At 42.7% G+C, this 142,815-nt stretch overlaps 7 protein-coding genes across 8 annotated transcripts; 4 read left to right on the top strand and 3 right to left on the bottom strand.

Annotated features, from left to right (window-relative positions):
• Positions 1-40,952: 40,952 nt before the first annotated feature.
• Positions 40,953-48,809, bottom strand: SOD2 (superoxide dismutase 2). The gene is made up of 5 exons (XM_084284331.1): positions 48,729-48,809; positions 48,007-48,209; positions 43,555-43,671; positions 42,466-42,645; positions 40,953-41,468 (listed from the first exon to the last, which is right to left on the bottom strand). The coding sequence occupies exons 1-5, from the start codon at positions 48,755-48,757 to the stop codon at positions 41,323-41,325; spliced, it is 675 nt and encodes a 224-aa protein (XP_084140457.1). The 5' UTR covers positions 48,758-48,809; the 3' UTR covers positions 40,953-41,322.
• Positions 48,810-52,643: 3,834 nt separating this feature from the next.
• Positions 52,644-76,539, bottom strand: WTAP (WT1 associated protein). 2 transcript variants are annotated; one of them, XM_084284309.1, is made up of 8 exons: positions 76,237-76,539; positions 72,752-72,789; positions 72,601-72,656; positions 67,827-67,885; positions 65,926-66,053; positions 60,573-60,751; positions 55,697-55,851; positions 52,644-53,872 (listed from the first exon to the last, which is right to left on the bottom strand). In XM_084284309.1, the coding sequence occupies exons 2-8, from the start codon at positions 72,779-72,781 to the stop codon at positions 53,289-53,291; spliced, it is 1,191 nt and encodes a 396-aa protein (XP_084140435.1). In that variant the 5' UTR covers positions 72,782-72,789; positions 76,237-76,539; the 3' UTR covers positions 52,644-53,288. The 2 variants fall into 2 exon arrangements, 1 of the variants encoding a protein (XP_084140435.1); XR_014618302.1 differs by lacking the exon at positions 52,644-53,872 and adding an exon at positions 60,016-60,361 and having other exon boundaries at positions 55,715-55,851.
• Positions 76,540-82,587: 6,048 nt separating this feature from the next.
• ACAT2 (acetyl-CoA acetyltransferase 2) lies at positions 82,588-92,811 on the top strand. Its single transcript, XM_084285055.1, has 9 exons — positions 82,588-82,733; positions 82,843-82,977; positions 83,785-83,966; positions 84,932-85,049; positions 85,879-86,022; positions 89,691-89,813; positions 90,048-90,202; positions 91,914-92,024; positions 92,532-92,811. Exons 1-9 carry the CDS (start codon positions 82,685-82,687, stop codon positions 92,697-92,699), a joined length of 1,185 nt encoding a protein of 394 aa, XP_084141181.1. The 5' UTR covers positions 82,588-82,684; the 3' UTR covers positions 92,700-92,811.
• A 134-nt stretch (positions 92,812-92,945) lies between these two features.
• Positions 92,946-99,787, bottom strand: TCP1 (t-complex 1). The gene is made up of 12 exons (XM_084285053.1): positions 99,625-99,787; positions 98,732-98,817; positions 97,993-98,121; positions 97,526-97,623; positions 97,111-97,221; positions 96,795-96,976; positions 96,469-96,595; positions 96,094-96,269; positions 95,272-95,395; positions 93,940-94,132; positions 93,479-93,642; positions 92,946-93,244 (listed from the first exon to the last, which is right to left on the bottom strand). The coding sequence occupies exons 1-12, from the start codon at positions 99,695-99,697 to the stop codon at positions 93,031-93,033; spliced, it is 1,677 nt and encodes a 558-aa protein (XP_084141179.1). The 5' UTR covers positions 99,698-99,787; the 3' UTR covers positions 92,946-93,030.
• Positions 99,788-100,078: 291 nt separating this feature from the next.
• MRPL18 (mitochondrial ribosomal protein L18) lies at positions 100,079-101,918 on the top strand. Its single transcript, XM_084283927.1, has 4 exons — positions 100,079-100,277; positions 100,502-100,682; positions 101,234-101,468; positions 101,718-101,918. The coding sequence occupies exons 1-4, from the start codon at positions 100,214-100,216 to the stop codon at positions 101,787-101,789; spliced, it is 552 nt and encodes a 183-aa protein (XP_084140053.1). The 5' UTR covers positions 100,079-100,213; the 3' UTR covers positions 101,790-101,918.
• A 571-nt stretch (positions 101,919-102,489) lies between these two features.
• On the top strand, positions 102,490-115,004 carry PNLDC1 (PARN like ribonuclease domain containing exonuclease 1; the record flags this gene model as incomplete). The annotated part of the gene is made up of 19 exons (XM_084284419.1): positions 102,490-102,565; positions 103,061-103,118; positions 103,250-103,323; positions 104,236-104,269; positions 104,417-104,540; positions 105,214-105,302; positions 105,781-105,881; positions 106,918-106,997; positions 108,047-108,184; positions 109,121-109,190; positions 109,426-109,511; positions 109,710-109,765; positions 110,964-111,031; positions 111,790-111,843; positions 112,058-112,100; positions 112,654-112,753; positions 113,911-114,086; positions 114,259-114,357; positions 114,932-115,004. 19 exons carry the CDS (start codon positions 102,490-102,492, stop codon positions 115,002-115,004), a joined length of 1,599 nt encoding a protein of 532 aa, XP_084140545.1.
• A 23,198-nt stretch (positions 115,005-138,202) lies between these two features.
• MAS1 (MAS1 proto-oncogene, G protein-coupled receptor) lies at positions 138,203-139,192 on the top strand (the record flags this gene model as incomplete). The annotated part of the gene is made up of 1 exon (XM_084285249.1): positions 138,203-139,192. The coding sequence occupies one exon, from the start codon at positions 138,203-138,205 to the stop codon at positions 139,190-139,192; it is 990 nt and encodes a 329-aa protein (XP_084141375.1).
• Between the last annotated feature and the right edge of the window lie 3,623 nt (positions 139,193-142,815).

Below are 142,815 nucleotides of genomic sequence, written 5' to 3'. Positions count from 1 at the left end.
TCTTATTCAGTAATGGAAGTACAGCAAATGGAAAGAGGAGAACATGCAGAGGAGGCATGTACTTGTCCTCATCAGAGTTTACCAGCCATCCGGTCCCAGGTGATTCCAGCAGCATGAAGAAATGCCAGTTCAGAACAGGCTTCCTCTGGGAACGCTCACCAATATAAGGATATGAAGTGATGTTTGTACAAATATAGCCATATCAATAAAACTGGCACACCCACGAGTAATACACACCAAAAAAAAAAAAAAAAAAAAAAAAAGCTGCACTCTACAGATCCTCCAAAGCTGGCCAAAGCTGTCACATCAATGCAGCCATTTTAGATTCTCTCAGCACATGGGCAAGTGAAGGCCTGGCCATCGGCTGTCAGGTGTGTCACACCTTCTCCTCAGAAGTAATGAAGGAGATCGGTGACCAGTCACAGAGACCATGACATACCTTGCAAGTGCCCTTAGCAGGGTGACCGCCTCCTCTGTGGCTGCCCTGGGGTGAGAGCAAGCAGCAGTCTGTGTGGAAACTGCCTTTTGCTCAGGTAGCTGGGGCTCATTTGGCTGAGACAACAGAGCCTGAAGAACAGAAAAAAAAAAGAGTCATAAATCACTCAGGTAAAGTATATACATTTTGAAAGGCTAACACTAGGTGGAGGGGAATCCCATCCTTACCAGCTTCATCAGACTTTGGCCCCCAAATACAGACAAGAGGTAGTGGAGCCAATTCTTGGTCTCGAAGACTTCCCCACTGGGGCTGAGCAATCCCAGCAGGTCCTTCCATAGAGACACAGCAAAGGAGCCGTGTTGCTGGGACAGCAGGACCTTGTTCCTAGAATGGAGTACTGCGCTGCCAGGTGGGTGCTCTGCTGGTGCAGTCTGCAATGGGGCTGTGCCTGCCTAAAATTATTGCTACAGGGCATGCTCCTTCGTCAAAATCCCACAATGTGGCTATGTTGGCAAAGGTCCTCAGTGTCAAAGAAGCCTGAGCTTCACATTTAGCCTTGTCACATTCTCCGTACCAGTCAGAACAGGATTTTAGGCAGAGGGAATTGGATCAAAGCCCTGGGGCATTTCTTTCAAAATAAATGTACAGAAGTATCTGCAAGTAATACCTGGTGTGTATGCAGAGAGACAGAGAGAGAAAAAGCAATCAATCAAACAAAACAATCTGTTTACCTATTTCAATTAGCCCTCTGCTCAAGTGATCAGATATTCATTTGCAGCCAGGTCAATAAAGGGCAGTCTCTGTTGGACACCTCTGAATCTACCACCACAATCGTGCTGTGATCACATCTAGCCAAGTGCAATACCTTTCATGCATATCTGCAGTCAGAAAACATTGCTGCTACAGTCACCTGAAAGGGAGGCTCCTGCTGGAGAAAGAAAGGAATTTGGCTGCCAAAGGAGTCACACACAAAGCAGTGTTCCCAGAAAACATATTTCCCAGCCCACATGCTGCATCATTTGAAAACCTGAATTTTATATAATCTTTGGAAATGGATAATTACATGCCCTTTCCTAAAATGTAAGCTAACTTCAGGACCCCTCAGAAAATTAACTTTCTATAGTGCAACTTGCTTCTTCTTTTCCTACCCCCCTGAAGCATACAGCTTTGCATCCAGTATCTATTTAATTTGCTGGTCTTCACAGAGGTCTTTATTGTCTGCTGGAAAGACCTGCAGCTCATTAAAATTATACTGTATCACAGTTGCTTATAAATTCCTTGTGCATTCCCTTGGCATTCAGTCAAATAAGTGAATGTGTGTATAACAACCTTTTCCTTCTTAACAATAAATCTTGTAAACAATAGAAAAACAAATTAAATTTTTACAAGTACCAGATAAATTAGGCTAAAAATTTGTACCTCCTGAAGGAAATGTTGTAAGTTGTTTACCCTGAAATACATTTGATAGCATTGACTCTTCAATTTTTGCCCTGAGCTAACGCTATGGAAAGAAGCTGCAGCAGTGTAACCTGTTTCAAGGCCCTTCTGCAATGTGCATCAGTGTAGTTTAAGCATAACCCACTTTACAGATGGACACATCAATAAACAGCTCTGCCTGTTCTGCTTTGGGTCTGCCTAAAGGAAGGATACCAGATTACACAGCAGCTTCTGTTCTGTGGACAAAATTAATACGTGGGATGAAGCCACTGAACCTTTAGACATCCATCAGCTGCTATTTTCCTTTGCTCTTGCCTATGACCAAACCTCCACATCGAGGTGGGTGACACTGTTTGGACAGGGCCATTCTCCACACATTATGCCCTATTTCTCAGCAAGTCTGAGCTCACTGAGGCCTGGAGCCAGCCCAGGCCAGCCTTTCTCTACAGAGAAGGCTGTAACACAGGTGGGGTGGGAGGTGTTTTGTCCTGGTCTTACCCTCTCACACTGACTTCAACCAACTTCATCTCTAATGAACTCAGACCATTTCCTGGGATGCTGGCTGGATGGGAATGCCCCCATGGGGCTAGGAGCACAGCCACCCCTGTGGGGAGTTCTGTGCAAGTAGCACCACCACAGGGACAGAGACAGGAACCGAGGGAGGATTTGTGTATGACAGTTAATTCTCAGCAAAAAGATGTCAATAATATGACATAACTCATCTCTAGGAGAAAGAGCTGACCAACTGCCATCAGAGCTATGGTACAGCTCACCACCTGACATCCCTATAGGGCACCAGGGACTCTGTGAAGCTGATACAGCAATGCTAATTTGTAGCTCCTGAGAGACCAGCACCCTTGTTTCATCTCCAGAGCAGCTCAGATGCAGAGAGAACAAAAATTTTACAAGACAAAATCTGCATGTGCTTTTCAAGACTGGTGTTGATATTTGAGGCTATTTATCTCACACTGCTACAATGATATCCAACTTAAGCCTTCTTGTATAGTGCTATTGGTATTATAATTGTTCTGCAAGAGGACAAAGTTCATCACTTTTGCCTCAAAAATATAAAAGCAGACATAAATATGTAGCAAAGGAAGGATCCACCCTGAAGTCTGTTTCCCCAATATGTGCTAAAAATATTTGGGTAGCTCTTGATGTAGTCCCATGGAGTAAAGTCATTATGCGCTATTGACTTTGATGCAATAAATTTAGTATTATCTGCTGTCACATTTTATGATAGTCTCATACCCCAATTGACATAAACTGCTATAAAACCTCATATCTGAACTCAGATCAAAAGAGATTATGCACTAGCTCAGACAGATGCTTTTTATTCAGTTCTTTCAGAAATGCCTGGAATTTCTACTGCAAGTCTTCCTGGGACTTTCTGCAGTTAGCTGGTCATCCACTGAGCTGCCTGCAGATTTCCAGAGGTTGCTGCAGACCTTATGAAAGCTGGAAGAAAACTCATTTTCCATAGCTCAGGCTGCATTTTTTCCTAGGGAGTCCTGCATTCCAAGGGTTTAATTGTCTGAATTTGATATATGTGAAATCTCAGCTTCTAAATGTGTTTCCCATGAGAGATTTTATTTTTTTGCTACCATAATTTTTTTAAAGCAAGCATTACAGTAGGAAAAAAACACTAGGAGAGGAGAAGTATCAGAATGGACTATAGAAGGGTGAGGTAAAGGTGTCATAATTTCCCAAAAGCTGAGATACTCAAGAAGTCTACACAAATAAGTCATTCATTTAAAAGAGAGGGTTCGTGGGAGTGAAGTGCCAATTTTTTGTTGGAACCTGAAAACTCTAGAGACCATCAGCTACCCTTGACTTCAAGGCTTCATAAGGCGTAACACTCCTACTTACACCAGAAAAATTCTCTGTGTCAGAGGAACAGACATGGTGTTTCTGATGGTACTGACAATTTTGACAATTTCTTCAACAACCACAGGAGGAGTTTTCCATGACCAAAACCAGTGAGTGCCCCCTGTTGTAAGTCCAGCACTTGGAGTTATTTAGATCAAAAACAACTCTTGGACCTTCCCTGTCTTACATACCAGCGGGCCTGGTACTGAACAGTGGGACTTTGAAGTGACTTTTTGCTTGACTTGTGCTCCTGAATCTCTGGTCATTTTTTAAAACTTAGTACCCAGGTACCTGTGGTTAATGGAAGAGTTAGTGAGGTTTACCAGCAAAAAACTGCTAAATGAACATAACAGTGTAAGTCAGTGTCTTGTTTCCTGCACAATGTGGGCCACTAAGCTGGTGCTCCCCTTGGGGACACTAGGTCTTATCCTGCCTTGCTTGCATTGCGGTGGAGATTCTGCCTATGAAGCTTGGTGGAAGGATTTCTGTGTGGTCCAAGAGAAGCAGAAGGGTCTTCTACTTCCACCTCAGTTACCTCAGGCCCCTCAGCTGGACAAAGGCAAACATGCAATCCCGTTCAGACATGTCCTGCATTCCAGACCAGTGCCACCCAACACATCTATAAGTACTCTTCCTTATCTCACTGATCACACCAGCAAGGCAGGAAGGCAACGCCCAGCTGCAGGAAGGTTCACCTGAACTTGTCAAGTGCTGTGCAACAGCTATCTCAGGTAAGCTTTGACATCCAATCCCTTCCCAAACACAGTGCTACCTTACAGTTGGAGGAGGGGGCATCCCCAGCATCTCCTCTGTGATCTTCCCCTGCCAGCACAGAGGGAAGAGTCACACACGAGGGGAATAGGGTGGCCCAGGGCTTTGGCTTGGTCATGATCCAGCCTCTCCTTGCATGCAGGCAAGGGCACTGAAATGTGCAGAAGCTCAGCCCTGCCTAAAACACACTTCTTTTGCAGGCAGCAACAAGCAAGAGATTAGGCCAGATACATGATGTCATTTTTTTCATCATCTGTAAATCTCCAGCTTTCCATACTCCCAGCCAACTCTATGATAAGCTGGATCAAACTTTGCTAGAGAAAGAATGGGAGCCCTCTGTTATTTTGTATGAAGTAACCTGCAGGTCACCATAAAGGATATTAAACATTGTTTATCTAAACCTATAAAACTCGTAAGACTTAACATGGGGCTTGGAATATACCTTCCCTGCAGCTCCATTACATTTGCTCTAAGAAAAATAACTTTGCCCTGAAGGGACAGCACTTGCAAGTTGTGAGAAACCTGTGCCATGGAACATCTCTTTTCCTTCATATAAATAAGGTCACTAAAGAACTGAGCTTTAGCTCTGCTAAATTCAGCAGACAAGCAAGTATCCACTGTGCCCATTTAAGTATAATAGGAATGAAAGTGCCGGCCTTGAATTTTAGGGCTGGTTTCACGAAAATACAGCATTACAGAGCAAATCAGGACAGAATGATGCAGAAGACATGTAGGAGAAGAAAGATAAGATGTGTCTAAAAGTAAGTAACTTGTATTTAAGTACCTAAATTCAACAGGACAGAAAAATCCAAGTCTGGCCAAAGTCAAAGACCATTTGACCATTGCTTTGAAAAGTACACTCAAAACCACATTCTTCTCTCTTGCAATGCATTCACTCATTTTGACTAGAGAATTATATTAAATCTACTACTTCTAATGTAACTGCAAAAATGGTGAGTTTAGAGGCCTGAAAGTTCCTGTCATGAACCACCCACCCTGTCAAAAGCACTGTCCCAGGGAGAGACAAGCACTTATCCGAGGCACAGCCCGGACCTACAGGCTCTAGCATTCCATAAATACCTTTCTGCAGGAAAAAAAAATCAATGGGTGCTTTCAGACTTGGAATTGATAGCAGAGCCATGCCCAAATCCATCTCTACTGTCTGCGGATCCCTGCCAAGCGCCAAAGAGGAGTCTCTGGAGGGTCTGAAGCAAACCAGCCAAGGAGCCCTGCTTAATCTCCTGCCCAATGTACTCATCACAGAAAACTTCTCCAGGAAATGCCAGGGCTCCCAAGCCTTCCAGTGTGCGCACAGCTCCTTGTAGCTTGCTGAGGTACTTCTTGGCTTGCTCTCAGGTTCTCTGATACAATATATTACAAGATTCCAGCCTCCATATGATTTGGAAATGGCCCAGTATTCATAGATCCTGGCTTATGGTAATATTAAAGGGAAGAACAGGACGGCCCTCTATCGTTCCCTCCTACAGGATATGATATCTCCTGTGGGTCTTTGTCAGCTTAGGAAGAGATAACAGTGCCTGCAAGGCAGAGCTGTTAACACTGCTCACTGTCCTCGCTGTCACAAGTGTTCATTAAGCAGCCTCAAAAGCTGCTTTGTAAGCCCAAACTTCAGCTAAATTGACAAATCCTTCCTGGTACACTCAGGCCATGCTAAAGAAATGCCTGTCCAGAGGCTAATTCATTTCTAGCTGTGGTGTGCAAGGCAGCACACAAGCCGTGTGACAACCTCTCCATGCTGTGGTGCAGCCAGGACCACAGGCACTGGGGCAGGGACACGCAGCATCTTTGTCTCCCCCAGGGAAAATGCAGTGGAAGGGGAGCCCGAGGTGAGGAGTACAGCCAGAAGTACAGCTGTGTTTTAATCAGGAAGGACTGGCCTGGTCCCGCACCCTCTGGAAGGTTCAGGATTTTCAACATGGAAAAGCACAGAGGAGCCAAGTGCCTCATAATCCTACACTGGAAAGCAATGGTGATAGTAGGATTTTGAGAGGGTACCAGTGAGGTGTGAGAAACGAGTCTGTAGTCAGTAACTACAGCTAGAGATCCGTGCTTGTTGGAGCTCATAGAGGTATTAAATGAAGTGAAGCATTAATTTTTTCTCCAGCCTTGTGTGTGCTCAAGGTCAGACCTTCACTTGGAGTCTGCATGCACATGGTGCACACTGTTACTCTCTTCTGTGACTGACAGTGTGGACTTCATGCAACAGCCATTTCTCTGATCTGGCAGAGAACTGTAACAGTCTTGGAGAGGTTAATGTATAAATCAACCTTCCATGTAAACATCTCAAAAGGTCCTGTGATCACCATATATTAAAATATGGACAGTATGCTCAGCCAAGAATGAAATCCCAAGAAGCCTTACAGACTTTGTGTGAGCCTAAGAGATAATGAATTCTCAGGGAAGGAAGCATGGCTTTTTGTTGTGTATGATGTTGAGTGTGCATTTATACTTAGATAAAACCAAAAAATGCAACTGGCATTTAACTTAAGAGGACAGGAACTCCCACTGGGTCACAGTTTTGACCCTGGCGGGACTCAGGCTGTAACATTTATGGGGATGGTTTGAGGAAAACATTTACTTATATCAACATGGGGAGAAGCCATTTTTCAAATACCTTTTGAGACAGGGACGCTTCAAGACCAGCAACAAGAGAGTCTGAAAGAAAAATCACCTAGCACAATGTGGGACTTGTAACTGGAGCCACCCCCCACTTTGGGGACCCACTGCCCGTGCCCTACCTCCCTGCCTTGGTACCTTGTGGTGGTGAATGTTGGACATCTACCACGTGTCTGGAGTTTGCTAGGAGCCACTGGGGAGTCCAGGAGGTAGTGGTGGGCATGAGGCCAATGTAGTGTCAGTGAATGTCAAGTGTGGGGCAGGAGGAACAAATGTCCCGTGGCCCTTTCTGGACATAAGCCCAGTCCCTGCTGTTGGCCCTGTGGGACTGAACTCACCCCGTCACTTCCATGCCTGCACTCTCCAGCAAAATAAATTCCATTTTGCTCTCCTTATTCACAATGCATGCTAACTGAGCCGTGGATAAAGATACCATACTGTGGTGGTTTTACCGTGCTGGGCAGCTAAACCCCACAACCGCTCTCTCACTCCCCCTCCTTTAGATGAGGAGGGGGAGAAGTAAAGCAAAGAACAACTCACGGGTTGAGATAAGGATAATTTAATTAAAGGGAAATAATTATAATAATTAAATAAAGACTACCATGAACTAAACAATTTAACTAAGGGGAAGTAAAAGGGAAAAGGGGAAAAAGGGAGGAAAACAAACAAACAAAATAAATGAAAGCTATATGGAAGTGCAGAGGAAAGAAATTACTTTCTACTTCCCACAAATGAGCGATGATTGACCACGTCCTTGAAGCAAGGCCTCAACGCACGCAGCCGGTGTTCGAGAGGAGGACCGACGTCTTCTCAACGAGAGCCCACCCCTCCCCTCTTCTTCCTGTTTCCACCTTTTATTGCTCAGTGTGACACCACATGGTATGGAATATCCCTTTGATTGGTTTAGGTCAGCTGCCCTAGTGATGTTTCTCTCCTCACTTTTTGCCCACCCCCTAGGAGGGTTAGAGAAAGGCCCAATGCTGTGCCACTGCTGCTCAGCAGTAGACACAACACTGGTGTGATAACACTGCTGTTCCAGCTACAAGTACAGAGTACGGCACTGTATGGGCTGCTGCCGGGAAAGTTAACATTCCAGCCAGACCCAGTACACATACAAAGTACCTGAGCCTGAAGATGTACTTGTGTTTAAGAAGTTGTTGAATAACTCCTCATCCTTACAAAACTATTTCTTCTAAGGTGCTGCCAAAGTTATGGCTTATGTGCTTACCAACAAGATAAATTACACTTGCATGAAAGAAAGGTGACTTTGCAGCAGGACTGGCTGCCAGAGCTAAATCCTCTAAGCATTGTCTACCTCATTCTGTAGCTTCATCCTGGCCTGTTATCCTCACCAGGCTCAGTGGATAACCTGTTTTCCATCTCCTGCAAAACTGGCAAAGTGACAGGAGCACTGGAGACACGAGAAGAAAGAACAGATTTATCATTTTTCTTTTGCTGGCTCGAACACATCTATGCTGAACTGGACTCTTATACACGTGAGAGACTGTGCCTTGAACAAAGAGATCTGTACATTGGTATAGACTAGCAACAAGATGTGAAGTGCATTAGCAAAACTACATTTCCTTCGTCTCCTCAGTTCTGCTTAGGAAAGGGGTCTTCCCTCCCATCCATTATTTTTAAAATAAGCATGAAAATCTACAGTACACATCCAGGTTTTGCAGGAAAGGAATTTGGGGTTTTGGGTTGTTTGTTTGTTTTCTGGAAAGCTGCTGAACATTTTTTTCAGTATAGTGAAGGTAAAGATCATTCTCCAGTTCCCCATGTGATCGTGGCAGTTCTGTCTCCTGAATACTAAAAGTAGGCTTACCTTTGGAAGGCAACATAGCATAGACAACTGAATCTTCAACATCAAATGGGTATCAACCTTCCTTCTCTGGTAGCCAGGACGGAGCAGGAGCTGCCTGTATCACGTGATAAGACACACTCCAGCTCTCTGCTACAGGGAAAACACTGAAGACCAAATCCAAGCATCCTGTGATCAACTGGAGTCTTCCTGCCTTGTGTTTCCTGCCAGCAACCAGTCCTTGGCAAGTTCCTGCTCATCCCCTCAGGGTGCCCTCCAAGCCTCCTCAGAGACACCTGAGACTTTCTGCTTGGGTGGAATTTACCTTATGTGGATCTCAGCTTGCATTATGTAGCTCAACATATTCATTTAGTCATCTGCATCCCAGAGTGCCCAGTTCTAAGAAAAAAAAAAGTGGAACCTGTAGAGGTTTTGGCCGCCAGTATGTGTAAAGTGTTTTTAAAGGAGGCTGTTCTGTGGAGGAAGAGCCACAACACTGTGCCACCGTGAACATACATGTACAGTGAAGCTGTTTAGATCTCAGGGAGTATGATACAAAGGTGTTGTGGATGTGGAATAAGAGAAAGCCTCTCCTTGTGCTGAGGAGCCACCACCAGGTCATGCTGGAGTAAACGCAGCACCTATGTAAGGGCTGCATGTGAGCATGGGTCAGTGCAGAGCAAGATGCTGATGTTGCTTAGCTGTCCACATGTTTTGTTACTGCAGCCTCTTCCCCTGTATCTCACCCCTTATCCAACGTGGTGTAAGTGGATTTCCAAAACGATGTTCTTAGTAAGCAGTTCAAAATCTGGGCCGCAGGATCTGTAACTGCTTTTGCTGTTATTGTTGGTGATTCTTGATTAGTACATCTGATATTCCCGCAGATGTGAGGACTGGAGCTCTGTTGTTTCTTACGTTGTTTATACGAGTGTCAAACTTACTGGCTTGTGGCTTTTCTCAGAAATATAGATTACTAGTATTTATTTATATCAAAGAAGTGCCTAGAAATTCTAGGCACAGACCAATGCTCAGCTTGGTAAGGTGTTATACAAACATAGAATGATTCTCCATCCCCTTTCAAGTCCATGATCAAAGCAAAAGAGAAGAACAGACACATATGGAGCATAACAAAACAACATCTCTGTATCACAAAATTTTGCCATGAGAGTTGCTGGGTTTGATTCACTAGAGGTTGCGAAGACAATTTTGAACAAAGCAACAGCAGAGTTAAACCAAAGAATCATTGCGTTGGGTCAGAACAGGCTGCTAAACTTGTCCTTGGTCCCCACCTCACCATCATGAACAACCTCCTCACTTTTCCAGGTCCAGGGTGAATGCCCACTTGGATGCCTTTGCTGGACATCTGCATGGCAATTTCTGCCGATGCAAGAGTGACAGCACATTCTCATCTTTCTTTCCTGGCTAGAACTCCATGCTCAGAAAAAGGGTGCCATGTCTCAGACACCAACACCAGGGAAAGCTCAGATCCACACACGGATCCCAACCCCAGCACTTGGGAATTGCTCCTGGCCTGCACCAGAGACAGAGTTTGACCTAGCATATTTTATATAAACAGCATGCCACACTGGGATGACTGTGGCATGCAAAACTCTCAGAGGAATGTAGTCGTGTTACTTATTAATGTAGATGCTCTGAAAAATGTAGCCTGCCTTCCTTCCTCCCTTCCTTCCTTCCTTCCTTCCTTCCTTCCTTTCTTCCTTCCTTCCTTCCTTCCTTCCTAAACTGGGATGAATAAGATACCTTGCACCCACTTTTCAGCTCGTTCATTTTAATCAAGACAGCTAAATGTACTAGAAGGAACACAATACCTGTAACATATCTTCACTTGAAAAAAAAAAAAAAGGAAACAACCCAACCCTCATCCCTCATCCATGAGTACAGAGATGTAAATGTGCATTTCTGTCCATGTGTACACATTAGCTGTTCTTTCAGAGTAAAAATCTAACTTCTATTCTGTCTTAGTTTTCCATTATTATTGCTTCCCCTCCCAAAGGGTCTCAAATGTTAATAGAGCTTCTTCAAAATGATGACATTGTTCCCTCTTCCTAAATATCAGGAAAAAATGATACTCACAGTAATGATTTATTTGAAAAATCTTTCCACTCACCTACAGCTATGAGTAATATTTAAACATACTGTAAGATCATCAATCTGGACATCTGAGGCCAAATTCTTCTTTCTGCAGTATTTCTGGAGGCAGCTGGAGCTGATGGGTTTTAACGAAGACATTTATACACAGTGAACACTGCCAGAGAAGAGTGTAGCAGCATTCCAGGTGCAAAATGTCTCTCACCTGGGCACTCTCTTAGAAGATGAACCTGGATGGCTCTGGGGACAGACATGGTCATGAATCTGGATCTCTCACACCCCAAAGACTGGGAAAAAGTGGGTGTTCATTGCCTTCCTCTCCAGTGTTTTGTTTTCTGCTGCTTGTTTCCCTCACTTTTCTTCTAAGTGCCTGAAATGAAAATTTTAATCTAGAGTCATAAAGAATGTTTCCTGAGCAGACTTAGTTTGGTTCTTCTTCACTGAAAGAGAAGTTAAACCTCTTTCTTTTTACCTTTTTAATTCAATACAAAGCCAACCAGCTTTTTCCTCTCACCTAGCTGTTTAAATAAGACTTGACACAGCCATGTAAAGAACCAAGTGAAGCACAGCCAGCCAGCAGCAGCTGAGGCACCACCGCTGGTGCCCACTAGACAAGAGTGGACTCAGTCTGTTCTGGTGCCCATACCTATGTCAAGTGCTGTTCCAAATGCTCCTTGTCTTGAACTAGATGGGATTGTCATCTTTACTTCAAGGACAAAGGTTTGTATTGTGTCAACCATTTTAAGGGCACCTGGGATGAGACAATGAGGAGGAAACAGATCTGAAGGAACAGCTTGCAAGACGGTCTCTTTCCAGATGTGCCACGGATCAAGACAGAACTGATCTGCTGCCTAAAATGAGGAGGATCTTGCTAGTAGTTGTTAAGTTTCCTACATCTCAATAGACATCCTGCATCTAAGGTTTATACACCTCAGAGCTTGGCATTAAACCTCATCAACAGACTGCTTTTCCTCATACAGTTGAAAGATAGCAATGTCTAACTAAGAGGATGTTTGCCTGATGCAGTGGTGAAGGAAGAGTCTACATCTCACAGGAACACATAGCACTGTTATTCAGGTGTATGTGTCCCAAACTCCTCATGATCTCCTGTGCCGTATCCATTTGGGACCAGTTTTCATTAAACAAGATAAATAGCCAAGCTGTGCAAAAATCAACCAACAAAACAAAAGCCCCACAAAGACCCAATAAACAACAGCAACCGACCAACTAACCAATCAAATAAATAAATAACCCTGGATGTTACGAGCTGAACATGACAGTGCTATAGCACCCAAACAAAATGAAAAGAAAAAAGGCAGGCCAATTTCGAATTTAAGCCACTGAAACTGGAATTCCCATTACCTCTTCTGGACTGCTTTCAAGCATATCTGGGCTAGGTGGAGGTATTTCTCAGCTGGTTAGATTACAGGTACTGGGAGGTTTAGAGATGTCAAGATGAATGATCTGTCTCTACTGTTCTGGTCTTCAGGGACTGTTTGGAGGCTGGTGGGCCTTGGCTATTGGCTGCTATAGGTTCCCCAAAACACAATTGAAACTCAGAAAAAAAACATGGTCATAAAACAGAAGTGCAGAATATGGGGGTGAGGCTGCTGAGAGCAGGTTCTCCTGCTGGCCTGGCCTGGCTGCCTGGCAGATTTTGGGTGATGTTCAGGGCATCAGTTGAGATCTACCAAGTTTTGCGCTAAGGTTACTACAAAGACCTCCTGGGCAACTGTGTCATCTTTGCAATCATCAGAAATAGTGAGGAAAAGCTCCTACCTCTTGGTTTGTGTGTCTGGCATTTGGAAGTAGGCTGGGGTAGTGGGTTCATTTCTTGCTTCTTCACTTGTTTCAGACTGCTTGCTCAGGAAAACTGCTTTTCTGATGGCCAGCAACCCTCCAGACTGCCTATCTGATGGTTGTAAATGCTCTTTTCTTCCTTCTGAACCTAGTCTTGTCTCTTTTGCAGGTCCCCCTAAACAAACCTTTGCCACCATGCTCTGAGGATGTGAGTATTGGATACTAGCACAAGGAAATACCATTCCCCAAACTAACTAGCTTCGTTCAGGCAGTGGTGCCTAGAGCTGTTTCACATTTAACATTAATGGCCATTGTTCTGCAGTTCAAGCCATAATGTCTCTTCCAGCTTTACCTCCCACTAACCCAGAAGACTGCTTTCAATTTCTGGAGGGAATTTCTAGGTGGTAATTCAATTAATACACTAGTGGGTCAAATTTTGGTACAAGGTGAAGCCTTATGTTAAATCTTGTAAAGCAATAAGAGCTTGCTGGTGGTGCTATAAGATGTCTGAAAAACATACTGTGTCACAAGGCTGCTAGGAACATCGTTTTTCAAGTGATGCTGTCAAGATGGACTAAATAGTTTCACTTGCAGTAGGAAGCATGTCCTTAGCTGTAACACCACCTGACAGTGTCCTAAAATGACATTTTCAAACATTTTCTCTGTGGTGGTTCTGCTTTTGCTTTGATTCTCTCAAGGGGAGTGGATGAGGTGTGTGTCTGCAGGACCCATCCATGAGTGATGGACCCTGTAGCCTGTGCACAAATGGAGGCAGCTCACAAATGGCAATAGCAATTCCCGTGGCTGTAACCAGACTCCTCTCCCTAGGCCTGAGCACCTGGTTAGACAAGAAATCACCCCTCAGTAAAGCGTGACCCAGGGTTGAAGTGCCTGTGGATGTGGTAGAGGACATGCAATCACTAACAGAGCAAGACAACCAGTGGCTCTGATACATGTGGACAGCGGGGCAAATGCTTTGGCTGAGGCAATCACCACTGATGACACAAACCTCTGTCATTAGGAAGTTAATTCTGTCCCAACAGCCCAGAAAATTAGCTGGTTTCCTTCAAGGGTCAGCAATGTGTCCCCCCGTGCACTCACCACACAAGCACTGTCCTGCCTGGGGACCCAGCCATCAGCCTTGCCATCTGGTGGCTGGTGGAAAGCCACAGCAAATGACCAGCACCTGCCCACAGCCCTCAAGAACATCACAGATGTGTGACTGCCATGGAGGTGAGCCACTGGAAACCTTTGTCATAGACCCAAAACTGTGGCCGTGTGCTTTTAGAGCGTGGTCTTTTGGGGCAGATACCTTTCATTATGCAGGAATTGTATGCATATATAAAAACATAAACAGAACCATATACACGTGTATACAGAAAACATCTCTATATGGCAAACCCATCAGTGAGCAGTCCTTATTCTTAAAGCACTTGCTGCCTCCCGTGGGATGCTGTTTAAGGATGAGCATGCAAAGACCTTGGCTGGGATCACATTATCTGTAAAGATGTTGAACATTATTTTTCCAGCCTGTAGGTTGAGGTGACTGGCTGGGTTTCCCTCCTTCAGTGGAAGAATACTGAACTATCCAGAGGTCCCACATGCAGTATAAATATGCCAATTCCATTAACTTCCTTAGTCATTACCATAGCTTCAGCCTGAAAACACATTTGTCTCGAGGTGAATTTTTCCCTAATGAAATAAACAGAAATATCTGTAAGAGGTGTCGTGCCTCTACCTCCTCCTGTGGAAGGGCTGCTTGGAGAGCCCAGCAAGGGCAGGAGTTTGATGTGTCCTCAAAGGAGCCCAAGTGACAAGCACAAAACCCAGCCAAGAGCTGATAGCTGTTTTGGTTTACTTTCAGCGAGCACAAACCTGCCAGAGGTAAAAATGGAGAAACATTTTGGAAGCCATCACTTTGAGTTCATGTTTTCCCTTCCCCATGGTCTCAGCTCCTCCGTGTCACACTAACAGAGCTTTTGCCTCTTCTTGCAGGCTACCATACGCTCAGTGGGTATTAGATGGCAGCCAACTCTTTGAATTATACAACAGGCAGAGACTTCCAGCCGTGGTCCCGAATGCCCCAATTGCTGTGCACTGACCTCAGTTTTTCTGATTAAGTTATCCATTCCCTGCAGCTAACCAACCAGCAGAATGCTTTCTCTCCTTTTGTGCTTTCTCTGAGAGCCAGGGAAAAGGTTGTTGTTGGTAACAGTGAAACATAACAAACTCACATGCTGTCTTAGGTAATTGGTGAAGGTACAGACCAGTTCATCAGCAATGGTTTTAACCTGTTCCATACTTTATATTCCAAATCTTCAGACATCACTCTGGTAAAAGGTGGGAACAAAATTCCCTCTATAAAACATTTATCAACATGGTATCTGCAGATGCTGGATGGAGACATGAAAACACCCTAGTGGTCACTGCAGCATAAATCTCTAAGCAGCTAAGAAGGTAGAGGAAAAATAAGTTGAAAAAACTTGGGAACCAATGAACTCCCTGTGAGATTTTACCAGAAAGGGCCTTATAAAGCACTAGTAGGCATGGCCATAAATACAGACGAATATAGAGAACATACTTTGGATTCAGCAGATGTACAATAAAGGCACGTGTTGAATACAGTAAAATTGCAGGGTGGGCAGTGGTTGAAAAGCCTACACTTTGAAGAGCCACATGGGCACTTTTTTCTGAGGGGAGGCAGGTGGAACAGGCTCATAACAGGGCCTCAGAGTTTCTGTGTCAGGATTTCTTGGTGTTCATGCTGATGCTTTTGAATTCCCACTTAAGCCACTGAGGTTAGTTGTAAGTCAAAAAATATGTCTCATCCCAGCATTTTGGCACTAAGCTATAAACAAGTTTGTTGTGCAACTGATATACATTTGTTTACAAATGTTTTATTTACAATTCTTTTTACAATTTATTTTTTTTTAACCCTCAAACCAAGGTTGAAGTGTGACCACTTTTAAAGATCTGTTATAATACATTTTCCTAGAAACACATTAAACACATTCATAAGTCCAGTGATTGCCTGAACTTTTAGCCAGGCTTCTGACAACCCTATTAAAAAAAAAAAAAAAAAAAAAAAGAGAAAAAGAAAAAAGAAAAAAGAAAAAAAAAAGTTACTGGCCAAATGTTAATGGCAAATCACATTCTGTTAATAGAGAATGTTTCAGACAAAGCAGGACCTGCTCACTGCATTGCAATAAGAAAGCCCTGAAAGTTGCTTGTTGAAGTGTTCATATCCCCACACCACTACTGTGTCTCTGGAGAGGACATCATCTGTTCAGAAGTGCCACGTTTTCAGCATTAGAGCTAAGAAACTTCTTAGGCTTTTTTAAGGCTCTTATGTTTTTAAGTAACAGACATAATTTTTTTTGGCAAGCATTCTCTCCAAAATGTGCAGATAGTTCCTATACAGTAAAAACGAACCATAAAATTGCACTGTACCAAGAGGAAAACTAATAAAACAGATTTTGCTGAGAAGAGCCAAGCTAAACGTGTCTAACAGTCTATGGGAACCTGCTCCATCTCCTGCTGCCCAAACCACAGGGCGGTGCTGGGCTCAGCAAAACCCAAATGCTTACACGGACAGCCTGGTGATCCCAGGGGCTTCATCCCTTCGGAAACTCTTGGTAGCCAGCACCACTGTCTTTTCTGTGACGAGGCCAGGGGCTGTCCCCACTGCACAGCTTTTTCTGCAGAACATCACATCTACACATCTACAGGCCAATATCCTTTGTTTCTAAAATCGCTAATGTACATTCTCTGGCCAGTTTCTTCCCTTTCCTATTGTCTTTCTGTGCCTTCATGTCCCTTCAAACAAAAAATACATCCTCAAGCTTAGCCTCTTCCCAACCCCTCCAGCGAGTCTGCACCTTCCCTCCTGGCTTCCTCCGCAGAGCCCATGTCTGCTCTCCCAGTGGCTGGATGATCTCAGTCATCTGCCCCGGTCTCAGATGCTCCACTGAAACACTTCATTGTGTATGTCCCAGCCCTTGTCTGGCCTCTGGCAAGCTTACATTTTCCTGCTCTTTCTACAGGGTGGCAAATGTCAAAGCTGCCAAGGTGCATCTGCTGCCACGAGCCAAGTCAACTGCAAGTTCCTCTTCTCTTTCTCCTGCAGCCAGAGCCAGGTCCGCTTGCAGACAGGCTTGAGTTTATCTTAAGGGATCAAAGCAGAGCTTAGTGTAGTATTTAACACGTAAGATGAAGAGTGTGAGGTCTGACCTCCCCTTTCCAGATGTTTCCACGGTTGTAAAGAGGACGGAAGGCCTAGAGCTTGCTGCACAGCTGCAGCTCTGCTGAGGCCTGACCCACCTGCTGCTGCACTTCATCTTGCAGCCATTGCCAAGTTAATCCAAACCATGTGGCTGCTGCCATCTCCTAACAGACACACATTTTCTGCATAGTTTCTTGTCATTGCCAGTGCTTTGTTCCGGTGTTTTTGCGAAAACATCTGCCCCAAGGATTCCCCCTTTTATAACCTCTTTAAAATATGTCACCATCTGCTCCTTCTTAAAACCTCTTCCTCGATCCCATCACCACTGCCTGCCCCCCCAGTGACCTCCCCTTTCTTAGCAAGGAGCTTGAGGAGGGACGTTTGTTCCTTTGCTCCTCATAACACAGCATTGTGTATCATGTTTTGATCCAGTGGTTTATTCAGTCTGTAGCAGAGAAACGCCTCTGCTTTAACAGAGAAATGCCTCTTCCCTGAGATGCTGAAGGTACTTTGCTTCTTGGCATTTGTAGGGTGTCTGAAAGCAGAACCCCACCCCACCTCTCCCTGCACCAGCCCATCTCCAGGCTTATGGTCTCTAGGTTCTTGAATCCTAACAAGCCATTTTCTCCTCTGCCCCAAAGCCTGCCTGCACCAAACACCCATAAATATCCCCTATTGAACCTTCACTGGTCGCTTCTCCCTTTTGTCACCTTTCTTTATCTCCTTTTCCGCAGGGCATATGCCACACTATTTTGCTGATCCTTTTGAATGACACCTCTCCATGTGCTGTCTCCACTTATTTTGCCTCTTTTCAACATCCTTTGGCTCAATCAGTCCAAGCCAAAAGTGCCTCTTTTCACCAAGAGCAGGATCTACAAGAAGCTTTTCTTTCCCTACTGCCTTTTCCAGTTAGACTCCCAATGCACCTCTACTCTCTAAAACTTTCATGAGATTCTTGTATGGAGATTTCTTTTTCCTTCTGTATAACGCATTTTCAGACAAAATTTGTCTTTTGTCAGATCCATTTGACTGGAAGGCAGAACTGAAACTGTTGTAAGTGGAGGTCAGCTGTCTGTGGTACATGGCACAGTGGTCATGTTTAAAGCCAGTGTGTGGATGATGTAGTGTATGCCTCCAGAGTTACTTTGCAATGGATTTTACTTCTTTGCTTTCTTCTGCACTTCTGTGCAGGTCCTTTAACTATTAAAGGTAAGTCCAGGAGATAGTTTGTTTCTAGCACTTCACACTCTCAGGGCACTTTGCAGGTGGTGACCCAGCATCCCTGAGCTCCTGCCATGTCAACCAGAGCCTCTGCATATACCACTGCTATGTTAATATTCTGGCTGCAGGCTGCTAATATATAGAAACCCAACCTCTTTTCCAAAAGTCTGTGCAGAAGCTGGACTTGCCATGGCAGAGCATATCTCCCAGGCCCTCCTCTAGCTCCCTGCACACAGCCCTTCCACGTGGCTCCCCCCAGCCCCAGAGCCATGGCTGTCGTCCCCCCAGCCCCTGGCTTCGAGCAGCTTTTTGGCTTTGAATGAGAAGCAGGGTGCCTTGCCTCCTTTCATCAACCTCAGAAGGAGGCTGTGGGCTGGGCAGAGCTGGTGTGGGGTAGAGGAGATGCTGTTTGAATGCAGCATCAGAGAGAACTACCTGTGGGGCAATAAGGGCTGAAACTGGAATCTGTGTGATAAAAAGAAGAAATTTGATTATTTTTTTCTTCATTTTTCCCCCTCCCATTTGTCTTTAATTTATTAAAACAGTTGTGAATCTTCCTGGAGATTCACCAGGAATAACTCCAGAGGGACTAATACTCATCATTTTTCTGGATCCAATTAAATATAGCACCACTGCCCTCATCACTAACATATGTTAAACAGAGCTAAATATATCATCTTATTGTAAATTGCATACAATTTGGCTTTTGTTTTTCTTTTGTGGGCACTGGTATCTGTTTTCTGCTCTGAATTTGTCATTAGTAAAATAGAACTCACCCAGAGAGAGCTGTTAAGTGCTTGTATAAAATAATCCGACAGAAAACGTTACCAAAGGATGTCAGCAGGTGGGTCCCATGGATATTACAGGGAGTTATAACCATTTCTAAAATGGGGAAAATTTTGCAATTGTTGCCACTGTTCACTGTACAATCTGGCTTCTAAAAATGCTGGCAAACAGAAATTTAGCACTGCCAACTTTTGCAATTGTATCATGAGTTGCTGATACTAACGTTTTTAATGTAGTCCCCACTCCTGAAAGCATCTGGATTAGATGAAAAATCTCAACTTTCATTTCATATAAAAGCCTTGTGATTCTAACCCACATGGTTTTAAAAGCCTGGCAAGGCATGGGTGCCATTTCATCCAGTTTTACTGCCTGTAACTTAGACATCTAGCTTAAGCAGGTCACCTGGCCCAGCAGTGGGGAGAATGACAAATCCAGGTGGCTGTGTGGCCCCACCAACACCCCAGCATTACCCTTATGACCACTGGGTGATCCTGGGTGCTGACCTAAACCACAGAAAGCATCAGCAGAAAGCGGAGGGCTAAGAAGAAGTATGGAGCTATGAAGATGGTGATGCTGATCCCAGTGGTGCCGGACAACTGCACATGGTGATTTGGAGATTTCACTTAATGTTTGCACTGCATTAAGAGTGGGGCTGGAATAGGTGACCTGCAAAAGTCCCCTCCAACTTGGGTGTTGGACAGCACCCTCACCAGCAGTGGATTCTCAGTGGATGGTTCTGTCCACTCTACCCAGAGAAGACTTATGGCATGCTCCTAGAGTGACGATGGGAGTCAGGAGACAGCCTCCCTTTTGAGAGGCATCAGTTGTGCTCCATCTGCTGGCACATGCTCCATCTTGGCTTTTAAAGCTCTGTATTTGTTTGCATGTTCTTACACCTGCTGTGAAATTAGTCATAATTCTTCAAAAGCTCCCTTCAAAAAATAGTGGTGGCTTTTTAATTTCCAAGATTCTGAAGTCCAACAACATCCTCTAGCTTGTCTCTCTTTTCTTCGTTGCACTGTGAGCATCTTCACTATTTTTGCCTCTCCTCTCTCATAAGCAGAATCCAATCATATCCTCAATTTATAACAGAGTGATTTTTATTGCAAACAAAAGACTTAATGGGTCACAACACCTTTCTTCCTGTGTTTCAGCTTCCTTCCCTTCTGCTTTGTTTTATTCTTTCTCTTTTGGGGAGCTGGAGTTTGGGTTTTTTTCCTTCTGTGTTTTTCCCCATAGAAACTGCTACCTCACAGCTCCAGTGCACAAGGCAAGAGGAAAAAGGCAGGCCAGCAAGAAGCAATGACTCACAGTGTCGTGTGCATTTAATTGTCCTTAATTTATCACTTGTGCATTTAATTGTCCTTAATTTATGAGCTGTAGGCAGACAGTGGCAGCAGCTAGCTGAAGTCTACTTACAAAAACAGACTAAGTTTTTTTGCCTCCAGTGCCTGGGCACTTCCCATCCTGAGTAACAGCATGACAGCACGGCCCAGCATCACTGCTGGCATGGCAACTGCCCCATGAGTGGTGAGCACTGGGTCCTGCCCTTCCTCGTTTTTTGCTGCCTGAAGGCAGCTGAGGACATGTACTGGAGCCCCGGTGAAATCAGAAAAGCTGATGACAGTGATTGCTTGCTCTGAAGGTGTGCGCTCACTCTCACGCTGTGCAACACCATCTATGTGTCCATTCATCTTCCCCAAAGTGGTGAGAAACCTCAAAGGAAAAAGAACAAAGCAAAAAGAAACAGGATCTTGGAAGAGAAGAGCTGCTGCTGTGAATAAAGGAGGCCAGATGGGAAAATCACCACACAGAAACACACTGTGAATCACTACAACAGGAGCTTTGGCTCTTTGGGTATATTTGGACCTTAGGAGGCAGACATAGCTGCAGACACAGTGTATCAGAGGCCTGGTATACATTATATCTACAATACTAAATATTTCATCTCAGGTCATTTGGAGCATCTTGTTATAAAAAATCTCTGCAAGAAGACTGAATAGCTCTCAGGGTCTCACTGCTCTATTGTTATTCATGTCACCAGGAACCCAGCATTAGCATCTTTGCACCCCATATATGCTTGGCACAAGATGCTGCAGGTGTGAAAGTCTACTTGGGTTTGAGGGACAATTCTACAAGATCATGAACCAGAAACACATCAAGAGCTAATAAAAACAAAGGCACTCCTGGCCCAGACACAGTTGCAGGAGGAGGGGAAAGCATCCCTTCACATGTGCCCCAGTCTTGCAAGATTCCCCAGCTTCCAGTATCAGCTGGGCTGGGTGAACCTCTCTTCTGCCCCACTCAGTGGCTCTTATATTCCTGTAGGTGAATTTTGTAGCAAGCTCAGCCAGTGTGGCTATTTGTTGGTATCGTCTCACCAATCACTGCCTTTTCTGTTTTCCATTTATGTGTCTTTTCAAAATACAGCAGCACTCAGCCAAAGCAAAACACACCAACCAAGCTAACGGGGAGTTCAGGCTGCACAAAGCCATCCCCCCATCTGAAAGGAGAGAGAAAAGAGGAGCAACAACCACAAAGGCTGCCTCCAGCCCACCAGCACTTCCCGGTACCCTGCCCCTTTGTTCAGCATCCGCAGCCATCGGCGTTAAACACAGCCAGGGTCCAGGGAATAAACACGACCCAGTTCACTGCAGCAGACATAGAGGAGTCGGAAATGAAAGAGTGAGTGGTACAGCCTCTAGGGGAAGAAAAAAATAAAAGAAAAAGACAAAAAAAAAAAGGTGCAGCCAACTGGAGTTTTTGCACCCAAAAAAAAAAAAAAAAAAAAAAAAAAAAAAAACAAAACAAAAAAAAAAAAAAACAGTATTGAAATACTTTATTTTAGCTTTGCTTAAATCAATTTTTCTTTTCAATAGATTAAAAAAAATCAGTGCTCAACCCACAGCAGCCTACACCTGCAATCTCCAGTTACACCAGCTAAAATACAGGGTGTTAACTAATCCCTGGCATTTTGCATGCAAAACAGGCCTTCCTTGCAGCTCCTTGGAGATGTTTTACTCATCACCATGAAGCTGCTGCTGCTGTGGACAGAAATTACAATTATTTTTTGAGAAAAATATACAGAGGTGGTGTATTGCTAGACCCTATGTGCCACCAGGGTGACAGCAAGCACCTCTCTTGTCTTTGGGGGCCAAATACCGTAGCATTGACACTCAGCACCAATGCCTCAGATCCACACTTCAGAGAAGGGGAAGAGTCAGCTCATCCCTGGAAAGTCTGCTGGAGTAAGTAGAAGCCTTCGAGGCACCCGGGCCCAGTGTGGGATGACCACTTTGTTCCACTGCACTGAGAAGAGCAAGCTTCAGCTTGGATTTTGGACTGTTTTGGGATACAAGTATAAATAGGAACTGTACCCAGCACATACTTTGCACCTTGCAGTGACAGAATGTGCTCGAAATTGTTCTTTCCATTTGTCTGTCCCTGCTTCCAACATAATGATTCAACCTTGCACACAACTCAGAGCGTTTACCTTGCAGGGTTTATTTTACATCCCCATGCTTGCAGAGATGAGAAAGCCTTTTGGCCACAAGGCTGTAGTCAGGATTTAAAACAAAATCATATGGAAAACATATTGCAAAGAACTTACTGGGGATTTCGAACCTTCAAAACACATTATTAGAGCAGCTGGCTTCTATTAAAGGAGAGTGCAGAAGTTGGTAAAGACCGATGGTATCCCAAATGGAGCTCCAGACTGAAGACAACCCTGTCCATTGTTTGATATTCAGCAGCCTCCCGACCCTACAAGCACTACATACCCTGAGGACAAGGCCACCCCCTGCCTTCCACCCTTGTCCTCAAGAAAGGAGAGCACTAAAAGCCTTCTGGGCAGATCCCAAAGAGCAAACCAGAGTGCTACTGTCACCCTCCACACGTGCCCTTGTCTCCTGAGGGTGGGACAGCTTCGCCCACCCTGGACCCCCAGTGCTGTGGGACAGCCAGAGCTCTCCCAGGGCCATGAGTCCTGCTCTTCTCCTGCCCCACAGGCAGGGTTTTTGGGACCAGTGTGGCCCTCTCCATCAGCCCCCGCCAGCACCAATGTTTTCTCTCTGGGCTGCTCCTGGCTTCCTCCTCTGCAGTTGCGCTCTCCACAACTGAAGGGGCTTTTCAGGGAAAAGTGAAATTAGTAAAAGCTAAGATAATTGAATGCGTTTTGTTTTACCAGAGAGGCTGTTTGTGGTTTGCAAATAGACATGAGACGTTATAAAATATTTTATAACAGTACCCTATAGAGATGACTTGTCTGTAAAACATGAAATGCAACTGGCAGGAAACCACCACATTGACTCAATAAAACGTAACATAAACTGACAACAAAAAACAATCTTGTTAAGCAGCAGAAAACTTTATAACCTCAGTTATTTGAAAAATACAGAGGTAGCCCAGCTATTAAACTGGAAGGGTTCATTAGGATAATTTGCACTATTTGCTTCACTGTTATTAAACGTGCTGCCATGAATCCATCGGGTTGGAATTTCTTTGACTCTGTTATTCTCCTGACTCTTCCTGCTCAAAAAATAGTAAGAGGCCAATGACCACTTTAAAAATCACACAATGTTTTGCAACACTCATTTAGAAATATTTCTAGGGCAGCCAATCAAGGCTTCAGAGCTTATGGAGCATGCATCTCCTCAATGCATAATAGTACATACATTCTTGGCATGCTCCGTGGATAAAATCGATCAAATCAGTGTAACTGAAGTTATTGCCTGGGTCTAACCTAGGCGTTGGAAACAGGTCAACATCTGTCTCATTAATCTTCTCTGTCTTTTAACGGGGATGTTGCAAGAACATCTGTGCACGGAAAAGCACGGCTCCTAGTATTGTGGAAGTAACACTTAGGAGGCTTAAGTAGAAGATGATATTTACTTGTTCACACCTATATTTTTATACTGAGGTGTGCCTCAATAATGAGCCAGGACTCCAGCCCTGCTGGCACTACACAGATGTGGGACAAATGCAGAGCCTGGAAACTACCCCCTTGGCAGGCTTCACTGAGCACCTCCTTCAGGGGTATGAAAAAGAAAGGAAAAACAGCTGAACATGTTCTTCATCATTTCTTAACCATTGTGTCCCTCTGAGCAATAGCTCTGGAGAGGCAATCCTAAAGCACCTCTGTAGTGGGTTTACGTGGCAAGGTTTTGGTAGCAGGGAGCCATAGGGGTGGTTTCTGTGAGAAAGATCTAGAAGCTGCCCCATGTTTGGGAAGGGCCCCATTGTTTTCCAGAGCTGAGCCAACAAGCGATGTTGTTTTGCGCCTCTGTGAGAGCATATTTAAGACGGAAAAAAAAGCTGCACCACACAGCAGCCAGGAGAGTCAAGGGAGTGAGAGAAAAGCCTTGCAGGTGCCAAGGTCAGTGTAGAAGGAGGGGGAGAGGTGCTCCAGGCGCCGGAGCAGAAGTCCCCTGCGGCCTGTGGTGAGGACCATGGTGAAGCAGGATGTCCCCCTGCAGCCCATGGAGTACCACGGTGGAGCAGGGTTCCACGCTGCAGCCCATGGAGGAGACCACGGTGGAGCAGGTAGCCCTGCACTGACGGAGGCTGCCACCTGTGGAAGACCCCTGCCGGAGCAGATTTGGGGCTGGACCTGTAACCGTGGAGAGGAGCCCACGCAGGAGCAGGTGACCTGGCAGGAGCTGCTGCCCGTGGGGGAGCCAGGTTGGAGCAGTTTTCTCCTGAGGGATGGACCCCGTGGTACGGACCCATATCTGGAGCAGTTCTGGAAGAGCTGCTGCCTGTGGGAAGCCCACGCCGGATCAGTTCATCAAGGACTGCATCCCGTGGGTGGGACCCCACAGCACAGGGGACGAGCGTGACCGAGAAGGAGCGGCAGAGAAGAAGTGCTGTAGACTGACCATAAACCCCATTCCCCCGTTCCCCTGCGCCGCTCGGGGGGAGGAGGTGGAAGAGGGTGGATAGGGGGAGAAGGTGCTTTTGGTTTCTTTCCTTTGTTTCTCACTTCTCTAGCTTGTTAGTAATGAGCAATAAATCTTACTATCTTCCTATGCTGAGTCTGTTTTGCCCGTTACAATAATTATTGCGTGATTTTCTAGTCCTTATCTCAATCCTTGAGCCCTTTTCACATATTTTCTCCCCATTTCTCTTTGAGGAGGGGGAGTGAGAGAGTGGCTGTGGTGGAGCTCGGCTGCCCACTCGAGCGGAACCACGACAACCTCTCAACACAAACTCCAAGAAGTTCATTCCCACCTGAGTCCTGGCTTAACCCTTTGTACCACGGGTCCAGAGAAGCAATGTGGTCTCTGCAGTTCTGCACATCTCAAGCAGAAGATGGGCAGAGCATTTGCTCCCCCAGGAGTCAGTAACTTCCCACTCCCTTCCTAAAGACAAGCGCAGCACACATCTGGGTGTCATGGGTGCTTCCAGCCACCTCTTTGCCAGGTGGACACAACACCTGAAAGGCACCTCCTGTGCTGCAACATGCACAGCTTCTGCAAACAATTTTCCCAGCACCCAGCTAACCACAGAAAGAGAGTAAGTTGTGTTTCTTTGATGGTGGTATGTGCTTAAGAGTGTCTAATACTGTGGATCATGGCAAGTAACTGAGGTTTCTGAGTGGTAAAATAATATAGGCAAATTAATTAATAGAACAAAGTAATTACACAGAGTAAATGTATAGGAGTAACTGATTCAGCCACCCCCTTAAATTCTGAAATGGTTTGTCACTGTTCTGCAAAGACTTGGAATGCCAGCATGAGAAGATTTAATGTGTTTTTTCCCTTAGTTTAAACTAAAGAAAAATTGGCTGCACTTTCCCAAAGTTAACAGCAAACAGGTCATATTTATCGTCTTGCCACTTAAGCTCGAAAACTAGCAATTTAGCTATTCATAAATGGCTTGGCCCTCCTGAAACCGCAGATCGCGGGTTATATGCAAGCTTATCTCCTGGAAGTGATTGATATTAGAACAACATGGCACTGCAGCCCTGGCATTCTGGAAAGCTTGTGAGATCCTCACCCCAAATTCAGCTTAAATGCTGCTGGTAGTTTCATCTGTGCATGTGTTATTACTGTGATTTATGGACATAGGTCCCAGATAAGTTACCCACCAAGGCAAAAATAATCAACAGATTCTCTGCTAGCCTTCTGAGTTGTTTTTTCCCTTCCCTGGATCAAAATTTCTTTAGAAAAATATGATTATTTTCTCTCCACAGCTATAAATTCCTCAGCCAGCTCCTCTGTTACCATGCAGTCTGCTGGGCACATTCCAGAATTATTTCTGAAATTTCCTCAGACTTCCATATAAGTCCAAAAATTCCCTAGTCCTGCTCCATGGCAGTGTGACAGCCGGCCCCTATTTCTTGGTAAAGAGCTTTGAAACACCCAGCTCCACTGATGCCGAGCAGTCTGTTATGCTGATCGGTAAATTAAGGACACACAACCCGCACATGGCTTTGGGCAAGTGCTGCCACAATCATCACACCATCTGTCCAGTAGCCGCAGCACTTTGTAGCAGACCAGCCTTCCCTAGGAATAATGGGAACAGGAAATATCAAGCCATCCCCACAAGGTCTAGAGTTAATCATCTCCAGAGAAAGCAGTGTTGTGGGGCAGCTGCAAAAAAAGACCTTATCTGTGCAAAAAATACATGAAGGGTATCAAACCAAATAACACTCCCCCACTGGAGGCAAAGAAGTCGAGTCCCAGGCTCCAAGTCAAGCATGACTTGAGGTGCCTTGCAAGAACAGATGTGGTGTCCTCCACGTGGTGGTGCTCCTGCTGGTACCTGGTGTCATGGACATGGGGTGCGAGCAGGAGGTGCAAGGCCAGTGTCTGCTCACGGCCGCTGTGTCTGCGCTCCCTGCGTGACGAGAGGAGGGGAATTAGCCAACAATAACAATATTTGTTTTGTTGCCATCTCAGTAGACATCCTAATAATGCTAATAGGAAAAAGAAACCTCACCAGAGAAGGGAAAGGTCAGAAGGCTAATAAAATAAATGCAGCTATTGTGCGCTCACTTGGCAATTCGGATGGGAGTGTGATTTTATTTCCTTTTCAGTTTGGATTCATCAGTCGACTTTCTTGCTACTACAAAAAAAAAAAAAAAAAAAAAAAAAAAAAGGAATTTCAGCTCTTCACACAATGCTTGTTAGTGAAAACCATGTCTTTGCAGGATTTAGGTTTACACTTGCTGGCTTTCCATTTTGATTCATTTCTTTGATTTTTGCATTTTTTTCCTGTTTATCAAAGAAAAGATGTGTAGTCCCTGAGAAAATGTTGGCCAAAAAGATAATTTAACAATGAGTATTGTCCTTAAAGGACATAGTTGGCCAGGGTTATCCTGATTTAATGATTACCAAGTCAACAGAAGCTGGGGGAGAAAGTAGCCTGGAAGGCTACAAAATGGATGGCACAGCCACATGTAAGAGGGCAGATTTACTCCCAGGGACCAGTGAGAAAAGTCACCTGCTGCAAGGACACCCTCCCAGGTCTGCAGAAGGTCTCTCAGGATGGAGTCCACCTTGCATGAGAGCAGGCCACTTCTCCTCCATAGACTTATATTCAGTCATCAGCTGGAACAGCAGTGCCTCTGACTTCCCTAGAGGTCCAAAGAAAAGACTTGGCTTACAGACTGTACAGCACACGACAAGAGCCCCGTCCTGCCCCCTTGCAGAGCAGACTCCATGCTCTGCAGTGAAAGGAGGGCCATATTTTCATGGGATACACCTCTCCTCCAAGCAGCAATGCACTTAGCTCACCATAGAGAAGAAAAAACATGCCACCCATCCCTCTGCTGCTATGGAGACTTTTCCTTGGTATTATGTTTGTAGTTTCAAAGGGTGCACTTTTCACTTCAGGCTTCTCATTGCAGCCTTTTCTGAAGTTATGCCATGATCACAAAGAACTACTTTTGTGCTCTCCCTATTCTTAGCATCCTTTCTCCAGAAAACAACAGCCTGAGATTCTCTGGAGAGCTAACAGGACGCTGTGGTAGGTAAACAGGAGAGTATGAAGCAACACTAGTGGATGCTTTCACCCTCCGCACACAATACCGGGGAAGGCAGGACAAGGAGAGCCCAAAGTACCGGGCTGATGACCACAAAGACATATCCGAAAACTGGAGTGGGTTCATAGATCAGCATCAAGAAAAATCTCATCCTTGGTTGGTGTTCATGTCCATGCAATGTGTAAGAGACCATACAGGACATGCCTTTGGCAGCTCAGTTAAATAAACTAAAGCATGGGAACATGAAACTGGCATGTGAAACACCTGAATTATTTTTTTTCCCAGAAAAATTCACTGCTCACCAAATATACACCATCTTCTTGGCAACCTGAATCCCCTGGAAAAAAATATATATTACATCAGTGTGATTTAAATGGGGATTAGTTTTTGCTGTTTTGAGAACAGAGCTTGTGTCTACTCTTTGAGGAGCTCGTGTATCATATGGGATTAGTTGATCTTGCAAAATCCAGTTGTTCCATCCACCTCGGCACAGAGGCTCCGACGAGCCACAGGCATCCTACTGCTCTGTGGGATTACGCAAATTAATAAGAGGGAGGCAAGGACTGGATCAAAGCCCTCAGCTTCAGAAGGGAGAGAGAAAAATTCTCATCAGGGAAAAAGACAAAAAGTGTAAAGCCAATGAAGTGGGAATTGAGAAAGGAAATGAAAATATATGAAATTTACTGGTTTTAAACACAAAGAGATATAGAGATCATCCATTTCATATTAATTCCTTCATAAACTTGGCCATGGCATGATTGATTACATCCAAACACACAGTTAGTTTTTCTACAGCTGTAATTACAGATATCTTCAGAATAATAGTATTTACTTGCATGCAATATAGCAGTATTTTGCCAGCATCACCCATTCACCTCTTGGGAATATATTCATGCACAACTTTCTAGGCACTGGCTCTGAATTTTTGTTCATATGTGCAAAAATATCTCAGACGTAGCCAATGTATTAGCTAGGCAATCTCAAAAGAGTAAGATGCACAACATCTCATTAACAGAGAACACAGTGCTATTCAAACTTCTTCTGCAGCAACATCCCTCGGAGCAAGAACTGTCTCAGATTTTTCTGTGAGCTCTCATTACTACAGTGATATTTATAGCTGCGCCTTAGGGAACACAAGCAGACAGACTTGTCTGTCCTACACAAAGCCAATGGTCTCTGGGCCCTACTTATACAGAGTCTTATTTTGATATAAATTTCATCTTAGGCCAAAGGTTCTGGCAGTGACCTTCTAGACACCAGCAGTAATTGTTTAGGCTTTTTTTTTTTTTTTTTCCAGAAACTTTCTTAACGATAATCTGTTAAATTCTAGTGCAAGAAGAGCACATAGCCCATCTGCTCATAGCTGTTCTAATCCAGCATTACCCATCAGACATTCACGGACTGGAGTCATGTTGGTTGGGGCCCCCAAGGTCTCTTTCAAATCCCAATGCAAAAATACAAAACATTTCTCAAGATGTTTATGCTTTCTCCAACTATATATAGATCAGACATATTTTTCAAAAGTACTCATTCAGAATTTAGATCCCTACAAACTGACATCCCAAGTTCACTTGTTTTCTGAATGTTTTATCAAAAACTCCTCTTGCTTCAGGAAATTTTCTTGGCCAGCTTATTTTTGAACTGTAAGCAGGCAAAGCTAGAAATGTGTTGCTTGGATTAGTTCGAAACCAAAGTTTATTGATTGTTCATTATAAACGGGATCCACACAAAGCTTGAAACTCAAAACCAAGTTCAGAGAACAAAGGTGACATGACAAATTTGAAGAAAAATATCACATGGCCCTCAGCAAAACAAAAAATTTTGCAAAGAAAAGACAACATATGAAGCAATGGTTTCATTTAGCAGAATATACATTTTAGGGCAATCTTCTCATTGTTTCCTACATCACACTGTTTTTTCACCTGTACCATGTGATTATTTGCCAGCTGTATCAGGCAACACTTCCGTTCTGTACCAGGTAGGGATACTTCCAATGACAGACCTTGTCCTGCTGACAAGAACACTTTTACAGTCAACTTTGTCTCTATTTTTGGCCACCTTGAATGATGGATGAAGCATGGTATTGTGAAGTTGCAGAGTGGCTGAGGTTGCAAGGGTCTCTGGAGGTCATCTGGTGCTCAAGCAGGGACACCTGGAGCAGGCTGCCCAGAACCATGTCCAGATGGCTTCTGAAGATCTCCAAGGATTATACAACCTTTCTAGGCAACCCTAAGGTTGACAGCACTTGCTTTTTCCATGTATTTGAGTTGACAGAGCACCATGAACAATAATAATGAGTTCCTGGGGAAAAAGATGAAAAAAAAAAAATTGTTCAAAACTTGATTTTTGAACTTGCACAGCATCATCCACACAGTTCTAGAGAGTGCAAGAAGTACCCAGGGATTACCACTGTCTGTTCCCTTCTCTGTTCTGCCACATGGCCAAGAAATCGACATAAAAAGGATGATTTTGTTCTTATGGAAATAAATACTATCTTCTGCTGCAAGTGCTCCTCCCTATGTAGATAATTTCTTAATAGCCATTGGCTTAGTAGAGTCATCCAGCTGCTTTGCTCCACCTGATTCATGGTGATGAATCACCATGCGATGAACTCAACCCTTCAACCCTGAAAGCTGCCATGGAAGGGCAGCTCTGCTGTATCTGCAAGGCTTCACCAAAATGGTTGCAGCTATCCTGCACCCTTCCTATGGGAAGGCATTGGTGTGACTTTTTATTTCCTGTATCTTTCTTGGAGATTAATGCCAGTAGTAAGGCTGAGGCATTCTGGATAATTCTTGACTGTAAGCTGAAAAGTTGACTGATATGATGTCAAGCGGATGGTTGGTGGTGGAGGTGGATGGGTTGTTTTGGGTGGATGATGGCGATACTAACTTCTGTGGGCAGCTTTGAATCTACCGCCAAAAATTATTACTAATAGATGACCAAACAGTTGTCTTTCTACAAGCACTTATTTTCTTTTGTAGTTTCCCAGTAATATCCTTTTTATCTGATTTCTTGGATTGTTGTTGTTGTATTTTTCCAGTAAATTTCTACAAGTTTTTCATCGCTGTCAAGAATAACATACTAATTAGTACAAAAGGCCAAAAAAAAAACGATCTCTCCTCTCTCCGCCTCTTCCACTGCATTTGTTTTCCTGGTCCAGGTGAAGGACAAACCTCAGTCATTTCCCCAAGAGAAAATGAGGTTATGTTGCTTTAAAAAAAAAAAAAAAAAATGAACAATCAAACAAAAACTTATTTCAATTTTTGGCCTATAGTCCTTGTTTTTCCCTGCAAAATTAACACCAAATATGGATGCTGTGACCTCCCAATAGTTCTTTCCTTTTTGATCTGAAGTGTTACAGGGAATTTCTTCTTCTTTTTCTCTTATTTTTCACATTGCTGATTCCTACTCAGTGCTATATATAACTTTGCGCTCAAGTTAGCATAAACCTAATGTCACTGCCAACTGCCACCAATATAGGTCCTTCTGACATGAGATGAATTAATTCATTGTAAATTATTTGGGAGGGAGGGAAGAAAAAAAATCCACTCTGAAGCCTAAATATCTGTAGATGAAGTCTAAACTTGATCATGATGAAAATCAATAAACCAGAGTTCTTGTTTAGCTGCTGCTAAACATTCTCTGACTGAATCAACAAACGAACTTGATTCCTGCTCCTCTTTCAAGCCAATAGAAAATAGTTTCATGGAGCTGGAAAATGCTCTGGGCAAGACTTGGGGAAGCAAATAACTTATTTACTGAATACAGGGTGTTGACTGATTCAAAACGTCTTGCCAATTCATCCAGTGTCACCAAGTGATTGGAGCTAGAAAGGAGATACGGAGTTACAACAGTGAAATGAAACCATGGTGTGTGTGGGCAGGTGGCTCCCCTCAAGCAGTCAGGATACTGCCTGCCATGTTTTTTGGAAATCCAGAGCCTCCTTTTTCGGTTAGTAGCTCAGGCATGGGCTGGAGAGGGTCACATCTGTGTGACTGCCTCTGTTAATGCACATTGCAATAATTTTGTCCATGGAAACTAAGAATTCATCACCTTCAAAATGTTCTTGGAATGGCCAGGCAGGAGTCTCTGGTGCGAGATGGACGTTCAGGCCCACTTCAGCAGAGGAAGAATTCAGTGCTGCTCTCCTGCATTTTTTGAGGACCATCCTAACTGCCTACCCAGAGAGCAGAGACAAAGCTGCAGCACCCACGTCCTCCCTTCTTGCATGAATGGTGCTGTCATCTCACCCTTCTTCATTCATCCCAGAATAACTCATGGGGGAAAGGCACAAAGTCTCATTTCGCTGAGGAAGGAGGAAAACAAAACACTTTTTTTTTTTTTTTTCTGAAATCAGTTTAGTGGCTAACAGAAAATTATTTATAACCAGAGCACCAGCTGAAAATGCCTCAAGTCGAGGGTGGAGATCTTGCTTGTCCTGCCCTGTAATATACCCACTGGCCTTTGTTTTTTGTGACATTGACAGTGCAGGCCCAGCAATACACAACACACATGGGTAATTCTCAGAGCAGTTCCAGCCCAAGCAACAGCTTCCTAACGCCAAGGCTTGAGCAATGAAGCAATACAAGAACTGTACACACACACTGCCATTTGGATTAATCTGGCAGCACTTACATGTAAACAAGGCCCAGTGGTGGACACCTTCTGTCCTTCCAACACATCAGCTCACGCTCTGCCACAAGGGGTGAGATCCACGCCAGCGCTCAGTCACAGCAGGGAACTAAAGCATGGAAAGCACATGAGCAGGGATTACACAGCCTCCTGAGGCTGGCAGCCAGATGTTGGGTTCCCTGACTGAGTGTAATCAGCTGATATTTCTGCCATTTTTCCCCCAAACACCCAGAAGAGGTTAACAGAACGGCACACACAGAGATAAGCTCATGATCACATTTGCATATTTAGGCACAAACACGTCAGCCCCTTCAAATCTGTAATCCCTGAGGATCCATAATTGGATGGGATGGCTGGGATTTTTGGATGTCGGGTCCAGATCAGAGCCTGGAAGAAGTTCCAGGCGAGCAGCAGCCAGACAAGCACTTCTCTGCATCGTTGCCTCCACGCTGGGACCTGCCCTGGGATCCAGCCCACGGCATCTCCCTGCAGCTGGCTCCAAGGACTTGGGGTCAGATTCCTTGCTGGCCAAGGAGAGCTTTGCTCTCAAAACCTACAGTGAGCCCTGCGTGGTTTGGAATAACACATACAGCAGGGAGATCACTGTACTGTTGTGACGCGCCAGCTGCTGATGCAAAGGGCTCAGGCAAAGGAAAGCGGGCTATGATGGGATGCTCCCACATCCCAACACGAGCTAGCTCCTGGTATACCTCACCACAGCCATGGAAGCACACTTCTTTCTAACAAGGCTGACATCAGAGCTCACTGGAGAAAAACCCAGCCCCAAGACGAGTAGATGCAGATGTTACTTTCGTGGACCAGATTTGGGACTGAAGCCTCATCACCAGCCCACGCCTCTATCTGTCCCACAGAGCCTATGCCAGACAACCACATTCGGAACAAATATATTAAATTCCAATTAATAATCTGTACTTTGCCCCATGAAAAGCATGGCTTTGCCAGCCACATACTCTGTACATCCACAGTCTCATAACAGCTGGAGAGAACGCAGTTGGACCAGCAGTGAGTACCAGCAGATGGACAACAACAATCGCTTAACTGCTGCAACTTACACTGAAGATAAAATCCAGGAAGAACTCCAATTCCCAGCTAGCTAATACAGAAAAGCAGCAGTTCTGGCTTTGAACTGCTTTTAACTGACCTGGATCCCATGAAGACAAGGGAAAAATTCCTGCTGGAGCTTTTTACACTCAGACAGGCTAATTCCAGTTTACGGTTCCTATCTCATTTAGTTATGCAAACAGACACCAAGCCCACACTTAGCTCTCCAGAATAATACTCCTCCATCCCCCCAAACAATCCAGGTGAGAGTTTCAGTTTTGTGATCCTTATTCTTTTGTCAAAACAGTAAATAGGCATGAACTCACAAGCATTTCTTCCTTGAAAACACCGATATGGCTTACTGCAGTCAAACCCAAGGTCTTTTGGAATAGTCTGAAATCCTGAAGTAGAGGCAGGGGAACCCAGATGGAAGAAGAGTATGCTGTTTCTGATGTACCTCAAGTTCCTCTCAGCAGTTTGGGAAATGAACTAAAACACTCACAGGACCCAAGTAGCACGCATTGATTAACCAGAGGGGCAGGCTAGCTATCTGTGTGCATCTCCTATGGGAGGATGAAGCCCAGTGATGCACCCTTTGAAAGGCTGCATTTCCCCTCCTCCCTACAGCTCTTACTCGACAGAATTCTGCATGAGGGCTGAGCGTGGCTGGAAATACCCCAGTGAAGCATTTAGTCAAACACAGATGCACATAGATACGGTGGGAGATGGAGAGCTTTCCTAGTCGCTGCCTTGGTGAGCCCCAGACACTTTGTTCTGCTTGGATGACCCTTGGAGAAGGCTGAGGCTTGAAGCCCACCCCAGCTGCTGTGGCAGGCAGGAACGGCAGCCTTCCTCTGCAGCTGCGGGGCCTGGGGAGCTCCTGCGTTCCTGGAAATACTGACAACTTTCTGGTTCTGGCCAGTACTGACCACAGCCAAAACTCAAAATTCCTGCAGACTGGAAGCCCTTACTTTTCCCTGCCTCAGGTCAGAATTTCTAGAGGCGTAGCAGAGGTTGCAGTGTTACCCGTTCCCACCAAGGCCAAGTGCTGGGATGGGACAAATTAACCTTTCTCAGAACTGCGGGATTACCTTCAGAACCACGACACTGAAATTAACAGCTGGTTCTTCTCCGTACCTTCTGGTTTCCAGACCTCCAAGACATGTCTGCGTTCCACAGTCCCAATGACAAGCTCTGTGGTAATAATGTGAAAACTTTTAACTTTCTCTAAAAACAAACAAACCAATCAAACATACAAACAGAAAACTGGAATTCCTGTGCAATACTGTCTTCCACGACTGCCAGTGTTGCAAACTTACTGATAATAGTAACTGGCCAGGCTGGATGGGGCTTTGAGCAACCTGGTCTAGCGGGAGATGTCCCTGCCCATGGCAGTGAGGTTGAAATTAGATGGTCTTTAAGGTCCCTTCCAACCCAAACCATTCTGTGCTTCTAGGATCCTATGAATCTTATGATTTCTGTTAAATCCTGTGAATTCTGTGTACTCAGTTACCATGCTACTTGCTTCTAGCTCAGACTCTTTATAGCTACATCCTGTTTCCAGTAGCCTTAAGGGACAAGCCTTTAACACACATGTGCTATGGAGCAGCAGGTGGGAATGAGCACAGCTACGAGGCACAGAAGCACCACAGAGCTCACCCTAAAGGAGGCAGTGCTCAACAAGGGCTCAGCTGAGGTCAGGAGAAGCCAGGAAGGTAGAGACTTGGCTCCTCCCCACAAATTAATTAATTAATTAACATTAAAAAAAAAAAAAAAGAACTGTAGTTCAACTGAAACAGACCTGGGCTTTTCAAAATGTCCGCTTTTCCTAATCCACGCAGAGGAAGTCAGTTCCTGGAAGCCTCCAACCTGTCTGCAATTGCCAAGTGCAATAACCAGTAATTTTTGCTGGTTTCCCTGGAGTTTTAGAGAAATTAAAGCCTTCAGATCCAACTTGAGGAAGCTGTCATTTCTTCTGGAAGTTTATGTGCAAGAGGAGTCCACCACTAAGGGTCTGCCAGTCATTTCACATGGCCCCTGTGACAAGGCTTCCCAAGTGCTGTGCTGCAGGGAGCTCTGCCTGGCAGGGACTTGCTACCAATCCAGAGGGATGCTTGAAAATGCTGCAGCAGGACAGGTCTGTCCGAGCCCTGCTCCAATGCTACTGCAAGGCTACGTGGGGACACCAGCAGCTCTGGCGGGTCCCAAGACACCTAGGCAGCAGGTGTGCTCACTTGCCCCTGTGCTAATTTGTTCATCCATCTCTTCAGGTAAGTTGATCCAGTGAAAATCTGGAGTTTCTTCAGGCCAGCAATTGCCCTACAAGGCAGCACAACTCTAACCTCAGTGCCTCAGGTAGTCTGTGGGGTACTCTTTGCAGCCTTGTCTTAATTACAGCAACGTAAAAGACTTTGTCACCTGCTGCTAAATGTCTGGGTTTCAGACTACTCAGGGTGCCGTGGACAATGCATGTCCCTACACAGACATAGCTAGAGACTGATGAGGCTGCCAGAACATCTTTATTTTAACTAGGAGTACCTTCCTCTAGCCTCTGGATGCCTTACTTACAGCAAGACACATATCTGCCTATATTTATCAAAACAAGTTGTCTTCTCTACAGCATTGTCTCCTCCCACATACTGCTGACAGGTAGCTTCAGTGACAGAGGTTACCCCAATTATTTAGAAAGTGGAAGCAGCAGCCCAAATAGTTACCTTCCTGCGCAGCCTGAGCACACGAACTGCTTCTTCACCTGCCTCTTGGAAATTCAGCTCCGAAATCCTACTGACAATAAAGCAGATACATACCCCCCTCTAGTGGGAAAAGTACAGCTCTGGTTCTCCGGGACAGGAGTGGCTCCAGCCCTGCAAACACACACACCTACCATGGATGCCCAAAGCAGCTTGTTTTTTCAAATCAAAGGGGCAATAGAAGCTATGATGAAATCTAAAGGCATTACTTTTCAACATTAAGCAGAAAGCATTTCAAGGAAAAGGCAGCCTAAGCCTATAAACTTACCAGTTTTTTGTCTGCTGAGCATTAGGCATGAATAGAACCAGAAGTCTTCTGCTTTGTGCTAGCGTAATGATTAACTTCTGAGAGGTCACGGCAGTAGGAATGTAAAATGTTAGCAGGAAGGCATGGCCGCGTTTTAAACCTGTTTTGCTATAGTAGAGAAAAAAATCTTGAATGCAAAACAAAAAGACAACTGAGTCTTCTGTACGTAGTTTTTACTATGTCTATTGCAGGAGCCTACCAGCTCGCAGGCTGAGTCACAGGTGGCATTTTCTGAAGTGGATTGGCATTTACCTTTCTTTTTTTTGAAAAAATACTTGCTCTAGATGAAGGTGAAATAAACGTGAGGTGGAAAGTAGAAGCTGGGGGAGAAAAAAATAAAACACCTTTTATCTATTTTCATGCTGTACTGCTCAGCAAAGGCATGTGCAGATCCCTCCTGTCCCAAGGGCAGGATGAAGGCGCCACCCGCCGGGATCTCCAGGACTGCCAACAGCATCAGCGCGCACTGCCCGCCTCGGGGAGAGGCAGCAAAGGGACTGCAAGAGCCTGGTTCGGCTGGCCTTAACCTGCCCCAGCCTTTTCTAGTTCAGGGATAAGCATGTGCTTTGCAACCAGCATTAGGTGCCTTCTTACAAGAAAAAAAATATAAAAGAAAAAATATATATATTAATTTTTTATATATTTTTTCTTCTAAAAAAATATAAAGTGTTCACTTGCATGTCCCAGCAGTGTACTGCCCTTTGAGATCCCATTGCACCCATTGCTGAAAAGTTCAGTCACTGAAATCCATTCCTAGTCTGCAAACCAAGCTTCCAGCGCAGCAGCTTTGCCACCTATAAGCACTTTCTATCACATCACCCTGACGCACTTTGTCCTTCTACTCATAGTACGTGAGCATTTCCAAGAGGGTTTGGGCTAGGTGCTGCAATATTTTTCCTGCTTTACGTTTCCAAGTTCTTCTTTTAACATACTGTGACCTAAACACAATTTCACTGTGTATACACACACAGCACCTTCATAAGGAGCACAGTTAAACAAGGACCAACAACAGCGAGGCTCAGAGGGACTGTGGGCATAGTTTTGCAATTCCTCTGTCTGGCCCAGGTAAAGACTCCTAATTTCAGTGCTAATTGAACTATAGATAAAGTCTGTAAATAATGTATGTCATGCTCACTGGTGAGAGATCCTGCACAGTTCGTGCTAGAGCCAACTTTACACACAGACACTATTTTCATGGTTAGGGCCAGAAAGCTCCAGGTAGAACAAACTGCAGGTAGGTTACATTTTGGGTAACGTGTCTTGGACTTGTCCGCTCAGACATGGCATTTGAGGTCAGCTGTAATCGTTTACCTGCTTCTTAGCCCACGTGGGGAGAGACAGACCTGCCCACCTCCGAAGCAATTTCTGCAATGCAAACTGCTGGGTCTGAACACCGACAGATCAGTACGAGGTTTATGCACTTCTACTGCCCTGACGGTCCCCAGCCTTGCCAGCAGACTCAGAAATTACAAGCATGCACTTCAGGTCTAGTGGCATAAACACCAAGACTTCTTCCAGATTTCACAGAAGCTTGGAGTTAAGATAGCTTAACCAAGCCCTTTCTTCTTTCAAAAGACACACACACCCCAAATGAACAAAAAAAAGTACTTTGTAACTGTCTAGTGAAATATGCATTGAATCATTTTCATTGCTTCAGTGTTTTTAACGTTTGCCTTAACATTTTGTAAACTTTCATCTTCCATTTGGACTTTCTACTTTCAGACTTGAAGGCATCAGGACAAGCTCACCAGCTGACTGAAAGCTAGCAAAGCTTCTTAACTTGTTGCACAGCAGAAACCGAGCCTTGCGCTGGGCTTCAAAGCTTGAGCAAGAGCTGGGCCTGCTTGAGATCTCCATGGTTTGCCTCCTCATGGTCTGAAGTTAATGTAGACTTCCTCCTCGGCTTAAGCATTCCCTCCCAGACCGCATCCATCTCTGTTTTTAAGAGCAAGCAGTACTGAGATGATGCCCAAGACAGGCGCTACAGCACTCAACAAAGCCTTGCCTCAGCATTCACTTGTCTTTAGAGAGTATCTCTTTGCTATATGGTGTTTCAGCACATCGTGTAGTCTCATATAAGGAAAGAAGAAAATAATCCGCTGTTTCTTCCATCTTCAGGCAGACTCCATGGCAAACACAATATGCCTCCTATATACTTTGAAGATACTTCTGGGAAGTGAGAAAGAAAGGATTCTCTTCTTATCTAAGTCCCTGTTCCTCCTCTAGAAATCTAAATGCCCCTGCTTCTCTCTCTACCCCACTCAATCCACCTTATCAATAAGCTTGACCCGACAAATTCTGTGAAGTTGGGCCTCAATAAACTGAACCCAACAACTGAAATCAAAGTATTAGCCTTTACTAATCCAGATGCCAACCCAACAGCAGAATAAAAAAAAATACAACCACAAATAGAACAGCATGAGCATAAATTTTAGGTACCAATGCATTCAGCAATGAACTTGCCTAATTAAGCCTCATATCTGTAGCTAGCTACTGATTTACACCTACACAGGACTTACAAGGTACTGTAAATACCATTCCTTTCTCCCCCTAATAATTGTCAGCAATATCAGTCAATTCCATAACTAATTAAGTCCTTAAAAAGGATTTGCTTCAGTGGTCTGGCATCAGGAATATTATGGGCTACATGATGCATTTTATCAAGATTTTAAGCATTCTGAAATGCTTAGAAGGAAACAAAGAAGCTGCACCATTAAGGTAGCAAGATGGATCTCAAAATGAACTTCTCAGCCCAGTAAATAATTACAGCAAAGATTTTGCTTTGCTTAATTAGAAGTGTCCCCTGGGAAGTACAATTCCTTCTGCCAGAAAGTCCTACTGGAGGAAAAATGCATTTGATGCTAGTCTTTACTCCTGAAGACCAAGGTTTCATAGGAAAAGCTGAGCGTACCTCATGATAGACTTCCACACCGGCTATCCAGACTTTCGGATTTGGGAGAGCAAGAGCATGAACCCTTTGGTAGTCTTTTTTTTTTTTTCCTTTTAACTGAAGTCAAAGCTGCCAGACTGATTATCAGTAGAGGTATGTTTCTTCATCACTCCTCACACATTATCAGAAGTAAACCATGATAGCAAGATATCAAGAGCTATGTCAGTGTATGTTTTAAACAAGATATAAGGCAATCCAGAGTTAAGCAGCAGCAGCTCAAGCTGCATATCTGAGATGAGAATTAGGTCTACAGAAGATCCCCAAGTATGAAAATTAAAAAAATATATTTTAAATGTAAAAATAAGCCATCCTGTGCAACACACAGTATCTGACTAGTCACAGTTTTGGTTAAAGACTGTTCCTATGGTAGTGGCAATTTATCTCCCTCCATCACCTAATAAAAAGCATTTCTTTTTTAAAAACACTTCTCCCCTTAATCCCACTTGATACTTCAAAATAGCAGCCTAGCAGCATGGCAATGCAAGCCTCTTCCTTGTTTCTCTGAGAATCCATCCTGAACTTAAAGGAGCTCTCTGGGAACCCTCAAAGAAAACTTAGGCACAAGGTACTTCATACATCCAGCAGCATCCTGTCTGAAGGATGTGCAACAGAACTAGCAGAGCAGCCAAAACCCACTAACCCTTCCTCGTGCCTCTCAGGACCTCTCGGGCATGCTCCCATATACCAGGCAGCACTTCATTCCTGTCTCAAGCCTGAAGTTCAACCTGTTACTACTGCTTCAGGAACACAGCTGTGGGCAGTTTAGACTTGACAGAGGCACATAATCAGGCCCTAAAGCTAAAGGATGAATATATAGAATATACTTAACCAGTATGAAATGAGTACCACATACCGTCATTCCTGTAAGAACTGCAATTGAGTCTGTCCCTGTACTGCCATCTTCTGCCCAAGGTAACACTTCAAAAGCTAATACATTGCTACAACACATGAAGATCTCAGACAAGAAATCCAGGAAAGGCAGGGATAACTGAAGACCATCAAGTCAGGCAGGCACAGCGATGCCTGTTTTGTTTCACCTGTCTTCCTGATCTCTCAGAAAGTTGCAGAGCCTTTAATACAATAAATTACAGAAGGTGCTTCTCTTCCCCAGCCCTTTTCAAAGCAAGTAACTGGACCAGCTGCTACCAAAAATGAGTCTGTTACACACAATTACAGAAGATTCTTTTATTTGTTCATAGTAACATAAAGTGTGTGCTTCCACTTAGGTATTTAAGTGCAACAAAGAAATCCATTACTTCATTAAGCTTCAGCAAGGCGAGCTATGTTTTTATATGCAATGGAAAAGATTATTTCAAGTGTCTCCCTTTGTTGCACAACAATTTAAAGCTTCAAAAATCTAAGGAATACCTTCCACAGGATTAGACAAGCAGACACTTTGCTTGATTATGAAATGTTTTTGTCGGATGAGCTAAGTGTTTTCTGCAGTAGAGCTATTCATTTGTAAGCCACAGATACTACTACCAGAGTGATACCGAAGTAGAAGTGGTGCCATTTCAGTAGTCTGTGCAAGAATTCCACTCTACTTTTTGCATGATGCATATCTTGAAGATACATTCTCCCAGTTGATCACATTCCAGATGGCTTTCAAATAATCAGGTCGAACATTTTTATACTGAAGGTAATAGGCATGTTCCCATACGTCGATTCCTAGCAAAGGAATAAGACCTGTAGAAAAGAAGGATAAAAACTTTAAGTCTATGAAAAAATGCTTCACATGTAAAGTTTTATTTTGCTATTACCCAAGTTCTTCAACTGTAGAAAGACAGAATTGAAACCAGCTGAGGTCTTTTTTTTTTTTTTTAATAAGTTTACAGGTTTTTTTTACATGTATAAGAACACAAGTATCTTCCTGAAATACACCACCACAAAAGAATCTCTTGCCATACCAATATTTGTTTCCACTGTTTTAATCACAAGTTACTGTTTCATTACTTTCCTTGCTTTTGTACTAAAACATTTTTCTAGTTGAGGTTTTTAGTGGGGAGTTTTCACTGAGGGAAGGGGCAATATTTACCCACTTTACCACTGTTTGTTTCAATACTTTTTTTTTTTTTTTTTTACCACTGATAAGCAGTGCACAGACCATTTTAAGTGTTATTTTATTATAATAATTATTATTACTATAATAATAACTTATTTAATTGACATTCATCACTATCTACCAATAGTAAGGAAGCACACTATAAGCCTTCCATCTTAAACCTAGTAGCCTGTTTCAAGACAAGAGGTGTTACATGCATCTTTCCCTCTCCTGTTGCTTGGCCTATACCTAGGGTTCTGTAAATAGTTCCTGTCAGAGAAAACAATCTAAACGTTACAGAATTATTTTTCCCAATACTCTTACAGGCAAGCGACTCCAGTTACTCAGAAACAGTCCAAAGGAGCCTGAACTGAAATTACTGTGTGAGACAGCACTTCCACAGTATGTGCCATCTATTTCCCTTTTTTTGATTAGACAGACTGTAAGCCCTATTGCTCTCCACAGAATTTCTAAGTCCTGGTTTACAAATGCTGTTTTATAAACTGCAACTGTTTTTCACTTCTGCTAGAAGTGAACTGATTTATCCAGCTATTTTTCTTCATGTCTAAGAAGTCCCTCTCCCATCTCACACACATGCCTCTGAAATCTACAAAAAGTGGAGGGGAAGGAAAAAAACCTGACCTGTTGTTCCTTGCAAAGGGTCTTGATTCGCACAAGCTGCTATCTGTAGGCGTCCTTGCTCTTTGTTATAGCCAAGCCACCCCCAGCCTGATCCTTGAACACCAACTGATACAGCTGTTAGCTTCTCCTTGAAGTTTGCGAAGGAACCAAAGTCACGTTTGATGGCTTCCATCAGTTCTCCTTTAAAAAAAAAAAAAAAAAAAAAAAAAACAGAAATGTCACAGTATGTCAGGTACTTCTTAACTTCCATGTATTGCCTGAAAACAGAAGGAAAGAGGCAGAAGCAGTTCGGCTCTGAGAAAAGGAACTGTCTAGACAAAATAGATGCATTGTTAGTTAACAATTCTGTCCCAACCTGCTTAAGAGAGCAAGCAGACAGAAATAGACAAAGGCAAAGCTTTAAAGCATTCTTCCTGAGAATGCCACCCGAAAAAAAGCTCCATCAGAAACGGATAGAACTGCTGAGCTACTAGCAGAAATTTCAGCTTCAAAATCTTATGCACCTGAATCCCACCAGTCTACAGACGGGCATAAACACTTCATTCAAAAACTTTCAAGTCTACCACAACAGGTTTTGTGAGATCTTTATTATATGGCCGTTACCTTTAATTGCAGGTCACTTGGAGATTATCATTCCTCTATCCTCCCAAAGGGATTTCTTCCTTGAGGTTTTAACTGTTAAACTATCCCTACTTGAAAATGGAGCATAAATCCAGTCACTAGGCTGGGTGGTCTGTAGCACATTTCTTCTCTTTCTGTGAAAGCTGAGTACATGTACATGAACTTAATTACCACAGCTCTGGATAGCTATTTTCTCTTATGAAGATAGAAAGGACATATACAGCAATAGCCAAGTATTTTGCAATGTACACGTAATCAGTTTTAGAAATTAAATACACTGAGCACAGAACTAGCTTTTTGAATTTTTACCTTGCTTTGAAAAGGCCCTGACTTCCTCAGAACTGTGGTAGTTGTCGCATAGAAAGGCAAATTCAGAAAAAAATAAAGATATAGACTATTCCAAAGAGACAAAAGATCATCAGTTCTGCTGGTCATTTAAAACTGACTCAATAAATCATCACAACAAACCTTTAGGCTCTCCTCCTCCATTAGGCGAAAGATTTGTCCAGAAGATGGTGTGATTGATATGACCCCCACCATTGAACTTCAGTGCAGGCTGAAGCGACACCTGAGCTGTAACATCACCTAAGGATGCAGAAGATAAAAATAAGTAAGTAGACAAATAAAAACATCACCACCACAGTAAACACTAAATTGCCACTAGGCCTCCACTGATACCCAACATCTTTCAACTCTTATTAGCCTGTAGCGTATCGACAAAAAAGGTAAGGGGGGTTGTGACTGCTACTCAGATTTTAGATAGCCACTGGCAAACTGCATTAAGTATTTCTCATCTTTTACTTGTCCTATAACTACGTGTGACCTGCCAATATTGCACCTCTCAGGCAGCTCATGTTACACGTACAGTACTGAAGTATCTACTGCCATTCTACAGCTAAATAAAGCAACCAGTAGAGCCAGAATGTGTTAAGGACTTCACACTTGTAAATTGCTCAGTACCACCAGTTCTAGAAAAGAACACTATTCACCCTTTAAGTCATTGATTTGCCCACTGTGAATTTTTAAACTTCTTAAACACCTTGAACAGGGTGAACAGTTTGTGCTCCAGAAAAAGCTGCTGATTACAGTCAGCACATAAACCACAATGTTCCTCTCCCTCCAATTTTTCATTTCTTTTTTTTGGGGGGTGGAGGCTGTTTTGATTGATTGTTTTTGGAAGAGATGTGATGACCCAGGACATTTTATTCAACATGAAGAATTGTTTATCTGAAACCTGTCCTCCAAATACCGCTGTCTAATATAGGTGAACTCCCCAGTCCAGGCAGGCTTTAATTTCAAGAGAAAAACAAAGACCAGAAGTCCATCTAGAAGCATCCACAGCACATCTAAGCAGTGCACATGTAATGCTAACCCTCGTTTCCAGGCCTGCACATAACGCTCATACCACCCAAGGTCAGACAACCTTGTCCATCCCTCCTCCCCCTCCAAAACATGTCATATTCCTTAAAGCATTCACTAGTGCCTTACGTTTTAGAATCGTGTTGCACCACTTTAACATGAGTGTTTTGACTGTTATTTTGCCTTTTAAAATAACTGAAACATTGCAAAAGTTTTTGAAGCTTTTTCCACCATTCCAGTACATTCTCAAATCAGGCACCAGCGCAGGCAGCTGTTTCCCCCCCTCACTTTCAGGAACAAGTGGTATAAGTCCTCCTATAGGAATAAATGAGTCATCCTAGGACAGACATGAAGACAAGTCACAAAGCAGCAGCACACCTGTCACTAAGGTTTGAATTTAGGATTCCAAGTTCCATACCCTTAAGAAACCACAATGACCTTGGTAAGTCTCATACAAATAAAGTATCTGGATGAAGCTGCTCAGTTCCACGATGTCTCACAAATGTCCCCAAGATACAGAATTCAATCCTTTGTTACAATGGATTACAGTAATGCTCAACCACACACCTTCGGCTTAATTTTTGCTGGAAATGATCATTGTTATTGTAAAGACTTTCCTTAAGATGCAAAAACTAAACATTTTCCTACAAACTTTTCTTAAGAATGATTTGTTCCTGCAGGAATTCACTTTCAAGTGCAATATAGATTTTTTTTCTTATTCAGAAAAATATCTGCAAGTTAAAAAAAAAAAAAAAAAAAAGTGTAACTAACACGTGGCATCTGCATCTCCAGTTATAACCATACCCAGAGCAACAAAACCAGACAGGGGCAGGAATGGAATAAAGCATCCAACGCAGCCAGTGCAAACACTATTTCTGCATTCAGGTATCAAATGAAGGATGCGACATCTCTCATATCCCGTCAAACAGCATCTTCAAGCATTTTCCTTGAATTCTGCATGCCTTTAAGTTAATCCAGAAACATATCCACAATATCACAAGCCAGGAATCCAAAAATAACCCAGGACATTTTAAACACCGTTATTGTTTATGATACCATGCCTTAGCAGAAGCATGACCACTGTGAAGCTGAGACAGCATTTGATTGCTGCCCCTAAAACAGAGTGTTTGGTTGCTGTCAAAACCGTCCTGCTGAACTTGGCACTGGAAAAGATGATGGACAAAAGTAACTTGCCTGTATGTTACTGCAACTTATCTTGAAACCTACTTGTATACAGTGCCCCCTCCAGCCTATTGCACTCCTCAACCCAGAAGTTGTTGAGGACAACTCAGTAAACCACAGGACAATTCAGTAAACCAAGACAGACAGCTCAGAGGTGGTGCTCAAGAGACTTGTCAGCTCAGTTTCTCAGTCTGCTGCTAAGAGTCACTCCTTTCCTTCATACAGAAGCCAAGTAAAGCACCATAGGTCAACTGTCAGAAAAGAATGGAAAATTCTGGTAGGCATAAGTTTTCAATGAAAATAAGTTTCAAGGTTATATCCTTCAATTGGCAAAATCCTGCATGTTTTGATGGACCAGTAATCAGAACCAGATTATGCTGAAAGCTTTCTGGAATAAAGTTATTACTTCCCGTGCTGGATCCTGTCACAGAGGTACATACTCATTTTCAAAGAACTGACAACACAAGCAAATGGAATCCACTCAAGAAAGCTTTTGAGTTGTCTAAACAGCTACAGATAGGTTAACAACATGTTAAAGATGATCTAAAAAGATTAGTTCATCTCCTGTTGCTGAACAGAAGCCATTGCCAAGGTTCTGTTATCCAGAAGAGATAGCAAATAGATGTGACAGAGATAGATGTGATATAGTGAATAAATTTACGTCTAACCGAACAGTGAAATGCTGTGCAGAAAGTTTTGGCCAGGCTCAATTTTTAAGTATGGGGAAAGAAGGACAGTACTGACAGAATTAGGTGGCAGTTCAGACTCTGCCCTTTCCTAAAGCCTGGTCTTCCCAGTCTTTCTAACGAGGGTCAAAATCCCACACACTGCATACTGTGCTATCACTGAAGTAAAAAAGCCAACCCAAAACACACACACAAAAACAGTGTAAGCAAATATTTGTCTGGCTTTGATGTGCATGACAACCATAATACATTGCAAAATACAGGCAGCAAAATCATTACGGAAAGATTAAATTCTACCTCTAGAAACACTATCACCAAGACCAAGTGATGAAAGCCTATCAACTGATAGTATTTTTTTTTTTTTTTTAAATACCTTAGAGGATCCAGGACACTGCAGATGTTTCTGCCAACCAGAAATTCTGCCTTCACTAGTGGCTGAAGCCTTAGTCATTACACAGCACGAGCAACATCAGCAATAGATATACTGATTTCTTATAGTTTTGTTTCCCTCCTTAGTTGTACTAATTAATCTCTGCTAGACAATCTTCCTGGATCCACCACTGGCAGGACAAAGCAGCAATCTTGATTGCATGATTCTTAATCAAATCTCATTAGAATTTAAGTGGCACAAGTTATTTTTAGTCTTACATAGCCACTTGAAAATCTCTAAACTTTCACAAGTAATTAACATCCTATATTCAAGCACACTGGTACTTCTCAGGGGTACAGGGCTCAAGATTACTCAGACATGGACAATTTTCACAGTTTCATCTAAGCCCAAACAAAATTACACTACAGAGCCACTCAGCAACAAGGCATAAGTGAGTCTATAAATTCATCACCTTTTAGACATAAACTGAAGCTCTTTAGAAAGATCGTTACTACAGAAAAAATATATTCCGCCTCCTTAAAAGGATATATACATCTATTTCACACATTCTCATTAGTCCAACTTAAAGACTGAAATGAGTCTTTTAAAAAGCATTTCATGTGTTTTCACTGTAGTTTGGCTAAAACAACTGTGAAGTTTTCACAAAAGCCAGTATATCTTGAGATTCAATTTGAAATATTAACACAAAAAAAATCCCTTATGTCATGCTACGTATTTCAGTTCCTCACACTGGCACGAGCTACATGACCCCTTAATTTGACCCAGTGGCATACTGACAACAAATTTCAGCTCTCCTCACTGGGTATCACATAGACATTCGCCTTACATCCACTTGTACGGGACTAAGATTACTTCGCAACAATCAGCAAAGCACCTGATGTGTGAACCATCGAAGTGCACACGTTCTATATATTTTACATAATTTTATTGCTAAACTTTCATTACAAAGTATTTATTCAGTAAAATGACTGCAACTTCCTATTGGCGCTTTGGTTCCAGTTACTAGTGTAAACATGGACTAAATCCACCACAGTCAACACAGTTTCCCCATATTTTACAGTACTACAGAGGGCGGAACTTGGGCTTTTCGCTAACCCTAGCAACACTGAAGCCTACCACAAACCTGCTCTTAGTAACATTTTACTTCATTACAAAATAAAAGGAAAAAATGCAAGGTTGAAATACACAATCCAAAAACATTTAAAGAAACTATTTCCTGTAGAAGAAAGTTGTCTTTTTTTTTCTTCGTATCATCTACTTAAGCTAGCTTCCATCTCATCTGCTGGCTGTGGATACACAAACCTTTTGCCAGCGCCTCCTTGTACTTCTCCTCCGCCACATTCAGGTTGTTGACATATGCGGCGTGGTGCTTGCTGTGGTGCAGCTGCATGATCTCGGCGTTGATGTGGGGCTCCAGAGCGCCATAGTCGTAGGGCAGGTCCGGGAGGGTGTGCTTCTGCCTGGACACCAGGCACCCCAGGGGGGCTACCAGCTTGGCCCCGCTTCTGGAAGAGAAAAGGCAGAAGGAAGCAGCGTTACTCGGTGTTTTAACGCTTCAGCAGGCTGAAGTGACCGTTATGATCTGCTGCTGTAACACGCAAGGTGCTGTCTTCGATACAGAAGCTGAGCTCCCGTTCTGCAGATTAAAGCACCCCGCGCTGTAACGAGACACGAGGAAGCGCTGCCCCCGCGGCAGGACCCGCGCAGGGCCGGGAGGAAGGGCGGCCGCGGGGCCCCTCCGCCTTGACCTTGGCGTGCAGAAGGGACAAAACCCCGCGGCCAGGCAGGGGCAGCGCCGTGCCGAGCCGGCAGCCCCGAGCCGGGCGACGCAGCCCCCGGCAGGGCGGGACCACCGCCAGCAGCCCCCCGAAATGGCGGGGGGAGAGCGGAGCGCAGGGGACGAGCCCTCCGCCGCCTCCTCCCCGCCCTCCCGCGGCTCGGCCACGGCAGCCGGGGGCTGCCCGGCCGCCCCCAGCGCCGCAGCCCAGCGGCCGGCACGGCGCTGCCTCCCCCCCGGCTCTCACCGGCCCGGCCAGGCGAGGCGGCACAACATGGCGGCGGGCGGGCAGCAGCGCGACTGGCACCGCCTCACGGCCGGGGGAGGCGCCCGGGGAGGCGGCGGAGGGGCTGGGCCTGAGGGCTCGGCGGCACCTGGTCCTAGGCAAACCCGCCCTGTGGTTTTTGCAGTTAAAAATTGGTAGCCATAACCTTAGGACTTTTATTTGTGAAGTCAGCGGTTAACAAAGACTAACAGGACATTAAAAACAATACTTCTCAATTGCACTGGTGATCAGTTGAAAACCCTTGACTGATCGAGATAAATTGTTCGCATATTACCTTTTATGCACAGCGTGCTTCAAACTGATTCTTGAGGGGGGAAAAACATTTACGTAATATGTCAATGTGAACACAGTAAAATAAGTAGATCAGTCACTAGAAGTTTCAAAGGTTAATTTTAAGCAGGAATAGGAAAGCAAGATCACCTTTCCAAACACTGGTGAGACCACTCGGCGCAGTGCTCCACTAGGAAGCAGAAATTCTAGAAATGGGTGAAAAAAGGTTCCATAAAATAAGTCTGGAGAGCTGACCTCCTCCTCTTTAAAAAAGAGCCTGAACATTGACTGTGTGTAAACCTTACTTGTGGAGAAGAGCTGTGATGCACGCAGTGCTGTCTGGGAGAAACCAACAGGCCTTGAAGAACCATCTGGGATACAGCTCAGCAGCGGAACAGGCCCACTGAATACATGGGACCAGACTACACTGCAGTTCCTTCTGACCTCAGGAGTCTACATGCATTTTCCCCATTTATAATCACATTTTGTCCACCTTGCAAACTGCATAAATCTCTGACAATTTGACACATACAGACTCAGGTATTCTTAGTGCCGCATAATTCAGCAAAGGTGGGCTAAATAAGTACCTGTTAAACAGACGTGCCCTCTGTGCTTTTAAAGGAAACCCATAGAAGTGAGACAAAGGATTTCCTCAAAGTATTTATTTAAAGTATTTTTCTTCATTTGTCACTTGATCCCAGCTATGTCTATGCATACAGTGGAGGACATTACCACCTTAAAATCCCAGGCCTCAGTACTGAAAGCAGAGGCAGAGCAGCAGCCTGTACCAGCTTGTAGCAGCTTGCAAGCAGCCACACACTCCCATGAAATACTAGTTGCCATTAGGATCCTAACCTCTGGGAACAAGGAGGGCACTTAAAAACACCTTTTCAACTATTTCATCTACTTACTTTTTTGATCCATTCCATTTTTTTCTCACTTTTCTGAGTTTCTTGTTTCCCAACACCTGTTTCTCCCAGCGTCAGTTCAGCGGCCCTTAACACACATCAGAGTGCTTCATTTGTGTACCTTAACTCCATCAGATAAAATAATCAGTACTGAATAGTTAGTGAAAAAAAGTTCAAAGAAACATGAAAAATTAGTTCTCCTGTAAGGCCAGTGAGAAAAGCTCTTCATTATGAAGCATTCTACAAGATAAAGACAAATACTAGATTAAATGTAAACTATATGGGAAAATATCTTTGCTACCACAAAGCTCTCAGTCTTTTGAGTTTTGTCTTTTTAAAAAAGCTCATGTATCCAGAGATCTTAAAGAACCCAAATTTACTGGCATAAAAAAAAATCAGTGGGGTTAAGTGTGAACAACCTTGATTAAAGTAACTTACCTCATCTTGGAATTTGCCAGTAAATCCACAGAGATCCATATTGTGAATCCAAATATTGTGACGCAAAGTACAGTAGTTGCCCCTCCACACCCTTTTAAAGGACCTCAGAAAACCATGCAAGTTTCCTCTTTTTAACCTGTCAGCCAGCTGTACTCTGGATATCTGAGCAGAAAAAATAACTACTTTATCAACAGATAAAAGATGAATTGTTTGAAGTCTACAGATTTGTAAACAAAACTTTCCTGAATATTGAAGTAAATCCATGAACTATCATCTCCAGGATGATTAAATGCCTTAATAGAGGCTGTATGAATTTACTGACAGCCGAGAACATGAACATTACTGTGGTTTAGCATTTGTGTGCATTATTATACTGTATTTCACTACTGCTTTGCAGCAAGTACTGCAAGAAAGCAAGCCAATTATAAGATGCATTTTGATATTAACTGAAGTAATTGCTGGGTTGCTTTCATTTAGAAAATAATTCAAACACCCCAGCCTACTTATTTAGCAGATACTCTCTAAGTAGAGAATGACAAAGGAAATAGCTTATCTTACCTTACAATTATTTTCCTAAAAGTTAAGTAAACTTTTAGTCTGTACCCGTTTTGTATTTTTAAGCTATTTAGCTAAACTTCATTTTTAACTATTTAAAAATCACTCACCCTTGAGAAAATTCAAATCATGAGGTTTTAAGACATGCTCTTTAGGCAGCATTAAGTGGCAAGTTGTCTTTGCCTGAAAGACATACTTTTAATAAAGACCTTAACAGCAAAACTAATAGCAGTTAGTGCAACTCCAAACATTTTGCATCTTTCTAATCTGTTACACTTCTTGAGTTGCTTTCACACTTCAGATTTGAACCACCACCACTGATTTCATCATAAGGCTTTTTACCATTCGTATTATCAGATAGTCATTGTTATTGTCCATTACCATCATTTTAAACTTAAAAAAAGTTTTAAAAGAATTATACTCCACCACAAGTAACTGGAATATATACACACGCACTACAGATACTCAAGTGATAAAGCACTAAAACTAAATATGAATCATCAGCAACTAAAAATTTAGGAATTTTTTCTGTAAACCAGAAATTACTTTGGGCACCAGATGTTAGTAGGTTTTTTTTTGGGATAGATGTTGTCACTTCTCTTCTACATGCCCAACTGCCCAATAAGTACTATTTTTCAGGCAATAAGAGCTAACGTAATGTTCCCCAAAACCACCACATATTGCAAATGGACTTTATGCTTCCAGTGAGACTAAGTTATTTCAGCATCTTTAACTGAGCCCTATGAATTTAAAGTAGCAGCAGTACCTAGACTAATTTGTTTCCAACACATGTGACAGCGACTAACAGTATTTTAATTATAACCATTTATCTTGGACCACAGTATTGCTGATGCTAGTTCTCATATAGCATGAGAACCCTTCTACAACCTAGGAATTTATTTAGTTTAAACTACAGCGATAGCATTTCCAAGCATCTCCTATAACTTTGAAGATAAACTATTTTCAGTCAAGTTTTGCTGTTCCACAGTGAATTACAAAGCTATAAGCTATTTACTATTATTCTAGTGATTATATGTGAAAGAATTGCATTAGTTGTTTGGTAATGGCAAGATTCTCAGGTAGGAAAATGTTGAAACTGAGTTAAGTCTGCCTAAAAGTATGCTGCTGAATACTTCTATTTTCCCTTTAACAATGCTAAAAGTCAGGACTTTTCCCTTGCCTCTTATTGTTACCATCACAAAACTAGCAGACAAAAAAATCACCTGAAGGTCAGGTTTCAAGCAATTCATAATTCACTGCTACTGAACAATAAAAGTATATATTTAAATTTCTGAACTTAAGTCAGCTCACTGAACTTTCCCTCACATAAGCTATTTAAAAAAAGAAGTTGTCTTTTTAAAAAATGCTGAATTACTACCTTCTTAAAGTGTCATAATTTGTGTATTTACCTGTAGGATACCTCTTAGTCTTTTTTTTTTTTTTTTTTTTAAGAGCCAGGTTCCAACTCCAAGATTCGCTTTTATTAACTTTTTTTTTTTTTTTTTTTAAATCTGTAAATAAGAAAACCTGTAGAATAAGCACTAAAAGGCTGGCCTGAAACACGATAGCACACAAACCTATAACCACAGGTACTTGGTATAAACTGTATCAAGTGGGATTGGCACAGGAACAGAGTCAATGAGAAGCAAGTACTGTAAACACACTCCATACAAGTAAGTCAGGTAAGCCAATGCAGAACCATGAGGAAATTACATTATTAAAAGTTTTTATTTAGGTTTGGTCAGTACAGGTAAGATAATATTGGAGTCACAGAGCAATATGCATAAACAGGATACAACAGTTCTTAAAAACTGAGTAACTATGCACACAATCCATAAACATTCGGTCACCTAAGGAGAAAATGCACAGATGTATGGTGGGAAAAACTGTAATTAACACTGAAACTACTACGGGACTCCTTCAGTAAGTCCATCTTTTAGTGATAAAACTACTGTACTGGGCAAACTTGGCAGTCATAAACCCACAGCTATTATGACAAATCTCGAAGGTGGTGTGAGTATAACAGTATGAGTAAGAATGCCCTTACACAGCACAGGTTCTAGATATACACAGATTTGTACAGACATCATTTATGTTATACTTTATGGAAATAATTTCCATTTCAACTTCACATTAACTCATATAAAAATAACTTGAGCTACACAAACGTCTTTTTAGCAACATTCAACGTAATTAACTGTTAAAATTTCCAAAGTGGCAGAGGTATTGAAGCAAAAAGAAACCCACAAAAAGGCAAAAATTGTGACAAGTATGCACTAATTTAAACGGCTTCTGGACAGTATCCTCTCCCAATTTAAATGACACTGTATAAAAATGTTGCAGAAAAATGTTACAAAACTGAACCCTGCACATTTACACTGGAGTCCAAACCATTCTGGACATGACGAGAACCCACAGTTCTGTTACCTTTCATGCTCACTGTTTTCTCCTCTTGAGGATCATGATTGGAGTCTGTGTCATTTGAGTGGTGAGTGAGAGAGTTTTCACTGCCAGTGGGAGAGTCTACACTTTCATACCCAGTACTGAGTTGGTTTATGTAGCTACCACCTCCTCTACCAGTTCTATCTTCAGAGTGGTTGGACAGCTTATTACCATTCCCTGGAGAAGCCGGGAAGTCATCTTCTGTGCTGCTACCCTCCCTATAAAATCCAGGCCCAGACGTCCGCTGATGGGAGGAGCTACCATTGCTTGGTCCGTTAGCCAGGCGGCTGCAGTCTTTACCCACAGCCTCTCCCTGCTCTGTAGGCTCAGAAGATGGAGTCCTGCTGGTACCTGGGTTGGAGGCCTGGGACTGCTGCTGCTGGTACTGCGCCAACTGCTGGCGAGTCTCCTTCAACTGCTGCTGAAGAACTAGAATGGTACTCTGCATACCCTCTACCTCCTCATCAAGCTGGATGATGAAGTCATTCAACTCTATATAAAGAAAACACATTTGTTGCAAATACTTAATAACCGTTATGCAGCTTGAATCATCAAGACAATCACAACGCAGTAACAACACGTTATGCTGAAGTTTTTCAACTTTTTCAGCCATCAGATATGCACCATTTTTGATACTCTGCCTCTGAAGGAGGAAATGCGGAACTGGCACCTGCATACTTTTCATACTACAACTTAGAATGTATGAGAAGAAAATTTCTGGACAAGAAAGAGGGTGTCTGGAAAGCAGCTCAATTCCAACAATTAATGCTTTGCAGTTGAATTCTAACATACCTACTTACCTGAAGTGTAAAATCTTAGCAGAAATACTGTAAAAGTGACCACAAACTAAATCACTATCTAATAGATCTGAATGATTACAAAAGCCTATACAACAGAAGATTGTAGTCACATTTCAAGGAAATTTCAACTCTTACCACTTCTAATCCTATTTAATGGGACACAAATAGGGTAGATTTCTGTTGACACTTCTATCAACAAAAACACTGAAACACCCTGTGGAATTGTTACGTACAAAGAAAAATCTTTCACAATTGGGAGTGCATGTTGGAGCAGAACAAATTTGTCCTGAAAAAGGAACACTGAGTCTTGCATTCAACTGCATCACTGACACAATAGAGCAAATAACATGCAAATTGATTAACGTAAAAAATTAGAAACCTGAAGTGCTCTCACTGCTATGGGCAAAAAAATAGCTAGGAAAAGTTGTACTGTAATATTGCCATAGCCTTCATTCATACAGAGAAGAAGCACTAGAGGCTAAGAACATATTTCAATTCTGAAGCTTACCTTACTAAGCTACACTCAAGAGCAAAAATCCTTAAAGAATGCCTGTATTTGTTCCAGTTATGAATTTGATCATCTTAGTGCATTAAAATAACTATTATCTAAAGAGTAGTTGAAAGGCAAAAGGTTAACTACTCCAACATAATTACAGAATCATCTACCTTAAGAATTTTCCTTATTATCTATCACTTCATCCTGTTATTTTCTCACAAAAATATGATCTACAGAAAAATATTTATCCTTAAACATACAGAATGTTACTCAGACAAATGCCAAATCAAGTCAATGCTATTTGAGGCATCAGTCTTGAAACAAACATCTCCAGGTTAACATTGTAACATCTAAATAGCTTGTTTCAAGATTTAGTGTAACAATCAGATAATGTGTTGTGTAACCTTCAATCAAAAGAACACCTCAAAGAACACTGATTCTATGCTGTACTCTCAACTGAAGTTTTAATTTGCATTTTCCCCTCCATTTAAGTTACGCAAGAGGTCAGAGTTTATGGATAATTTAAATTTAAGTTCATAATGCTGTAGAATTTGGACAGTGAACACGATGGGACATTTTAGTTCATCCGGTTACCTCATCAAAAAATGCATTTCTATTATTCTCACATATTGTTAAAGTGTTTGTTAAAGTGTTTTTTTCCTTCTTCACATAATTCCAAAAATGTGTCAGAGTTAAAAAGAAGCATTGTTTTCATTGCATGCTTACCTTAACATTCCCTATTAAACAGGGAGACCTAAAGAACAAAACCCAGCAGCTCCATATTCAAACCTTGAATTACTGGAGCTGCAAATCCCACCGGCACCCCAAAGTTAAGTTTATATTGTCTTTTTTTTTTTTTTTTTTTTTTAAATTAAGGCTACCAGTGAATACTTACAATGCTCGTATTTTACTTGATACTGCCCTTTAATTCTGGCAAAAATTTTACAGTACCCATATCATTAGAACATTAAGCTAGCAGAAGTGCAAGGCAACTTCCATTTTCTTAAAAAAATCCCTTACCATCCTGACTGCTTTTAAGTTCCTCACTATATTTCTTCTGTAAAGCCAACTCTGCCTCAAGCTGTGCAATACGTCCTTGGGACAGCTGCCTTCCAAGCTCTTGATTCTCCTGGATAAGCATTCGACACTTCGCCATTAACTTTTTGCCTGTTTGGCTGCAAAGGAAAGAGCCATCTATCACAAAATGAATACAAAACCTTCAGTAATCTTCCTCAATCACAATTACAGACAAGAAGGAGATGCAATTTCTGCATGTCACAATTCAAGGAACATTATGCCTCAACATAATTGTCATAGCAGAAAGTCTCCCTATAGTTACCACATGCTGTTCCAATGTCAGTTGATCTTCTGTCGCTGTCCCATAAAGTGGAAGGCAAGTTTTATTACTGCAAATACGAATAAGCATATGTTCTTTTTTTGATACCAACATCTGGATTATCAGTTGCAAAATCTTGCATGTGCTATTTCTTAATGGAGTTAAATATTTGATTAAAGATGTGCCTTGTAATTGAAAAGATTAAGTACTGCATAAAGACTTGTAAATCTAATTATGAACAAAAACCTTCTTCCTTTATCATGCTAGCAGAACTTACTAATAGAAGAAGGTTGTTTGGGGGGAAATATAAACCTTACGTTCATTTTTTATAGTGACATCCGTTTCTTCTTTGTGAGGCTAAGACATTCATTTGAATGTTGTCCAGGTGCTCTTGTTTAAAGAATGAGATGCATAGTTTTCAACTCCATTTATGTATTTGACAGAAGCGCACAGAGTTCCTTTCAAGATTCCTATAGCCAGCTTTCGCTAAGCACATCTTGCATCATGGAGACAAAGTAAATTGGCAGGAAATTAAGGAATACATGATACTCTATTCAGGATGACAGATTCAGATCATGGGTAATGTTTTAGAATATCCAGTTCCTGAAACAAATGGGCTGAAAAAAGTGTTTTGAACTGGCAAGATTTCTTCTGCTAAATAGGTAACATCACATCTTTAATCTTCATGAATAAATTTGCATTTTGAAGCATTATAGGAAGTAATATGCAAATTAATATATAGGCAATATGGCTGACTCTATAATATGGTTAAGAATTCAAGTCCTTCATGTCTGTCTGCCAAAGTCAGAATAGCAACCACAAACAGTTCTTTTATAAGGCTGAGCAACATAATGAAGCTGTCTTTCTACAGAAGCGTAGGCTCTGTCAAAAAAAAAAAAAAAAACAAAATAAAAAAAAAAAAAAAAAACAAGAACTTAAACAGGTTTGTTGTGAATTCAATGGCAGGACTTGCTTTTTTTTTTTTTTTTTTTTTTTTTAAGACCAAGGTAGTCATTTAATTTTTAAGTGACAAAAAATAGACAGAAATTGAGGATTAAGAACGTAGAGTAGGAAATTTCTGCTATTGTGATTCACAGCCACGGTTCTCTCCTGCAACCAATACACCCAAGCAACGTAAAGAACTTAAAATCGTAATTTCCCTTATTGACTACCTTTTAAGCATTCAAGCCTTAAACAATTTTTAAGCTCTGCCAAGACTGCCTCAGTAAGCATTTTCCAATTGGCTCTCCCAAATCTTTCAGATGGGCTGCTCCAGAAGGAATTTGGCTGTGTAAAGTCCTGGAAGCCTGTAACTCTGCTAAAGGCAGCAACCTGTTTTCTTTCTTGATGTGATGTCCAATGCCAGGTCCTTGAAGTTTAAATTGTGTTGACCTAATGCAATCCAAGTAACACACTTAAGATGCAAGTTTTCTGACAGATGTTCATTCTGAGTAAAACAGGACCGCTTTGGAGACTGACCAATGTGACATAATCCAAAAGCTTTTAGGCAGACATGCAATGATTTCCAGGCATTTGCAGACTCCTGTGACTATATTCATCGCTACAAGTTAAGTAAGTTCAAAGTGCTGAAGACACGTAACATTTCTCTCCTTCACAAAACAATGTCAACTGCAGAATTATGAAGTACCACGTACTTGGAAATGGGACAATTTTAAAATCCCATTAATTCTTTCATGTTAGCTCCTGCCAAAATGTAAAGTATTTATTACCTGTATATAAATTTGCATAGTTACCTATAATGCTGTTTCTTTCCATCTCTTTTCCAGATGTTCTAAACTAGTATTGCACCAAATAAATTCCCCTTGCAATTCACATAAAATACAACACATGCAAGAATATCAAATCCAGTAGCTATTAAAGTAATTCCTATTAACTTTAAAACTAAATTTTGCATAGTTTTCACAAATCCATTTGAACATACATGCAGCAAAACCTGTAAGAATTAAATGGTTAGGTTTCAGAAGACAACTAGGCTTTTTGCAAATGGCATTTCTACTAATTCTTAATCCAAACATACATTGTATGTATAAAAATGGTTAAAATGGCTTAGTACAGCCATTCCTTTGATTATATACCCTTTTATTTCTTCCTCCACGCATTTGGCAATTATATTGCACACCCTTACCTATGGGTAAGGTCCAGAACTAACAGTGGTTAAGGGTGCAGTCAACATGTTACCTCAAGAACATCAGTGAGGGATTTGAATAGGAGCATCAGCTCTTTCAAGAACTAGGTCAGGTGACATGAAACAAGACTAGTTGCATACAAGGATGGACAATTAAAACAAAGTCTGGGGCTAAGGAGGGCAAAGAATGAAAATACTATGAACACTTCACATGAATCATCATATCTTTACCTTTCCAGAAAAAATAAAAATCAGAACCAGTTATGAAAATAGCCTCAATTCTTTACCAGGAAATAAAACTTAATTTTCTCTACTCCAGCTACTGCATGTATGAGTTCTCCACATTCACACCAGTGTGACTTCAAATTATATGATGCATATGGAAGTATATTGTAGCTACAGAAGTGACAAAGTCCTTTTAATACTTTTGCTTGAAGGAAATTGGTAGTAAGTTGCGTCTCAGTTGTAAACACACAATTAAAGCCTGAGAACTTGAGGAAACCAACCAGCCTCTATCTAGAGATATTTAAATAATTTTTGAACTCCAAGTAAAACAAGCAATCTGCATGGCATGCCTCTATCCGCATATTATAGTGAGCTTTACAAATGGCTTGGCAACACAATTAACAATTCATTAATGCAAGTCTTACCTCTGTTTTAATGCTAGATCATTAAAACCTTAGATACTGCTATAGCAAAATCATTCCAGATGTATCACTTTTTAAAAGAAAGTTTTTCTGAAGGCTTTTCTTTTGCTGTTAAATCGTTACTCATGCAAAAAAATAAATCTGCATAAGTACACTACTCTTCAATCCCATGTTAATCATCTAAAGCACAAACAGTTGAGATACTTCTAAGTTAAAAATATGTAGTGCCATTTTAGTAGAAATCGTTCAAACAGAATACATCACCTTCTGTGACAGCTGGATCTTTTTCATTTAAAACTGAATTTTCTAGAATTAGACGGAGTCATAAAATATTGCCCAACTGATTAGAAAAACCAAAACCTTAGTTTACTAGAACTCAATTCGCTAAGGTAAAAAAAATACACAAATGCTATACCAAATCTGCATTTCACTTTACACACCTCAGACATGCACTCCCAGCTGTCCCCAATTGCTACTCTTACAAGTAACTTGGGACAAAAGAACAGAGGCATCAATAGAGTAGCAAAGGTTCCTTCACTGATTCCACCAAGGAAAATGCATGCATTTAAGTTTTTGTGGCTTGTTAAAATAGTGTCTTTTTTTCTTCAGAGAACGAGACAATGCAGAAATAACAATCTGTTCGATTCTCGTTCATCCCAGGAGTTTCACAATACAACAGTATAACCAGTAGTGTTCCTTGAACTATATGTTACAACTATTTCAAGGCACATTTTATATAGAAGTGCAATACAAAAAAAACAGGTGTACAAAGGAATAAAAACACCCCACCAACACTGAAAACAGTTGCCATTGTGTGCCTTCTGTATTGAGCACTTGAGATCAGTTCTTAATATAGAAGATCAAAAAATTCTCATTTCTGCATGAAAACATGCAGTGAAATACTTATCACAACTAGTTTTTCTTATACACGCTAGTTGTGATCAAATATATACTGCTTCCAACAACTTTAAACCTGCAATTAGATAGAACGTACATTCTTGTACAGTCCTAATTTTGAGGCGTCCACAGCATTACCAACCATCCAGAGAACAGTTTATTGTTTAGCAACATTGACTTAAGGCTCCGTCAAGTGCTACGAAGCCCAGATGCTTAACAGTCAAATGTATACACTACCACTGACGTGATATCAAATAGCGCTCATGGCTATTCAGAACTGTTTAGCAAGTAAATTCTTTAATGCAAAATTCACCTCATTGAGTTTTGACCCAGCAGTTCAGTGAACAAGCAGGAAGTCCACAGTCTTATTGGCAAAACTGACTTACAGTGTCTATAAGTCACTAGGCTCAAGGTTAAGAGCGAAGCATATTCCATTTCTACATTTTACGGGAATTTTACATGTTCAATTCATGATTTATAATCTCTAGGTTCTCTCTCCTCCAAACTGTCTGTAGACACAGTGTGCCACAGACTTAAGACTTCTGTTTTTCCCTCTATTTTCTTCAAATAGAACAATTTTGCAAATGTCTACATGTTCTAGAAAAGATTTTTTTTCGGAGATGGCCATTTCTTCAGAATAGTCCGACGCCGTCAGGCCTCTGAAGCAAAGGGGGAGAAAAAAGCTGAAACACAAGGTTCATCTGGTAAGTTTTACATTAAGCATTACAAGCTGGACAGTATAAGAATGTGGCTTTTGCCTCAAAACGTCTGAGTCTTGGTGTGGAAACGAGTACTTGGCTGTCCCACCATAGCATTCTCGTAGTGGGACTGTCAGGGAAGTCTTGACTGGGGAGTATTTGTTTTGTTTACCTATCAGGCGTAAATTTCCAGGCACTCAGTTCATTTTGGGCTTGTTCCAGTTTGTCTTTAGTCTGTTCCAGTTCACCTTTCATTTTTAGGAAAAACAAGTTGATGGCTGGGTCCACCATTGTTGATCGCAGTTGGGCAACACTAGGCTGCTGGACTTGCTTGAGGTACTGAATCTGATTCTGCACAAAATAAGAAAAAAATATTTATTTGTACATCATTCAATACAATTTTATAGTCATTCAGATACAATTACAAGTAGTTATTCTGAAGGTGACATGAAGAACGTTGTAAGAACATGTCCTAACTTGAAAAGGGGAGGATAAAAATCACTTTTGCCCATCTGAGCTCTATCAATATGCATGTCGTCCAACCTCCCTGCCAAGGCTACTTTCAAGGCAATTTATTATTTTTTTTAAACGTTCTGATTTGTTTTGTACATGTAAGTTTACCTTCACCCAAAAAATGACTGGAACATTGTAATTCGCCCTCCCTTTCAAAACTGCCTGCAGTCTTTTGAGGGAAAAACATACAAAGAGTTGCCTGCTTAAAACAGACGACTAATTCCCATATAACTTTTATGTTTCAGTATTAATTTTCATTAAAGTTACTGTTGATAGCATTTTTAAGCATCTATAAAAAAAGTTTTTACCTCATTTACAGAAAAAAAAGGAATTGCTTATAATGCAAGTTTGCATCTTTTTTTTTTTCCTTAAAAACATTAATACATCAATTAACCACATTTTAGTTGATTTGATTCACTTGCAATAAGCAAAATCTTGCAAATAGTCATAGAAGTTTCAGGAGTAACTACGAGATTGTCTTTTAAAATCAGCATTCATTAGTAAAATTTTCAATATACTTGATTAATTTTTTTGAAAGCACCTCAAATTTTTGTCTCATCACAACAGGTAATCTTAAAACTGACTACTACACAGCAGTGCACAGACTACTAGACCATGTTTCGAACCCAGCTAATAAGTAAAAATCACAACAGCCTTCACTGACAGTGTTCATTCTGAAATTCAATTTATTATGCTCCTTTTATTACACATTTGTCACCAAGATGTAAACAAAGTTACACAAGATGAAAAAAGAAACATTAATTCAAGGTCAAAGGTTTTGCCTTCTGCTGCCAACAAATCTTGTGACCAGACTGACAGCAACAAATTCAATGAATAGTACAAGCCATCACCAGCAAAACTAAGGGAAAGTCTCCCCCAGCACTTTGCTTTACTTCAAACAAGCAGCACAGTCAAAAGCAGTCAGTTTAACCATTTCACTGTATACATAGCTACTGTTTATCGAATCTTTCACTCAGCAATAGTGAAAAGAAAATATAAGTATAAGCATCTTTATTTATTTAAAAAATGTGCAGTAGCAATCTCAGCCACTTAGTGATTTAGGAAGAACTCACGTTAATGTATTTAACAAATAGCAACAATTCTTGAATTTTATTTCAAATATGTGATCTTCAAAGTTATTGAAACGTCTAATATATTTCAAATTTACTTCACATTCATTTAGTATTACCGAAATATATTTGGAACAATCATCGCATTTTTTCAATGTAACTTTAAACATAGTAGTCTGTGTCCAGAAAGAAACAGAAAGGGAGCAAAGCACTATGTAAAAAATGCTTTCAAGAAACACAGCACTCAAGAACCCACCCACACAAGTATTACTTAAAAAACAGAAGCCCAAAGTAAGATTATCCATTTCTTGGATAGCATTTTATCCCTACAGGACTTTAATCTCAACAAATGTACAGTGATACTCATTGAGTAAGAAGTTATTTATTTAATTTACTGTTATACCCACTGAAGTTTCTGATGTTTGCACTAAAAGAAGTATTTCAACAGCCTGCTGTTCTTTGTGAGGGCTAGCACTAGCAGAGAGTGAAACCCCTTGTTTAACAGGTATCTGCGCTCATACAGACAGGCCCAGCAGCTCAACCTCAGGCTAGAGCTACATATACAGGAATAGTCATGGCCACTGCCAGACTCCAAGACACTCTTGCTCTAACACTCGAAACACCTATCGGCTGTTCATGTTTCCAAACATAAAAGCAGACACTTCCTTATACTTTTCAAAAGCCTGTAACCTTTGTATTATCTTTGTTTGCTCTAAACCCAAGGCAAGAAAGTAATGAAGTATTCTAGATAGGACAGCACGCTGTGCAGGTTTTTGTTTGGGTGGATTTTTTGTTGTTAAGACAGGCAAGTGCTTTCAACACCTCTGCTTCTCACGGTCTTGAGAACAGCTGACGCCTTTCAGCCAAGGTTGTCCAAAGATATTGACACAGAACAGACCGTCTGATATCAAGAACTCAAACAGAAAACAGATGCTTAAGAAGTGCAAGCAATCTAAATAAGCACAGATTTAAATCCTTCTTATAAGAAAGGATTAGAAAGGAGTAGGAGTAGAAAGGAAGGAACTCAATAATGAAGAAAAACAACAAGAGTTGTAACCTAAACCACAAGAAGTTATGGAGAGTAATTACTATCTCAGTACCACAGTCCAAATGCATCCACGGGAAGCTTCCGTTCATTATTGGTCCCAGTTCCATGGAAAAACTCTGAGGATCAAGTATTTCCAAATACCTGTCCACTACAGTAGCTAAGCAGTAGCTTCAGAGGGGGGTCAAAGCCTGTCCTTGAATTAGCAACCACCACCCCTGCTAGAAGTAAAGCTCCATGTAGAGACAGCAGTCAACACCTTGCCTGTGCATCCTTAAGGACAGCAGCCTCTCTTGGGTGGGATTTGGGGGAGAGGATCAGATGGGGAGTTGTTCTTGCTATGGGGAAGGTAGAATAAGGCTGTTGCTGACAATGGGGCACTTGAGTTATTAAAACTCAAACTGCAAATGAGCCCTTGAGCTAGCCACGAGCTATGCAAAGGAAGTTTGCAATACCAGACTCTGTAAGCTCCTAGCTCAAAAGAAACCCAGGTACTCTGCAGCTAGATTGAGCAGAGCCCAATAGAGGATGCAAGTATGTACTCAACTACCATCTTGTTCCTACAAAAGAATGGAACAGAATCAGAACTACCCTGACATACATACCTTCAGATCTTTAAGAACAAGAAGACTGGTAACTTTTATGAGTTAAGTGGATTTTGCTGTGTTTTGTCTTTTAAAAAGAAGGGCACAAATAAGAACAGCAACCAAGACAGTCCATTACACCCTATTTAAAACAGGACTAGTATATTTTAACTAGTGAATTGTTTTACACACTGGTAATCAGCAAAAGCACCCGCATCTGTCAACTACTGTTATTTGAATGTGGTATTGCATTTTTGCATTTTCATCCATTTAAAATTCACAAGGCTCGTTTTATACTTACAAGCTTGTCACATTCGTGTCCCACTAATGCATTAAGAATAATGCAAAATGTATTTTAAAGTATTATATGTATTTTTATTATATGCGTTTTTAAGCAACTTGACACCATAGAAGCTGCCTTTTTAATTAAGATGTGATAGGAAACAAGGCTTACGTAAATAACTCAGTGTCACTGGTATATCTAACACATAAACGCTGATCTTAAAACATGGTTAACTATGCTAAAATTATCTTATGGACATGTTATTTGACATACCAGATTTATCATATGGTGACTAGTTTTTGTTCATTTATGAAATCATTTAACAACTTTTAGTTTAGCTTTGAAGTTCACACAACAGGATTTATTTTTCTGCTGTTTCTTTCATTGGAACAATACTATCTAACAATACAAGCCAAGAATTCCTCCAAAATGTCTTTGAACTGGTGATGTTCACCCCTGGGCTGCATTAAGAGTGCTGATAGCAGGTGGAGGGAGGTGATCCTTCCTCTCTACTCAGCACTGGTGAGACACACCTGGAGTACTGGGTCCAGTTCTGGGCTCCCCAGTACAAGAGAGACATGGACATATTAGGGTGAGGCCAATGAAGAAGGGTCATGAAAGCAATTAAGGGCTTAGAGCATCTGGCAAAGCAGCAGAGGCTGACAGAGCTGGGACCGTTCAACCTGGAGAAGGAAAGGCTGAGGGGGATCTTACCAACATGCATAAATACCTGATGGGGGGGGTAAAGAAGGCGGAGCCAGGCTCTTCTCAGTGGTGCCCACTGAAAGGACAGAAGGCAATGGGCACAAATTGAAATACAAGAAATTCCATTTAAACATAAGAAAACGCTTTATACTGTGAGGGTGGTTGAACAACGGCACAGGTTGCCCAGAGAGACTGTAGTCTCCATTCTAGGAGACACTGCAAACATGGCTGGGCAGCCCTCTGTAACCTACTCCAGCTGACCCTGCTCTGAGCAGGTAGCTTGGTCTAGACAATACCTGCAAGTCCCTTGCAACCTCAGTGGTTGTGATTTTTATTTTTAAACCACTGCAGAGCAAGTTTTCTTTTCATACCAGTACTTACTATGGACTAATGTCATCTTACAGTAGTCTTAGGAGCAGTGAAAATAACGCGTACAGATTTAAGCCTTACACTGCTATACCTGACAGCTCTGGACACCTACAGCAAAAAAGAAAGAAAGGCTAGAAGAGGAAAATAACAAAAAGCAACAAAACTTATTACTGCTGTTGCACAGAGCCTATAATCTTCATAAGAGAAGCTCTCAAGAACATGTTTCACAAACCATCAGTAAGAAACTTACTACAATCTTCTCTCAGAAACTGCCAGTTAAAGAAGCAGGTGGAAACGATGTTAAAAAGATGATCCAAAAACAGAAGCCCCAGATTGGCAACAGGCTGTTTCAAGGAATCAAAACTAAACAGAAAGCCTCAGAAAACCCACGGAAATAAAGGAGAGAGAAACAACAAAGACATTCAGGGCAAAGAACATCAGAAACCCTACAAAGCAGGCTGACAAAGTTCAAAAGGATTCCCTCCAAAAAAGTCAGCAACTCTTTTCCTATCATGTCAGTAGCTTTTTTCCCTACCTAACCAAAAGGATGCAGAAGCTAGCTATCCAAATACAGCATACAGACCAGTATAAAAACTCTTAAATAAAATTCAGTATACCACATCTTATCCTAAGGTTTCAGTATGTTCCTGCACTCAGTGATAGTTCGAAGTAACATTTCTGGTAAAGAAGCACAGCTCCTAAATGCTATAGAGCAAGCATTGCAATACCTTTCCAAGCACAGCTGCTGCTGAAAAATCAACCAAAATAACCAATATTAAAAAAAAACTTTAAGAAATTATCTTCACTGATTGAGTGAAAGCTTAAGTGTCCTACCATTTTTAAAGCACAGGAACTGGAATGCTGTAGATGTATGAAAAATGTAGCACATGGTTACTCTTAAGAGCAGATATTCCTGTAACAGTCTAAGCTAACCCTTACCCTCTCTAAATACTTACAGTACACTCTTGCATCTCCTGTTCTTTAGTTGCCAGCCTCATGACCAGAATATTTTCTCTTCGGGCAGATTCTTGCTGTTGCTGTTTCAACTTCTCTTCAGATTCTCTCAATCCCGTCACATCATTAGCTAATAGAATTAATAAAACAAAGTACATTTGATAGCATCCTCCCATGAACAGTTTAAGCCTAAAGACAGCTAAAAAAATATAAAAACCAAATTCAAAAACAGAAGAGCTAAGTAAGTATGACTGTAATTAGCACAGATTAAAAGATCAAGTATTAGAAAAGCTTGACAAAGCTTGATTTTGAATATGTCTTTCTAATCCTTCCTTAAGACTTAAAACTAAACTTCTGAAAAAGTTTCTATGCTTATACAAGAATTAACTTTTAAAGTGCTTATTTAACCAACCACTCTGTCCTTCACCACTACTACTTGCAGTCTGAAATTGAGGTAAGATGGAAATGTCTTGTTATCTACAACACATTCACAGTGCATAAAACAGTGCTATTAGCAGTCAATTCTCAAAGCGATCTCAGCACTCAGAGTAAACAGTAAGAACGACACTGGAAAACTTCAGAAATGGCAGTTTTGTCACAGCTAGAAGAGTTCTGATCCATGAACATTTACAGAAGTTTATATATGAAATATGAGAGAAGGCCAAATTATTCTACCGGGAACGTGCAAACAGCCTGGTACAAACAATACATTCACTCTATCAGAAATAAAATAATAGGAAGTTGGAATAATTAAGTTGTGAGGTTGTTGGTTTTTTTTGTTTGTTTTGTTTTGTTTTTTACAACTACTCAAGAATTATGTACTTCAAGTATGAACTAAGAACATCACAACTCACTTCAGGACAATTACTTCTATTTTTTGTTGCAGATAATCCAATAATACTGATTACTAATGCTGGTTATACATTTGAGTTTCTAAAATTAAGAAACTGAGAATGTTAAAAAAAAAAAATCTATCTACATTAGGACATTTTTACCCTGAGATGAAATCAACTGCTTACATTTGCTGTACTTTAGTCTCTCCAAAACTCAGATGAGAGATGGCAATAGATGAAGGATGTAACAGAGGTAACAAGGAACATCTGCCTGGACTGGCAGAAAAAACCTTCAAAAGCAGCGCTATCACTGCCACCAAGACTCTGGGTATTTTGACTGACAAGGTGAATAGAAATCAGGAGAGCTTCTAGCTGCTGATGCTACTTTTGCATGACTTAGGACTGGTGATCCAGTCACTTCCAGAATGTATTCAGACTCTTAAATAAGAGTATGCTGATGTTTTCTCGTATTCTCTCTTTTTGAAATACTGAAGTAGACCAAAGTTTTAAGACTACCTAAAACTGACATTCAAATAGCTAATTCAACTTCCCAAATGAGATAAAAAAAAAAATCAATTGGATATTAATTTTACACCTTTAACTCTACAAACACCATCTCCCCTCCCACGTGATTTACAGTCCTGTAGAAATACTGAAAGGACAAACATTCTAAGTATTTTGGTAGACAAAAGCTTTTTCTCTCTATTGCACAAATCCTGAAAATACATGTATTTGTGGGGTTGTGCTCTGGGTTGTTTTTTTTTTTTTCCTAGCAGTCCAGGTACAGATGGTCCCATAGATTCAGTAACAGAATTTAGAAGCCATGCAAGATCTGCAAAGAAAACAAATGGCTCGGAAAACTGCAAAGCTTACACCAGGAGAAACAGGCATTTTTCTGACAAATATAATGACTGTCTATTCCTAAGGAAATATTACTGTTATTTTTAATAATAATGTGACAATAGAGTATCTCTTTCTAGAACTGTCAGAAATTACAAACACTACTTGACCACTCTGCTTTATACAATCATTCAGGTAACTAGTACCATTTTGAAACTTTACAAACTTACAATTAAGATCTGTGTACTTGCCCTCCAAAGCTTGCACGTATGCTTCATACTGTTTCCACCTATTGCAGAAAGAAAAAGATTTTCCTGACGATTAGTTTATTAAATCAAGACATTTCATTCCTAAACAGAGTATATTTGTATCACAATCAGAAAACATTAAGAGATACGTAACTTGGTAAAAAGTATTACAGAAAAAAATCCACTTCGCAACTCAAAAGGATAAAAATACAGCTGGCCATTACCACCCAAAATTTACAACTTAAAAAATTCTTGTAATATGTCAAATATTAGAATCCAAGACTTAGTTATCTGAGCTAAGTACCTAAGATGCCTCTCGTTCTCAAAGCAGATAAAAACAAAATTCTAACAGAAACCATAACACAAGGACAACACATCTGTTACCAGGCGAGCAGCAATGCAAACAGAAGCATATCACAACAGTGTAACTTGCAGTCTGTTAGTTACTCCAGCTCATTTAAACCAAGACCACGCTGGTAATATTTACTGCCCAGCTATCCGTTTAATAACTCTTTTAAGGCATGCTATTTAAATGATCCATCCAGAAAAACCTCACACTTAAAAAACAGCATTGCATTTAGTACAAACCATCAAATCAGTAGCAAATAAAGTCCTGAGTAAAGATAACCATGACATGCCTTGCCAACAAAATTGTGGGTGGGGTTGTGGGTGTTTTTTTTTTTTTTTTTTTTTTTTTTTTTTTTTTTCGGGGGGGGGGGGGGGGGGGGTGGGGGGGAGAGGTGGTGATGGTGGTGTTCATTAGGGTTTTCCTGTTTTGGAGGTGGTGTTCTAGAAGAAGTACTCCTAACTGTGTATACCTCACTACAGTACAATACCAGAAGATGAAATAAATTGATCTAATAACTTAGTTATTAGAGACTACAGAAAGGGATGGTTTCTATTCCCTCCCTCTCAACTTACTCTTTCCCTCCACACCTATTCTGTGCCAGACCCATCTTAACTGCACTAACCTCCCTAACCTAAAACAATACCACCTCAAACAAAACTATAACACCTAGATTATTTTTGATGTTACAGTGAACTCAAGCAGCCCAGTAAAGGGCCTGCAAAACATCTGGTCTATAACAGCAAGTGAGATCACATCAGTGTGAAAAACAAAAGCAAGCACATGGTCTCTTCCTTCTGGCAACAAGAAAATTTTCTCTCTTCAGCTGAAGAAGAAATCAGCATGAATTAACTCTTTCAAAGCTCTGTAGGAGAGCACCAGTGTTCCCACTTAATCCTTAAATTCAGCATCTCTCTGCTCTGAAAACAAATATAGTTAGAAACAAAGGTTTCATAATTTGACCACTTGAAGTTCAACATTAACTATGTCAACCCTCAAGAAGTGCAACTGAAACAGTCTACTAAATAGCAAGTCTGAAAAGAACCTGTATTTGTCTTGAAAGAATTACATGAGAGTAAAAAAAGCTGGTCTTCAAATATAGCTGAATGATTAACTTCTGAGTTATGTCCCCCAGCCTGAAAATAATAGTTCTCTCAGAACTGTGACCTCTTGATTGGTAACAGAAGCTATACAAAGAGTAAGTGAACTGAAACGCTGAAACACAAGTTATGCAGATGGAACAGACCACCATCAGAAAGAAAACATGTGGCCTGTGGTGACCAAGTAAGTCAGAGGTAATAACTCTAATAACTCTAGGTCACCTCTCAGTGAGTCTTAGTATTTAAGCAAGGGCTGAATTCCTGGAAGAGAAAACACAGAGCTCATTAGACCATGTCATGGATTTACAAGTCATGTGCCTACCTACTTCTCTAGAAAGGTGACTCCTCAGACAAGATTACTTGGTTTTGTCAAAATGCACAAAACCTTGTGCTTGGAAATGAACTGCTACAGTTTTCACATTTAAGAAACTGTACAGAACAAACTTCTGAGCACCATACTGGCACAGAGAAGTCCTCCAACAATCAAGTCACAAATTTTAAAAATTGAAGTTTTTCTTATCACAGCAGCTTCAATTTCATACACAAGCATGGTCTCAATGATTTTGGTACAACTACAAAAGATCTCAGGAATAATTTTCTCTTCTAGCCATGTTTTTGACTCACTGCAGGCAAAACAGCTAGCAACAAAGACAAAAACCAGAAGCAGGCTTGTTTCATGCTACATTTTTTAAAAACCATTAAAACAATCTATGAAGCTAAAAGCATCAAAACAAAAAACGAATTTTAAGAACATCCACATAAATCAGATAGATCATTCCTATAAGTAACTTAAGCTTCAAAAAATAAGCAGATATATAGATAGGCCCTTAGTGAAGGGGGACCGATTCCCTTTCAACCCAACTTGTAGTTGTAATTCTTTGACTACAGAAATATCTGATGTATATTCATCTCGGTAATCACCAAGATTTTTTTAAGTCCAAATATTTACAAAATATATTGACAAGACAGTTTCTTGAGAACATTCCTGAAGGCAGCATTGCACCTCAGCCATTCCAGAAGTGATTGGCTGTATGTCCATGCTGGTTGGAAGTCAGTAAAAGCACTGTATTTCATCAGAACCGCTTGTGTAAATAGAAGTACTTCAATATTTTACATACTAACCACTAGGATAAACCATCAGGGGAACACTGAAACAGTTTTTTAGCTATAGGTCCTTGGCGACTCCTCCTCCACAAAATGACAGTGTAGCTTCTAGCTACCTACTGCATTAAAGAGAAGGAGAAGAGAGCAGATGAGCCCATCACCACAAATAAGACAACGAAATCCCCAGAAGCCTAGACTGAAAGGTTTCCTGTTTGTCCTGCTCACTTTGTCAATGGAAGTTTGTTCACTTTTGCTATGTGCTTTGTGGAAAAGAACAATGAAGTTCTGACTCAATGCACAGGAACTGACAGAAACAGCACCTTGCACATGTAAGTATTCAACCAGTGCAAATTGCACAGGGATGATGATGCATATAATACCAAAACCACAGATGACACACCAGTATCTTAGAAGGATTTGTCCTGCCAACACACTGACCAAAAGACAAATTCCAACCCTTATTTTAAGATGATATACTGGTGGTCAACACAGGTTTTTCTTTCTATGTCTGAAAGTAGTAGGGGTGCTTCTGATTAAAATATACACTATGATGTGACATCTTATTCCAACCTACAAAAGAAGTTAGCAGTTAGCACAGTAATTACCAGTTTCACATGAAGTCATAAAGAAAAGCAAACATAGTATACATCATTTAGTTATGTACTCAAATGAAAGAGAAAGAAGTGTTCTTAACACTGCTGAGTACTAACAAATGAAACATGGCCAAAGTGGCATGTAAGTACAGACAGCTACTGTCCTTAAACCAATAAGGAGACCTTTTTAAGAACAGAAGTTGCTTTGTTTACTCTAAGAGGAAGACAATAGCAACACAGCTGTCACCAGCAAATTCCCTCCTTTCTCTTCATTAATTCAGTTTAGCTGCTGTCAGACTTTACCTCCTCAGGCAGATTCTGCCACATTCTCCCTTTATTAAACCCTAGAAATCAATCTCTTCTAGGGCAGAAAGTAACCATCGCAATACGCAAACTGGTTACAGTTGGAAAACTTTTTTTTTCTTCATACAATCAGGATTCAAACCACACAGAAGCTATGCTTTGATAGAAATTTTGAGCATAGCTTTGGAGGCTTTCAAGTCTGCTACTCCCCTAAGACAATCTTGAATATGAAAACTTCTGTAAAAGGTTCCTAAGACCGAAATCACCTAACATCAAAGAAGCATTTTCCTACTATTTGAAAACCTTATTCTTTACTACCCAAAAAGCAGGTATTTGAGCAGATGAAGCCTGAGGCCAGTTAGAAACATATGAAGAATGACTATATTGATCCCACTGGAAAAAAATGTCACTCCAGTAGTAGCTAGGAGAGTTTCCCCAAAAGAGGGACTAGCTGATCAAACAAAGTGTTACACTTCTTGTATCCTCACGTTTCTACAGTTTAAGTCTAACTCATTTATGAGATGACAGTATTTAACCAACTGGAGAGACTGTAATAAATGCAAGTAATTTACAATGTACGAAGAGCCAAGAACTAAAGTTTACTCAAAAGTACAAACTATTGTAAGCAGATAAACAAATGACCTGCAGATGCCTACTTTACTTAGTTCCTTCTTAATCAATCAGGAAATTCAGGTATATAAATCCTGTAAAACTGAAGCTTTGGTCTCTCTCTTGCTTTTTTTTTTTTTTAATAAAAAAAATTTAATTTTTTTTAATAAAAAAAAAAAAAGCAGTCTTTATCACAGAATCACCTATTTCATTTTCCCTGGTGGCCCTTGACTTTCTGTAAAGTAAAAAATATAACCAGGCTCTTCTTTAAGCAAGCTCTAGGGGAAAATCTCATTTTTAACATTTTATTGTTAGCATCTGAACATGCTGAAAAGACAACTAAATGCACCAAGAAAACTGAAAACACAGTAGGAGTAAGCAGTTGACATTTTTGTGATGTTTAAAAGTAACTTGCTATCTAGCAAGGAATGTAAGCAACCTTGTCTTTTAAAGTCACAAATAAAGAAAAAAATAACTCCTACTCATGGATTAGAAAATACTGCTCAGGATTTTCTTTCTACAGAAAGTGCTTCCCCCCAAACTATAAATGAAAACATTTCAGACTATGAAAATCTTACAGAAAATGTATCACAAGAAGGCTAAACAGGTCTCCAGGACAAGAGCGTTAAAAACAATGGCAGTGAGGTGACATCTTCAAGAGTCTGCTAAAGCATTGCAAAACAAGAACTCTGTCACTATACCTTAGGATAAGCTCATCTCTAGGCAAAACCTTAAAATCTGCTTCACTAAGGCGAACCTGTGGAGCAAAAGGAGAAGCACAATTTATCAAGCTGTCATAAAAATGGGGGGTGGGGGGGGGAAGGAGTGTCACAGAAGTATTTTTAAACATACCTTCTTCGGGAGAGGTTCTTCATTCGTCATTGTGAACTCTGAAGGGAGGGAAAGAAAAGGAGTTTCATTTAGTGTAGTTACTACTGGATGTGAAATACTCAGCAAGTAAGACATTTGCATTTCCAGTCTTAGTTTCATCTGTTTGGGGTATAAGACTAGTAAAATACTGGTTCCCCACCATGCATAGTCAGCATACAATACAGTACTATGATACCTACACCACTGTAATCTAGATATAAAGTCAGACTATTTTTTTCCCTAAAAGTTAACCAAGAAGACTTTCTTTAGTGTCTAAAAAGCCTATCAATTTTTCCTATTTAATTAAGGGCGAACTACCCAACTTTGCCCTTATTTGTTTAGATCAAGGGACTGGCATTTCCTATGTGCCCGTAACTATTTACCATTGCCTTTTACAAGGCAGAGCATAACACAGAAGTGAGAAAAGCAATTTATGCTGCTATTTTAATACTTCTTTGGAATAAAGCTAATGATTTGAGAACACTACCACTAATATTTGGACTATACCAAAGTAACAAGTTCTTTTAAATACTCATTTTTAAGATTCTGATAAATAGGAAGTATTAAGCAGTTAACTTAAAACCCTTTACCTTCTCAGTAAGGGTAGTGTGTCAAATAAATGACTTGGGTACATCATCAAATTCAACTCCTCTTGTGTATATGCACTGTAACAGGATTGTATTGTGTTATGCTAACTGTTCACGCTTCCTTGACTTACTGGACATACTTCCTTACCTCTAGTGGATACATACTTTTTATCACTGATAACATTAAATATTAAGCCCAAAAAGATCATAAACACACAGCATTACAAGCACATATTTCACAGTGAAATCAAGCTTACTAGAGGCATGCACCTTTGCAATATGCCAACAAAAAATTGAAAATATTGAGGATTTGACAGACTTGTAAAATTGCTGCAATAGATATGTACCAGAAAAAGGGCATGGCCAACTCCTTGGTAGCCAACACTTAGCTTCACAAAAAAAAAAAAAAAAAAACTTTAGTAAAAAAAAAAAAAAAAACTTTTCTCAAAGACTTGCAAAAGTTAAATCAATTCATTGGTTGCCTTTTTTAGTGTACCTAAGATACTTTGTGCAAGTGCTAAGAGCCCTGCCACTGCCCATAAGACAGATACATGCCAAATGAAGCATACTCCCTTCAACCTATGCTAACCACTGTCAAACACGCAGTATTCCACCAAGTAAGAATATCGTTAAAAAAACAACACACCACACACAGTGCACAGCTGAAACAGATTCCAAGCCCTCCATAAAATAAAAGCTGACATCAAAATACGTGGGGAAGTTTCTAAAAGCATGCAGCAGAAGCATCTCGCTGATGAGTGGCAGCTTCCTGTTCCTGTACTTCAGCAGACACTGAATCGCTTCCCCAGTGTAAGAAGTCCTCTCCTCCCACAGCAGTTGCTCAGTCATTTTGCTTTAACTTCTGGCTGCAGCTCCTGTTTCACCTCCTGTACGCACAAGAGGCTACTAACACAAACCTGCTTGTGCTGAACTCAGTCATTCACACTCAGATGGAATAGCTCAAGAAGGAGAATGCTGGGGTCCCCTACATTTAGGTTGCCCACCTCACCCATTATACTTTTCTTAAGGAATAAAGATTCTAAAATTTTTTAAGTGTTTGGAAGTAGCCTTGAAGACTTCAGTTGGAATCAGGTCCTTCACAGCAACAAACATTATTTTTGTACGTTTCCCAGAACTACAGTTAACATCAATTAAATCATGCATAGCTGATGCTATTATTTGCATGTTCCTTCAAAAAGGAACAGAAGCACACAAATACCAAAAAAGGTGAGTTTGCCCAATCACTTGGCTCATGAACCCTGCCGCAGCATATAACTATAAACACTTGAGCATTGCCACAATTGTGATTGAAAAAAATTTAAGTCTGATGCTCCATCTAAGGCTGGGCTACCTTGCATCTCCATACCCAGCACATGATTGCAGCACTCAATCCTCCACAACAGCATCAGACCAGGCTACACAAACCTCTTTACAAACGCCCTCTCTTGCTTTCAGATAAGATCCTTTAACAGAAGTGATGAAGACAGAAGTTACAGGCCACGGTATTACAGAAGTTAGTCTTACTGTCACTTCTCTTCCCTTGTAGCAATAGAACTAGAAAAGAAAAATACCACCACTAAAAAGCTTACTATAAGTACATGTATTCAACAAGTTACTTAAGAAAATTTAGGCTGATCACATGTATGGATAAATAATAGTATTCTTTCCGTATGCGTGAATTTCACCTCCCTACTCCCATGCAACAGTTTGAGGACATACAGAGACTTACAAAAACCTTCGGGATTTATTACTGCTCTAGGTTGTTTCCACCATTGTGCTCGGTGTTCTCTGGCAGCATTAGGAGCATCAGGTTGGTTGTATCAGTCAGTTGTCAGTGATTTGCCTTAGTTCTTTCTGTTCTTTAGCAGATACATTTAGAAACTACAGACAATAACATGACAACTAAAGTGTTCGCTCTTTGAATTTAATGCTGTAACTTTTCAAGCGCTGTGCAGCGAGATGCTTTTCATCATTCATCTGCCCCCTGAAAGAGAGATGATCCGTCTGCTACGCAGTTCAGATTTTGCAAGAGCATGACAAAGTGCTCTTTTCTACAGTAACAGGAACCAATGAAAACACTGTTCCCACACAGCCTGCTTTTCCATGATTTATATAATGAACAGCTTAACCGTACTACCCTCATTAAGCACCTGATTTTTGAGAAATGTAAGCTGTTACACACCACTCCTACATCTGCTCCTAGCAACGAACAACATGAAACTATATTCCATGCTTGACGTTGTCATGGGTACTAACAGATCTTTTGCAGAATTTCATCGAGTCTTGGGTTTTTATTGCAATTCAAATACGGAGACTAAATAAAGAAAGCGCGTTCTAGTTTTGTAAGCTCTGGTAGCGGGTATGCCTTTCGGTGGGGTGTGTGGGAAATACAGGATATAAATAGGAAGAGGTAAGAATTTAAGTACTTAAATATTAGGTGTATGTGAAGTGTTGGTTTACTAGTTCCACCTGAACCAACTGCTCCCAAAAAAATAAAAACACACACGCACACGGCGGCCCCACCCCGCCCCGACCCCCCGGCCCGTGCTGACTGCACCCCCAGCAGCCGCGCTGCGGGCCCGGCCCCGCCTTCGCCTTCTGCGCCCCGGCCCCGCGCCAGGCGCAGCCGCAGGCCTCGGCCGGGCCCCGCCGCCCCCCAGCCCCGCTCCCGGTCCCTCGCGGGCCGCCCCCGCTCCCCTCTCCCCGGGGAAGGCCGCGGCCGGGCCCGGCGGGAGGAGGCCGCGGCGAGGCGGCGGGGCCTGGCACAAAATGGCTCTACGGCCTGCCGCTCCTCCCCCCGGCCGGGCGAGGGACGGAGCCGTAGGGCTCGGAGCCCCCCCCGGGGGGGAGCGGAGCGGAGCGGCGGGGCCGGGCACTCACCTGCGGCCCGCGGTGCGGAGGCGCCGCTCTCCCGGCACGGCAGCTGCACGGGCCGCGCCCGTCACATCGAGGGCGAAACGCCGCCGCGCCGCGCCGCCGGCTCCCGCGGGGCTCCGGAGGCCGGGGGTGGCCGCCGCCGTTGCTGCTGCTGCCGGTGGTGGTGGTGGTGGTGGTGGTGCCGGTGGCTGTGGTGGTTGTGGTGGCCGCCGCCGCCCCACGCCCCCCTCCCCGTCCTCCTGCCGGCCGCGCGGCCCCGCGCGCCGCTCCCGCCCGCTCTTTCTTCGCGGGGGCTCTGCGCTACAAAATGGCGGCCGCGGAGGAAATGAGCGCCCGCCCGCCCCGCCCCGCCCCGCGCCGCCCCGCGCGGCGGCTGCGCGCGCACCCGGCACCGCAGCGCACCGCACGGCCAAGGCCCCGCGGCCTCGGTGATCGGTGCTGGGGGGCGGTCACCGGGGAGCCCCCGCACCCCCGACCGCCTGCCCGCCGCTGCCGTTTCTTCGCCCGTTGGGGCGTTGGTTTGAAAACTGACGGTTAAACGGCCGCCCGGGCGCGGGGCAGCATGGGCCGGGCGGAAGGATACGGGCGGCGGGAGCGGCGCCCGCTGGGATGAGGGAGCCGCGGGAGGCGAGGCGAGGCGCCGCGCTGCGCACACAGCTCGCTGCTGTCCTCGGTGTGCCGCAAAAAACAGCAAACTGAGCGCTCCTGCCTCCACAGAAATAAAACTGTAGGGTTACAGGAGGATAATAAAGGCACCTTGTTCCCCTTAGTAGCACGGAGCCGCTGCTTTAAAGCGGAATTCATGATTCTGCTCTGCAGTGCCCTTACACCAAGTAAACACGTTCCCTCGCTGCCAGCGAAGTGTTACGGCTTCTGTACTCTGAAGTGAGGCTGCCAGCTGGGTCACACAGGTGTGGCTGGTTATAACTCACCGATTTTCTGTGAAAATGCTCTCAGAATCAGCCCCCTTGGCTGTGCTACTGGTAGCAAAAACAATACAATCACCACAGAAAAGATTCCAGCGTTCATATCCCCCACATTTACATCTATATAAACATTTTTTTTTTCAGTGAACAACTGAAACATCTTGAAACCCAAAGCACATGTAAAGAGATTTGTCATAGCTACTCAAAAAAAAAAAAAAAAAAAAAAAGTACGGATCATGTGAATAGTGACCACAAGAACAGAAGGCTTGAGTTAATTCTTTCAAAGCCTTATTTCTTTGTTTAAACTGAGGAAATATAAACCGTGATTGCTCTTTGGGGTTTTCTGCTTCTGCCCCCGGTTTCCTCACACAAATCCCTTGCAGGTGTTTGCTTTAAACGTTTAAGATACTGATTCACAGATAAAGCAATCACAGGATGTGGCAGCCTGGGAGAGGTCTTACAGTTCTATAATAGTCCTTAACGTGAACATTAACATAGTGAATTGACTTGTCCTCATGTACAAATTTAAACACTGCAATGCTAAAAATGCACGTAAAGCATATTGGGACTTTGTTCAGTGCTACGGGAATAAATATACTAACATCTGCACTGGCTTGCATTTACGGTATGGTAACTGGAGTAATTTTTTTTATGGTACCAAGATAACTCCTAGCAGCATTGTTTGTCCTCAGATGAAAATACCAATGAGAAAGCAAAACTCATAAAGCAGCACAATATAGATAATGTTAAGATTAAATAGGAACCAATATCAATGTGTACAGTACAGCTTTCTGTAATTAAATGCAGGAAATGTTTAAGGTGAAATTAACCATTTCATGAAGCATATTGTGTTTGCATCTCTTCCCTGTGACCTATGACACACCTGAACTGTGTTTTAAATTAATGCTGACTCTCCTACATTTGGCTTTGATGGAAAAGTTGATTAAAGTAAGAGGAAAAATGACTGCACAAGAACATCATTTGGCATTAAACTGACCCCCTTGTAATGGCACATAACGTGCTGCCTTCTTTCTGGCCCATTCTTACCTACCAGGCCTGCTCAGTGGATATTAATAAAAGTAGAATCCATTTTTGGTTTAAATCTGTTCATATTGGCTCCTCTAGTTTCATTCTGAGTTCCTTGAATGCCAGCATGTAGTTCATTCACTTAATTATTTTCCTTCTAGAAAGCTTGAGGCTTGACATTGTTTTTACCTGCTCAGGTCTGAATTTTTCACCTTTTGCTTTGACAATGGCACCAAGTGGAACAAAGCAACAATTAAGACACTTCTAAAGTTAGAAGGAAGCTGTTTGTTGCATATTCATGGCTAAGTTTTCCATCTGTTCTCTGCATGCCTTCACCTGGGCTGCCTCACCCTCTCCCATGCTTGTGTCCCTCCAGTGCTGCACCCTGCATGGACAGACTGATAGATGGATGGATGGACAGATAGATAGATGCAGGGCAACTCTGGCCCATCTGAGACCAAGGCAGAGCACTTCAGTATTCCTGCATCGCACCACTGAGTATAAAAGACTCATTAAATAAACTGCAAGAGATGGCAGTGATAGTCTGCAGGTCAACAAAGCTAAGAAATAGGAGGGGGAAAAAAGGTGGGGAAAAAAAAAAAGGAAGAAATAAAATAGTTTGGAATGCTGTTACATACATTTCTTAGCATTTTAAGCAAACTTAAAATGACAAATGAAAGGAATGCTAATCAGCTCCTCAAAGATTTGTCCTTGACCTGTAAGGACATAAGATGGAGGAAGGCAAAACGGTGGTATGCCTGCTGCAGGAGCAGAGCATGAGCTCTTAAGGGGCACTAGAAAATGTTGCAGTAAGCCTACAGATGTGGTGGAAAAATAAAACACATGGATTGCTGCACTGTGAAAAAAAAAAAAAAAAAAAAGTGGTATGGAGAGGTACTTCAGGTAATTAGCAGGTAGAGATTTAGACGCTAAAAACCCCGAATTTGAATTCCATGAACTCTCCCTCCCTTGCAAAAGCTTTCTGCATCCTAGAATGCAGCCTTAATATTTCCTTTATGCCCCCTGATAAGAGATTTCTAAGGATCTTACTGGAATTGCAATGTATTTTTCTTCTATTTCTATAGCAAGAGGTAATAAGAATTTCTTTAGAGAGCCTTCCCTTTTAATTAATGGTAATTTTTTATGATTTACATATAAGATCTCATGAAAGCATGTACATTGTTATACAGCTGATTTTAAAACTCTACTGTCCATGGAGTCAATTTGACAGCAACAGTCTCCAGGACTGCAGCACTTGTGATGCCACTGCACACCTGTGAGTTCCTAAATACAATACAAGGATTTGGGGGAGAATTTGGGGTAGGGCTGACCACACTGGTAAGTAAATTGCAGATGGTCTCCTGAAGACATCCCCTAAAAGGCAATGAATCAATGAATCTACAATTACAACCAAATGGTGACTCAAATTCAATTTGGGTTTGCGATGCTTGATAAATACTGCATGCTTGCATTTGGAGCAATTATTTGTATATATTTACTAAGGATATAAAGCCAGGTATCTACTATACCTATGTTTAAGCCATATAAAAGTTACAATGGTTTTAATATCACAAAGTTTTTTCTGTCTGAGAGGAAGGGAACGTTGTTATTATTATTATTAAGTATTGATTAGATTATGAGCTTTCCCTGACAAACACAGTTGCAAGGAAAACACAGATGGCTCTTAACACGGCTAAAACATTTTTTTTACTTATCAGGAACTTGATTTCCAAGGACCCGATTAATCCAGAGGGAATTTGAGGTTTAGGAATGTTAGATAACATAAATCTCATCTTCATTAGGAAAACAGCCTGTTCTTTGAGGTGTATTTTGTCTGCTGAACCCATCTGTAGACAACTGAGCATCAGTAGCCTAGTGAGAAAACCTGGGAAAAGAACAAATGCTCTTCCTAGACCTGAGAAAGACTCTTGAGGTGCTAAAGGTGTTCAGCAAGCCTGAATGCCCTGTATTATCCTGGCACAATGTTAAAGAATGTGGAGAGAAGAAAAAGCTTTCTCAGATCTCCCCCAAATGAAAAAGGTTCTAATTTTCTTGAAATGATGCTAATTGTCAAGCTAACCTGCTTTGGTACCTGAGTTAACTTTTTAAGGAGTAAAAAATATGACTTCATCTTTTGTCAACGAACAAAAACCTTGCTTTTTGCTTAAACCAACCAAAGAACAATTCATATTCCCTAGCAAGAATAAAAGTAATTTCAAATACATACTAAGCATGGAAAACACGCATCTGAAGGGTGAATGCCTCTGAAAAGCATTCAGGTGAGAACTATGGACCCCAGAATTACCAAGTATGATGAGATTTTTCTATCTTCTTGTCAAGATTTATGAATTTAAATTATTTATTTATTTATTTATTTATTTTGTCAAAGATCTGTTTTTTTTTTTTTTTAACTCACATACCCAACAAAAGTATTGCTATAAATATTGACCAACCAAATGTCAGATTTATGGTAGAAAGATCAAAGGTTTCATATGTTGGTAACAACACTGATATCTGGACAGGCTGAATTTAGAAAACATTTTTTAGCAGAAGAGTACATCAGTGAACACTGGACTGCTCTAAGTTTTAGCCTATTCCTAATAAAACTGAGCTACCATTACCAAATAAAAATGCACAAATCTGTGAATATTTTACACAAGGCACAAGCCTATTTCATTGTGATAATGGGAAGGTAACGCATAAACTTTCTGCAACATAATCTTACTTTTTGAATGATAGTGGGTGAAGTTCATTGTTCCAAACTGATGTCCTAATTTTTACTGACTGAATTTCCCAGAGCCGAGATTTCCAAGAAATGTGAAAATGTACCAGCATTGGGCAGTAGTTTGCTATTGGTTATTATGCTGCACATTAACTGCACTGAATTCAAAGCACAGCTGCCTACTAATGTTTAGTCATTTTCTGGTATGTTTAAATAACTTAACTTTGATCTGTACCATACAAGTTTCCTCATTATTTGTCTTGTGCAATTGCTGTTGTTTTGTTCCTTTACACATTCCTGCTATGCATTTGGATCTCCTCCTGGACACTGTCCAAGCAGAATTAAACAGTATAACAAAAGTCAGACAAAAGTACCTGGATAAAACTCGTTTGATTCTGTCATTTTGGGCTGGCCCAACATTACAGGTTGGTCTCCCACTCCTCTTGAGCTGGGAAACAGTTCAGCTGCTTATGGTTGAGAACAAAATAGCAGCAAGTCAGCTCGTTGGCCTGAGCTGTCATGAATTCACAAGGCCCTCTTCAAATTCAAACTCTTTCCGTCTGTTAGCAGATTAAAGATCAAGTGTGGAGAGATTAATGCTGATATTTGTAAAGCTTTAAATAAAAGGGAATCCTGTGTGTAAGAGCTACTTTAGAGGTATTATCATTTTTGGACTTTGCACACCTGCTGACATTTAATGTTATTCAGGGCTCTTCTTACATTATTGATTTTGTATTTGCATTGATGACTTCAAATTGTAATCGGTCAAATATTGCATTAAGAATGACGTGTTGGTATACGGGACAGCTGATAAACTGGGTTACTTGGTGCTGCCTCCGTACATCTGCGTGAGTCAGTCTCTGCTGAGTTTTGAGGTGGTGCAGAGCACTTCCAGTCGCAGAAGGTTGCCCAGGAACTGTGTGATGTTCCTCTAAAACAACCGCTTTTTATAGCTTAAAATCACGTATTTGTGGGTTTTGCTTGTACGGTAGATCTACTAATTGCTTACTGATGAGTCTTGCGGAAAGACTCCAGACGTGGTTTTGTCACCCAGGTTTACTCTGAGGTCCCTGTTGGCATTACCAGCTGCCCTGGCCACGCAGCCTTGTTAAAGACAAGCCGTGGCGCACGCCTGTTGCTGTTCAGTGCATCCTGAGGCGACTGGTGGATTAGTCCGCCGAAGGATTTGGCTGCCCACGGGATTAACCAGAGATTTCTGCTCCTGAAGACATCTGAGATGTCTTTTTTTGTTTCACTTATGCCAGTGATGTTGTTGTAATGGTGAAATCTGGGTTAACGGTCTTGCTTTCCAAAGCCGTGCTATTTTCCTGTGTAGGTTTTTACATCACAAGGGAAGATTGGAGCCTGATGCAGGTCCAGCTTGGGCGCTGCCTTGGTTTTACACTCGGTGTTTCCACACAGCGAGCTCAGGCGCGCTGGCGCTGCACACCCCGTGGCGCACACCCATCATCACACAGCACTTGCCATGCGAGGCCGCAATTCGCCCCTCGCTTCTTCCTAAAAGCCCTAAAAGTAGGGCTGCACGCTGCGGCACCGCCGGGGCTGGGAGGTCCCTCGGGGCCCTTTCTCCCCTCAGCGGCTCCCGCCCCGCCCGCGGCCCGGCCCCGCCTGCACCACGCGAGGGGCGGCGCCGGCACCACGCGAGGGGCGGACCCGAACCCGGCCCCGGCCCCACTCCCCAGGCTCCGGCTTCAGCTCCGGCTCCGGCTCCGCTCCCGGCCTCGCTCGGCTCGGCTCGGCTCGGCTCGGCTCGGCCATGAGCGCGGACCCCGTGGTGTTGGTGTCGGCCGTCAGGACCGCCGTGGGTGAGCGGCCGCCAGCGCCCAGCCCCCCGCGCGGTGTGCCCGGGGCTGCGTGCGGGCGGTGACCGCTCCCCTTCTTCCTCCCCCCCGTCCCTCTCTGTGTCTCCTCCAGGCTCCTTCAACGGCGCCCTGTCCGCGCTGCCCGCACACGAGCTGGGCGCCGCCGCCATCCGCGAGGCGCTGCGGCGGGCAGGGCTGGCCCCCGAGGAGGTGTCGGAGGTGGTCCTGGGCCAGGTGCTGGCCGCAGGTAGGGCCGCGAGCGGGGCGGGGGGGGGGGGGGGGGGGGCTCTGTAGGGGCTGCCTGCTGCTCGCTACGCGCAAATGAGGGGATTTCGTGGAAATGTGGGTGCAGGGAATTGTTTGCTTTGACACCGCCGTGTGCTTCGTCCAGGGTAATGTTTGATCAGAGCCACAGGGCAGACCCTCTGCTAAACAGTGAGGAGGAAAGTAAAGGAAGCGCTGTCATATTTAAAGCTGATTCGGGTTTATGCGAATCTGGCTCTGTGCTCTCCTTATCTCTGCCTTTACATACAAAAGAGCTGGCCTCGCTCTGGCCTGGGGAGGTGTTGATGAAGAACTTTGCCTTTGAATATAGTGCGCCCATTCTCTCTCTGCAGCAGATTGCGAGCGAGAATGAATGGAAGCTTTCATTTGCACAAATGCGCTTTTGGTTTCCAGGGGAACCAAAGGGGAAAGATGTCTATTCACAGTGCGCAGAAGACATCAAAAATAAGCCCTTCAGCTAGCAGCAGTTTAAATGAACTCATATCTTATACATGTGCAACAGGTTAGTGCCAATCTGAAATTGAATAAATGCCATTTCATCTCACCAGCAGTCAAAAGCAGAGTTGCAAATAAAAAAATTACGAGTAGCAAGTGGCCGAAGTCACTGGTCTTACCATCTGTATAAACGAGAGAGGTAACTGAGCTGCTGGGAACTTCCTTGTCTACCAACTAAAAACAGGAACAAGCCCTAAATGTTGGTGGAATTGGGGACAAGGCCTGCCTTTGCTTTCAGAGAGTGGACAAGGAAAACTGCTGTGTGTTCTTGCAGGTGCTGGGCAGAACCCTGTTCGGCAGGCGAGTGTTGGTGCAGGAATCCCTTACTCCGTGCCTGCATGGAGCTGCCAGATGATCTGTGGGTCTGGCTTGAAAGCGGTATGTCTGGGTGCGCAGTCCATAATGACGGAGGAGTCCAGCATTGTGGTTGCAGGAGGCATGGAAAGTATGAGCAAGGTAAAGCAAAAGATTGCACTCTCGCTTTCTGGCTTACAGGGAACAAACAGCAATCAAGTTATGTTGAAACCATGTGTTTCAAGGCTAGTGCTTTGGAGGCAGTTTCTGCCCTTGGAAATTAATTTACACATCCAAAAATGGTCTTTTGTTTTTTTTTTTAATGATACTGTAGCTACTTAAAAGGTGCCATTGCAAACGCACATCAAAAATTCCATTTTAATTCCCATCTAGCCCTCTAGTGATGAATTATTTGCTTGAGACAGCTGGCAATAGCGAGGGTTGCTTTTGTGCTGCAAGAGGCCCAAAGAATGAATAACTGGAAATGTTATTCTCTTGCAGACTAATTGTTCAGTAATTAGATCTTGGAAAGGAAGCAGAGCGCTTCCATTTCAGGGTTTTCAGCCCAAGGCTGTGTCATGGGTTGGTACTGAGCAAATGGTCTGATGCCAGGCAAGGGTGGGGTCTTCTGCCAGGGCTCACTGTCTGTCAGTGCCAAGGGTGATGGTGGTGTTCCCTGGTAGTGCAGTGGGAACTGTTTGGATGGACCCATGGGCTGCATCGCCCCACAGAACCATTTAATTCTACCCGTGCAGAGAAAATGTTTGCTGCTTGGTGAGCTGCTGCCTGGGAAATGCGGAGGCCAAAGAGTGTGCCAGCTGTCAGACCCTGGAGGGAGAGACAGATCAGGCAGATGGGGAAACTCATGTTTTGACTGGCCAAGGACCCTAATTTTCCCCTTACCATGATGCTCATTCTATACTGCAGTGTGAAAAAAGGAATTAGGGTGTTTGGGGCAGGAGGGGTATGTGTGTGAGCAGGGCTGCAAGAGAGAAAGGTGAGCTGGGATCTGGGATTGCTACCTGCAGCCCCAAGGTGGGGATCTGTCTCTGGCTGTGCAGCTGTCTTGGCTGTATTGTGTACCACGGATATGAAAGACTTAACTCCTTTTGAAATACTTCTTGCAGGCTCCTCATGTAATTCACATGCGAGCTGGGGTGAAAATGGGAGAGGCTTCATTGCAAGACAGTATAATCCGCGATGGCCTCACAGATGCATTTTATCAGTATCACATGGGTATAACAGGTAAGTGGTGGCAGTCCTGAAAATGACATGGTTAACTGTGAAGGGAGGAAGAACTCACTGTGAGTAAATTTCAGAAATCTGAATTGTCAAATAAGATGTTTCAGGCCATCCTTAAGTTGTAGTCATGAAAAAGAGAGTAAGCCCTAATATTGAAAGGTGTTGAAGGCATTTTCTGCTTTGTGTGTAAAAACTACTTTTTTTTTTTTTTTTTTCCCCCTCTTCCTCTAACTGAGCTAACGAAGTGTTGACCTGGAAAAATAGGTTTTTGAACTCTCTGGCTTGGGCCTCTTTGTACCTTGTCTCACTGCATCTTTTGCATCTGAGCAATTTAAATTAATTTCAGGAAAAGTAACCAAAATAATTCCATCTGTAACTGAAGCATTCAGCAGCACAGATTTATGATGGGAAGGAGTTACGTAAAGTGTAGTGTGGATGCACATGGTTCCATGTCCTCAGGTTATTGCATCCTCAGTGACACAGGCACCCAACTGCTTTTTCACTTCCTGCTTATGAAACAGTAACTTCAGAATTGTTCTCTCCTCTGAAATAGATGTTGGGAGGTCTGAGCATCACGATTCAGAAAAGCAAATAGAAAAGCTTGTTGACGTTTGTATTGAATTTGATATATCATCTGGAAGGAAATTGTATACAGAAATGTTCACCCTTAAACCAAAAATGTACTGGAGGATCATGAGCAAACAAAACAGGAAATCAGAATGAAAACTACTCAATGAGCTTAGCTGCTTGCTACAGCAAACATTAATGACTACCTTTGTACTTTCAATTTCAGCAGTTATTTTTGTTAATTTGCGTTGTGTTCTCGTTTCAGCTGAAAATGTGGCCAATCAGTGGCAAATTAGCAGAGGGGAACAGGACCAGTTTGCTGTACAGTCACAAAACAGAGCAGAGGCAGCGCAGAAAGCTGGCTATTTTACAAAAGAAATTGTTCCTGTTCTTGTACCTTCTAAAAAAGGTAGGTGTGAATGGAATGTCAGGAGTTGGCAGGGCTGATAGATAGGGCTTTAAACTAGAGTCGAAGGGGGAAGGGGCTAAAACCAGGCGCGCCGGTGAAGACCTAAGGGATGGTACGCTAGAATCAGAGGGGCTGTGTGCCAGTGAGGTCCTTTGGTCAGATCCACAAGGTGCTGAGTGTAAGGAGACGCACTTGAAATGCTTTTACACAAACGCACACAGTATGAGGAATAAAACAGATGAGCTAGAAGTCCTGACCCAGTCCCGCAACTACGACATCATCGGCATAAGCGAAACCTGGTGGGATGAGTCCTGTGACTGGGGTGTTGCGATAGATGGTTACAGGCTCTTCAGGAGGGACAGGCAGGGTAGGCGAGGTGGTGGGGTGGCGATGTATGTGAAGCAGGGGCTGGACTGTGTGGAACTTCAGGTCGGCGATGGCAAAGTTGAGAGCCTCTGGGTAAGGATCAAGGGACGAACAAATAAAGGGGATGTCGTTGTGGGAGTCTATTACAGACCGCCTGGCCAGGATGATAGCGCCGATAAATTATTCTTTACAGAACTAAGAGAGGCCTCGAGATTAACTCCCCTTGTCCTTATGGGGGACTTCAACTTGCCGGACGTTAACTGGGAGTGCCACACGGCTGACACGAGCAAGTCCAGGAGGTTCATGAAGCACCTAGATGATAACTTCTTGGTGAAGGTGCTAACAGAGCCAACTAGGAAAGGTGCCCTCCTAGACCTGTTGCTAGAAAACAGAGAGGGTCTGGTGGGAGATGTGGTGATTGGTGGCCGCCTCGGTCATAGCGACCATGAAGTGGTTGAGTTCAAAATTTATGGTGACAGAAGGAAAAGTGCCACCAAAACCTCATCCCTAGATATGGGGAAAGCGGACTTCAGGCTGCTCAGGGAACTAGTCAGCAAGGTCCCCTGGGAAACTGCTCTTGAAGGCCTCGATGTCCACCAGTGCTGGTCACTCTTTAAGCGATGCCTCCTAGAAGCACAAGATAAGGCAATTCCAAAATATCGCAAGTCAGGCAGGCGGGGCAGGAGGCCGGCGTGGCTGACCAGGAATGTTCTAATGGAGATTAGGCGAAAACAGAGAGTGTTTCGCTACTGGAAGGAGGGCCAGGCATCATGGAAAGAATACAGGGATGCTGTTCGTGTTTGTAGGGAGAAAGTTCGAGTGGCCAAAGCACACCTAGAGTTGAAGCTGGCTGTGTCTGTGAGAGAAAATAAAAAGGGTTTTTTTAGATATGTAAATGGAAAAAGGAGAACTAAAGAATACATAGGGCCGCTCCTTGATAGGGAAGGTCTCCTCACAGACGATGACGTAGGCAAAGCAGAGACGCTTAACGCCTTCTTTGCCTCTGTCTTCAATGCCGATGATGGGCTTCGGGACCCAGGGTGCCCTGAGCTGGAGGGCCGGGACGGTGGGGATGACAAACTCCCAACTGACCCTGAACGTGTGCGGGATTTGCTACTCCACCTGGATCCCTACAAGTCCATGGGTCCGGATGGGATTCATCCCCGGGTGCTGAAAGAGCTGGCGGATGTCATCGCGGAACCTCTTTCAATTATTTTTCAACGATCCTGGGAATTTGGAGAGGTCCCGGTAGACTGGAAGCTGGCAAATGTTGTGCCAATTTTCAAGAAGGGTCAGAAAGAAGACCCTAGCAATTACAGGCCTGTCAGTCTCACGTCAGTGCCTGGTAAAATCATGGAGAAGTTGGTTCTCGGTCTTATTGAGGCGCACCTGGGGGACAAAGCAGTCATTGGTCCCAGCCAGCATGGGTTTGTGAAGGGTAGGTCCTGCCTAACTAACCTGATTTCCTTTTATGATAAGATCACCCGTATGGTGGACCAAGGGAAACCAGCTGATGTGATTTTTTTGGACTTCAGCAAGGCTTTTGACACGGTTTCCCATAGGATCCTACTGGACAAAATGTCCACCATACAGCTAAATAAAAACATCATACGATGGGTGAGCAATTGGCTAACGGGCAGGGCCCAAAGGGTTATGGTAAATGGGGCTGCGTCAGGCTGGCGGGCGGTCACCAGTGGGGTCCCTCAAGGCTCCATTTTAGGGCCGGTACTTTTCAATATTTTTATAAACGATCTGGATGTAGGAATAGAGGGTATTTTGAGCAAGTTTGCTGATGACACCAAACTTGGAGGAGTTGTGGACTCAAATGAGGGCGTAAAGGCCTTACAGAGGGATCTGGACAGGTTGGAGAGCTGGGCGATCACCAACCGCATGAAGTTCAATAAGAGCAAGTGCCGGGTCCTGCACCTGGGACGGGGAAACCCTGGCTGCATGTACAGACTGGGCGATGAGACGCTGGAGAGCAGCCTAGAAGAGAGGGATCTGGGGGTCGTGGTAGACAGCAAGTTGAATATGAGCCAGCAGTGTGCCCTGGCAGCCAGGAGGGCCAACCGTGTCCTGGGGTGCATCAAGCACGGCATCGCTAGTAGGTCAAGGGAGGTGATTGTCCCGCTCTACTCTGCGCTGGTGCGGCCTCACCTCGAGTACTGTGTGCAGTTCTGGGCACCACAGTATAAAAAGGACATGAAACTGTTGGAAAGTGTCCAGAGGAGGGCTACGAAGATGGTGAAAGGCCTGGAGGGGAAGACGTACGAGGAACGGCTGAGGTCACTGGGCCTGTTCAGCCTGGAGAAGAGGAGGCTGAGGGGAGACCTCATCACAGTCTACAACTTCCTCGTAAGGGGGTGTCGAGAGGCAGGAGACCTTTTCTCCATTAACACTAGTGACAGGACCCGCGGGAACGGGGTTAAGCTGAGGCAGGGGAAATTTAGGCTGGACGTCAGGAGGGGGTTCTTCACAGAGAGGGTGGTTGCACACTGGAACAGGCTCCCCAGGGAAGTGGTCACTGCACCGAGCCTGTCTGAATTTAAGAAGAGATTGGACTGTGAACTTAGGCACATGGTCTGAACTTTTGGGTAGACCTGTGCGGTGTCAAGAGTTGGACTTGATGATCCTTAAGGGTCCCTTCCAACTCAGGATATTCTATGATTCTATGATAATGAGCCAATTTTAAATAGAAATTTGTTTGCTACTACGACTCCTGTAATCGGTGCTTTCCCAGTTATGCAGCCTGTTGTGTAAGCTGTTCTGTAAGCTGTTCTCTCTTTTTCAATTTCCAGTGGTTCTTCTTTAAATAGCCCTCATGGATGCAAAACCTGAATTTTTCAAGAAGTCACACATCAGTTGTTCTGTGCTCGCATTGAATAGATCCTGTGGGAAAAGTTCTGGCATTAGGCCTTTGAACTAGTGGAGGGCTTTCCTGAGACCAGTTTAGGTTTCATGTCATTTAACTACCAATTCCAACGACATTCCTACAACTACCACTTGGAAAATAGCATTCAGCTTAGACGAGAAGCTGTTTTCTTATGGAGAGCAAGAACAAGATCTGCTTTAGTACAACTAGACAGTATTGTATTTGTTAGTGTTTCAGAAAACCCCGCTGTCTGTTCTGCTAGAAGCTGCTGGAGGGAGCATTAATTCACACCGATTGGGCTCAGTCAGAATGGCTTGTTGGTAAAAGGAATGTGGCATAGATTCCTTACCAGCTGGTTGGTTGTGGCAGCTTTCTGTTCTAGACAAGTGTGTGTTTAGACACTTGGTGAGTTTAACGCTCCATTTTGCAGGTCCCATAGAAGTGAAAACAGACGAACACCCTCGGCATGGGAGCAACCTGGAAACAATGGCAAAGTTAAAGCCCTGTTTTCTGACAGATGGAACTGGGACGGTAACAGCCGCTAATGCTTCAGGTGGGTCAGTCAGGCTAAAACCAGAATGGAAAAGCTGGATGTTTCCGCTGAGTACACCTTAAAGGAAGCAACAGCATGTCTGACAACACAGGTGTAACTCATAAAATATAGCTGTGGAGGAGCTTGCTTGTCTTTGCTTGCTTTCTGTGAAGCAATACAAGTATTTGGACAATAACAGCAATATTTGATGGCGGTTACCCAGCAAATGCATAGCAGTTGTTTGTCATTCCACAGGTATAAACGATGGAGCTGCAGTTGTAATTCTAATGAAGAAATCAGAAGCTGCTAGGAGAGGTCTTATGCCTTTGGCTCGGATCGTGTCCTGGGCTCAGACAGGCATAGATCCATCCATAATGGGAGTAGGGCCCATTTCAGCAATAAGGAAAGCTGTAAGTAATTGTTTTTCTATGTATCCATTATTTAAAAAAAAACCTTTTGTAGTCTCTCTTTGTTTTCTGGCCATATCTTGTTTTTTTTTTTTTTTTCCTAGATTATAGGGAAAACTTAGTAGAAAAAAAGGAAGTAAGTGAAAACAAGACTTAAAATAATAGAAAGTATGTTAGATTTCTTGTGCTACCAGGCCAGTACCTACTCATTGAAAAACATTTTATAGATGTAAGAATAGAGTTCAGAAAATACACTGGTCAAATCTACAGAAGGCCTCAAATAACATAGGGGCCTAAAGGTCAAGCTTAGTGGAAGTGTGTACTAACTAAATTTGGGGATGATTTGGTCCTGCCACCATCTGATTCTGGTTCTGTGTCTGGTGAGGTTAATTTTCATATCATTGCCTAATTGTATTTGCAATGTAAGAGTGAGAAGGGTCAGCATGAGCTGACCCTTCAGGGGTCTTCATCTTGTTCAGATGAAACAAGGTACACTCCAGAACCACAACCACTGTGCTCATACTGTTACTGCACACACTGATCTACTGCATCCAGTCCACGTGACGAGATTTCCAACTAAAATACCTGGAGTGCAACTATTATGAGCAGCTCCTATGGTGCCACATTGCTTGCTAATACAGAAGTAGCCCATGGCAGCTCCAGGTGATTTGCTGAAACTGCTGTGAAGCTGTGTGAAAAGAACTCTTTTATGACAGGGACCGATTTGCTTTAGTGTTCCTTCGTAGTTTAATTTGTACCATGTAGACTTTGTATACTTTGTTCATCTCCAAAATGTCTCAGCAATGTAGAAACCAAATATGGTCACCCAACCTGTGGCTTTTAATGTGAAAACTGGAATCATAAAGCTGAAGTTTTTCCTTATCTAACCTCGAACTGCTCTTATAAATCAATACCATAAACATTAATTTTTGTACGTAAAACACATATTTCTAGTTTAAATTGTGGAATAAACACGCAGTAACTAGCACTACCTAAAATTTTATAGTTACTCTGAAAAAGTTCACTTAATATGAACTCTGTATGCGCGTTATCACATACTTCACACCCTCCTCAGTCAATTGCTTCAGAATTTCATAACAGTTTCTAGAAAGATTGACTAGACCATGCATTTTACTGTTGCGACATAATAAATCTTAGATACTTTTTCATATTGTTGTTAGAAACTGAGTGGAAGCAAAAACATGCCGAAGCCTGTACCAATGCAGGCAATTGTGGAAGTTTCTCATGTGAAAACATTAGCCACATTGTCTTCTAAAATAACACTATGGAAGACAGCTTCCAAATAAACGCAGGAGGGACTGGAGCAATTCCACTCCACCTGTGACTACCGGTCACTTCACTACTTCCTGTACTTGCTTTTAATCAGTTAAAACCTAGTTTTGAAAACTTTACTTGTTAAGGGCACCACGTGCAGTTTGACTCCCTGGAATTTTAGCAGCACCGATAGGTGTAAAAAATTAACCTTGATATTATAAAAGCAGCCAGCACATTTTAGCATGTTGTACTCTTGCAGACACCATGAAATTATGCTTGTTGTCAAAAGTTATCAACCATGGCTATAGGAAAACATCCTTTTTTCCATTAACTTCTTAGAAATGGTGGGTTTGTATCATGTGACGTGTCTTGTGAACAGCTGCATTGGGTGCTGAGGAAAACCTAAAAGGTCGTGAAAGCTTCTGTTTTGTTCTACCAGATTGACAAAGCTGGATGGACTCTGGACCAAGTTGACTTGTTTGAAATCAATGAAGCCTTTGCATCACTATCTGTTGCAATAGCAAAAGAATTGAAAGTAAACCCAGAAAAGGTAAAGAATGTATTTAAGGTAGTTCTGTGCAGCTGGAGTGCATTCCGAGTAGGCAAAAATGATGGGAACCACAACAGGCATTTCCTTAAGCTACTCAGCTGTGGGCTTGCTTTGCTAGCAGGCAAATTGTTTCTTAACAGAACAAGCCTGTAGCTTTACTACAGCAGATTTTTATGCAAATGTAGGTTACTGCTTGAGCATACTTATTAGCCTGTTTGAACTTGTTCCTGGAAGGGAATTTGCCCTTCTCTTCTATAGATGGCAAAAAACAGACATTACTCTCCAGTTCCTAAATTCACTGCTCTAGAGAGTAAAGGTGGATGATGAGATGGGCCCCTTTGGGAAAGACTGTTACTTTTAACAGCTTTTACAGACCCTGATCTAGTTTTCCTTTAAGTGTTTGTAAAGGATTCGGGCTTATTCACATGCAGGAACTATACCCAGTAGTTGAATTTCAGCGAAGTTAAATGACTTGATCTTCCGTATTGTCTTTTCTTACCCCCTCAGGTCAACATCCAAGGTGGAGCCATTGCTCTTGGCCACCCTCTTGGTGCCTCGGGTTGTCGCATCCTTGTTACTCTTCTACATGCACTGGAAAGAACAGGTGGAAAGCGTGGTATTGCTGCTCTCTGTATAGGAGGAGGAATGGGAATAGCTATGTGCGTTGAGAGATGAATATAAGCTGTAGTGTGCTGACTGGCTTTGAAAGAATTTACTAATAAATGTGTCCTGCAACTTACTTTTTTAATTTTCCTGAAAAATTAAAGAAACTTAATTCAACTGCTTTCTGCTGCTCATTAATATCATAGCTTTGACACTTAGTATTAATGGCAACTACAGGTGCTCATTTTTTTTTAAACACAGAGCCCAAAAGGACCAACATCCCTCTTATTGCTGGAAATTAATTTGTTCACAAAAAAATAGCAGCATTCAACCACTTGTTTTATTAACATTGTACGTACAAGAGTGGGAAGTGTAATTTAGACAAACATAAATAAAACCTAAGTTATTCTTCAAGTGCTCCAGAATGAACTGCATCCTCGTAGCACCCTCTGTCTTCTTTGGTTTCGGGGTGCAGTTTGATAAGATCATCAATTCTAAGAATAGTAATTGCAGCTTCTGTTGCAAACTTCAGGCTCTTAGTTTTAACCATGGTTGGCTCGAAGACACCAGCTTGTTTGTTATCGCGAGGTTTTCCATTGACCAAGTCGAGACCAATCCTAGAAAGAAAAATTATTGTTAGAAGGTGAGGTAGTACAGGTAAAAATAAGTTTGGAGCATCTTATTTAATTCTAGGTGTTAATGACACACAGTACAGAAGGACAGAGGGGGAAGGTTTCAGAGTTAACCCACACCTTTTTCAGATGCAAATCCAGCCTCGGTAAGCCAGCACAACACTTTTACACTCAAGTCACCAACACATTTCACTGTGAAACCTTCTGATTGATACTTGCCATTTCAGGTTTTTGCGATCAGGGTTAACTTGAGCCTCATTATGGAATGCTCTTAACTTCGCCACAAGATCTGTCGCATCTTGAGCAGCATTTACTGCCAATGTATTTGGAATTATTAAGAGGGATCTTGCAAATTCTGCTATTGCAAGTTGTTCACGTGATCCCTATAAAGAGAAAGAAGTTTAAAAAACAACTGCTGCACCACTAGATGAAGAATAACTGGTTTCAATAGTATGTGCGAGGTTTCAGAAGCAAAACATATTTAGGCCAAAAAAAACGTAGTTTAATTATCAGAGAGAGTAATTATACCCCCCCCCCCCCCCCCCCTTAAAAAGAGCATCTTACAATTCTGTAAGATAATTATATTTCCACAAATCATGAAACTGACTTCTGGTAGAAGAAAAACACTTGAGAATCCACACTGTCCCAGTGAAATTGTTACTTCTCTGTGCAAGACTTACCATACTGGTTGCGTAATTTTCCAGGTATATGGAAAGGGCTGCCTCTACAGCACCCCCACCTGGAACTACGGACTTGGACTCCAACACCCTCTTAACCACGCAGAGAGCATCATGTATAGACCGTTCCATTTCATCACACATGAAGTCGTTAGCACCTCGTAAAATAATTGATGCTGAAGTACGAGCCTTTGTACTATGGAAAAAAAGGAGTCAGAAGTCAGTTCTGTTGAACAGAACATGAATTAAAACTTTTCTTGCTAAAAACTCTTTTAAGAACAGTTCAGCGGACCCACATGTTTCCAACATTGGAAAGAAGTATCTTAAGAACGTTATACTTCCTCAGAGGATACATACATCCAGAGGAAGTCAGTATTTATTTTAAATTCTAAAATGTAAGAGCCTGATTAGAGTTTTAGCCTTTCAAAGATACTTGAGAAAAGTATGACAGAAGATATTTTTACATCATATTGGAGGAGAATATATTTAAATACCAGGAAAAATATAAAACTTCATCAATTTAGTGTCTTCAGTCTCAGGACAGGTGTGGAATGGGAGGAAAAGCACAGGAGTGATACAGCATGAGCAATCATGTAAGGGATACCAGAAGCAGTGGAGAAGTTATTACACAAGTATGTTCTTCTGAAAGAAACTACAATTCTCAAGTCTTCTGGTAGCTGACAGCAGCAGCGTGCTAAAACTTGCAGGGAGAACACCCCACGGATCAGGATTTTGCTCAGGTTTTTAACAGCTTTTGCTCCTCCTACCAATAGAACAACTTAACTAACAGCCTTTTAACTGTACTCCATTTGCTACTACCACCCGGACGACTGAATCAATGCAACCAGTGCAAATAAACACCGCTTTCCATTATGAAGGAGGAGATTCAGCTTTTACCTCCTTAATTAGATGAAATGACTCAGCCAGTACCTACTGCCCTTCGCTGCCTGTAAAGGGAACCCAGTGTGACTACGCTGCTAACAGTTAGCTAAAGGAACACAGTGTGAATCCTGTAATGTCCCCAGTAATTTCATTAGATTTTAGCATACATTTTAGAGGTTTTTTTGTTTGTTTGTTTGTTTGTTTTTTAGTTTACCAGCAGAATTTTCAGTAAAGCCTATCTAGCAATCTGTCTGATACATTATGGTTGATGAGACAGTTGTCCAGCCCCAGCAGGCGTGTTCAAATACTCATACTTTCACCTCTAATTTGCAGTGGACTTGTATGCTCTTTCCTATGCACGTAACTACTCATAGCACTGACTTAGCATGGAAGCAAATAAAGGAGATTTTTATCTCAAAACATACACGGAACTATTTTAAAAGGGGTCCTTACTTCTTGATTAAGATCAGCTCATCATCACAGATTCGCTCTTGAATCACCTCTTCCGCCTGTCCCAGCATTAATGCCTCAAAACTCTCCTCGCCTTCAAGGTTTGCAAGGGTTGAACATACAGTTGCTTTAACAAAACAAAAAGGTGAAATTAGCATTCAGTTCCAACACATTCTTTGCAAACTTCTCAGAAATGACATACAGTAAGAAAAAAAACAAAAAAGCAGAATACGCAGATTCATTAATTCTCAGTTAGCAAATTCAATATTGTCCAGTTTATAATCAACATTACTGGTTTTACTCCATTTTCATACCACTTTTCCAAAACTAGTACAACTTCCTGTGCTTTACCACAATGAAAATGCTTTCCTGCAAATTTCAAGCTTGACAGATAACATCTGCGCGGGAACAGATTTTCAGTATGTATTTAAAATATTTAAGACAAATGAAGAATTCCTACCCATGCTAAGTACATAACACAAAAATAACTCTCTAAACAGTGAGTTTACTTTTGCAGGTATGCTTAACAAAGACCTCAAAAGAATAACTGATTCTGGTTTCCACTTGCAGAAGAAAATTTTTCCAGTGCCAGGCAACATTTTTTCCACCCACTGTAAATTCTCAGCAGTCAACTCCTACAGTACTCAAATACTCTGACAGAGCGCTTACTTAAAAGCAACAGTAAAGTTAAAAACTAACAGGAGTGCCTCAGCTCTACTCATCCTCTACTTGCATGGCCTGCATGTTAACAAGCTGTATTTTCAAAATCAGTTCCTAATACCTTAACAGCAGTTTTTATGTAAAAATAAATCCATATACACATACCTCCTGATGCCTTAGCAATCCGCTTAAGATCCTTTTTTACAACTCTTCGTACTGCCATGGCACCAGCATCAACGAAGTATTTCAGACACATGTCATCAATACCTCCAGTGGTGAGAATAACATTAGCACCAGTGGCCAAGATCTTCTGGATTCTTTCTTTTGTAATATCTGATTCTCTGCAAGGAGAGAAGTTATAGAAGTTATCGAAGTTGGAAAAGACTTTTGCAATTACTATTCAGTATATTTGGGAGATGTTAACATTTAAAACGTTTTTGCCTCTTGCCTTCAGTGAAAATTACATCAAGCCACCCCAACTGAAGAGACCAAACAAGCCTACAAAACCCCGCTGGCTCAGTCAGTCAAGCTTCCACAAACCTCTGTCTGATCTGGTCCAGCTTCTCAGGGTCTGAGATAACAACCTGCACACCGAGCTTCATTTTTGCTTTCTGCAGGCTGAAGTCAAGGCACGCGATCTTTGCATTAACTATTCTCTTGGTCATACCTGAGAAGAGGGAGTACACAAAAAAAAGGATGTCAAACCAGGTTAGCAGATCCTCAATTTAGCATTCAAGAACAAAATTTAATGCTTTCGTTTTTGCAACCCCAAGTTTTAGAACTTACACGCTCAGTCAGGATCCATGCAAAAAGACTAAGAGGCGAGAATTCACACAAAAGCTTTATAAAACATAGCATGTTCTTACCTTGTGAGCCTACCACGCAGTTCAGAGCATAGCCATTCACGAGAATGCTCTCTTTTTGGCTGCGACCGTGTGCCTTCAAAACGTTAACCGAGTTGATTGGATACCGAGCCTGACCCTTCTGGTCTGTGTATTTAACTGCCATTGCGGCATCCACCACCATATTGGCAAAGAAATCACCATCACTGAAGTGCTCAGTTAAGGTTAAAACCGAAGCTGAAAACTAATATTATGCTTAAGGAAAGGAGGGAAAAAAAGCAGAACACACTACGGAAGTGCTATGCTTAGAAGCACAAAAGAACATGTATTTAAAGGATACATTCCTATAATCTTAGAGGACATTGATGTTTTAGCAGCATTAATTAGGCATTCCCTGCCCAGTTCGTCCGTGTTAATAGTAAGATTTTCATTGATGTAGCGAACTGCTTCCCTGCAGAATAAGACAAACACTGGTGAAGAATGCTACTCCCACAAAAGAAAAAAGTCTCACATTCCTCAACCTTCCAAATGTGAACATAGGAACTAAGTAAATTTGCCTTCTAGGACATTAAAGATGACAATTTTATGTAATGCTATATGAGTTCCAAATTAAAACTACAACAAAAACAATAAATGTATCTACTTGGCACCTAAGAAATCTATATTAATGCAGTCATAAATACAGAAATAAACAAAAAGCATGCAGTTATTATACCTTCAAAAGGCAAAATACTTCAATTGTATCAGTTTCTTACTTGCAAGCAAGTCTGTATCCACCAATAATGGAGGTAGGATGAATTTTCTGTTTGACGAGTTCATCTGCATTTTTTAGAAGTTCTGCAGCAATGATTACCTGTTTGAAAATACAAATATCAAACACGGATATCCCATATTAACAAAACAACTACTCATTGTATTTGAAATCAGAATCACTGGCTTTCAGGAAATGGAAAAAAAAAAAAAAGATGAAAAAACTGCAGTGACTTCCACTCCAGAGCCCCAGACCTGTATGGACACCGGTATCTCTCCACACGAACACCCCCCCACCTTATCTACTATGTAACCTACTGCAAGAAAACTCTTATTCAGACATCTGCAGATTTCTTCATTCTGCATACTTAATCCACATTGCATCAAGATTCATAACAGATGAATCAAAAGCTGCACTGTCACCATGAAACACTGCCTTTTGGTGTATCTGTCTGTAAAACTCTTCACATACCACTGAGGTTGTCCCATCACCAACTTCTTTGTCCTGTAGGTCAGCCAGCTCACAAAGCACTTTTGCAGCAGGATGTTCCACTTCCAGCAGTTTCAGAATGGTTGCACCATCATTAGTAATGGTCACATCCTAGTTTTCAGAAAGCAAACGTTAATACAAAGTACACGTCTATGGCTTTTACTGATGTCTTTCATTGCAAATATGAAGAAGAGTAATTATTCTTTGCAACCACCCATAAAATAATTTATAAAAGAAATAGTAGAGTAGCGAATAGCTTCTAATATCATAGTTGATTATTGCAGTCTGTAGTTAAAGTTTCCTTAATTTGTTTTAAGTGTAAATGCAAAATATGGATTATTATTTTAAAATTCCTACAGTTATTTGAATTTGTTTTTATGTTGTTTCTTACAACGTAGAGATCAGGATAAACAAGTCAAGACCACCGTGAGGCCTGCCTAGTGGTGCTATTCATTCCCTTATTCCAACCAATGCTTAAGTGGTGACAAAAATTTACATGGGGAAAGGAGACAATTGTGCTACGACAAAAGCGACACAATATGAAACACCTGATAGCAAGCATGCTCAATCCTCCCCAAATTCTGCTCTCACTCCCTCTCAGCAACACACAAAATCTGAACAGGTACGTGCATTATCAATCAGATGGGTAAAACGCACTAGCTGGAAGCAATTAATAATACAAATCATTTTGGCACTTCACAATTCAAGAAAGCTCGCTTACCCCAATATCATCCACCAGCATCTTATCCAGACCAACTGGCCCAAGAGAACTTTTCACAATGTTGGCAATAGCAGATGCAGCAGTAACTGTACAAGGGAAAGAAAAAAACAAAACCAAAAAACTTTCTGATGATTTAGGTTTACAGAATATGTGCCAAGAACCTGTGTTTTCAGAGACTTTTTTTTAAGCTAAAGTGACTTTAGAATTACGTTTTAGCCTGGCTAAGCTGCAAGATGGCTTCCTGCCTTTAGAAGTACCAAATGCAAATAGAGGAGCGTGTATCAAGGCAGACACGGACGAACGGTACCGCCATGTAACAACTAATAACAAGTCTTTTAGCCTCAATTAGGTCTGTGACTGGAAAAAATATTTACTCTTTAACAAAATATTTTACATTAAAAGTGAATGATCTTTAGTCGCCGAAGTATGACCTGCTAAGATAGCGCCTTGTTTAAACGATGTTCTGCCAGCTTCATATAGGAAAAAGATACGATCAACCTTTTCCTTCAGACCGTGGCATTTTTTTCTCTATCCCACAAGCATAGCCACTTCATCTGGAAATTGAAAAAGTGGTAGTATAATGGGAAGAGCTCGCACGTAGACCCTCACTCTGAACTTCAGACGATGCAGGAATTTGTTTCCTTTTAGGGCAGCAGCAGCTTTTGAAAGGAACCACCCTTGTATCGCCAAAATCGCCACTACCAGTTATAGATTAGCGTAACTTTGATTTTAAACGTCCTGAGTACGGCATCAGAATGCAACGACTATGGTAATGATACAGGCCCTGAGGGCCCGCAGCGGGCCCGCCGGAGCACATGGCGGCCGCGCCAGGCCGCCCCCCCCGCGGCTCCCCGCCGCTCTGCTCCCCACACGGCGCGTGCGGCGGCCGTTACCGTTCTGCGTGCGGATGCTGTCGCCGCTGGTGCGCTCGCCGAAGACCGCCAGGGGCCCGTCCATGGCCGCCATGTCCGCGCCGTGCAGCGCCGGCCTGCAGCGGGCACAGCCTGCACCGGGCGCGCCCAGCCGCGGAATGGCCGCCGGCCCGCGGGGCACGACGGGACCCCCCCGCCGCGGCGGGCACTCCAGGCGGAGGGGCGGGGCCACGCCCCGCCTGGCCAATCGCAGGGCGCGGCGCGGCGCAGCCTCGAGCCGCGATTGGGCCGCGCGGTGGAACAAAGGCGGCGGGCGGCGGGCGGGGCGGGGGGGGCTTCCAGGACCTTCTAGAAGATGAAGGGCGGGGCGGGGCGCTCGCGCATGCGCGCTGGCTGCTCGCAGCCCCTCCCCTCCGGGGCAGGGTTACGGCCGCCGGGGGGGGAGGTGCAGCCCCGCGTGACGTCACCAAGCGCGGGCGGAAGTGCTCCCGGTGGGCTTCCGGGGCAGGTGCCGGCCGCACCCAAGATGGCGGCACCCAGGCGCCCCTGAGCAGAGGGGAAGGGAAAGGAAAGGAAAGGAAAGGAAAGGAAGGGAGCGGAGCGCGGCCCCATGGCGCTGAGCGGCCGCTGCTGCCTGCTGCTGGCGGCCGGCAGGCTCCCGGCACGCGGGGCGGGTAAGCTCGGCCCTTCTGCGCCCCTTGTGCGTGTGCTCGGGTTTGTGTTATGTGTGGGTCTTAAAACACGGCTGAAACGTCATGTGCCTTTAACTTGTAGTTTACAATCCGCTTCGCATGTCAGAGAATGAGGCTGAGCACTGATCATTTTGTATCATATTTGTTCTACTATTTGTGCTATACCTACTTTTTTTTTTTTTTTTTTTTTTTTAATGTTCCTCAAGGTTTTCGTTCTGCAGCGACTACAGCGAGCGTCAAAGCAGAGCCTGCGGCGGACACGAGTGACAATGACGTTGTCGCCCCGGACTTCACCAACAGGAACCCTCGGAACCTGGAGCAGCTGGCCCTCGCTAGGAAGGAGCGGGGCTGGAGGACGACGTGGCCCAGGAGGGAGTTCTGGCACAGGTGAGGCCGGAGATCGCTAGCAGGAGCAAAGACTCCAAAAGAAATAACAATTTTTAAAAAATACCGTGTGAAATCCCTATGAAATGCACTTTTTGGGTTATTGAATCAGTTGAAAATAACTACGCTTCCAGCTGGGGATTCAAAATCAGAACGTTAGACTTTAAGAGACTATATGACAAACCTAACGTTATTTTTTGACTGGAGCAGTTTGCCTGCACAAGCACCAATGCTACCCTGTACGAGCACACAGTGCTTGGTTTCGGTGTGAGTGCTGGTGGTGTGAAGGAGTGTCAGGCTGTGCACGTAATTGCTCAGGAGTCACTCTTGGAATTTCCCTCGGTTCAACTGGTAACATGATTCCTGTTTATATCTTAATGAAGTAAAAAAAAAAAAATAGATAAAAAAGCGATATTAAGAAATTGTTAATATAATAACAGTTGTATTGCATCCAATTTCATTTCACAAAGCAAGTAACTTAAGAATTTCAGTGTGTTCTCTTTGTAGACCTGGAAAGGACGTCATCTCCCATGTCGCTTCTTTCCTTCACCCAGATTACGGCTGGAGCGGACGCAGCATTACGTAGAGGCCTTCGTTGAGCGCTGTAACGGAGATGTTGTAGTGTCTGCCTCTACTCGAGAGTGGGCTATAAAGAGACACCTGTACAGCCCCAAGGGGGTAACGGCGTGCAAGAACCTCGGCCGTGTAATGGCACAGCGCTGCTTGGAAGCAGGAATCAACTTTGTGAACTTTAAAGCTGTTATTCCCTGGGAACGTCGTTGTGACTCGGCAAGTACCCATCTCCTTATACTTGTTTTGACTTTTTTACCTTTTTAAGCATTGATTTACTCTTCTCACTATTAATTTTCTTTTGTGGCTTGACTGTCCCTTCTTGTAACATTCAAAATGGTAACCCTGACGAGCTCCAATTCATGGCATTGTGCTTCAGTGAGGCTGTTAGCCTCTGACCCACCACAGGTATTTGATCCTGACTGCTTTTCTCTGTATTTATTCACATCTCTCTCTCTTTTCAACAAGATTCAAGAGTTTGAAAAAGCTATGAAAGAGGGCGGTGTTGTTCTGCAAGAGCCACGAAGAATTTATCTGTAAGATGGAGATCATCTGGAAAACTTTCCAAGGAAAAAAAATCACTTCTTTTGGTGTGTACAGGCACAGTGAAGGTCCAGAAATGGAAAAAGCTGGACCGTAGTATCTACTAATAAAACATTTTTAAATGGATTTGTGTCGTATTCTTGATTCCAAAACTATCAATGCCTTTCTTCTAAGGCTAGGCTAAACTGTTCTCATGGTTCAGCCTTACCGCTGGTCACTCAAATACCAGATTTTATTTTGTAAATCAATAATTTTTCAACAAATTTTCATTATTTCATTTGTGTTGTTTCAACCTGAACACTGGGAAGGTATTTGTTAGGTATTTGACCCTTGTATGCTGGCAGTCTAATTTAGCAGATGGCCATCAGGTGAGCATTTACTGTGGTCACAAAGTTACATGCTAAACTCAGTAAACACACAAAACCAAAAAACAACACATAAGTTTGCATTCCCCTAACTCATCTTTGCAGCCTTCTTGCAACCCTTCCCAGGTCTCGGTGCGGAGGTGCACGCTGTAGGTGCAAGATGCCCGCTGCCCCTCTCGCCCGTCCCCGTCCCCCAGCTGTGTCGGGTGTCGCGACCCGCCCCTATATCGCAGCCCGCTTCCCCCTTCCCGTTCAGCCCCGGGGCAGGCGCGCAGGCGCTGGGGGCGGAGCGGAGCGGGGCCGTGTCCCGGGGTTTTGGGGTCCCGAGGGCGATGGACGTGGGGGCTGCGGGCTTCGGGCGGCTCTTGCCCGCCCTGCGGGACCGGGTCTGCAGCGCCGCCTTCCTGGGTGAGCGCCGGGGCCCGGCAGGGTGCCCCCGTGGGGCCCCCCTGTCGCAGCTGTAGGCTGCTCGGGGCAGCAAGCTGCTGGTGCTGGCTGAGAGTGAGCCCCATGGGCATGTGGGGGTGTTTTTGTGCTTTTCGGAATGAGAGCCTTGGAGGCTGCTGGAAGGAAAGTGGGGACATGCAGAGGGAGGCATTAAAGCAGCCTTTGCTTTGGAATGACCCCCGAGGGAAGGGGAGAAAGCAGAATGCTGCTCACACTCACTGTGTTACATGCAGGCGGTGAGGGTGCTGCCCTTCGCTCACCTTGAGAAATCGGCCAGGGAGTGAGAGGGTTTGCTCTTGCAGCAGTTCATCCCTTTTTTTCTTCTGGACCTGCTGTTGGGTTTAACAAAGAGGTTGTGGTGAAGAGGGATCCTTCAGAGATCCTTGGCCGGGTGCTGGCGGAATGCACGCCTCATATTTTGTTTATTTTGCTTTGTTTTGGTATTCTTTCTAACAGGCCTTGATATGGAGTTCACTGGCTTATACTCGACTGTCCTACAAAATAACCAGCCCAGGTAAAGCTGCTGGACTTGAATAGCGAGGAAGAATTGCTGTTCAGGCTCTGTGAAAGCCAACCTGTGCATTGCCACAGTTCTCACTTTCCTTCCCCTTCCCTCACCCCGTGCTTTGGGTTTTGTTTTGGTAGCCTGTTTGATTCCCCCGCCGAGCGGTACCTGAAGGTCAGGCAGAGCGTGCAGCGCTTCACAGTCACCCAGCTCGGTAAGTGCTCCACAGGGAGCAGTCCCACCAGGGTCCCCTTGCTGGCTGCTGAGCCCTTGAAGCCCTACCTGTGGATTCTGTTCACAGAGCCATTTGTTGGCAATGGTAGGTTGGTTGGTTTGGTTCTTTTCTGATGTTTCTACTAGCAGCTTTTTAATACTGTAAATAATTTAAAGTCAGGTGGGCCATATGCTTCTTACTGATCTAAAGCTATTCATATTTAAATATCCCAGGTACAAATACAGAGCTATAAAAAACAAGGGTGCAAGCAAGAACTAAGTGATAGCAGCTCCAATTCAAGGCTGTCGTTGACAGTTGATACGATGTATGTGTAAGGGGACTGTGAGAGAGAAAAACAAAGGGTGGTATTTCTGATGTTCCTAAAATGGAGGGAAAAAAAAAGTCAACAAGAGAAGGGAGCACTGGCGGAGGGCTACTGAAAATTTTCTTAAGAACCAGTTAAAGGTTAGGAGTGAAACTCGGGAAGTGTTTTAAATATTCTTCAAACACTTAATCTACGTAAGATCTTAATGTGCTTTTTAAGGATTAATAGGAAAATGAGGACCTAAATACCCAGCTCCTTATACATGCTTTTGTAGTGAAGCTGGACCCACTGGTCTACGTGTGCGTAGTTGGAGACTTTTGTCACTGACTCCCCTCTTCTCACCCCTTGCTCAGTCTATTTACTGCTTAACCAGACCTGACTTCTTGCTTAACTGAGCGCTGAAGAGCTTTTAGGGCTGTCAGGGAGCTGAGGAGTGGCCTGGCAGTTTGTGTAAAGGTTGCAGTGTGGTGTTAGTAAATGAGAAACACACTCCTTCAGGGATCTCTCACATCACTGATTTCATTTTCATGGTATTGTAGACATCAGCCCAACATCACTATTTCAGTTCAGGTCTCTCTTTCTTGCAGGGCTGGCAATATTCACAGAAGAAAATTCAAACAAGTAAGTAAAAAGCATCCTTTCCACGTAGACTTGGGCTTTTCTGTTAAAACGAAGGCAGCGTGGTTGAGCTTTTATGCAGAAATCTCTTGGGAAGGGCTGTGTCATTTCTTGTAATCATCTTCTAGAGATTTTTTCTTTTCATTTTAGGTATGTGGTGCATTTATACAACTTTTTTCTCTTTCCGTCAACGTTGGGAGTTACGGATGTTGAATTCGCCCTCTCTGCATCTAGCATTCAATTCCTGTCTCATTACGGCTTTGACTTTAATAAGGTATGTAGTCTCTATGCCAGGAATCTAGAGCAGAGGAGGTCTGTGCAATTCTAGGAGAAACTATGATTAATATCTCTAAATGATACGTTCTTGGGGTAGGCAGCTTCTTCCTGATGTATGAATCCATTGTGTGGTTCATTAGCAGGGAGAGTGAGCACTGGTTTTCTGAAGGGCCTGAGAGGCAATATCCACATATTTGTCAGCCTAAGACAAATTCCCCTATCCCCAAAGATGAAAACACAACTCTTTTGAGCTTAGAAGTCGCTAAACAGAGCCCAGTGGGAGTTTTTAACTTTCCATGAAGGTGGAGGAGTCTCAGTGTACCTGTACCTTATGCATTGCCATGCTTCCCATAAACTGAGGCTGTTAAATAAGAGCACTGTTTAGCAATTTTGGATAGGTCGCATCATATGTTGGTATCTTGATGTTTGAAGAATCTCAGTAAAGGAAAGGTAAAAGCAGAGCAAAAAAAAAAAAAAAAAAGGTATCTTCCTTTATGAACAAATACATCTTGGATTACCTACAGTTAATGTTTTTGGAGAAGATATTTTGAGAACGAGAATCACCAGCACTTCCTAAATACATGTCAGTTTTGGAACTGGCTAACCTGCTATTCTTTAATTTGGTGCAAGAAAGTCCAGGGGAGATTAACTAACCGTTTTTCTCCCTTCAGTTCCTGAAAGATGGAATCCCGTACATGAACGAGGTACAGGAGGAGAGCCTAAGCCAGCATCTCTCAGAGGGCAGCTGGAGAGTCTGCAGGTGAGCGTTACTCAGAGGGGTGGCTCCTGTACTAATGCTGTTGACAGCTCTCCTTCACCCAGATCATGTTTTGTAAATCAGTAAAATGTTGATCTGGATGCCTTGCTGCCAGTTCTTCCTGCATGCTGTGGTCTGCCCAGAGGCGGACTGAGATCACAGAACCACAGGCTCACTGAGGTTGGCAGGGGCTTCTGGAGGCTACCTGGTCCAACCCCCTCCTCAAGCAGGGCCACCCAGAGCTGCTTGCCCAGGCCCACGTCCAGGTGGCTTTGGAGGATCTCCAAGGGGAGTCACCCACACAGTACAGAAACACGCTTCCTGATGTTTAGATGCAAAATATCACAGGGTACAATCTGGAGAGTTGGCTGGATATTTGGGAAATACTTCTGCATTCCTACAGCAAGGCATGAGTCTCAGCTATAAAATGAACAAACAAAAATATAATTTCTCTCCCTCTTTTTCCCTGATCCTGCTTTAGTGCTGTGGGCAGGGATGTGATGAAGAAGGCTATTGATGAAGTGACCAGGTGGATAGTAGCAGCAGAGGAAGGGGAGACCATGATTCTGAAGGATCTGAGCGGTATGGAACAGGGCGCTTCCCTTGGGTGCTGACAGGCTCTGAGTGGCTTCATCACTGCTGAACATCTGTGGCTGCTGGTGTCCTTTGCTTCCTGTTCTCTTAAACAAGTCTCCTAAGAATGAAAGCACACGTGCCCATCCTGCCTTTACAGCCCTCTGCCTCTGCCTCCATTCTTGTCAGGAATTCGTCTCTGAGCTCTGCTTTTCTGCGCTATTGTGGCGTTGGGTCTTCCTGTGGTGGAGGTGCTGAGATGAGGAGAGCTTGTTTTGTAGTAACTGGCTTCTATTTTGTGCTTCTTCAGAATAGTAAGTGGAGAATTCGTAGGTGATCTGAATCAGGAGAACTTTGGGCTTGTTTGCAAGCTGAGAAGTCTCTGTGCTATTTTGGGGGAGAAGAAGTACATGGAATCATAGCAGGGGCTAATTTGTAGGTTTGTTCATGGAGACCAAACCAGGTCAGGGGGTGAAACACAGGAAAAGGTTAGGAAGGACTCTGATACTTTTTTTTTTTTTCTTCCCCTCAGTCCAGTCCAAGAGTGTGAAATGCAGAGGGTAGAGAGTGTGCTCAGTTTCGTATTTACTACACCTGCTGTAGTAGATATGATTATGAAACTTTATTTAAGCAATGAGACTGATTAAAGTGTCCTTTAGCATGCTGTTCGTAAAACAACAGGTTAATTTGTTATCAGCCACCTCTCATCTGTGCTTGGCTTCTGAGTGTGTTGCTCTGACACCTTTTACAAACACAGCCAGTCTTTCTCAGAGCGCTCATAATTACCTTTCTCCCTCTTCTTGTTTTCAGTTGGTCTTTTGCTTTCCTCTATGTCCTCACAAAGGCTTATTTGACTGAAATTCTCACTGTGACTTTTTTTTTTGCTGTCATGACGTGAATAGGAATGTACCAAAATCATACATTCAGGCCTATTTTTTGTACAGTGGAGGAGAAAAATCTGGTCAGTCCTTCTGTCTAGAAAAAGTGTTTTCCAAATAGGCTTCTCTGCCCCTCTGAAATTGTCACTATTTCTTTTCTGCCTTAGGCTCTCACATGCTTGAAGTTCAGCTGGTTCTGAGACAAGCTCTCCAGGATGTTTGGACGCAGCCTCTTGAAGATGATGAGGTGAGCTGGAAACTTGGACCTTTTGAAGAGGGGATTTCCATCTAGATAGATAGAACTGGTGTTCCTGTAGAGGCACCAAAATGTTGCTTGTACTTTTCATGATAGGGGGTCCAGGAGGAGAAAACAAAACAAAAGAATGTACTGGGCAGTGCTGATTTTGGATCCCTTTCCTTGGCATATTGCAAAATTGAATAACTTTTGGTTTCTGTTTCACCTGTAGCCACAAAATACATTGAGCTGTGGAAGTACTTGTCCTTGGAGGGGTTCTGCAGGGACTTTCTTCCTGTCTTTAGACTTTGACAGATAACTCTTTCAATACCTTCCCAAGAATGTGCAGTTTTAGCTTTTTTTTTAAGTGGTGTTTTTTTTTTTTTTTCATTTGCTGACATTTTGCCATATAGTTGCTTTGATTATTTGATTACTTTCACTCTTAATATGGCTTGTAATAGTGGGGTATGCCTTTTTCATCTTTTTTTTTTTTTTTTTTTTTTTTTAATATTTGGTGCAGTATTTTCTGAATTAAACTTAAGGCTGTGGAGCTCTCAAAACATGGCATGAGTCTTAACAGTCAGTTGCTTAGATATAGATTACAAAAATATATATTTTTTTACATTAGTACTCTTTTGGCTTGATAACAAATGTCAGCAGAGTGACAGATTTACTCATCCCACTCACCTGCAGCACAGCCTTTGAGGATTCAGTTTGTGTGATTGCTCTTTTCTTCTGTTTTTCAGTGCCACAAGCTTACAATATTGGCATAAAGTTAAACTGAATTATGTTTATTTGTGGTCCAAAATATCTGTGGTAGGAACTATCCCATTAAGAAGAGAAGCATTAATGAGACACCATTAGAACAGGACTTATTTTTTTTATTACTGGAGCACTGATCTCAGTAGGGAAGAGAAGTGAGGCCGTTTTGAGGTCCCGGGAGTGTCTGTTCTTCATAGCCTGGAAGCTGAACATGAGTCCTCAGCATTACTGAACCCCAGTAAGCAATGCACATACAGCTAGTGTGGGAGGCTGAGGTATCCAACATCTGTTCTTCTCAGGTAATGGTGAAAAAAGTGAGTCCGCAACAGCGCCGGCTTCTGGAAAACTCTTCTTATGACTACTGCCGGAAGGAGCTGATTCTCACGTCTGCCCGGGGCTTCACCAACCTTTTCCAGATACTTGTTAAAGCTAAAAAGGTGAAAACCCCCTGTCTCTACTCTAATTTTTCATCTCTTTTTTTTTTTTTTTTTTTTTTTAGTTTACTACACTGGATGTAGAGATAAAAGATAAAGAAGTAGTTTGAGTGACTCAGTTCATTCAGTGTGATCATCCTGTTTATCTGTCAGAAAAACTGAGATGAATTCTTAGACTGCAGTCGTGGTTAGAAAAAATGTGTGTTAAACACAACATGATCTTACTGACCAGGTTCCTCTCCCAAAGCATGCTCAGCGTTATTGATCCAAATGCTGGATTTCCCTGTGTTACGCTTCTGTTAATCCTGCAGACCAAATGAGGCTGAGGAGAGTGAGTCAGAAGCCATTCTGCAATGTGTTTTTTAAACTATTTGAGCAAAAGCGGAGTCTGCAACGCTGAAAATCCTTGCGTTACACAGCATGAGTCACCGTCTAAGAAAGCTGAGCAGATTCTTGCCTCTGGGGCAAGATACTGTGCTTTTCAGCATGTGGCAGACCTGTTTACTGGGCCATGTAGGCTGTCAATGTGATTGTATATGGCAATTCTCATGTTCTGTATGCAGGTCACTGAATGAATTTCAGCTTCAGAAGAGTTTAGGCCTGAAAGCTGTCCTTCCCCTTCTGGTTAGGCCTATAAATGTGATCGCTGAAAGATGCTAGCACTGTTCAGCTGAACTGAGAATCTAGCTCATAGTTTCTTAGATCTATACAAAATAGGATACTATTCAAAAATACCCTCTTCAGACAGTCCACAAGTCTGATTTCCCGAAAGCACTAGTCCTGCAGTGGCCTTTGCAACCTGAATGACTTCTGTGTGAGTGCATGTGGATGCTGTCCATGGGGGGAAAGAATTACAGCTGTTGAGCAGGTCTGAGGTGGGTTACATCTGAGTCCTTATGCAGAAAGCTGCTCCAACAGGCTGTTATGTTCTTCCAACAGCCACTGGTGGGACATAACATGTTCATGGACCTCTGTCATCTTCATGACAAGTTCTACAAACCCCTTCCAGGTAATGCTGTACGTGTCGGCTGTCCCTGTCTGTGCCCCAGGCAGCTGCCTTTGCAGCAGGGACGGGAGGCTGAGCACAGTGGGCATTCAGCACCCCAGCAGGTAGCCCTGCAGTGCTTGGTGCTAGTCACCTCTTCTGCACTCCAACTGCTGGAGCAGGGCATCATTCCTCGGGTGAAATACTGTTGGCTTTTCCTCAGTTTCATAACTTTTTTATCCATGCGTTTTGCTTTCAGAAAGCTATGAGGAATTTAAAAGGAATATTCACAACCTGTTCCCTGTCCTCATAGACACCAAGACTGTAACAAAATCCATCTGGAGGGTAAGATGTGATGGTGCTTCTGTGTGGCATTAGAGCTTGTATTTTCTCCGCTGGGTGAAAGACTTTCCTGAGTGGTTACAGAGCTGTCACTAGTCCTAAGTGTTGCCATGAGACACTCTGACCTGAGGTCTCATTTAATGAATCAGCAGTACTAGCAAAGGAGCTCATGCGGTTTTCTAACACATTCTTCTTTTACAGAATCATCGGTTTCCTCGAGTATCTACTCTTTTGGGGGTGTATGAGGTTCTGTGCAGGTCAGTGGTGGGCTATAGAAGCTTCTGCTATCACTTAATTTTCTTGGGAAAGATACTTTGTATATTCATTATTTCCCTTCTCCCAGATATTTTCCGTCTGGTTACTTGTCTTTCTAAATTTAAGAGCAAAATATTTTCTCATCTTTCTTATAAAATTATTGTTGAGTGAAGTATTTGTTCTAAAAGTCACTGCTCACATCAGAGCTTTATGGGCCTAGAGTCCATAAAATGTATTCTAATCTATACTGTGTAACTGAAATGTTTCATGTTAGTTATGTGGTTGTAGTGACCCCTGCGTTCCTGAATACCAAGCAGGGCTTTAGAGCTTTGTAGGAGCTTTCCACCTTCATTTTATTGGTCTCAGGGTTAGCTTGCAGATAGCCTTACACGCAATTTTACATTTGTGTGTTGCTTATGGCATGCTATGAAATGAATAAGTTTAAATTCTCAGTGAAAACATACCCTAATTTCAAATGCAAGCTCCCAGGAAAGAGCTGTTAGCACTGAGCTCAAAGCTCTAATTAAACACAGTGATCAAGTGGAGCCTCAGTAGATACCCTATTTCATGAGCTTAACCATCATGTGGTTTTCTACGCTTGTTCTTTGGATATGTTGTTTTTGCGTGTGTATCAAACACTTAGTAAGAAAAAGCAAAATTTCCTCTTCCCCTCACCCCTACTCCCAAGAAGTAGATGCCAAATCAGAGCTTATAAAAACAGTACTGTTCCTTGTTTTGTAGCATTTTCAGACTGCAGATTCTCAGAGTTTTGGTACTTTTTTTTTTCTTTTATTTCAGTCACTCCATAGGTATCTATTTAATCTGTCCCCCATTCAAATAGCACTCAAACAGAGCCATCTAAACCACCTCTCTCCTTGAAGTTGTCCATTGATTTTTTTTTTTTTTTTTGTTTAATTCGCATTTTTATTTGCAATTAGAGCAGGTTGCTGCTTAGAAATTTTGGCTGTGGGAGGAGACTGAGGTAGTTTTTAGGAGTTAGTTTTCAGGAAAACTGTTAGTGTTCAGCAAAGAATCTCACCCTTTAATAAGATACTACCAAAGTTCCTTTTAAACTGTTCAATAGTTTTTTCTGAAATGAAGCCACAGGTCACTAGAGAACAGGAAAGCCTGGCATATAACTTGTCTTGTCCTTCCTCGGTATGTTAGAGACAAAAATCTCACGCATCCATTTGTCTTCAGCAACAACCTAAACCCCACAGATCCAACGGGCCCAGTGATTACTCTCGCAAGTGACTGTTCACGATACGGTATGTTTTTAAGCACATCTTCAAAGTTGGGTAGCTAAAGGGGTTTGTTTTATTGTGTGGATGTCCACATGGAAAGTGCGAGTGAATGTTGGTAGGACTGCTGAATTCACACAGGGCTTCTGATGCGTGTCAGTCCTGGCCCAAGGCCTGGGCTTGCAGAAGGTTGCATGTTCCTCTCCTCCCTGGCAGCTGCTGGGGGTAAGGCAGGGCAGGACACAAAGGTTTACACCACGCTGCTGGCATAAATGGCATTTGCACTCAGATGGGCTAAACTGAGCCCAACTTGGTGCAGTGAAGAGTCAGCAGCCCTTGGGCAAGGGGAGGTGGGAAGCAGCGATCCTAGAAGAGGGAGCTAGTGGCAGGTAGGTCCCAGAAAACAGCTGAGCTAGGTAGCTCACAGACCTTTCCTGCCTGTCGTGGTGTCCTGTAGCCCATGGCCTTCTGTGTTTTGAAGCAGTTCCCATGCCATCAGTAGCATAAAACACAATTCCTTTTAGGTTTTCATGAATGTTCATTTTATTTTTTTATGTGCATCTTACTAAGCTCTTCAGCTGTTGGTATAACTGCTGCCTTTTTGTTGGCTGTGTTTTAAAATGCCTTGTAGAATTGTAGACCTGCTATTGGGTGTAAAGGCTTTAAGGGAAGGAGAGAAACTGCTGAGGGATGGGGGAAAAAAAAAATTAGGATTCTGTAGCCAAGCCGTTTCCACAGTGTGATGGAGCCTTTTATTTCTTTTTAATTTTGTTGGACACTTACAGCTGAGAAGAAGTCCCCTCATGAGGCAGGCTATGATGCATTTCTCTGTGGTTCAGGTAAAATGCTTCTCAAACGCTTCTTGAACTTTTTTTATTGGGGCTTGGCAATTCATTTCCTGCTCTGTTTACTCCATGCTAAGTAATATTTATTTATACACAGTCTTATTCTTAGTAACTTACCTGCACTTTGAGTTTTTTACTTTCTGTAGTTCCATTTATTTAGTTATGTTCCTATATCTTTGTTCTAAAGTATCGTTGTTTCTCCTTCTAGTTCTTCTGAAGTCAGCTCATTTGCTACTACGCAGAGTGACAAAGTGAGTGGTGTTTACATGTTTATCAAAAGTCTTGTTACACAGATGAGTCTTACAGAAAACTGTCCTGAGTTTGCTCTGGCTGACTTTGTGTTTTTCAGTCTGACCTTCCTTTTGGATAACAGAAAGTGTTATTGAAAATGTCATTGTTCTAATTAGATTGTTATTTTATAAATCTGAAAGTAGTAGATTTATGTCAAAGCTGACATTTTGAAAATGTAATCAGGGACCATGAAATGGCTCAGAGGTTGGGAAATGACATAGTGAATCCTTTATCCTCGAACAAGCTCTCTCAAGTTCAGTTCACTTGGGTAAGGGTCAAATCATTTTCCATTACTTTCCATTTTTGAAAACTGTGTGATTCAGTGACTTCAGCCAGTTAAGTTCCTGTTCAAATCCCTTCCCCCTGCTTGCAGCTTTTTGGTATCTTCTGCAGAAGCCAAGCCTTGGAATACCTATTCCCTCACTAATCTGGGGGCTCTGTGTTCCAGAGACCTTGTGTGGCACCGCAGTGCTGGAGAGACAAAACATTGTTCCTTTTTGTTTTCAGATATAGTGATACAGTGGAGGCTGATCCTTCTTTCTCTCAGTATCTCACTGCGTTAGCTGAGTACCTGAACAAGGTGAATTTCATCCGAGGTGGTGCCTCAAGCATTGTGCGTATGAATTGCAGGTCTGTAACCACTCTGTGGGGTACGTAGGTCCATAGCCTAGCTGATGGCTTCATTAGAGGACAAAAATCCACCAGTGCCTGGGCCCACCTTGGCAGAAGTTGTCTCCATGCAAGTGACACAAATGACCTTTCAAAATGGCAAATGAGTTGAAATTCTGCCTCATGAAACAGAATCATAGAACCATTTAGGTTGGAAAAGACTTCCAAGATCATCAAGTCCAACCATTAACCTAGCATTGCCAAGTCTGCCACTAGACCATGTCCCTAAGCACCACATCTACATGTCTTTTAAATACTTCCAGGGATGCTGACTCAACCGCTTCCCTGGGCAGCCTGTCCCAGTGCCTCACAATGCTTTCAGTGAAGAAATTTTTCCTAATATCAAACCTAAACCTTCCCTGGTGCAACTTGAGACCATTTCCTCTCATTCTATCACTTGTTGCCTGGGAGAAGAGACTAACCCCCCACCTTGCTACAGCTACTTTGAGGTAGCTGTAGTGTGATAAGGTTTCCCTGAGCCTCCTTTTCTGTAGGCTAAATAAGCCCAGCTCCCTCGGCTGCTCCTTGTGAGCTTTGTTCTCTGGATCCTACATCAGCTTTGTTGTGCTTCTTTGGATGTGCTCCTCGATGTCCTTCTTGCAGTGAGGGACCCAAAACTGAACGCAGTACTCAAGGTATGGCCTCACCAGAGCCGAGTACAGGGGGACAATCAGTTCCCTAGTCCTGCTGGCCACACTAGATACAAGCCAGGATGCTGTTGGCTTTCTTGGCTACCCGAGCACACTGCTGGCTCATGTTCAGATGGCTGTCAACCAATACCCCCAGGTCCCTTCCTGCCAAGCAGTTTTGCTGCCTCATCGTATTAATATTGTTACCTTACAGGATGGCATTAGTCACTTTACACTGTCCTAACACTGTGCTCTGTAGAAGAGCTTGCTGTTTCTCTGTTTTTCTATGTAGCAATAGTTTGCCTTTATGACTCCAGTTTAGAAAAATACTGGGACAAAAGAAAAGTAACCTTGCACCAACAGTTGTGCAGTATGCTGTCCTATTTTTGTGACGTTTCCTGATTCTGTTGTAGTTCTATAGTTCTGTACTATTCCTGAACTCAGATATGTCTCAACATTGCATATTTTCCAGAATTTTTCTGGGGAAGATGTACCCAGCCAACATCCCCCTCCCTTGGTTGTCCGTGTCCGAGGCTGGCCACAGATGAATGAAAGGCAGATTTACCAGGAGTTAAAAGCTCTTTGTCGCTTTGATGTCAGAAGGCTATCAGAGAACCAGTTCATTTTGCTCTCCAATAAATTTAAGCAGTAAGTGACTGGAAAATCCTACCTTTCTGTCCCTTGATCCTCTTTGATCCAAGTTTTCATCCTCCTCTCTCTCTGTTATGACAGCTCTTAGATAAAGAGATTTCTGTCCTGATCTGTGGGATGCTGTAAGCAGCCTGCAAGTCATGGTTAATGACATCTGCTTTCATTACAGTGTCAGGCTTGTTCTCCGCAATTATAAACACCACCCTCATCTGCAGATCTCTGTCTATCGCCACTGGAGGCACTCTCCGCGTGTGAACTGCTTGTTGCAGTGAGTTATGAAAATCACATGAATGGGGAGGAGGGAGGGAAGGACATCCTGTTCATAGTGCTGGGGCCCTGTCACAGAAGCAGTGTGCTGCTCTTTCTGTGTCCTTCTAGAGATCGGGGAGTTGAGAAAGAGGTTCCCATGCTGACTGCTGGATTGCTGCTTGTGATCTTTCATCCCTGGGCAGCAGGACTTCAAACAAGATCTTGATTAACCAGATCTAAGTTAACCCAAGAACATTTCACCATGGAGAGCACAAAACCATGTGCTATCATAACAGACAGAGGATTACCTTGATGAGCTGCAGTGCTAGCTCCAATAAGCTCGAGGAGAGAGAGGCAGAGTCTCCTAGGTGTGGGAGGGCTGTGGGTTTTTCTGGAGCAGAGTTGAAAGCTCAGTAGCAGGGGAGAATTACAGATTCGAAATGCATCCCTCTGGAAGAAGAGGCAGCAGTGCTAATGAATAGTGAATTTCTGGCCTGACACAGTTAGAAAAAGAATCTCAGTTTTTAATAAGAACAAAATTCAGACCTGAATATAAGTAGCCTTAACAATGTTTTATCATTCTTGTCCTTTAGAGTGTCTGGTATTGTGGCACTGTGGTCTCTCTTGGCCTTTGTACTCGGAGGACGTCCTTGCTGTTCATCGTAAACGACTCTCTTTCAGCTGAGACATGAGGAATACCGATTTTTTTTTTTTTTTTGAATGCTTGTTCTGTTTTGTTTCATTTTCCCTTCATTCAATAAAGTATATATATATAAAAAAAAGTGTTTTAAATTTATTTATTGGAAATGAGCTTTTGAAGAGGATGTGTTGGTTTCTTGTTTGTATTATTTCGTAATCTGTTCAAAGCATAGCCCCTTCCTGAAGAGGTAGAGGTGGTTCTTTTGATGACTAATTTACTTTGTTCTAGTGGTTCTTCACAGCTATTCATAACCTCGGTTTGTTCTTAGTGCTTTTGTTGCTGCATAAAACACATTTGTGCTGAAGTTCTGGAAGTTATGAAATGAAAGAGACTATTTTTAACTTCAATTGTAAAGCAGGGGAAATGTCACTGTTTACCAAACAAAAATGGGCAGAGCTGATGGAGAAACCACTCTTGAAGCTCATGAAGGATTGTGGGGAATGGAAAATAATTTTCAGTGCTGTGACTGTTGTGCAGTTCAGTGGTAGTGGAGCTGAAGATAGTCGCAGATAAGTGGAATTTGTCAGCTTGCAGTTTGTAGAATATATACAGGTCAGGTGAGTTGGCATGTTATTTGTTTGCTTCTAGTGCACAGCATGTGAGGGCTCCTTTATCTGAAAATATGATGAGACATCGCACTCTGAGAAACTGAGATCAATTTCTACAATATAGCTAGAGTATTTAGCAGTCCAGGGACTGCCATCTTCAGAAATATTTCTTACAGATATCCTTCTTAAAACCAATCTGCCCATCCATGATTTCTAAATCATGGTCCCTAGATTCCGTTAGTCACCATATAATTTAAGGGGGCTCATGGTCATACAATAAGTAGAATCTGCCTTTATTTTACTCTAAAATGGGAATTGCTGCAGAGGACCTTAAAGCAACAACACAGGATTGCAGTGTGCGTGAAGATCACGTGCGCCCTGCTGCTAACAGTTAGCTGCGTTGCTGCTCTGTAGGGCACTGTGTCTTCAGATGTGGTTCGTGAGTTCTGCACAGCTTGTGGTTTGTGCCTCTCGTTTCATAAGATAAGTCATTATTTGTCTGTGTAGGAGCAGAGGTTTTTTTTTTTTTTTTTTTTTTTTTTTTGTAACCCCTTCAGTGATGTTTTTTTTTTTTTTTCCTGTCACAACGTTCCTTTAAACACCAGTGTAAGCAAGGTTCTTTTTGTCTTCATCCCGATAGACCTTACGTGCAGACAGTCTGTGTTGTGTAGAATGGGGAAAGTTTACACTAAGAATTACATGTAGTGCCATTCATTTTCCTATAAAAACACATCTTGGGATGTGAGCTAGGAAATGATACCCTTGTTCTGTGGGCCCCCCTATTTGGCTAGCTATCTAAATATGGGGAGATGCAGCCTCCCTTTCATCTAATCTTTACAAACTAGGGATCACGAGATTATAGGTGCTGTTACCTTTGAGGAACACTGCTGTTTTTAAGGGAGCATGCACTTTGATTTCAGGAAAAAATAAATCAATTGTTCTGCCTTTAACTTTTTGCTTCCTTTCTCCCATTTTCTTTTCCAAATGACAAACAGACAAATACTGAATTGGCTCATGGCAGTACTATGGCAGTAGTTTATCCTCTAAAGAAACATGCTTCTCTTTGGCAGAAAGCAGAGGTCCTTTCACCCCTTTTTAAGGAACAGCCCATAGGTCTGACCATGCTTTCTCCCTGTCCAAGGCACAGACATACCTCACAAAGCCAAATACTGTACTGAACCAAGACTTGGGTTTCCTGCATTAGAGCTGGGAGAGAGAACTTATAAATAAAATTGCTCTAGATCTACTAGATATTCCTTTAAGTCAGTTAAGTTTGCATTCAGATTGTATACAAGAAGAAGAAATACGAGCAGGTTTCTGATTTCCTCGGGAGAATTTTCAATCACAAGTTGCCAGTGTGTAATAACCTAGGGTCACTCGCTTCTGAGAGCATTTTAAAGATAACAATCACGTGTGCTCTCATGAAATGGGTTAGCTGGGGGCTAGTCTGACAAATCTGAGCAGCAGCTCTTATCTGTGGGAACAGGTTTACAAGTTCTGAGCAGCTTCAGATCAAGACGACATCTCCCTGAACATGCCAATATGGCCATTCTGACCTCAGCTGTTGATTTTGCTCCAGACTAGGGAACTGTTACTAATCCAAGTTGGAAGTATCAAAAGTAGTTCTGGTTACACCCACTCCTACACGCCTTCTGCAAGGAGGGGGAAGAACTTCAGAGTCTTGTGAAACCAGCTCAAGGTGGTGCAACCTGCCTTGTAACTCCAGCCTTGAGGAGGTGCATGCCAAAGTTGCTGGGTAGCTGTGAGGGCTGGCAGCTCAGAAGTCAAACCTGCCTCCTGAAGTCAGTGACAAAACCACGGCTAAGTCCCCAGCAGCAGTTGTTGTACACCTGCTTCTCAGCACTGTTAGGAAGTTGCACTGAATTCAGCTTGTAAGGTTGGAAAGAATAATTCCAACCCTCACTGAAACAATGGTAAAGGTCCCTCTTAAATATCTTACTCTGCAGTGTAGAATTGCAGGTCAGAATGTATCTACTTCTAAGAACAATTTGATTTTTGATACTTTTTTTTTTTTTTTTTTAAATCTTCATGATTAGATGCCTATTTTCTGAGTTAACCTCTCTGCCCCTGGCAGGTAACCTCTCAGGGCATCTCCTGCTGCAGAACACCAACAACAGAAGTCTTGCAGCAGAGGAGCTCAGCACTGCCTCACATTAAAAGAAATACCATCCTGCCAGACCTTTGTTGAGGAATTTTATCATTGCCATTAGCTTTGAAAAAAAAAAGAAACAAACATCAAAACACCATTCAATTATGCAAAAAGTCTATGGTGCCATAAATGTAAGAGTCCAAACTATCACTATTTTTTTTTTAAACAAAAATCTGCTCTTGGCTTCAGTGGCAATACTCCAGTTACTGGCACTGGAGGAGAGCAGAATTTACTTCTTGGTTAAAGTCAATGTATAGTTTTTGTATAGAAGAAAGCTTTATATATCCCTCTGTTTCATAGTGGTGTGAATTAATATTTCTTAGTAATGTTATGCATTCAATCAAAATACACTGTAGCTGAAAACCTTGCTGCATATTGGAAGAGCAAGGTTATGGATACCTTGCTGAAAGAATCAAGAGGAACAGCACCATACTAAGGGCCAGTGTCACTCACCCTCTTGATGCTACGTAGCCCAACAAGTCAGGGCTGCTCTGGCTGTGCTGCAGCATCATAGCTGAGTCTGAACTTTGTATGCTGATCAAACAACTGAGGAAATTTCTGTATGCTTTTGGGCTTGTCAGACAACACGAGAAAACTGTTCTGTGCAACTGCTCTGTTAACATGTTTGTGTTCTCCATGTGGAGTGCCAGGCCTGACTCTGATTTTCTCATTTGATCTTCCTTTTTCCTGATACTCCACTACCTCCTGTAGCCTCCATTCTCCAGAAGACTCATTGAGGGGGCAGTGGATCAAATGCTGTGGACATACTTGTTCCAACATCCATTCTGCTTAACTAAAGGGCATGACAGAAGGGAGCGCTTGGAAGGGAAGAGTTGTGTTGGTCAGGTCCCCTGTAAGGCAAGTGTCTGAAGGAGAAAGCAGACCAGCCACTCTGGGAAGGGCACGACTCTGTATCTCTTGGTTTTCCTTGCAATAACAATAATTACTCCTGAGTCACGCTGAGCCAGCTGGAGGTGTCCTGAGGCGGGTTCCAGCATCTGGCAGCAGAGGTGGCTACCATCAGAACCATAACCAGGGCTAGGCCACACATCCCCTGTGAGTGCTGGCAGAGAGTTGTTCTGGTGAGGGTGTCTGATGTATTCAGTTAAAATGCCTGTGAGTGAGCAGTGAGGCGGGAGGGAGGCTGCTGCCTGCTGCCCCAGAGACATGGGGATCGGTGGGGCAGAAGGTGAATGAGGGAGGCTGTGGGACACAGGCCAGGGCAGGCAGAAAGGGGCCTCAGCAAAGATGAAGACTGGAAGGAGAGGACAAGCAGGCAGGGGTGACAGAAAGAAAGATTTTCTTCTGTGGGGGCTGTGACTTTGTTTCAAGGCAGGAGTCCACGAAAAGTGGTGAAGAATCGTACTGCAGAGATGCCTGGGGGAGGAGGGAGAGCTTATGCTGAGTGTCTCGCAGAGCTCATGAATGTTTTCTCTTGCTGCAAAACCTGCCTTGCTCTGATTTGTGGTTTAAACTGGTTTTAACAAAACCAGTACTCCAAGTGCTGTGTGAGCACTTTCAGGCTCACCTTCGGGTACAGAGCGTGGAGCAGTCCCAACCCCGAGGGGTATCTGGGCAGAAGCTGCTGGCCTTCAGGCAGGAGCACCACATGCAGGAATGCCCCTGGCTGCCGTTCAAGCACCAGTGTTTGATGGTGGACTTGCTATTTCTGGAGTGTATATATACAGGTATCATAGAGAGACCTGTATAAGGTCCTCTCCAGACAGATTTTAAAAGAAAATAGCAGCAGCAACTCACTTGGTAAAAACAAACAAACAAACAAACAAACAAACAAAATCAATTCCAGTGCTATAAGGCTTGTTTTTAAAACATCTATGGGGTGAAAATCTACAATGGGTAATGGTTACTATACAGGAGAAATGTATGATGTCCTGCAAAACACATCCAGGTTACAAACAAACAAACAAACAAACAAAAAAAAAAAAAAAAAAAAGGAGGAAAACAGGCTATTTAAAACATGAAAATAAGTTGTTTAATGCCACCCAAGACATACACAAATTGAAGAAATCCTGAAGTAATTCTAAGTCTGGACCTGGTCCCACCTACTAACACCCTTGAGGTTCATCTGGGTTTCTAAGCAGTGAAAACTGCTGAAGAATGATCAGCAACTCTCATTCTGTACTTTGAACTGATACAGAATATTTTATTTGTTCCCTAAGACTTGGAACAAAGTGATACTAGTGATACTAGACGCAGCTGTGGCACGTTCTCTCTAAAAGATGCTGCTAGAAACTTCTGCTTTGCCTCCAGTTTTCTATTACCAAAGGTCGTGCTGGCTATAAAATTTCTCATTATTTAACAAACTGCTTGCAGCCAGCATAGCCAAACAGGCTATGTTCACTCACCCACCGGAACTGATTTGTCCTGTGCATAACACACACAGCAGGCGTGGCTGTTCCTACACAAAGAAGAGGATTTGCAAACCCACAAGCTCCCACAGCCGCCTGCAGTGCTTGAAATTTGCCCCCTCCCCTGGGATGCGGTAGCGGAGCAGCTTGATGTAATTGTTCCATAGGGCTGCTGGGTCATGGGAACTGGTGCCACCAGAGACGTGCTGGGCTCCAGGGGCTGGGCTGGGGCTGGCGGCTGAGCCAGGAGTGCCTGGGGGCTGTCTGCAGCCAGAGGCATCCCCGTGAAGGGGGGATGTTCATGCATCTCAGCTTGCATTGATGAACATCCTGCATGTACCATGACTTGGCACGACAGAAGAGCGTGGTGATGGGGGACAGAGAGGCAGCTGGAGCTCTTCCCTAATCCCATAGGCACCTGTCACCAGTCTTCTTTACCTTTGTGCTTCCAGTGCTGTCACTCTGGAAGAGGCACCTGGAGGAACAAATCTCTTCTGTCGGTGGCTGCTGGGTCACTGTGATGAGGGACACCGCGTGGAGCAGGAGGCAGGGCTGTTGCAGCATGAAGCACTGCTCCATCCCATTGCTGCAGGCAGTTCCCAGGCAGGACAAGCTTGTCTGTGGGCTATTTTTATTAATAGTATTTGTGCTACAGCAATGGTCACAAATTGGTGGCACACATACCAGGGCATATGCCTCACTGCAGGCAAAAGCAAGCATACAGGAGGACCCTGGTCCCATCCTTTCCTCCCAGTTGTTGGCTCCCACCAGCTGCCAGGGTCAGTGCGTGCAGGAGAGAGATTGGCTTTGCCTCTTCTCAGCGGGGGAGAGGGACTTGGAGAAGAAGCAGGATTTAGAGAGGAAGGCAGCAACCTGAGGTGATGTGAAGGAGTTAGCTACTGCTGACCTTTGGGGTGAAACTGGGTGGCCTCACCTACACATCACTTCCTCCTCGTTGAAGGTCACTGCTTCTCCAGTTTTTGCAAGTTCACCCTCCAATTTGCTTCAGGCTAACAACACCCAGCAGCACAAAGCCCACCCAGCCCTTCCAGCAGATACAGGCAAGAGGGCTGGTGCAGTCCGGGAGAGGAGCTGGCGGCCTGCAGCAAGGAGCAGTGCTTCTGTCCTGCTGCTCCCCTTCCTTCCCACCCTCCTTCTGGGCACCATGCTCGGTTTCTGTGGTCCATGCTTTGGAACATGTCTTTCTGGTTTGTGCGTGTGGGTGGATTCTCCCTATGGTTATCCTCCAGAGCCTTTGCCACCTGGAATGGGCTTTGTACCAGCACTTTGCCCCCCGACTCCAAAGGCATCACTGGGGACCCATCCTGCCTCTCCCTCCTAGGGAGATGCTGCTGGCAGAGTGCACCCACAGCACTGCTCCAGCCCCCAGAATGAGGCAGAGATCCTTCACAGAGCCTTCACATCTGCTTGCACTGAAGACTCACAAATCTTTCTGGGCAATCTCACTTAGTGACTTTAGAAATCTAGTCTTTATAAATGTCTAAATGACACTGATTTAGGAGTCCCGCATTTCAAAATGCCTGTGAGTCTGACAGGCACAGCAAAGATGAGGAATACCATCACAGTGACAGTGATGGTGATGGAAAGCCTCATATGAGGCCTCTGCTGCAGAGACCTCTTTTGGACAGTGATGAACAAGATCAGACTGGAGAGAACCATGTGTGTGTGTGTGTAAATTTAGGAAATTTATGTTGGAAATGGAGACGATTGCATTGCTTATTCCAGAGCCCTGAGAGCAGGGCTTGTGAGTCCTTCACGTAGTGGAATGCCTCATCCTGCTGATCAGGCAGGAGAGGCTCAGGCCACCTGTGCTGGCACTGTAAGGGGAACAGGATGCTTGGGCACTGCTCTGTGCTGATGGCTGTCAAGGGAAAGAGCCTGGTGTTGTCCCCAGTGGAGAAAATGATGCCCAGCATGGAGATAGCTGAGGAACTTCTCTGAACAGGTGACCGCAGGTCTGTTAGTGCCAGCCTGTATCTAACAAGGCATCTGAAGGGAAAGACAAAATCAATGATGACCATATTTAAGACACGTGCAGCACATTTCCTCCTCTTCATCTCGAAGCAAAGAAACCAGAGGATGTTACCATACCCACCTAATCCCAACATGGTGCTGGGAAGCACTAAATTGGCAAAGGCTGCCTTCAGAAATAATGTGCTGTCTTCTAAACCATGTGACTTGATCTTGTTCAGCCTTGCTGGTCATTTGCTAGCAGGGACAACGTGGTGTTTTACTGTGCCATGGTGTCACTTGAAGCACGTGCTGTTTTCTCTCAGCAGGAGGGGAATGTTCTGCCATCAGTTTGCATTACTGCAACTGATGGAAACATATCATCATCTAATCAAGTAATTTTTACCTTCCTAGGTATTATAATTCAGAGTGACTGCAAAGAACTTAATTTCTCATGAGTCCCACATATTAGGAACAGAAAAGAGAGAGTCTCTGAACGTTACTTTAATTAAATCACTTCACCAAAGGAGAGACAGGTTTATTGAACACCCTAGAGTCAGAAGCTGATATGCATTTTTGTTCTGCATATTCTATTACAGATATTTTACTGAGTGATTCTCAGTTCTCCATTACAGCTGGGTTGCAAAGATTTCATTTCAGATAGGAGAGAGGGAAAGTAAAAATAATTTCTTGCAGGGAGAAAGTTACTCATTAGAGAGGACTGCTTCTAAGGTTAAAGTGAAATTCTGAAAATTGTGCAAATGTCTAAATTGACAGTATTCAGCTGGTGGCACAGCAGATATTCTCATTTAAATAGCAGTGCTTGCAAAGAATTAACTAGAAAAAAATAAGTACTGTGTGGACCTACTGACCTTACTTATGTGCATGGGTATTAATAACCCAGAACCCTGAAGCAATGAAGCATACTTCTTCTCTTGTGGATCCAGCAAATGTCAAAATGTTAGCAAATTATCTGTATTATAAGGTGTTTGGTCAGCTAGTAAGTACTATTAATAGAAGTCAAACAGACAAAATCATAACTGTCACCAATGAAAAAAAATCACAACAACTTGCTAAAGTCATGTTTATGTAACCTAAAAGTTTGTGGATTTTTTAGAGCACACAAAGGCAGAAATCAAAATAATTTGTGTCCCTCTTTGTTAAAATGGCAATTAATGAATTGTGTTAACACATAAACATACACATATATAAATACATAACTCACAGTCTCATTTGATCTTGCACTATTTGTTATCTAATGTATTTTGCTCATATTTATATAGAACTGAAAAACAAACAAACAAACAAACAACAAAAACCAAACAACAACCCAGACCCTACAAACAAACACTGTAATACAAAACAGATTCTACAAAGCAGCAGACATCTTTTACTGCTTTTATGGTAATAACAGCTGATAACATTCATTGCTTTGCAGGATTGAGACCTACATTTTCCATGAAAGTTATGAACTTCTTTGTGGTAATTTGTCTCCAAGGATCTAGCTGGGGTGCAGCAATGATTCCTTCAGTTCTGGGTGTGCTGATTTCAGCTCTAAATATTCAATAGAAATTAAAATAGACCTGTGCAAGTTCATCTTCTTCACAGGCTTGTGCTCACTGAATTATTTTCATCCCTATTACAAGGAAAAGGGAGAAAAGATTTACTTGGAAGAAGGTAATTTCTGCAAGAATTGTTGCACTTTGGTGCTAATTAAAATAACTGAAAATATTTACAAAGTGAGCAGAACCAAGTCTTGATGAGGAAAGAAGAAAACTTGTGTTCATGGAGCTGCTTTGCTTTGCAAATGCCTTTCAATGCCATGTGTGTTTATACACAGCACAAAGAGGCATTGTGGAAGCAAACAAGGCACCTTCCTCCGTCTGGTCACGTTTCTTCAGTTGCCTTTCCTTTGCACTGTGTGGTCCTCCCATATTTTCCATTTCAAGTAAGCGCTGCTCCTAAATAAGTTGGGCAGACCTCAGTGCATCTCACCTACGCTTGCTCTTCAGGTGGAGTGCTCAAAGCCTAACTCACCCAGGCCTGCCCTGGAGCTGATGGAGGGAAACAAGCCCAGGGAGAGCACAGTGCCTGTGCCAGCACCCGGGCAGCTCAGCCTGGGCTCTGCCCACACTCCTGTTATTTTCTCCTGTGGGATTTGCTTGCCTGACCTGTAGAGCACACACTTCAGTCAGATGTAGCACCAGTAGCAGTAATGGTAGTGTTACAGGATAAAAGTTGTGAGGGAAATGAGGACTGAATATTTTTCCTCTGAAAACCAGTGCTTTGGCCCTGCCTTGTCAGGCCGTGAAGAATGCCTGCACATCCCTTTCTCCGGTGTCCTCTGCTGAAGCAATTGGATGGGCTTTTTCTGTTGCTGGTGCCTGTCCAAGAGGCATTGCCATGCCCCTGCATCAGCTTTGGAGAAATAGTGGTAATACAGGAGGCTGGGGGCTGGCTGAGAGCATCCTGAGGGTTGTGACACTGTGCTGGAGGCTTTGTTGGTAGTTGTTCTGGACTAGGGCAGCTGGCTGACACTGGACAAGAGTAAGACAGAGAAAATGAGGAAACATAAGGTGCTTGAAATACAGCATCAGCATCACATGCTGTGACTGTGGTGGAAAAAAATGAATTCAGTCAAGCAAGTGGGACTGTCCTCCCTGGACCCCAGCCAGGAGAAGGCAGCAGAGGAGAAGCTCTGGAAATTCTGAGTGTCTGAGAGGCTGTTCCCTGTCTCCAGGATAGAAAAGACAGGAAAGCTCTGCACCAACCCAACGAGAGAGTATTTCTGCAGAGGGAAAATCTATGTCTAAGAGACAGGTTGTGTGAGAAAATGAAGATCAGGCCAGTGACAAGCTCTGGGATATCAGCATGGCTGCAGAAGGCAGAGGCAAAGATAACAATGGCCCTTTTAAGCAAATCCTAAAAAATGCTTGTTTCTTTCGGTCACAAAGCAGAAAGCAGGACATTTCTGTTTCTGCCTGGACCTGAGGTGGTGCCATGACATAAAGTCCAGTCAGCTGTATTGCTATACGACATTTATCTCCTTCAGGAGCAGTCGCTGTGTCTCAATATGCCTGATGAGAGGAAACTACACAGCTCCGTCATCACCAGCTTTCCCAGGACGTCCTGGGTTATCTCCTGTCATCAACGGGGAAGCACCACCATCAGTCTGCATTCAGACAGCCCACAGGGAGTTCTTAAAGTAAATAAATACAAGTAAAAGTCAGCCATCAGTCTTTAAAAATGACACTATGTAAACTGACAAAAGAAAAGAAAAAGATTTATTAAGTGTGAGATTAAATCTTTATTTTGGTGCATTTGATCTCCGAATTTTGAATGAAACAGAAAGAACCCTTTAGACTGCTTAAATACTTCTTTGTATACTCCATTAATTAAAAAGACTCTGAAAAAATGAGTATTTGATGTCATTGATTTAAAACCATAAACAAACCAGTATTACGATTCAAATTAGTTTTCTTTTTGTAGGCGAAGTGGGCAGGAGGCATTTGCTATAGCTTATGCTATATGCTCGTAGTGCCCACACCTGCTGTCCCTGCAGAGGCAGGATGTGGGTTTCCCGGAAGCCTCACGTGCTTTTTCATCTCCCTTGAAGCGGAACTGAGGGCAGAAAGGCGTACATGTGTTTTTGCAAAAGCTTAAGGCAGCTCTGGTCTCCAGGCAGTGACAGGAGATGGTCCTTTTCTTCCTCAGACAACTCTCCTTCTTGTAAGACATGCAAAATTAAACACACGGGACACTGAAGGCTGCGCTGGTCTTACAGGAATGGAAAGTCCCGGACATACCCATGAACCAGCTGAAAATTAAATAAGCAGATCTTTACCAGTGCTACAGATACAGTACTTGAATGTGGAGTTTCCAAGAGCAGAGACTTCTCTCTGGAACAGATAAAAAGGAGAATATATATATATATATATATATATATATATATATATATATATATATATATATTATTTTTTTTTCCACTAAACTGGGGTGAGAACACTAATGTGTTGAAGTAATTGGGAACAAGGACCAGAAGGGATCTTTTATATTTCAAAGTCCAATTTCTTATTATATCATAAACCCCATGTTCAAGCTCATCATACACCCTCCTTAAGGTGGTCAGGATTTTATGCCCATTCTTCTCCCAGCTTGTCCCAAAACAGTGCTCCTCTGACAGTTGGTTCAGTTTCCAGCCTAGACGCTATATCACATTAGAGATGAGAGAAAGTTGTCAGCCAGGGTAATGTGCTCTGACACTTTTAGATAACGTTTGTCAAAAGTGACTGTGTCATTTCCAAGCTGGAAGAAAAAAATGTGCATTCTGAGCAGTCTTTCTCCATTTTACAGAACAAAAGGCTCTGTTCCCAGCCAAGCCGAGGGGCAAGCTTGCTGGAGATTTCAATGCGAGCAGGATCAGACAAGCCATCTTCTCACAATTTTGCTTGATGTTGCCTAAGGAAGAAAGAAGGAGAACTGGCCATGCATATGGATGTCACTGAGTAAGCGGATCCTGAGAGTCCAGATGCGTGACACAACGTCTCCTTGGTCACTGCCAGGAGGCAAGCACCTGATTTTGGTCAGTACTGAGGAAAATTCTCTCATAATCACCTTAGAAACTACTCCTTGTCAGAGTTTACCCAATGCACTCATTACAGAAAACATTCACGGAGCCTGGCTGCTACATTTGGAAAGCAAGAAGCTGATTTATTCTCAGGCCCTACTGGCTCTCCAAGAGGTTATGGTTTTGCTGAGGACTGCTTGGTGGTGGAACCTCACTGCACCTGAGCAGGGCTAGAGGAACACCAACATCCTTTGCTGTGCTGGCTGCTGCAGTAATTATTATGTTGAAGATACACCTTGAAAATAACTTAATTTCTCTTGAATAACACCAGCATGCTTTTAAGGTTCTGGCTGCACTGAGGTAAAGGAGATGGCATATGACTTTTTTCCTCAGAAAAAAAAAGGTGTTTTTTTTTTTTTTTTTCTTTCCCTCCCCATTGTTCTTTTATATTTCTTTCTTTCTTTTTTTTTCCTTTCCTTCATTCTTCCCTATTTGTTTTCCCAGTCTTTCAAGCCTTGTCTAGCAATTCAAGTGGTCAGAAGAAGGAAGTTAACATTTGGAAAGAACTGCAGCACAAAGATTTTGAGAGCACGGACAGAGCAAAAAGTCAAGAAAGAGATAAAATGGAGAAGAAAAAAGAAGAAGAAGAAGAAGAAGAAGAAGAAGAAGAAGAAGAAGAAGAAGAAGAAGAAGAAGAAGAAGAAGAAGAAGAAGTAGAAGATGAAGAAGAAGAAGCAGTAGCTGTGGACATAGGAGTAAAATGGTGGACAAAGGAGACAACTGTCATTTTAGCACTGTATATTCTGCCCATTTTGCCTGGTGTAATCAACACAGGGCTGAAAGTTTGAAGCCAATGCAATGGCAGAAATACTATTTTAGGGTCTGTTTGTTTTCAAATCATCCGTCAAAGGGAAGATTTGGCAGCCCAGGCCTCTGCATAGCCCCAGGAGGGCATCTCTGGCTTCTACATCTATCAGCTTGTGAAGTTATCCAAGAGTAGAACGGACTAGGGCAGAGGCTCAAAAAGGAAATGGTTTCCCTCCTTGCCCCAGAAGTGTTTCCAAATCCTCATATGAGAAACAGCTTGGCTTTGGCATATGAGAAAGAAATGACCCTAGAAGGGAGGGGCCACCTGTGCCTGTTCCAGGAGAATTTTGATTCTTATGCAACATTTTCTATGGAAAGAAAGGCTTTTCAAAACACAAACACACAATTTGCCTTGTGATGCTACAACATGCATGTCTGAGAGTGATACAAGAGGCTGATCTGCTTGTGATACATGAACGTTTTTGAGATGTGTGAGTAACAAGTGAAAAAGAGAGTACTGTCACTCAAAGATAGTGCAGGTTACTTGTAGTTGAGAGTGCTCTTGACTGTGAATTAGGGCAGGGCATGTGCCTCCTTTATTTTAATGTTGCATTGAAATAAAGGCTTGTTCTCTGAAGCCAGAAGGTATAATTAGGCTTACACAATCACATTTCCACTGGGGAAGTCTGTTTCACCACTGAGACAATGGGCTGAATGCTTGAAAAGCCTGGCCTTGTTTTGCCTGGCACAACATGTCTTCAGGAAACCTGCACGTGTCATTTATCATCATCAAGAGGAAGGTTTACATTTGGTGGTACGGGACAGACAGTGCCACCCTCTCAGATGTCTCTTGCCAGCTGATGAAAATGTGAAAACTGAAACATTAAAGCCTTGATTGAACAAAGTGCCTGAACATATGCGTGAATTTAGGTGACGTGATTTAAAACATGTGCTTACACCATGCTGAACTCAGCTTGCCTTTTAGAAGAGTTAGTGGTTTGTACACCATACAAAGTCATTGTGTGCAGAGGCTCCACCCTGATCCCACACTCAGGTATGCTTACCAGCTTCTCAAGTAGCTCAGAAGATGCAAGAACCCCCTGTAAAACTAGTTAGCTGGGATCACCAAGCTGGTGAGAAAGCATCAAGTAGCCAGGGTCTCATTCCCTGTTGGGCCAGCAAATTCTGTCCTGTAGCTTATCTTTGCCAAAACCACAGTAATAGATACACATGGAAACTACCACAGGTGACAGGAACAACACATGCACATTTACATGTGATTACAGCACTCTCCTGTATCACCTCCTCTGTCACAAGGCAGCCATCAAAACAGAGGACATCGTGCAGGAGACATGGGCTCTGAGGACTTGTACACCACAGGAAGAGATGAGCCCCACTGCCTTGTCCGCCTGGCACGGGGCCTTGTGTGGCTCTTGAGGCAGCTAGCTGGAGTTCCCTGTCACACACACAGACCATCTCACCAGCTCTCTGTGGCAGGGAGAGGGTCACTGAGCATGGGTCCTTGCCACAGCCTCCCTCACCACCACTGCACAGGGTGGCTGCTGTAGCACCAGCTTCAGAAGTTCACCCATCCGCACAGTCCCTTGATGAGGAGGCCCCGTCTAGCTGTGTGACTGATACCTCGTTGTCTCCTTCAGTCAATCGATATTAGGCACCAAGGGAGTATCTTAGATCAGGGTCTGATCTCTTTGTGCCACAGCAGAACAATCTGCTTGACAACATAGGTGGAGAAAACTCAATCTGTTGTTAAGTGTGCCTTGAGTCATGCTTGCGAACTCTGTTCCTAAATGAGAATGTATATTCCTATCAGTGGGAACATGGGTGTGTGTAAACCACAACAGAGTATTAGATGATTAGGCCACAGACTGGGAGAAAGAAATATAGGTCAGTGAGACAGAGAAACAGGCAGGATGATAGAGAGTTGCCAGCCTTCTAGCTTTTTAACCAAAGTGCCTTGTGACCAGTAAAAAGTGCAGCATCCTTTCTGGGGCTATACCCTGTAATTTTTACTGGGACAGTGTCGGTGAGGGGGCTGGTGGCAATCCAGACATTTCGGTGCTACCCTGGCTCTCAGCTGCACAGCCAACTCAGCTCTGCTCTGTCACACTGTGGGCTGCACACAGAGAAATTGGTGCCCACCTGGGTTATGCCCTGAGCCCCTTCCTGCAGCTGGCCCCATTGTGGTTGGTGGCATGTATTGCATGGCCAAGAGCCAAACAAAAAATTCTGGCATCATTCTTGGGGAAAGAACACTGTGTGTCCTTGACATAGAAAGATAAAGGGAAAGCATGCCAAGGAATTAAAAATGTAGTCCTAGTACATGTGTTCAGCAAGAAACAGAGGCAACAACAGTACTTGGAGTACATACTTCTGAGGAAAATAATTTTTATTAACAAAAGACTCAGATTTTAAAATAGTTCAAGCGAGTCTCATCACTTTTTAGTTGCTGGAAATCCCTATTATAGGGAGGGAGACTGCTGTGGTGTCTTTAGCCTCTCCACCTCAGAGGAAGAATGAACCTGAGGTTTTAATGCAGGAAGAAGTGATGTTTTTAAAAAATGCAGAACTTTAGTATCTTTATTTCCAGCTTCAGTTGAGTTTGTTGATGTCCATTACCTAACATATTTTGTGTTATCTCAACTCTGCAGAGCAAATTCTGTTACCAAACTAATCTATGAATAGAAGAGGATAAGTCAATCCTGTTTCTGTAAGTAAGCTGATGACACAGCCGATTGATGCTGCTGCTGAAGCTTTGACAAGATGTGCCACCACATCACTGTGGGAGCCAGAAACCCTGAGCCTGCAATCCTATAGGGGAGAAAGTTGGAAAAGGTGGAAATATAAGTAAAAAAGCCAAGACCACTTGATTTTATTGTAATAGAATCAAACTTCATTATTACATTAGTAAGGTCGAAATAGTAGGTGAATTCCTTGTATTTTTTATATTTACATGTATTTATATTTATATTTATTTATATTTACATGTACTGTGCTAGTGAAACACCTCACAAACTTCAAGCTATCCTCCCAGTGCTGCCATATTACTACCATTTTGTAGAGGAGAAATTTTGATAAAGAAGTCTGGCACAAAGTAAACATAGGTCCCATGGTGTCTGCCCTCAGAACTATTGTTTTGTACACTTGCAATGCTTTATAAATATCATTTTGCAAAAATTATAATGGCTTTTTGATATTTTAGGATTCTAGATCTACTCTAAGGACATACCCTTGTTAGAAGAGAGAGTTGATTCAGTGTTTTCGTTTAGTAACCTTCTGGCTTTATGTAGTAAACCTACTGCATGAGCTTGTTTTACTGGATGAGCTTGAAAATACTAATTGAGTCTATATTTTGTCTTTGAAAAGAGGTCAGTATTAGAAGCCGCTTAAAAATAATAATTAAAAAATTACTAATATAAAAATGTTTGGCTACTTAAGCTTTTCTCCTTTTCAAAAGTTCAAGATTTTGTGAAAAATCCTGAAGTAGAAAAAAGTATTTTACTTCTGAAGTGATGTTTTGGTGCATTGTGCTCCATTTTGTGTCTATCAGTCAGGCTCTCAACCAGGAAGAGAAAAGAGAGCTGTATTACAAAGCCCCATTCCATGGTGAATTGTGGGGAATTCCATCTGGTAAAGAAGAAATGAGACATAAGAAAACTGGGTTACATTTTCTCTGCAATATAACCATAATGGGATATCCACAATGAAATGTTGATTTTAAAGTATTGTGATTAGGAAATTAATCCATGGACTTTTAGACTATTTTCACAGCTGAGACAGGAATTGCTTTATTAAATCCCAGCATCGTATAACATAAAGCTCTTCCAGTCATGCCACTACTAAGGTCCATTTTTTTGCAGCTTATTACATAATTAATGTCCATACACAGTAATAACATTTGCAAGCATGCCATTAGATGACTTGCAAAGATGTTGCCCTGAGGAATCACAGACCTGTCCTGGTTGAGTCTAAATGGTGTTCAGAAAAGTCTGTCAATGCTTCATCTGTGTTGATTTTTTGAAGTGCTGACACCTCCATACAGCAGTTACCATCTCTTTTAATAATTTTTCAGTACAAGAGCTATTTCTTTTGTGAGTAGGAGCAGAGTTCAGGGATATAGGTGGACCACCAGACTTCAGCTGAAAAATCATGGGTGTTCAGTGAATCCAGACTAAGGCACTGAATATTTACAGTAATGGGTACTAAGGGTTTTACCTAACCACCTATTCCTGAAATGCAGAGAGCAAATAAAGAATAATGGCTAATTCTGTGGTAGGTTGGAAATACATGTACGTGTTGACTATGTGATACAAAATAAAAATAAAAAGAAGGGTAGGAGAAAAAAGACAAACAGATTAGTGCAATCAGGAGTAAAGATTATTTCAGGGCACTCTTTATTACTAGGGCAGGCACTTCTCTTAACTCAGTCTGATCAGCACTTCTGTTTCAAGAAAGCTTTGAACATCTTTAGAAGAGAACCTCCAGAATCAACGCAGGTTGAATGACAGAGCACCAGGACACCAGGGCATTTGTTCAATATTTTGACCAGTAATACAAAATGTCTTTGTCTATATAAGGTCACTGGGCACGACCATCTTGTCTCAACCTAAACAAAGTAAAAGCTCAGTTTATTGGTTGCTTGGCACTCAGAATACTTCTTCCAACCTTTTATCATGGAAAGCTCTGACTCATCTCTCATGTGTCTCAGATATTTTCTAATCCTGTAACTTCTGCTTTGCACAACTGAAGCTGAAGTGGTCTAAGCTGCCCATACTAGTCACTCATATATGCCAGGCTATTACTAGCTTTCTTATAGCATTGTCTCCCCAGAGGTTATCACAAAGTGTTTCCTGTAACTCCTCACGCTACGTGGCAGCAGTGGCCCTCACGCTTGGTAGCTGGAGGGGCTGTCAGCAGGCAGGTGCAGTGTATTTTCCCTTATGTGTCATGATGCTGGGCTTGGTGTTAGCGTTTGGGCCACCAGTGACTGGACAGTTTTAGCAAAATTGTGACTTGATTTTAGCAAAGGCATGATTTCTGTTGTGGACAGACTCTACCCTCTCCACAACAAGACCTGCCACCACTATGTACTTTAGCACTGAAGGGTAGGTCTACAGAGAGGCTTGTGCAGCCTTTAAAACCCAGGCCTGCTGCAAGGAGGCTCCTCACATTCAGTGTAGGATAGGAGATATCTAAAGATAGGAGCTAGCTGAATTAGCAAGCTTTTGTGAAAGGATTGTGTGGATTTCTTCTGAAGAGGGAAATAGGGAACAAAATGTTGTTGAGGCTTTGCAGGGGACTGACTGATAGTGACCAAAGATTGACACAGGCAAAGAGCAACCTGCAGTAGATTACATAAGGGAGTGAGCCTGGTTTGAGAAGAAAGGAGACAGCTGGTTTGTACTTTATTAAGGTCAGAGAGAAAAAGAGAAGGGATGCCCAAGTTCCCTCTCTGTGTGGCTTGGTAAGAGTCTGGTGGAGAGCAGGAACGTATTTCCTCTTACAAAGAACTCTTCTTCTAAACCAACAGATCAGAAACGCGTCACAAAGATTCTTTGAGAGGTAAATTACTGAGGGTTTTAGTAGAGATATGCTTTGCTTTCTTTGTCCAACAATACCTTTTCACAACTTTAAAAGTATATTTAATATTTTTCCTTTCCCCTTCCCAATAAATAAATAAATAAATAAATAAATAAATAAATAAATTGGGCAATAGGAAACCTTGTTCATTTTCATTAGTTTCTTTCAAGCTCACAGCACCACTAAGAGCTCCTCACTTTGTCCTACTCTCCTGCACCTCCTTACCCTTCTCTGATGTGGGAAACTCCCTGCAATTTCCCTCTGCCTGCTTCCTCACCAGCTCTGGTGGGATGCAGAGGCACAAGCTCAGATCCCGAACATCATGTGTAATGCACCCAAGGTGATGAACTCCACCACCTGCTATCACATGAGTGCAACCATCCAGCTTCCAATCCCAGCTGGCTGATTTCACCTCTGGTTGTGGGGTTGCACAAGTGGTGTCAGCCTGGAGCTGTCCTGCCCCACTGGCAGAAGTGTGCCCAGGCAGCACTCAGCTAAAACAGCTACAACTGGCATGCTGCCCTATGCTGTGCTGCTGGGAAAAAAAGAAGGTTCAGCTCAAGCCTTGAGCAGGACTATTTCCTGATCCTTCCATGTTCAGGGGAAAGTCAGCCACTGAATTTAAATATTTGAGCTAAACACTTCCACTAGCCTGCCACCAGCCTAGGCAATGCTGTCATGAACCAAATATCACACTTATTTTCCAGAGATTCACAGAGCTCTGCACATTATTTTCAGGCCTGTCTATCCCTAGTTCTCTCTCTGCTCTGAAGACTTGCTGAGGAGAAGAGGAAGAAGTTGCTGCCACACTTTGAAGGCTGGACAAGACTGTCTGACAGTGCCTATTGACTGAATGACCGTCAGAAAAAAATGTACCACCTGAAGGCACTGGCAAAGCTCATGCCTTAGAGTTTTTACATGGTTCGTGCAAGTATGTAATTAGGAGAGCTGACTCCAAGCCATATGGAGGCTGCTTTATATACTAGCACCTGTATCAGCCCCATAAAACCCTCTAATTTGGTTTACTGCTCCTAATTTTGTCCTACATTGTTGTTATCATCATCATCATCATCATCATCATCATCATCATCATCATCATCATCATTATTATTATTATTATTATTAATGAAAGAATTTCAAGTTCTTGAAAAGAACTTTGCCTTCTCCTTCCAGTAACCAAAGACACAAGAACATGAAATTATTCAAAGGCTCAAAGCAAAACAATAAAAAAGCAATGCTGCCAGCTATGTACATGCAGGATATTTGAAAGTGTACATTCAATTTACACCTATGGCAAGGCTGCTCTGTCCCACCAAGTCAGCGTCTAATTGAAAAGTTTTGAGATAAATTATCATTCATGCCATATCTTGCTCTATAACCAGTTTAGACTTAAATTAATGGAATGCCTGTATTGGCAATCATGACTTTATTGCTGATACTCATTTCTAGTTCCAAGATCCATTGGGGTTCCAGGTCTTGTTATCACACTCCCCTTCTTCAATATTTGAATAGTTAAACTGATTCAGAAGTAACCACTCCATCTCTTGGCAGCACCTGATGTGAATACTCCATCAGTTAGCAGGCACAGGGTCCCCCTGCCCTATTCAATCCTCCCGTTGCTCCTGAGGTCAGCAGGGCAGGTTGCGTTTGTGATCTCTTCCCCTCTAGATCAGGTTTCACACTGCTGCCCTGGCCATTTTGAGGATGACTATTGGTACCAGTCTTGAAGGAACTGTATGTTTACTGTGTGCGTATGAAAGTTACCAGAAATCACTGGCCCCAGTGGAGGGATGGATGCTAGGGCATTCCTGGTCTTGGAATGCGTTTTCACAGAAGACTGAATAGACCACGGACACAGGTAGCTGCTCACTCTTGAAATACTAATGCATTCCTACAATGATCATTCTCGTTGCTCACATACATGTCTCATTTTATGGGTTGGGAACAAGTTTGTTTTTTTTCTTTTCTGGAGGCACCTTGAAATTTTTGGTGCTATAGCCGTTGAATGTAAGGTAGATTGCAACTTAAACCAACCAAAAGCAATTAGAAGTTGTTTTCACTTTAGTCTGTTTCTTTCCTAACTTTATTTTGACCCTCCCTTTGGGGTCATTTATTTCTCATGTTAGTTAGTAGCTTTTCCCATTTGGGGATTTGGTAGTTTTAGTGAAACATCTAAAGGAGAAGACCAAGAAAACTCTCTCCTTTTTTGGCTAAGAATGTTTGTTCTGCTAATATCTGAATATAAAAACAACCTAATACTTGGGGCAAAAGCAGGGGACATCCTCAAGGGACTTTTATCTGCTCCTAGGCTTATTTGAACTTTTCAGGGGAGACTGTTTAAATCTCAAGAACAGACTTTAGCTTCATATTACTTTTTCCTTTTTATTTTTTATTTTAGAATAATCTCAGGGTATGACTTTTACCAAGAGTAATGTATATATGAGACTAACTCAAAGGACTAGCTTATTTTCTTTTCTCTGTGGATTGGTTTTCCTTCCTTCCTTCCTTCCTTCCTTCCTTCCTTCCTTCCTTCCTTCCTTCCTTCCTTCCTTCCTTCCTTCCTTCCTTCCTTCCTTCCTTCCTTCCTTCCTTCCTTCCTTCCTTCCTTCCTTCCTTCCTTCCTTCCTTCCTTCCTTCCTTCCTTCCTTCCTTCCTTCCTTCCTTCCTTCCTTCCTTCCTTCCTTCCTTCCTTCCTTCCTTCCTTCCTTCCTTCCTTCCTTCCTTCCTTCCTTCCTTCCCTCTCTCACCCTCACCCTCTCCCTCTCCCTCTCCCTCTCTCTTTCTCCCTTTCTCTCCTTCTTATACTAAAAAGCAATATAAAACAAATACACAAATCAACTTGCATTGTTTTAGATGATGTTTGGTGAAGTTCTAAAATGACATTTTTCCTTCAGTTTTTATTATCCCCAAATAGATTTCCTGCTCACTTCATGTTTGTTTATTTAAACTGTGCCTCTTGGTATTGTAGGAGCTCAGGACAACTTTCCATGTACTGCCATTCAGTTCCCACAATAGTTAACTCCCAGGCTCTCAGACAGATGACTTGCCAGATACTGAGTGATGCCATTTGAAGCACAGCCTCAGATGAAGAGCCTGGGGCCCTTTGCTTGGCATGCCTCAGTCATTTTGAGCAATGGGACAACTGCACACTTATTTTTGAGGGAGCCATGGTCAAAGTGGTTATTTGCTCTCCCTCTCACCGAAGGCAAATGGTTGGAGAAGGTAACCTTCAGCTTCTTCAAGGACGTTCTTCAACAACTTCAGGGAAATCTGAACTCACCACGGATGTATCTGGAAGAAGATTTTTTCCATGCTCATCTCTGAATGCTTTCATGTGGGAATGACCTTAGTAAGTCCAGAACTTTTTCCTCTTCATTTTACTCTTCAGAGGCAGAGACTTGGGTCTTTTCATATATTTTTTTTTTTTTAAATTTTTTTCCCTTTTCTATTTCCTCTAACCCTTGAAGTATATAGATATTCTCCTCTCCTTTTCTCCTATGAAGTTTTACTACATTTCCAGCAGCACAGCTTTTGAGCACCCTCCCTCTGTAGCGTTTCCAGAGCACTGCTTTTGGGACTCTTCCCACTCACTCCAGTCACTTCACTTACCCGTTGCACTCACACTCACTTCTCTACCACATTTCCAGCTATGTTGTTTGTTCCCTCCGACTGAGTATCAGACGGTGGCACAGTCAACATACAGGTGAGATCATCATTACCATTTTTGTGCGGGTTTAAATGCCGGCAAGCCCTGAGGCTCCCCAGATTATTTACTGAACGCTCTTTTTTAGGGTGTGATACCTTTTCTTAAAAAGATGCAAGTGAACACAGGAAAGCCATGGCTCATGAGTGAAAATTTATGATTGGGGTCAACAACTCTGTTTAAGTATTCACTGCAAAAGTTAACCCCAGTAAAACTTCTTCCCCTAGCATTTGATGTTCTTGACTGCTTGAGGATATAGGTAAATTCCCAGCATGGCATGTTAACCACCAGGGCTGCATATACAGATGAGCCAAGGCAGCTGGACAAGCTTATTTCCAGTAGTTAGTCCCTGTTAACACCACTGAATCAGCAAGTGCCCAGAACCTGATTGGGGCAGGTAGGAAACTAACAGGGAAGCAGGCATGACATATTCCTACATAACAATGAAAATAGTCTGAAGCCAGTGCTGCTTATTCTCTCTTATGGGGTAAAAAGAGACATAGAAAAGGAAAACTTCATCCAAAACAGCTGTTATAAACATTATAACAATGACAGGGAACCTGAACAACTATTTCACTTTGTGATGGGTTGGATTTGTAATTGTTTGCAGGATATTTGCAGTTTTGTTAAGTGGAATCAGTGTGTTTAAACATGGTTAAATTTGGTATAGTGAGTTGGACTCGATAATCCTTGTGGGTCCCTTCCAACTTGGGATATTCTATGACTGTATGGTTGCATACTTTTTACAATTAAAGCTGGTCAAATACAACTGTCTCAAACAGTGGCATTTTGTATACCCTCTACCTCCACACCTGGAGGGAATAGAGTGATGAGTAACTGCGTATTAATTTTACTTATTTAATTAAAACCTTCCTGGAAAAGGTATTAATACAAATTTTTTCATACACAAAATTTTGTGGTACACAAAAACGTATGAGCCAAATTCACTTGAAATACATATGTATAACTTCAAATGAATGCCATTAGCTTCAAAGGGAGCTTAATAGCCCTGTCCGGGAACAATCTAGTGCTGTGCTAAGAAACACCAATAAAACCTCTGACCACTACATCAAGAAACTTCACAATGTGATAGAAAGGTTGCTTGTCCAAGAGCTCTTCAAGGACATCTCTTTAGCTGTGGTTTAGCATCCACACGCTGAAGCTCACAGAGAAGAAAGCTCAGTATTTCTCCTAGCATGATGGGCTTAGCAATCTTTAATACTTGCTGAGAATAGTTCCAGCTGGGTTTCAGCTAGCATTAGTATATCAAAGATGGTTTTCCTTTTGCTAAGACTTTCAGGTATGACCAGAAAACCAGGGTCCACAAGGTAGAAAGAACAAGGGGAGGGGAGGAGCACACAATATTCACAGTATATTTTTATACATATTTGCAGAAGGAAGAGCTGTGCTATCCAAACTTGAGCTTTCCCCATGGATGAGTCAAACATAACGTTTCATCCCAGCGAAGGCACAGAGAACATCTCAATGCACAGAAACATTTCTACACAGGAAAGGGTCTGGGAGATATTGACCCCACTTTGGGTAATTATGATCATCTCCTTCCTGGGTTTTTGTGAAAATGGAATTGTCCTCTGGTGCCTCTGCTTCCAGATCAAAAGAAACCCATTCACTGCGTACATCACACACCTGTCCATTGCTGACATCTCCTTACTGTTTTGTACATTTATTCTGTCAATTGAGTACATTGCTGGTTTTGGATTCGCATATGGTTTTTACTACTATGTAACCACCACACTGTCTATTGTCTTCCTTCTTGGATATAATACTGGTCTCTATCTCCTGACAGCCATCAGTATTGAGAGGTGTCTGTCTATTGTTTACCCCATCTGGTACCGATGCCACCGGTCACAGCACCAGTCAGCAATTGTGTGCGCAATTCTGTGGACTCTGTCTTTTCTGATGACAATAGCCGAGTATTTAACATGCAAAGATGATTCAACAAAAGAACAGTTTGATGAAGCCAACCATTGCCAAGCAATGCTCATCTTCACATGGATCCTGACGTTCATGATCTTCATTCCTCTAATGATTCTGTCCAGCCTGATCTTGGTTATCAGGATTCATCGTAACTCCCTGAGACCTCACTCATCAAAGCTCTACATCATCATTGTGGCCACAGTCATTGTCTTCCTCATCTTTGCCATGCCTATGAGGCTGTTGTATCTTCTCAATTACCACCACTGGTCGTCTTTGCTCAGCCAGCAGAACCATGTCACCATTGTTCTCTCCACCGTTAACAGTAGCATCAACCCCCTTGTTTACTTCTTTGTAGGAAGCAGCAAGAAGAAGAGGTTCAAGGAGAGTCTCAAAGTGGTTCTTAGCAGAGCACTCGCAGATGGGTTGCGGCCGAGAAGCCAGGAAGTTGGCATGAGTTTGGATATCGCTGAAACGATTTTCTGAGGCTTAGGGGGGAAGTTCTGGGGGCAAATAATCGGACTTGCAAGATTTAATAAACCACTGCAAAACTAAGAGCATTTTTCTTCCATAGAATGTAAAGGGAAGTAGTGAAATGGTACTGTTATCTTTGGTGGTTGAGTAATGGAAAAATATGGACTAGAATAAAGATAACTTTTATTTGTATTTTCTTAATTATTCAAACACATGCTACATCTTGATGTGACTATGTCAGTCAAGGATACCACAGTGGAAAAGAGACAGGCCAACAGAGAATATAAAAAAAGGACACAAATATGTTATAAATAGTGTGACATTTATAAAATCACTGAGCACCCATAAATGCTATTGAAGTCATCAGGGCCTGTGCGTATTCGCATTTTTAAAAGTCAAACCCACTAAACACAGGATTTACGTTACATACTGGGATCTATTACAGCTGTTTCCAGCTTGTTCAAGTTCACAAAAGAGCTGCTCCCCACGGGGAGCAGAGGAAGAAATCCACATATGGTCCCCATACATACCCACAAACATATAGCACGGCTTTGGTCTAGCAAGACATGCAAGTATATGCTAATGATCAAGTTCTGTGGTTAAGGGGCTACTTCAGAGTCTGCTCTCAAAGTATATGCTGCATGATTCCCAGTGGCATCATCATCCTCTGGTTCCTTGGATAGTTTGGTACCTGACACACAGGAGAAGCTGGCAACATATGGATGTTGTCAACACACACAGGGTTTTTGCCCTAATTGTGAAGGGTGGGACTGGCCTATTCCAAAACGGCAGTGTTCCCGTAGGCTTAGTTATTCAAGGGGTCTATGAGAAAGTCATCCCAACACCTGCAGTCCCAGTCGTGTCTTCAGTATTCAGCTGTTCTCTGGAGAATACGTATTACCCTTGTGATCTCAGTTTTATAATATCAGCTTTGCTCAGGAGGAAAGAAAGAGAGGTGCCTCAAGCAATGTATGACTGGAGCTATACCTCAGCAAAACCATTCCAGCTGACTGCCTCCTGTATGGCAGGGCACCTGTGCTGGTATGTTGCTAAGTGTAATTCCTAGGGCCGCTTGCCCACTTAGAGCAAAGCTGCAGAGAGCAGAGGAAGACAACAGCAAGGAAAGGATGGGACTAGGTCACATTTATCAAACAGACACAGAGTAAGGAGAGTCTTGGCACTTTCAGAGACGTCTGGGATACACATTTGCCTCTAGCCCCCACGGGGCTCCAAATCCAGCAGGAACGGAAAGCTCCTGCCACGGGCAGCGGCAGCATCTTCAGCCTCCCGCCAAGTTTCCACTGGCACAATTAATAGCTGACTGGGGAAAGAAAAATACAACCTACCCTTCCTTTGTTGAAAGATTGCCAGCCCTGGAATAAGGAAGATGGTAGGTTAAGGCCTAGGATTGGATGGGAATTAACATAGAGAAGAGCTCTCAGAAGGATAAATATTTCTTCTACGCACATTCCCCTTTTTCCTTACGTTAAAGTGTTGCAGTGTGTCATTGCAGAAAAGACTCGGGGAAAGGAAAAGGTTACCTCTATTATCTTTCCAGTTCCCTCACTCCATTAAACCCTCCCCTGTGACAGCCCCTCTGCTTGTCCAAGATCTTCTTTTTGAGGCTGCAGTCCCAGGCTTGCCTCCTCTGTAGATTTAGGTAGTAGAAGAGTGCAGCCTGCTCCTCTCTTTGGGTACTGATCTACCAAACTGCTGGAATGACATGTCAGCAGAGCAGCTTCCCATTGCCAGAGGTGGTTGCAGGACATGGCAAGTAGGTCTGTGGGCACCCTGGGGGCAGTGGAAATGTGTGTGTGTGGTGTCCACATACGCATGGCAGTGTGTGCGTGCACCTGCTGCGGGATGGGGTCTGCCATCCACACGTAACCCAGAGCTCTCAAAGTGATTCAGGTGAGCCAAGACATGTCACTGTGCTTAACCATACCTTGTTTACTATGACAGGTCTGAGCATGCAGCTAGGTCAGTAGATCTGAAAGGGCAATATGGGTGCTTGTAAGCTGCACAAGGTACTCTGGGGTGTTTGACTTCCTACCCCATTTCACCTGTGTCTGTCTACGCCACCAAACATTTCAGAATTTGGACAAATGTCCAAAAAAGATCAGCGTACAGAGCAGACAAAATTAACATTAATCATGAGATGAACATCCAGAAGTATGAATAAGGATGAAGAGCTAGCAGCTGAAAAATGATTAATGTTACCCATTCCAGAGATAAAAATATCTTAGGGATGTTCTTTCTTCTTTATCACAGCGACTGATGACTCTTGCCTGTGCAGACAGGCTGCAGTACAAGGGAAACTTATAAGCACATTATTCCACCATTAAAAAATCAACATGGAGAATGTGACATGTCATTTGTTGCACAACAAGAAAGTGATTCTCCACCAGTGTGACTTTTCAAAAATTATTTGTGTCTGTGGGAGAGTGTGAAATAGCCCTGTGCAGTGTCAGGCGGTGTTAATAAACACTTTGCTGTGGTGCAGAACAGGAAAGTTTGTCTTGTGGGTGAAGTCCAGAGATATGGGTTCTACTTTGATGCATACTCGGCATCTAATTTTTCTGTCCCTCACATTCCTGCATGTAAAATAAGGATTACAAAATCTTCTTATTTTCTTATTCTGGGAAATCCTCTTAGAGAAGCTGAATTACTTCCCAGTTGTACTGATTGATGATGTAGAAAAAAATCCCACCTTGCTCCCTTTCCTAGCATGAGAACAATCTACAAGTGCACAGCATTTCCCGTTATAAAGCCTCAGGTCACTTTCTATGGGGAGGATGGGAGGGACAGTTAAACTACAGAGTCATCCAAAATATCCTAGAGAGATCTCCACTAATGTCACAGGTGATTTTGTCCTCCAGCAGCTTGTGATGCTTGGCAGTGTATGCACCTGGGAGAGGTTTCTTCCCAAGTCCTCCCGCTCGGTTAATCGCAGGGTGAGGGTGATCCATTTACAGGGATCTGCTGCATTCTGCATTTCTTTCCTTGCTCTGCTTTCCTGACCTGCAAATACCCGCAGCCTGTTGTCTGTTGTGCCAGACCTGCGCTGTGTGCTCTGGTCCTTGTGGGGGGGTGTGGACCTCTTTGGCATCCCCATGGGCTATGGGGGAGACCCAGCTGTGTGCCCACTGCACCACTGGGTTTCCTGAAGAAAAGACAGCTGCTGGCTGGTGCTTTCAGTCTCTCCTTCACTTCAAGCAGTAGCCTGTGGAGGTTGCAGTGGTGATACTGGTCAGCAGAGGGTATTCTTGGATGGCACCTACATCAAGGGAAAGCACAAAATCAGAAAGGGATTGTGTGTATGTGTCTGTGTGCATGCCCATGTGTGTAGCTGCCACAATATGCTGCCTGTAATGTGTGTGGTTCGATGCTCCTCTTCCTAGCTGCACATAGAAATCATTTATTAAAATCCACTACTCTGAAATTCTAGCTACCTGTGCAATGGGAAGGCCTGTTTGGTTTTCATTCAGTTGCCTGGATGCTTATGTGATGTCCACATGGAATTATTTTTGCTATTCCAGTGGACTCAGCAACCTAAAAGATGAAGCACTATGATCTGCATTCAGAGCAAAGCACTGTAGTTGCAAAACTGAATTCAGAGAAGAGGTACAAAGATG

Source organism: Netta rufina (genome assembly GCF_964035555.1).
Source record: "Netta rufina genome assembly, chromosome: 3".
Taxonomy (NCBI): domain Eukaryota; kingdom Metazoa; phylum Chordata; class Aves; order Anseriformes; family Anatidae; genus Netta; species Netta rufina.
Note: the sequence above shows the minus strand (reverse complement) of the source record. Positions and strands in the feature narration are given on the sequence as shown.

Coding starts and splice junctions, on each gene's coding strand:
- MRPL18 (XM_084283927.1), top strand. CDS start 100,214: ATGGCGCTGAGCGGCCGCTGCTGCCTGCTGCTGGCGGCCGGCAGGCTC. Junction 100,683..101,233: donor AGGAGGGAGTTCTGGCACAG/GTGAGGCCGGAG, acceptor TCCTTCACCCAG/ATTACGGCTGGAGCGGACGC. Junction 101,469..101,717: donor GGGAACGTCGTTGTGACTCG/GCAAGTACCCAT, acceptor CTTTTCAACAAG/ATTCAAGAGTTTGAAAAAGC.
- ACAT2 (XM_084285055.1), top strand. CDS start 82,685: ATGAGCGCGGACCCCGTGGTGTTGGTGTCGGCCGTCAGGACCGCCGTG. Junction 82,978..83,784: donor GGGCCAGGTGCTGGCCGCAG/GTAGGGCCGCGA, acceptor GTGTTCTTGCAG/GTGCTGGGCAGAACCCTGTT. Junction 89,814..90,047: donor AACAGCCGCTAATGCTTCAG/GTGGGTCAGTCA, acceptor GTCATTCCACAG/GTATAAACGATGGAGCTGCA.
- TCP1 (XM_084285053.1), bottom strand. CDS start 99,697: ATGGCGGCCATGGACGGGCCCCTGGCGGTCTTCGGCGAGCGCACCAGC. Junction 96,270..96,468: donor CTGGACCAGATCAGACAGAG/GTTTGTGGAAGC, acceptor CTCTCCTTGCAG/AGAATCAGATATTACAAAAG. Junction 94,133..95,271: donor GAGCTGATCTTAATCAAGAA/GTAAGGACCCCT, acceptor TTTTTTCCATAG/TACAAAGGCTCGTACTTCAG.
- SOD2 (XM_084284331.1), bottom strand. CDS start 48,757: ATGTTGTGCCGCCTCGCCTGGCCGGGCCG. Junction 48,210..48,728: donor CGCCTCGCCTGGCCGGGCCG/GTGAGAGCCGGG, acceptor TTTCTCTTCCAG/AAGCGGGGCCAAGCTGGTAG. Junction 43,672..48,006: donor CAAGGAGGCGCTGGCAAAAG/GTTTGTGTATCC, acceptor CTGCATCCTTAG/GTGATGTTACAGCTCAGGTG.
- WTAP (XM_084284309.1), bottom strand. CDS start 72,781: ATGACGAATGAAGAACCTCTCCCGAAGAAG. Junction 60,752..65,925: donor AGGAGATGCAAGAGTGTACT/GTAAGTATTTAG, acceptor TATTTTGTGCAG/AATCAGATTCAGTACCTCAA. Junction 53,873..55,696: donor ACTTAAAAGCAGTCAGGATG/GTAAGGGATTTT, acceptor TTCTTTATATAG/AGTTGAATGACTTCATCATC.